The sequence below is a fragment of the Plutella xylostella genome, chromosome 30, assembly GCF_932276165.1.
Source record: "Plutella xylostella chromosome 30, ilPluXylo3.1, whole genome shotgun sequence".
NCBI lineage: Eukaryota > Metazoa > Arthropoda > Insecta > Lepidoptera > Plutellidae > Plutella > Plutella xylostella.
In genome coordinates this window covers 28,664-172,842 of record NC_064010.1, presented here as the reverse complement: position 1 = coordinate 172,842, position 144,179 = coordinate 28,664, and the positions used below count along the sequence as shown (strand labels likewise).

The following is a 144,179-nucleotide window of genomic DNA, read 5'->3' as shown; positions in this document are numbered from 1 at the left end:
TGACAGGACCCTCCAGCCGTTATCTTCGTACCCACCAAAATTTTCCAAAAGATATAGATAGATAGCCAAAAGGGCGACACACAACAAAACTGGGTCCTTCTTAACAATTTTGTCCTTCAAAGCTATACAGGTTGATTGGTAAGTTATTCATAGTTTATACTTCAGAAGGGGGCGCATTTAGTTAAGACGTGACAAGAGTTTTGCATCACGCTCACTCACATCGCGCAGTCTCAAGAGCGACCGCGATGGAGAACTTTTGTCTCGTCTTAATAACTCCCCATGCTACATGGCCAGATAGGTACTTAGGTACCTATATTTGAAAGAAAGGTTTCCGAACTATACACCGTACAAGAATAAGAAGATTGCCTACATAACCCACGTCGAATGTACATATGTACGTGATAATTAAGTAAACAGATTCATATCGGATCAATTCGGAAAAATTAACATAATGTAGAGAAATCCTGCTCTGTTTTAGGGTGCCGTAACCGTAAGGTCATTAGGTATAATCTGTCATAACTACCTACATGAAAATTTAGCTACCTACATAGGGACATACATAATTATCTCAGATCATAAAAACTATATGATAAGTACATTATGCTCAGTGCTCACATCCCTGTCTCCCAGGGGGGTAGGCAGAGACTATGGAACTGCACGTGCCACGGTGACATACTTCTTTCGCGTCCTCCACATTTATAAGTCTTGTTGCATTTCTTATATTGAACAGTTTCAAGGTGATTGATGCGATTTACTATCGTAGTTCTCATAGTGCCCAATAGATGTCTCCACATGTCTCTTTGAACAGACAAAACATCTATCGATAAATTTGGTTCCTATGCCTACTCCTCCAAGCTGGTATCTGATCCAGCACGTCTAGTACAAAGTGGCGCCTCTAGCTAAAACTATCGTGAAACATTTTACCAACCAAGTTTATGTAATCAAATGTTGTTTTCGGTGGGTTTCGTAAGTTAAAAATCCGGGTAAAGGCTAAAGGCACCTGGGGTTAGCTACAGAACCTCTCTACGTTTAGTACCTACGTCTGCATACCGATGCCGATGGCGTTTATGACAAAAGTGTGATAGTCAATATTGTTTTTGTTTTTCAATTAGCACTTTTCGTATGATGTATTGTTCAGATGTAATGCGTTGTTATCTGTGGGCGCTAGGCGTAAGGACGAATCGCGAACATTGGAGTAACATCTTGCACAAATACTAGATTTAATTTCAGTTAGGATCAAAAGTAGTTAATTTATAAACTAGGTATACCTATTGTACGGCACTGCTCTGTGCTCTAGCGTTCACTAATTCACTTTAGGTAAAATACAATCTCAATATCTACAATACAATATTTCAACATTTTCAACTACAATAATCAGAGGGTAACTATATTCTCCGTGGAGGTAAGTACTTATACCTAATTTCAGCGCTTAGTACTAACTACTTAGCGTAACTAGAGTCTACCACTATGTCTTGTACCAATAGGTAAGAACGTATAAGGTCAACGTGGGGACGCCCGACATAAGTACTTATTAATTAATTTTAATTTGTCTTTTTATTTAAATATTATTTGCAATACTAAGGTACTTACTTATTTTTAAGATGCATAAATTTTAATATGATATTTTAAATAATGATGATAATGGATTATGGGCGTAGCGTAAACATCTACCTAGTCAACATGAGTCTAAATTGTACCGAGTTAGGTATAACAAACTACATACTTAAGTAGAAATTAAATTATTATAAGTTAGGTAAAAGTTTAATTTACTTACCTAATTAGTTTTAGTGAAAACAAGAACACCAAACTTAAGATTTAAGGTAAGTAATTACGTAATGTAGGCAATACGATTAGGTTAGGTACCAATTTGTGTAAATTTTGCTTGAGTAAAATGTGGACTACTTAGAGATCAGTGTAAGTAGTTATACTAAACTAAAATAATTGTAATCTAGACAGGTAAGTTTGGTATAAAAGTATAGGATGTATCAAAAAAGGGCGCTAGCCGAAAGGAGGTAATTATTAATTTACTACTTAAATCTTAATAGTCTTAAATCTACAAGACATTAGGCACTAGGGGGCGGTTTGTGGGCACCACACTCTCTTAAAATTTATACGAAGTAGAGGAATGATAAGCGTTTTTGAATGTATCAAATATAAGTTTATACGCCCGTTGGTTTTGTGACTTGTTAACTAATGTTGATAATTAATGAAATTAATAACACATAAGTACATTTGTTTATAGGTAGTTAAATACCGATTTATTAGATATTTTTTTATGTTAATACAAGAATACAATAAAGAGTATTTTATATATACCTACAACTACATTTAATATAGCTTTTTCCAAAGATTGAGTGAAAAATCTGTTTATGAAATCGTTCTTATAAGACTGTGGTACGAGCCGCCCTTAACATAGGATAATAATTATTATAAATGTAGTTAAGTACCTACATAGTTATATATTATGTTAAATTATAATTAGGTATATTGGGGTGCACATAAAGAACCGCAGTCTAATGTTTGACATGATAAAAAAATGGTCTGGTGGTTTTAAGTAAAAACATACTAGTTAGTTAAGTAAATTTTCTGTGTAAAAATCTAAATGGATTTAAAAGTATATATGCGTGTCGACGAACTTTTTGTCTAGTATACCTAAATTTATTGTAAGTATAATTAAAACATGTGACATGTTTTTTAATACTTCCCTAAAAATACTAAAACGAGAATCTTTTGGAGAAAAATGAGTTATTTCTTGTTGTATCTACTTATATACCTATATCTACTCTTTTAGGAAGGTACTTAGGGGTCACTCTGTAAGCCGACGAATGACCGAACGAGAATCGTCACGCAATCAGCATGGGAGAGCGTAATACCATACTACCATACATACCATACCATAGAATATCAAGTAAGTATAGTATGGTGAGAAGGAGTTGTGGTTAGCGCTAGTTTTGTTTTTCCAAAGCTTTGGAGCGCTGCACTATCCACGGCTCTATCTCATTGTATTAAGCATTTTGATTGCGTGACAATAATTTTATTCTTGTATAAGTTCGTTCGTTAATTTAGAGAGTGACCTCTGATTCTGTCTGGGTACCTACATGACAGATTATGGGGGTTAATAGTGTAAGTCGCAGAAACTCGTTACTATCTAGAAACTTATTTATACCTACGTACGAGTATATAACATAGACATACTTATTGTGATTTTTTAACCCTTTATATACCGTGGCCGTTTTCACTGTAATTTTAACAAACGCAGTGTGTAAACTTAACAAACAAGTAAGAACTTACCTAATAAATAAAGCGATTTTTGAAATATTTTGGAAGTTGTTTTATTGTTAACTTGCCAGACCAGCCGGTCCCCCTACAAGCACAGATTTAGTAAGTATAGATATATATAATTATATATTTGTATTGTTTCACATTGTATTTTTTTAGATATTTTTAATTGGTCCGCAAAGTGTGACTTGTATAAATAAGGTTTTTTTTTAATTAAATAATTTGACCTAAACTATTTTAACCATCGGCAAGATGATAAAATCGGTAGGATAGGTAGGTCATAGGTGCTTCTACCCTTTTTTAGAGGGCCATATTTTAGTGTAGGTACTTACCTATTTTTTATAAAGTTATACATTTAAATAATAATTTGCCTTATTATTATAATAATATGCTGCAATACTGTAGGAACAACCATATTTTATAGACCTAACTACCCAAAACTACCTTATTTAGATACGCTTACCTTGATGATGTGTTACTTATTTATTTTATCAAAAACAATCAAACAATTAACTATTTACCACATCAATAACACCCTCAACAACCTACAACCTTGCTTTTGCCAAATATATTTATCAAAAGATGTGCAAGTTGTCGCGAATTCATTAAACTATTTATATGAGTAAACGCGAATATCTGAACTGTTAATAACCGTGATTAGTACAAACATACTAATCACAGTGACGAACTGAATATGGGATATATCATAAACATATTAGTTACTTAATATCACGCACACGTGATGACCGATCAGTCTAATGACCTGATCGTCTGGATGTCAAGGATAATCCTGATGTTCTTAGGGGTTTCACCCCAGTGGCCTCCAACCTCCCCTATAGCCACCCCGTGCCTCGCTAGCAGGGTTGTTCCCTGGGACTGATCACATAGGACTGTTTCCCTAGCTTCTTACACTGATCACATGGGACTATTTCCCTAGCTTCTTACACTGATCACATGGGACTATTTCCCTAGCTTCTTACACTGATCACATGGGATTGTTTCCCCTGGCGCACTGAATATCTAATCTATCTATTATCACACGGTACGGGTACGGTATGTACTCGTACCTCCTTTAAACCTTACATTACCTCCTTAGTTTCCTTACTCATTATAAACACAATTGGTACATCAAGAAATCAAGTGTAGGTCTAACTTATCAATCATAAACGAGAGATAAAAGGTAAGTAGAAAGGTCACTTAGCTGCGCACTTGCAGTAACTGGCTGTTGTCTGAACCGGGCCATCACGCCCGCCTCGGCTCCCCGAGCCTGGGCGCCTCGGCTCCGCTCCGCGGGGTCCTCTCGCACCCACGACACTGATAACTCCCTCACCCTCCGTCTGCTCACCGCGGCTGCTCACCAAAAGTGAAAAACGCTCCCGCGCTGCTCGTTTACGTGGATAAATTAGTCTACCCTCAACTCGCCGATATTAATATTAAGGCTCGTCTACACTCAGAATAATTATCTTGATTATTCTGTGAGTCGAAATCGGTACAACTCCCGATAATTCGGGACACTCCCGCCGAGAGAAAAGTTTCTATGAGTGAGACGCTTTTACCTATTCTAATATAGGTCATAAGTATATGTATAGATCAGCCACCGACAAATTAGACCCTTCTCAAAATTTTCGTGTTTTGATTTTACGTCTATATTAATACCTGTTTCATTAATAAGCAATAAAGCATACATCGGTAGCAATCTCTAGTTTTGGCTCCTTTGCTACAAGTTCCTCAATTGCACTTCTCCTTTCGTACCATAACAACATTCCAGTAATTCAAGCAATTTTCTATTGCAAGTTCTATTTGATACTTCTACTATGTGGCTTCTATTACAAATAATAGTTCATCCTATTTTTCTATTATCTTTTATTCTTACTACACCTCTTCTTTTCTTACTACACCTCTTCTTGCATTTACATTTATTACTGATATCTGTCACATAATACACACGACTGTACTGCAATTTTCTGCTTTTAGCTATTTTTCCTGTTGACTTCAGCATGTAGACACTTGAACACTCTAAATCTTAATACTCAATCAACGATAATCTTAAATCAAATAAGAATTAGCAAACAAACTATTGTGACAGTTTACTCGGGAGCTGTGGCTGGCCTAGCCGAAACCAAGGGGAAATGCACAAAGGTTCTACTCGAGAGAGCCACGCACAGAAACATCGCCCCCTCTCTGCACAGAATAGAATAGAATACATCTATTTCAACACACAATAATGTATTCAGTGTCGACACGTCCCCCATATAGCTAAATTAACGCTTCAGACTAAACAATATAATCATGTCATATTCTTATCATTTATCTTTATTAATATTGTATTTATTGTTTGCTATTCTAAGGATATAAATATTAGTAGGTATCCCAAATGAATGTTCAATGTACAACAACTATATTAATCTCTTCATCTATAACCATACTGTAACTCAATTTTATTATTCTATATGTATTTATGTTTTGGTATAAGTGGAGTGTTAGCTACTACAAGCTATTATCTTGAACTACGTTCGAAGACCCTCCCCGGCACAGAAAAACTTTTAATTTGAACATCTAAGCCTTAGCTTTTATTATAACAAGCATTAGAGTAAATTTCTGTGTATTGTAATATTTTACATTCTGTAACCTCCATCATTATTGTTATGCTTTCATATTGCCTTTGTCAGTTAAAATGTTGAACCAACACATACATGGTTCAAGGGCAAATATAGGAAGTTAACAGCAGTTCAAAGTTAAAAATTGTGATTTGTATTCGACTTATTACGTCGTTGCCCTATGGCAAGTCTTTTATCCTTACGACTATTCGTATAAAACAGTGCTAGTTATTATAGATTGGTAATGATAATAAATGCCAGCAAAACAACAAAATCCATTTTGTTACTGAAATACCTAGTGAAAGCAGGTATACTTATGTCTGTCCGTCTGCCATAAAACATTAACTTAGTAGTCATCAGACTCTTATAGTATGCCTGAACTTTAGGAGTGCTATTCTGTCTTTTCATCCCTTCATATTAGAATACCATTAAAGAATCTGTCTCTTTATCATTAACAGATTACGATATAAGTTTGGAAACATTCATTGCAACAAGTATTTGTAATAGGACTAAGTTGCTGGGAATATTATGTGATAGTAAACCCACATAAAAGTCAAGAGAAGTCCTGATCATGAATATGATACTTTAGTATATCTAAACTGAGGCTAACTCTCTCTTGGTCTGACACTGGACTTGGTTATTATACAGAGTTTGATGACACGGTTAGTGATACACCGATACTGATGCTGATACTGGTTCTGATACTGATACTGATATGCAATTATATGTTCTGTCTATAGTTCTGTTCAACGTTCTATGAAAGTTCAGATGTATGGGTAGGTTCATTACTTATAAATTAGCTCAACCTTTCCAATTACAACGGGCACTGACTTTGCCACTGACTCTGACTGTGACTCTGACTGTGACTCTGACTGTGACTGACTGTGACTCTTACTGTGACTCTGACTCTGACTCTGACTCTGACTCTGACTCTGACTCTGACTCTGACTCTGACTCTGACTCTGACTCTGACTCTGACTCTGACTCTGACTCTGACTCTGACTCTGACTCTGACCCTGACTCTGACTCTGACTCAATGAACAAGTATAGTAGTACCCATTCACTATAAAATGCACACAGGTTACCATTTGCATATCTGTCTACCGGGATCCCGGACAAACTTTATGCTTTTTTCAATACCGGTATCGAACGTTAATACCGGCATGGAAGTAACACCGGAATCGGACTCTTTTAGGCTATAAATAAAGCGATTAAGATATAGTTAGCCTTGTGTTCCTATACCACGAAAGCCCACTTGTTTCCAACCGTTTAATGCAGTTTTCGGACGTTGGAAATCTACCGTTGTCCATGCGTAAACGAAAATCAATGTTAAAAAATATATATTCTAAAATATAAACTCTAATACACAATTGTTGTAAGTGAAACTTTTCTTGTTTAATTTGGTCCTACACGACCTTTAAACACAATATATGCCATTTATTACAATGAAGTCTAATACCGGCACCAATACCGGAATCCCGGTATTGAGTTGTAAATTTAAAAATTTATCCGGAATTGTATGCCCCAATCTGCATACCTTGCACAAAGGTCTTCTTATCTTATCTTATAATTACATAATATTTCAGTTACATCCCCATTGGGCCTCAAATATTCATTTCATTTATTCACACTAAAACACAGCCAACATCATGTGCATCACATGTACCTACATGTGTTGCACATATTCTATCTATCCTTCTTCATGCCTAATACATAGTAAGCACCAGTTTGCACATCCGTTCTCTTGTTAGGTAAGTAAGTACTCAACATTTAACATGAAAATTGTTAATCTTTAATTTTTATTGAGACTTAGGTACACTTTTGCTTCAACACTCAACACTCACACTACTTAAACTTCTGACTTATACAATATTCTTCTGATATAATATCTGTATGTTAAGGAAACATAAAGAGGATTACCGTCTATCTGTCTATTGAATTCTTCTTACATTGGTGACGTACGTACGTACCCATGGATATCTACATATAATTCTCTTCTTACGTAGGTACTTTACTTTATGAGTACCAATACCACATGCTAGTTAAGGTCATGTGCATTATATGTATACAATTATACATTGTACACCACACATAATTGGACTCTAAAAATATGATATAATGATTCAAATCTAAAAATATTGCAGATCTCAATAAAAGAGATGTGTTTATATACTACTTGGTTACCCATACTATTTACCTATGGCAAACTTGTTTTTACTAATAAAACTATTTTGGATTCAAAATAACGTGAATCTTAATTTTATCTTTGATGACTAATTTAAGTCTGTGGTGGTCTATGTTCTATATCTAACGTTCCTCTATATCAGTACCTACTGTTATAACCAAGGATTTGAGACCACGTTTCGTAAAGTAAAACTCTAAATTAATAATCGATCTACTGTACCAACATGATATGTATCACTAAGATTTTGACAGTTACTTTGTAGGTATTCCACATTGTCAATGAGTAGTCTAGATTGACTTCTTAACTAGATCTGAATTCTTATGTCTTAATAGCAATGCTTTTTCTGCAACTGGGCTATTTTACGTGCTATAACTAGAATGTTATAACATTAATCATAGCAGAACTTTCATAAAAAATGCCAATTTTACGACAGATTTCAATATTATGGTGGTAAAAATATGGTGAATACCACATACCACAATGCTGATTGACTGACTTAACTTGGTCTCTCTGAATAGGCAACTTACTGTTGGACAACTTACTGTTACTAATAAGTCATAACATGCAACCATGCAAGTGTTGTCGCGCTACTTTATTTACTTGTGTTATAATTCTAATAGCTATAACGACACTAATCAACTTCATCTCACATACAACTGTTTCAACTTTGATGAAACTGAAACTACTTTTTGTCCTCTCGGTCTCATTGACTAAAACTTCTGAGATCACTCGTGATCCTTTAAATTCTATGATGACTATAAACCTTGTATAATGTATATCTTATTTACGTTGGCACGTAATTGTGTGTCCCAACTTGGTACTTATGTAGGTATATGCAAAGAAAAAGAATAGTCTTAGTTAACCCAGTATACATATATCTAATTTCAACTGAGTATATCAATTTTACAGTTTGTTTTCCTTTACCTTCAGAAACTTTAGGTTGAAGGTACAGTACTTAAGCAACTATACAGACTTATGTTACGTCTGGTCTGCTTGAGAAGAAAATCGCAAGAATTTATCTGAAATTTTACATTGCTAAGATATATGTAAGTATAAGTAAGTATACTCAGTAAGAGTACAATGACAATTCAAACATTCTTAACAGTATTGGGCACAATGTGAATCATATTCATTTTTAAGAGGAGATTCATTCTCCGGTATTGGCCATCCTGCTTGGGTATTAATAACCAAAAACGTTCTTTTATTTATAAGCTAAGTACTTTAAATTCTGTTCCTTTTCTGAGTCGCTCCTTGGTTAAGGTCATTCACTTGTAACTAAAGTTTAACGCTTACTGAAATCTAAACATTTTAAAGTTCACATTGAACTAAAGTAAGACATACATTTAACTTCTAAATAACTTGAAGCTTTATTATATTATAAAGCAGAATTAATTAAAATAACTTCAGAGAACAATATATACATGGGTATAATTTTCATTAACTAACAACTTCACTATTCATATTCGGTACAATTTTTTGAATTTAATTACTTGACTCCATGTCAAGAGATTAATCTTGACCGTCTAAGAAGTTCAGTGGAAATCCCGTATGTGCACGTGCAACGCGGACGGCGCCGTGGCGGCCGAACTCAGATACTTAGTACAAGTTCTACCAACTTTCACGATATCTAATTCTAATATCCTCGAATTATCAATCCGAAGAGAACTACAAAATGTTTGGTAATAGGCAAACTGTTCCTTTCGAACATCTGGTATAGGTATATTCTTTAGCTCATAGCTTTTCAACTGGTTATTCTAAATTTCAAGGAGTAGCTACCCACAAGCAAGAGCATCACCTGAGTTTTGTACTACTTATCATCAAATCAAAAAATATTTTCTGGGAAATCCTTCATTAAACTGAACCATATTCAATAGGCAATAAAAAAAACAAATTTCTTTGCAAATTATTTAGACTGCAACAATGTAACATAACAAAGAAACGGGCGGTGGCGCCAGCGCGGGCGCCTGTTGTCTACTCGCCTCGTACTGTGACTTGAACCTTTACAAGTTTCATTTCATTATAAAATTGTAGAATTTGTGCTTCATTTATCAAGGATAGCATTAACTATGTAACATCTATGCAGTCCAATAACTTGTAAGCAACCACTTGATTGTCCCGATGGCGTCTAATTCAATCACTTAATATCTGAATCTGAACCATAATAAGTGCCAAGAGTAAATTACTCATACACGTTATGATAAATTACTCAAAAATTCACTAAATATATTTATATTACTCAGGGGAAAATATATGGTGAGTGAACAGATTGTAGTCTACAATACTCATTATCTAAAAGTCACATTTCGGTGAACGGACTGTATTATCACATTATTTCAGTATCATAACTAATAAATTCAAATCTGACTTCGCTCATTTCCAGGTCTAAATTTGATCAATTGCTAACTGACATACTGCAAATTCGAATCATAATCCTCTCAGATATCGTATGCCATCCACTACTGGAAGTATCTTGTCAATATAATGTCACGCTACTCTAATGCATGTATCATTTAAAATATCATAGGTTTACTTCAATTTATACTTGTAATTTCATCAAATACTCAATAAGCGATGCTCAAATAAGTCAAATACTACTGACTTACTTACTAATACACCTACACCAAACTAATTTACTTGTAGGTATCTTAATCTTTATGTGTATATTTTCAATAAAACCTCTTACGAGTCTCAAGAATAGTCCCCAATTTCTATCAAACAACTTAACTTTTCACTGGTGAATGTTTATAATGGGATTTCAAAACATATTTACTTGTATTTTGCAAAACCCTTATCAGGGTAAATTTTGCTCGCAAGTCAAACAAATCTGTAACACTGGACTCAGATCCCAGCATCTCCACCATGTCGCGAATTCATTAAACTATTTATATGAGTAAACGCGAATATCTGAACTGTTAATAACCGTGATTAGTACAAACATACTAATCACAGTGACGAACTGAATATGGGATATATCATAAACATATTAGTTACTTAATATCACGCACACGTGATGACCGATCAGTCTAATGACCTGATCGTCTGGATGTCAAGGATAATCCTGATGTTCTTAGGGGTTTCACCCCAGTGGCCTCCAACCTCCCCTATAGCCACCCCGTGCCTCGCTAGCAGGGTTGTTCCCTGGGACTGATCACATAGGACTGTTTCCCTAGCTTCTTACACTGATCACATGGGACTATTTCCCTAGCTTCTTACACTGATCACATGGGACTATTTCCCTAGCTTCTTACACTGATCACATGGGATTGTTTCCCCTGGCGCACTGAATATCTAATCTATCTATTATCACACGGTACGGGTACGGTATGTACTCGTACCTCCTTTAAACCTTACATTACCTCCTTAGTTTCCTTACTCATTATAAACACAATTGGTACATCAAGAAATCAAGTGTAGGTCTAACTTATCAATCATAAACGAGAGATAAAAGGTAAGTAGAAAGGTCACTTAGCTGCGCACTTGCAGTAACTGGCTGTTGTCTGAACCGGGCCATCACGCCCGCCTCGGCTCCCCGAGCCTGGGCGCCTCGGCTCCGCTCCGCGGGGTCCTCTCGCACCCACGACACTGATAACTCCCTCACCCTCCGTCTGCTCACCGCGGCTGCTCACCAAAAGTGAAAAACGCTCCCGCGCTGCTCGTTTACGTGGATAAATTAGTCTACCCTCAACTCGCCGATATTAATATTAAGGCTCGTCTACACTCAGAATAATTATCTTGATTATTCTGTGAGTCGAAATCGGTACAACTCCCGATAATTCGGGACACAAGTGTAAGCATTATTGCTTAAAGTACATTAATGTATTTTTAAATTTTAATTAAGTAGGTACTTACCTAAGTAAGCAAATAGCAAGTAATTATTAAATTACTAAAGGATATCGGACTATGTAGAATTAGCCAATAGAGACCTCTTCAAGTGGACAAGGTTCACAAGGTTACTGCAGTTTGTAGATTTAATGATGTCTTATTGAAATTATTTTGTAAAATAAGTTCGGAGGTCACATGGTTCTAGAGCCATAAGTAGTTAACTATTCTCTTTGAAAATACTTACCTATGTTGTAAAAAAGGTTAGGTTAGTTAGTAGGAACCTAAGCGGAAGGGGGGTAACTAGGTAACTTGAGTAACGAATTCTGAACTTAGTTGGTCACGTTCAGGGAACTCATTTATTACTACAGGTTGGTGCAGTCGCCATTTTTTTCCGCCGATAATGTGATTGGTTAGCTGTTGACTGGTTACTCGATTATGCTGCCAAAGTTTCACTTGGTTTTCTTCTCCAATGTTATCACTGTCACGCACTGATTCATACCCTCAAATTCTTATAACTTTTATACTTAATTAGGTATTCTTGATTACTTACGTAGGTATTAAGTACCTATTAGTTATAAACTAATCATCATTAGCCTCTCACTCAGTGGACATAGGCCTTTCCCAAGGAGCGTCACAAATCTCTGTTCTATCAGCCTTCCTCAAGCAGCTGCCATGCCGGCAATAGGTGATGTCACCCTCCTACCTCCCCACCCCGAGACATTCCTGAAAAGTCGTTTATGGGGCTGAAACTTGAAAAAATCTACTTATGGATAAAAAAATCTCATTAAAAAGAGCGACAATCCGACAAAAAACAAAAAAAAAAGTAATATGGAGACATTTTTCTTGATCATTTCTATTATACCCGTCCACCCGACCCCTAGCTAAGCAGAGGCTGTTGTTAATTTATATGTATCGGACAACTGATAGATACACAGATATATAGATAAATACAAATGATATGCAAATCAACATCCAAGACCCGAGTACAAATATCTACCCCGGCCGGGGATCGAACCCGGGACCTTCGGCTTATGGTTACTAACCTCTACACCATCGGTCGTCGCCTAACCCACAAATATGAATTTGGGGGTAAGGGTGCTTACATAGAGAATCGGGTTCCCTGTATCTACCTGTACCGGTAACTTGATTATGCGAAAGCGCTCACTGAGAGATTTAAAAATCCGGGAAATGCTCCGTCAGAGTGCTTTCGCATAATCATGTTACCGGTACAGGTAGATACAGGGAACCCGATTCTCTATGTAAGCACCCTGAGTGAGTCACAGCCTGAAACTGAAACAAAATAACATAGCGTATGATGTACTTAGTGACGCTGTCCTCTCTAACATTCCTACATATACCTCAATGGTGCGCCCGCGTGGGCACAGTCCTTGTGAGTCGCGGACGACTCACAGAAGTCACAGACACAGCTTGAGCTAGCGGGTCGCAGTCGGGCGACAGTCGTGGCGAGTGACGTGCGTGAAGCGTGCAGCCGTGAATACTGCGAGTGTGTGCACTAGTGTGGAGTGAGCTTTTGTGTTTTCAGTTTGGTAAGTTCGTGCATATTTTTTTGGGGTTTTTAGTTTTATTTGTTGCGGAAAATTTACAATACTTACTGAAATTAATTCGTTCTAAGTCATCTCTCCTCTCTACCTGTACCTATAAATGTATTATTTTAGAGAATTTAGAGGGTAGGTATACGTATCATAATACCGAAGTTCATATCTTACCTTAGTTAAAACCTAAGTAGTTACTTCATTATGAACTTTCGGGTAGTATTATAATCCAGTACTTAGTAAGGGCCTACCTACCCATTTTAGAAGGTACTTACTTACTTAAATTTTTCAGCAGTTGTAATACGAATAAGTACCTCGGTATGATTTGGCATCAAACTTTACCCATCCTGAAGCTTTACCTACCTATCCCGGATACATTTGATGCTTATCAGATAGAAAATACTAAATCCTACCTTACTTATTAAGTACTTACCTAAGTAACATCAAAATCAAGTAAGTAAGGAAGTAAGTACTTACTGTTAAGATGTTGGGTGGTGTATTGCTGCAATGCAAAATAATTAGTGGTGCATTGAGAGTATTGAGGAGACCCTTATGTTTACAAGTCTCAGATTTTTCTTCTCCCTCATAATAACGGCTGTTTGGGACCTACCTAGATATGTAGATAGGTACTTAGTGTAAGTAAGTACATAACCTATATTTTGTATATTTACTTAAGTAACTAGTTAGGTGTATTTTGGAATTTTTGGAGTAAAGTTGTTGGCCTAGAAAGGCAGCAAAAGCCGAGGTCTTATAAATCGAAGGCAAAGAAACAAAAATTACACTATGTAAGTGCCCAGTAGGTAGGTAGGTACCACCTTAACCTTACTGCCCACAAAGTACTAAGCAATACATATATTCTAATTTGTAATACGATCTAGCAACATAGGAGTTCAATATTTGTTGAGAATATAAAATAATAAGTAGAGATATACAATCCTTGGACGCTATATGGACTCAGTCAATATTGAAAATATAAATATTGTACATACTTAGTACCCATGGGTTATTTAGCTATGCTCCTATACTTACCTATTTGTGTCTGTTCTGTACTTACCAATGTTGTTCTAGTTTAACTAATATTAACAACCCATTATGAGAAAAAGCTGTCTTAATGCCACCACACAATTTTATAACTGCCACTGACTCTGATCATTCCTGAAGTCCTGACCTGAGTTGACAAACTTCAGCAAAGCTTCTTTTAAGTGTAAGGGGGTTACTCTCTAAATCGAGAAACGAACGAACGAGAGCTGTCGTGCAGTCGGTACCTTTAAATACAACGAGATAGAGCCGTGGTTCGCGCAGCGCTCCGAAGCGTCGAAAAAACAAAACTGTACAGCTTTGATTATGAGTCAAACTAACTATACTTAAAGTCCTGACATCAAATGACTTTTTATGATCATCAGTTATTTACCACCTTTTACATACAATTTTAAAATAAAATACCGATTGATTATGGATCTTTAACGGATTTTTCCTTTAATAAATATATCAGATCGATTAAATACGATCTTAAACAATTAGTTAGGATCCACTTCCGTTTTCACGACTTTATAGTTGGACTGTAATATTAAACATGACTCTACATAACTAATAGGTACATCTCGTTGTATTCAGCATGCCGATCGAGAGACAATTCTCGTAAATTTAGAGGTAAATACTTAGTAAGTAAGTATAAATGCGCACTATGTTGTTATTTTCATTAGAATTAGAACAATGGTGGGTACGCGGAGTGAGGAGTAAATAAGAGCAAAAAATCATTGAATAGCCACTGGTTTTTCTTTTTCATATTTTTTTTGTGATTCAATCTTGTGAGTTTCTTTTAACGTGATATCTACTCTAGAGTAGATTGGTACTTGTAAAGTAAGCTTTGATTAACTAGTCTTTTAAAAAGTAGAGCCATAAATTTATCGTACCTTTAGATCGCAAATACGGAGAGAAAATTTTAGAATTTAATGGTTTTCAGCGAAAAGATGTTGCTAGTTTCAGGACTTAGATTAGTAATATACGAACAAGATGGTGTGTCACATACATAGACAAAGCAAAAAACTGTCCGCATTTTTTTAACTGACAAACCATTTTAATTATAACCTAATAACAACTATTATACTAATAAATAAAGTCACACGTCGTCTAACTCAAAACAAGAGCTCATAGTGGTAGAAGTGGGTGTTATTTGTCGAGACGTTTCTTTTACAATGACACTCCATCTCCTTCGTATATTGTTAATCTAAGACAAGTACCTATTGCTTGCAGTCGTACCTCATTGGTAATCAGTCCACTTCGATATCCCCTCACCACTCACCAGGGCCGGCCAATTAGCTAGATCTACTCTCGCCGTATCTCCGAATCAAAGGTAATTAGGAGGAAAATCTGTGCGACCATAGCCCTATGTACATAATAATACATAGCCCTATATACAAGGCGTGCGACACACTTCGAGCCTCCTTCGCCCGAGACGTGACCTACCTACGTGATCGCATCTTGACCATTCGCAAATATTTTAATTAATTAAGTACTTATTTACCTTCTTAATTATGGTAAGGTAAATAGGTGAAGGATGTAGACCGTCGCATGGAGTAGGAACAATATACATAGGAGATGGAGTGTAACATACAAAATTAAAGCAAAAAACTGTCCGCATTTTGATTTCTGTCAAATCATTTTAAATTCAACCTAATGACAAAAAAAAAAAAAAAAAAAAAACACGCACTCACGCCTTGTACTAATGTACTCCCTTGCGGGGTAGGCAGAGGTGCATTGCTGCACCCACTTTTCGCCAGAGTGTATGTTAGTCCCAATGTAGTAGGGGGCGGGCCTATTGCCATTTTACGGGCACATCCAAGACCCGAGAACAAATATCTGTGTTTAAACAAATATCTGCCCCAGCCGGGAATCGAACCCGGGACCATCGGCTCAGTAGTCAGGTCACTAACCACTACGCCATTCGGTCGCTAATGACAACCATTAGACAATAAAGTCACAAATCTTTTAACCGAACTAAATCAAAATCAGCGGTAGAAAAGGGGTGACCTATTATACAGGGTGTTGCAAAAAGGGTATACTAAGCCGAAACCTACATGTGCAGCATGGTATATCTAAGCCCGAATCTGAAATCAGAATTTGGAAATTCGCGAAAAAAAAAATTTTTTTCCATAGTAAAAAGTCACGTCACAAACAAAATTTCTATGGAAAATGAAAAAAAAAATTCGCGAATTTTCAAATTCTGGTTTAAGTTTCAGGCTTAGATATACCATGCTGCACATGTAGGTTTCGACTTAGTATACCCTTTTTGCAACACCCTGTATTTTGTCGAGACGTTTCTTGTGCATTGACACTCCGTCTAGTTCGTATTAAAGTATCGCTCTGGTGTTTGTACGAGTACTTCGCGACTTGGAGTCCACGTCAGCAGGATGGCAGGATCCCCGGAGCATGCACTTATTCTGAAAATATAAATGATAGCTGTTCCCGCGCGCTTCATCGCCTTAAAAAGTTTTCCTGTGGGAATTCCGGGATAAAAAGTAGCCTATGTTCTTTCCCAGGGTCTAGACCGTATGTATACCAAATTTCATTCAAATCCGTTCAGTAGTTTTGGCGTGAAAGAGTAACAGACAGACAGACACAGTTACTTTCGCATTTATAATATTATATATATATAGTTAGGATTTAAGTAAGTACTTACTTACCTATGAAGGGGTGTCTGTAAACATTATTATACAGGCTGTTGAAAAAGTGTTTGGTATTGTAAGGCGAAAGGGGGAACACAAAGGGGCTACTTCAGATCAATTTTTGTCCTTAAAATAAAATGCTAACTTCCCATACCTAGTAAAAAGTCACGTGACAACAAAATTTGTAAGTACCGGCCACGGCAAACAAAATGTGTGTACCAACCAACTAAGGTCTTGCTACATTATAAATCGTGGTTAACCTTTAAACAGCAAGTAAGTAAGTAGGTATTAGGGCATGCAATACCGGAACAATCTTCAATACCGGTATTGAGTTCCGGTATTACAACTCAAAACCGGGATCCCGGTATTAATACCGGTATTTATAAAATTATTTATGTGTTGAGAGATGCTTTTATACCTACTCATAGCCTTTCTAAACTAAAGTACCCACCCTGGTATAACTCTTCTCTTATTAAAATGATAAAAGAAAAACACAAACACTTTAAAAAATTTAAATTGTATGGTAATTTATCCGATAGGTCTTCATTTATTTTGATGAGAGATCGAGTTAGTAAGGCCGAACGCCAGTGCTATGCTACTTATATTAATAACATTGAAAATAGCATTGTCAGTAACCCTAAAGCCTTTTGGTCTTTCGTTAAAGGCAATAAGGGAAGGGGTACCTTTCCCGCTGCAATGTCCTACGCTGATAACTCATCTGACACAGGTCAGGGTATAAGCGAACTTTTTTCTGAGTATTTCCAGTCAACTTTCTTAAACAACAGTAATTCAAATATAAATCTATCAAGCAACCTAGTTTCCGAACAATCGAACTGTGATATTGGCTCTATAGAAATAGATATAAATGTTGTTGAGAAACTACTTAAATCTCTAGACCTCAGTAAGTCCGCGGGACCCGACCTCATACCGGCTATCTTTCTGGTAAAATGTGCCGAGGAACTTAGCATCCCGCTATCTATTATTTTCAAGCGCTGCGTCGATGAGGGAGTTATGCCGACAATCTGGAAATCTGCGTTCATCTCCCCAATCCACAAAAAAGGCCCCAGGGAGTGTGTCGAGCATTACAGGCCAATATCAAAGCTGTGCTTAATATCTAAAGTTCTGGAGCGGATAGTGTACAAACAGTTGTATAACGCTCTCAAACATACATTTAGTCCTGCACAGCACGGCTTTCTCAAGCGTAGGTCCACAGTAACCAACCTACTGCTTTTTAACGATTTCTTATCCAGGCACCTGGCTGATGGGAATCAAGTGGATGCAATTTACACAGATTACAGCAAGGCCTTTGACCGTATTGACCATTATCTACTACTTAATAAACTACATAGTCAAGGCGTACGGCACAATCTGTTAAATTGGTTCACTTGTTATCTCACTAATCGTTCACAGGCTGTTGTCCTCAACGGGTTTACCTCAACCTGGAAGGATATTCCTTCTGGGGTGCCCCAGGGTTCCCTTTTAGGGCCGCTGCTTTTCATCGTTTTTATTGGTGATATCGACTCTTGCTTCGTAAATTCCTCCCATCTTTTATTTGCAGACGACATGAAGATCTTCAGAACTGTTAACAATGCACTGAATGCTACTCTCCTCCAGGAAGATCTATCTAGGCTGGACTCTTATTGCGCTAAAAACAAATTAGACCTTAACGTGTCGAAGTGCTTCATTGTTTCTTTTAGTAGGAAAAAGACATCGCACATAGCCGACTACCTAATCCGTGATCAGTGCCTAGCAAGGATGTTTTCCTCTCGCGACCTAGGTGTCGTCTTTGATAGTAAGATCATTTTTGATCAGCACATAGATAGCATCGTGGGCAAAGCATCGAGGGCACTTGGCTTTGTTATGCGGTCGTCCAAACCCTTCAAATGTATGAAAACAGTGAAATTGTTGTACTGTGCTTATGTGCGTAGCCATCTTGAGTATGCCAGCCAGATCTGGAATCCTCGATATAATGTTTATATCAACAGAATAGAGAGGATCCAGAAAAAATTTACTCGCTACCTAGGCTTTAAGTTCAAGGTGCCCTATTCTGACTACGAACACCGGTGCGAACGCTTCCATCTCTTGCCCCTCGTACTCAGACGAACTGTGGCTGACGCTATCTTCTTAGTGAAAGTAGTAAGAGGTGACATAGACTGTCCCCAGTTATTACAGCTGGTAAAACTTAGAGTTCCCGAAGTAATGACGCGGAAAAAGGCGGTGCTGAATGTACCCCAATGCAGTACCAACTACGAGCAAAACTCATTTTTCGTGCGAGCCAGCACCGTGGTCAATCGGCTGTGCGAGTCTGATGAAGTTGACCTATTCTGTACAAGCATAGAGGCTATTAGGATAGTTTTTGTGCGAAATTTCGTAGCATCGTTGGCATAACGGCGAAAAAGGCGGGTGGTTTCACTTGCCAGGATATTTGGGCATTAGTCAATAATTTATGTCTTTATTTACAATTGTATGTGTTAAGTTAAAAGGTAAACTATTATAACCAGTTTAACTAGCATAGCCAGTGTACGTGTGTTTTAGTGTTTAGTGTTTAATGTTACAGACTTTTGTTATGTATCCTTTTGTGTATCTGTGGAAACTATTAATTGGCTTTTTGTTGTCTTTTATTTTTGTCTAATTGTACTGATTTAGCTGTAAGTTTTCCTAATAAAGTAAAATAAAATAAAATTAGACTTCCTTGTAATTAATGGCATAAACTGTGATTAAAGGTCGTATACATCAAAATAAAACAAGAAAATGCAATCATATTCTGTATTTTGTTGTAGATTTTTACGAGAATTAAGTTTTAGAGTTTAAATTTTAGAATAAATTATTTTTTTACATCCGGTGCCGGTTTACGCATGGTCAACAGAAGATTTCTAGCAGCCGAAAACTGCATAAAACGGTTGGGAACAAGTGCGCTTTCACAGTATATAGGAACACAAGGCTAACTAAATCTTAATCGCTTTATTTATAGCCTAAAAAAGTCCGATTCTGGTATTACTTCAATACCGGTATTATCTTTCAATACCGGTATTGAAAAAAGCGGGAATTTTGTCCGGGATCCCGGTATTACGGATACCGGTATTGCGGTATTGCATGCCCTAGTAGGTATCATTAGATCGTTACAGATTTATGAAGAAATTTAGCTATGAAGAATCTAAATTATCTAACCGCATGGGTACTATGTGCACATTATATGCTTATTGATCGGTATCGAAGTAGTTAGATTGCAACCTCCTTATGTTACGTAACGTAAAAATTAATATACTTTAGTCACCACACTTAGCTTTATTAGGTTTTAGAAAGTGATCTGAATAGGTAGAGCAATCATCATTATCAGGCACTACCTAGGCAACCTAGGTGCCTATGGGCTTCGCGCGCAAGTCTGCGTGTCTGCTTGATTGTGTTCTAGATCAGCGGTTCCCGATTAGTGCTCTATGTAACCCAGTGTGATAATAAATGGCAAACCCAAGGTGGCTAAAACGTCATCGCACAAAAAATCGAGAAAAATATTCGGTTACCTACCTACCTACCAGTCGGCACCACTGCTTTAGATAAGTCAGGTAGCGATACCGACTATTACCGACCTAGGAAACTCATCAGTCCTTCCATCTTCTTCTATACTTATATCATGTCGGTGACAAACACAAGAGTGGTCTGGAACGGTTCATCCACATTCAATATTGACCTAACTATGAACTTTTAGCGCACAAACTGCGTATTTTGTGAGCCAAGCAAGACTAAAGTCTGTTTTTTAATCGGTGTGATGAGATTGAAGATCAGATTCCGTCAGTCGCTGACCCTATGTCCACTGTCCTGTGGTCGACCACGGGCTGATGATGATGAAGTAGGTACCTATCGACACCGTGGACATTGACTACATGAGTCACGATGACCGGCACTATAGTGAGACAAATATTGACCGAGACCCGCGGTTACATCCTGTATCTCTAAACTTAAAAACAAACAGATGCTGCTATTAGGCAGTGAGCACTTACATTATGTTATGAAGATGTGTTGTTGTTAAATAAAAGTGGCCTTTTACGTCCATTGTCACTTTAATGTAAATTTTTGACGGCAAATTAAGTAAATATTTACTAGTTTACGACTTATTTGGTGTTTGTTAACCAATTTATGAGGAAGTAAGTACAGCCTACAATAGATATTACGAAATTACCAATCATACCGAAATAGATTCTCCTCTTTCTACAGCTGTAGCAAAAGTGGTAAGTTGTATAGTAAGCCGAAAGGGGTAACTCAGGGGGTCATTCTGAATAACTTTTAAAATTTCATAGTCTTGCGCTTCATAGAAACTATATTGGTCACATTAGTTTGTCACTATGGTGACTTGAACTTTCAAAATTTGGAGAGCAAAAGTGATTCAGAATTAATCAGAATTAACGCCTAAATCACCCGCTTTTGGCTTACTTTATAACACTTTTGCAAAAACCTGTAACTATATTGAGTTATGGATGTGGAGGAAGCGAAAGAAGTATGTCAGGATCGTGGCACGTGGAGATCCATAGTCTCTGCCTACCCCTCTGGGAGACAGGCGTGAGCATATGTATGTATGTATGTATATTGAGTTATTCTTCTTAGCGCTTCTAGGGTTGTAGGTTTCGCCACGGGCACGGGACAAGCCAAGTCCAGCTCTAGTGTTTGTCACCGACAAGCTAAGCAGATAACTAGTTAGGTAGGTAATTAAGTAAATTAATTAAATAGGGTTACTAAGTATGGATATACCCCCTACAGCTATGGACATTACAACTTTTCAGAAATGTCAATACGCGTGGGTAGAGATGGGTGCCCCAAATGTGACTATCAGACGAGAAAACTAAAAATAAGATGTTGCCCCACCAAATATGTTAGTTAAAAGTATATTTTTAGAAATAATTAATTAACTTATACTTACTTACCTACTTTAAAAAGCTGTGTTGAGGTTACACTAAAAAAGTGTAAGATCCTATCTAATGTATTTTTGAATGCAAAAAGTTGTGATGGACTATTTTTGACGCAAGTAAGTAATTTAAGAAGCTTCCCAAATGAATTATTTATAAGTAGCACAGGTAGGTACGTATGGAAGTAGGTAGAGTTTGATTCAAGTAACTTGACCACTTTCCTAAAGTTATGTTGTAATTAAACTTTTAAAATTTACAATACCATTTTGTGGTAAGTATAAGTAGTTTAATTTTGTTTATTTCTGTGAATATTGTTTCTTGTGTCTTCTTAATTACTTATATAAACAGTACATTATAATTAATTAAGTACTTATACAAATATTAATTACCTCAGCTGAAGCCGCTGAAGGTAAGGATCAGCGAATAATACGAAGTCGGTCGACATTTAAAAACCACGTCCATGATTTTTTTTCAAATACTCCACTAACATAGCAAGTAAATCAATTGGGTGGTCATGTTTCGTGAATCCAACTGTAATCCTCACAGCTAACGGTGGGAAACATTTAATATACAATTACAAACGGATCTTAAAATAACACATTGTTTCTCTCATTGACCATTGTACAACTATATTTATGTAACTACCTATGTACCTCATACTTACTCATACTTCGTACTTACCTAAATTGGTACTTAATTTTAAGCTTTAGGGTAATCATAATTTAATGTGGGGACATGTCACACACGGCCATCCGACCTCAAGCTAGGCAGAGCCTGTAATATGTGTCAGACACCTGATTTATCTACACAGATGCATAGTAGACAAATACAAATGCCCAAGACCCGAGAAAAAAACGATCGGTATGTTTCTAACACGTTCACGGACAATTGATGGTTGGAAAATATTTTGATATGACACCTAAAAATCCCATACATTTTATCGTTCCGCCTTGAAACGTATTGCCGTATCTCAACATATTTTATTTACGTAATGTGACAGTTACGACCATAGACGGTATCGTCTACAAGCGGTCCGCCACATCATGCATATCCAACAATGCGTATAGTGACATCTACGGCTACAGGTGGCAGCCGCCAGTTTTTTTCAAGGACCGAATCATTTTCAAATAGGTTTGGACGTTTTTCAGATACAAAGTTCCACTTTTAGCATGCTATTTACAATAAACAAAGCTGATATAGTAAGATTAAACAAAGGGGTTCATCGACAAAAGCTAAAATTTTCTAGTTCCTCATTACAGTTATATCTTCGCTTTTCTATGTTCCATTTAAGTAATTTTAGTATTTGAATCGAATAGGTAGGTATCCTATATGCAAAACAGTATGATATTTATCGATTTATTATTAATTTACCTCGTAATTTGCCACAAAAATTACCAGACTACCACCCGTTCTACACAACATTTCCGCGACGCGCGCGCCGTGACACTAACTTCTGGAAGGTTATTTTTATTTGTAACGGTTACGGCGACAGGCGGTATGTCACTATAAAGTTCACTTATGTGTGTGCAAAAGAAACCCCGACAATTTTTTTTGTTATGACACCTAGAAACAAATGAATTAGCACAATACGACATTTAATCATGCATCTCCTGTTAAGAATACGGAAATTATACGGCTGTTGACGGTTCGTCGGTTTCAATCAATAGAAGTTGGACGGCCACAGGCGCGTAGTCATATTACAAAGGATACATAATTACGGCCCTCGACGGATTGTCCGTGAACGTGCTAAACAATAATATCCTGTTCCCGCCGGGAATCTATCAATCGAACCGGGGACCTTCGGCATAGCAGTCAGTCACTATTTCACTATCCACTACACCATTCGGTTGTCCACTATAATATTTAACTACCTAACTACGTATATATTGATTCGTTAAACATATAAAAGTAGATAAGTATTCAAAATTAAGGTGCGTAGGTGAGTATTTGTTTTGTTTACACAATAATTAGTCAAAACATTTTATAACATAACCAAAACATACATTAGTAAAAGAAAACCCTGAGTTTAGCGTCGCGTCAGCCGCTGGCCTCTACTTCATACGTCAATATTTACACACGCACTATAATGACTATAATGTACCTACAGTTAGCATTAAGCGATGTATTAATGCATACCCCAAAGCGCAATATTCACTCACTGGTGGGTAATTAAATAGGTTTATCAATAGAGCTTATTTGATGTATCGATAAAATAGTAAGTAAGTATATATATAATAATATACTTATTTTGATCTTGTTATCTATCTTACCCTTGCGTGCCTTGAGATGGAACTGTTGGCGCTGGGGGTGGGTCGCCATCTTGTTTGTGAACTGTACCACTCGTTCACGCCGCCTCTCGAACTCTCCAGGCAGCATCCTAGCTACTAGGTAGTAGGTAGGTACGTACCTCCTCTAACTCCGACTGATCACCTGATCAACTCACGTTAGTACATTGACCCCTATTGCCAAGGTTATTTACCTAGGCCATAAACTCATATACTTAATAAATTGGGTAGGTAAGTATGTATAGTATAGACTAGCCTGAGTCAAGATTATGTATGTGAGTTTAGGTACTTACTTATAAGTACCTAGGTACCTACCAATTTATTCAAGGTATCATAGGTACTCTACTTGTATAAAACATGCATTGCTATGCATTTCAATGGGATTCATTATTTAGTAATTTGCTAGCCTGCCGCCTTGTGCCTTCCATTATCTTATCACACATACACTCTGCGATAAGGCAGTAACGGAGGTTACACTACGTTGACAAAAAAATAAAACAAACGAGCGCTGTCATGTAACCGGTATCGGTTCACAACAAGAGCCAGCAGCTTTGTTCTAAGCTAGAGTGCCCCTGGCCCACTGTAGGGACTCCGCTCTACTCTCGTCATCTCATGATTGATGGGTCATGACGGTGGTGACCTGGTTTCTTCGGAGCACATGGCGTGGAATGTTTGTGATCATTGTTTGGAGTTAAGTGCGAATCAAGCACTTCTGTTTGCCATAGGACATTTTTTATCCCGGAATTCCCATAGGAAAACTTTTATAGGCCTAGCACACCTCGCTGGAAAAGCTATTAATAGCACATTTCTAGCTTGTATCGTATTCTTCTAATTTCTTATTATTTCTGTAAGTAACAGTTTCTTACATACGCATTTCTTCTCTTCCAGCAGCATCATCAGCAGCATGGTGGCGCGTGGGCTGTCATCGGAGTCGGAGGGCTCCGCGGGGGCGGGCGCGGGGGCGGGGGGGGCGCGGATCCCCGTCTTCTACGCGGGCAAGAGCATCCTCATCACGGGCGCCACCGGGTTCATGGGCAAGGTGAGGGCAACCACCGCACCAGGGCACTAGCTCTCTGGCTGTATGGAAAACAAACTAAAATTAAATTGGTGTGCAATTTAGCATAGCCCGTCAAAAGGTTCAAAGACTGGGTAAAGTGGTGCTAGGAAACTTCGATTTTAGTTAGCTAAGTAGGTGTGACAATAGTAGTGACCCCCTGTTACCTAATAAGTGCAGGAAGAACCTAGATGCAATGGTGGCTGTACCGTAATCCTATAAAATATAGCTTTACGACTATGGTTTACCTAATCATCATCACCATCACGACCCATCACGTCCCCACTGCTGGGGCACGGGTCTCCTTCCAATGAAGGAAGGGTTTTAGGCCTAGTCCACCACGCTGGCCTAGTGCGGGTTGGTGGTAAATTATGCTAGACTATTAAAATTTGTATTTTAGGAAGACCATAATAATGATGTTGCCTATGATGGCGGTAGACCTCCCAGACCTCAGGAAAGGAGGATTGTGTGGTGGAAGAAACAGAGAGTATTGTGGCGCTTCTTACAGCAGAATGTCCGAACAACCAGCATTACGAAACCACAATACCAAAAACTTATTAATTTATGTGATTCCATTATTGTCCGTGGTTTCAATCAACCTCTGACCACAGGCTCATTGTAAGTGTTTGTTCTTGTCTCGTGCACAAACAACAGACTCTTCACTCATGACTGCACTGACCAAACAGCACCGTGTAGTGTAGCTAAGTGCCCAGACATGCTCAAAGATCAAACACTAAATATGTAGATACTTATCTACTTATACATATTCTTACATACGAGTTACGAGTACTACCTCCAAACAAACAATTGAGGTTCTATTCTACTGAACATGACATTAACTACCTAACTATTATCTACTATGTGTAAAAAACATAGGTAGGTAAGTAACTACAATACAAGTTATCATAATATTTGTAGTTTACTTTAGAGTGCGTAATTATGTTTGAGTGGGTAATTCCAAGAGAATAGCTGGCTAATACAGAGGTTAGCAAATATGAAGTGACAGGTCATTTCGCTAAATGGATGTTAAACACCTACCTACCCATGAGTCCGATGACCTGAGCTGGTGGCTGCGTGGTGGTTGATGTGCTGGACTTAGGCCTCTCCTCGGCCTTCGTCATCCAGCCACTACCGCCTAACTACTAGTCTAAGGTCGTCGGTTTCTCTGCATATTCCCGACAGATTTGAAGAGCTATCTCGGCTACCTCACAAATTACCTACCTCAATGAGCTATGCTCAGGCGCTAAACCCCATGAACCCCATCTCATAGCGGCTTTAATACCTTGGGTAGGTACTATTAATTTCACCTCTATGCTATAATTAAGTATACTCCATGGTTTACGTGGACAGTGGACAGTGGAACCGTGGCTTTCACAGTGACATTGCAACTGAGAGGGCAGTTTTCTTTGCAGCCCACTGTACGAACACTCCCAACCATTATTAATAAAATTCTTTTAGTGCACACTGCACTTAGTAAAATTTTCATCATGTCCATCTATAGGCGAATTTAATGCTAATAGCATTCTCCCATGTCCCCGGTAGGTGCTGATCGAGCGTCTCCTGTCCACGTGTCCCGACGTGGGGCTGCTGTACCTGCTGATGCGGGAGAAGAAGGACCAGCCGCCCAGCAAGAGACTCGCAGAGCTCAAGAAGTCACAGGTGAGGTGATGGGGCAAATTCATCGCGCGCCGCGAGCCGAGCCATATTTTGTCGGTTCTTTATCGTGCTCAAAGGAGCCTTAGTCCGAGCCTTGCTTTTGATGGAGGTCCTTTAAACTGCACACGTTGTGGGTTAAGCTGAGGCTATTCGCCTCATGCTGATCACAACTTGCCTCGAGCCTATGTCCCTCAGAGCGAGCAGCCTCAGTCTGATGCTGTTTGCTTCAAGTTGAGGCTGCTCGCCCTGAGTTTGCCTCTATTGGATACCCAGCTATACTTACACTTTTACTTTATTTAAGTAGTTAGCTTATTAAACACCTCACCCTCCCGCCAGGTGTTCGACGTGCTCCGCAGCGCGCACCCGGAGCGGCTGGACAAGCTGCGCGCGCTGAGCGGGGACACGGCTCGCCCCGCGCTGGGGCTGACCCCGGACGCCGTCAGGAGCCTGCAGCAGGTACTGGCTATAGTTCTCATGTGTCTTCGCAACTCAGCAGTCAGCCAAGGACCATCATTCTTGGGATCCTGTCGCAGCCATAGACCATCGCTTAACGGTCTCAGACAAAGATAAAAACCACTGAGGAAAAAAAACTCTACATACAAACTTCCTAGTCTGTGGTGTCAGTGGTAGTTTACAAAGTCCTTGGTAGTTTACGTTTTCGGTGTTGCCAAGTACCGGTAGATTTTCCCGGTTTAGGTAAAAAAATATATTCGTGAGAATTACTCAAAATAAAATAAATTATTTATTTATTTATTTATTTATTGAATACAATAGCCAACAGGCGTACACTAAACTAATAATACAAAAACAACTTAACCAAAAATAATAGTGTAAACCCAATTACAGGCTATCACAGCATGCATTGTTATGACTTAACCTAATAACTTATTCTGTATTTAAAGTTACAAAATAAACCTACAAAAATAACCAAAAATAGCTTATAAATGATCTAAAACAAACTGTGTGAGAATTTTCTTATACTTAGCTAATGAGCTAGATAACACATCCAAAGTCTGGTCTTGGTGAAACAGTTCATTGTGGTTTCGACAAATGCGAGCTATGACATTGTTAGCGCCGGTGTTGGTTTTGTAAAAATTTACACTAAATGGGTGGAAATTCACAATGCGGGCGTTACTTCGAGGAACTGTATAATTAAGGCGCTTTAACAATTCGGGACAGTCAATAAGGCCTCTAACAATTTTAAAAAGTAAAATTTGATCTGCAATCCAGCGACGGTTTTGGAGGGATGTTAAATTAAAATGCTTAAGGCGTTTATTGGAGGATGTTAGCAATGTTTTTTTCTTTTGGTGTACAGTCAGAAAAAATAAAAACCTCTTTTGAATATTCTCAAGCCTATCAATGTGACACTGGTAGTGCGGATTCCAGATAGGAGAGCAGTATTCAAGAATACTACGAACCAGCGCATAATAAATTAACCTTAAAGTTGTCCAATTTTTAAATGCTTTACAGTTCCTCCATATAAAACCTAACATTCTATACGACTTTTTAATTATAGAGTCGATGTGTGGAATAAATGTTAATTTGCCATCCAAAACTACACCCAAATCCCTCACTTCATGAACCTCTTTTAAAAGCATGTCATTTATGTAGTAAGACGTTGTTACTGGATTTCTCTTTTTCGTGAATTTTATGTGAATACACTTTTCAATATTAAAATCTAATCGATTTTCTTTTAACCAGTCTACTATCCTCGATAAATCTTTCTGTAGTAAAATTGCATCATCAACATTATTTATGATTTTGTATACTTTTAGATCGTCAGCGAATAAAGAAAACTGACCACTAACAATTACATTAGCGAGGTCATTTATAAAAACTAAAAAAAGTACTGGCCCCAGATGCGAGCCTTGCGGTACGCCTGAAGGGGCCAAAAACTCACTTGATTCATGACCGCTGACAGTTACTTTCTGAGACCGACCATTTAAATATGAAGATAGCCATTCCAGTAAGCTTCCGTGAATTCCTAGTGTATAAAGCTTTGACAATAGAAGTTTATGATCCACTCTATCAAAAGCCTTACTAATGTCGGTATAAATAACGTCAACCTGGAGGCCCTTGTCTACAGCTTCAGTGATATCAGTCACAAAAAGTGCAAGATTTGAAAGAGTTGATTTTTGGCTGCGAAATCCGTGTTGCTGAGGCACCAATATTGACTTCAGATGTCCCGTCATGACTGGGCAAACCAATGACTCAAAAACTTTAGCAAGAATAGAGAGTAAACATATAGGTCTGTACTCCGCAACACTATTGATATTCTTACCTTTAGGAATAGGGATCACATTAGCCATCTTCCATAAAGTAGGGAAAGTACCAGTCGAGAGCGAGCGATTAAATATTAATTGTAATGGTTTAACTATTTCTTCGGCGCATTCAACAACAAATATAGCTGGTATGCCATCGGGCCCAGCTCCAAGGGTTTTATCAACATTTTTCAATGCTTTCAATATAGAATTTGAAGACAATTGCAAGCTACCGATAGAGTTATGATAGGCGTTACCTTCATTGTTTGAGGCACAAGTATGTTCATGGGAGCAGTTACAACTAGATGGCAATGAGTAAACTGAGGCGAAATGGTCAGCAAATGCGTTGCATATATCTTTAGGGGTAGAAAAGGTACTTCCATTTGAGACCATAACACTAGGAATAGACTGAGCAACATTACGTTTCGACTTTATATAAGACCAAAATGCCTTCATATTGTTATTATGGATTGACGATTCTATTTTTTGTAGGTACTCAGCATAACAACGCTTTATAGCAACATGACAGTGGCTTCTAGCGACTGAAAAATCAATGGAGTCTAAGGGGTTTCCTGTTTTTTTGTACCTTTTTCGAAGTTTTTCTTTTTCTTTTAACAACTTAATAAGAGTGGACGTATACCAAACAGGATACTTTCCGGGCACCCGGTGAGTTTTTGGAACATATTTACTGATTATATTTTTGATTATTTCGTAAAATTTGTCTAGTGTAGCGTCTACAGAGTCTAAATGTGTCAGTGTTAATGGCCAGTCGATTCTATGCAGTTCTCGTCTTATGTTCGTAAAATCAGCTAAATGAAAATTAAATCGGTCCACGCTTACCTTCCTTATGAAGTTAGGTACAGGAAAGTCTATTTCAATTAAAAGTGGTGGATGTGGAGGATCAATCTTAGAAATCGGGTCCATTACGAGCGAAGTCTTTGCATGTAGACAACTAGTAAATACTAGATCCAGAATTTTACCCGATGCATTTTTTATTAAATTAAATTGAGAGAGATTGTTATTTAGAGCTAAGAAGTCAGAAAGGGCATAAAAAATTCCACTATTTGATGACTGCGGGATGGCTGTTACGTATCGATTATCCGTAGAGGTAGCATCAGGATTCCAGATGATTTCACCTAAGTTAAAATCTCCCAAAACCATGACGTCACAGTCCATTATAGCAAGGGCATCATTGATACAAGACAGCTGATTCGCAAGTTTGATGTGATTTACTGGTGGAGGAATATATACAGCGCAAATATTAATAGTTTTATCACCTCTTTGAGACCCTGTGGAAACTGAAACCCAGAGATCCTCGAATGAACTCTCGAATTGTGTAAGACGGATAGAACTCAGGCGTTTCGACACAGCCACCACCACGCCACCGCCATCAGCTTTAGATGTTTTATCCAGACAGCGATCCCTACGGTGGATGCAATAGTTGCTATTTAATACCTCCGCGTCATTTACACTATCATTCAACCAAGATTCTGTGAATACGATAATATCATAATCAAAATTTAGACTAGACAAATGTACATTGTGTAATTTACCTCTAATACTTCTTGTATTTTGATAATAAATGTTTAAGGACGACATTGTTTAATTAATATAGATAGTATATACACAAAAGTAGTAAAACATTGTACATTTTTAAACAGAGGTAGTGTCCGGCTTCAGGCTTTTTAAAAATTCCTCACTTTTTACCCATAAAGTTGCCGATGATTCGTCCTTTTTCATTAAGATTCTACCATTGCGTATCCATAAAAACTTAAAGTGGTTATCCTTTTTAAAAGATCGAGCTTGAGCGTGGAGAGCACGGTTACTCGGCGACAGGTGCTCAGACACGTAGATAGGCTGCTTTTCACCCGCAATCCCTAAGTCAGAGCTGTTCAGCTTATTTGCAGAGTTTTCTTTATTGTATTTCCAGCATGAAGCAAGAAGACTGTCTCGTAGATCAGAAGAAGATAGCTTAACAATTATTGCTCTGGGTCTAGATGAGTTGGGATTAGACTTAGCCACTCTTATACAAGATATAATATCGGATTTTGAAACAGGTGCGGAGACCACACTACTCAATTGGGAAACAGTACTAATTAAGTTTTCCCTCGGATGTTCCGGTACACATTGCAGCTCAATGTTGTTCTCGCGAGCCTGCTGCTCCAACCTCGACATTCTGACAATAAGTTATTGCTTTTTATACTATTATACTTATTATTCAGTGTTATTCAGGTATATACCATATTTTTTATTTCTAATATTTTTATTTTTTAATTAAAAACTTTCATCTTTTTATATTTCTGTTGCTTGGTAAGTTGGTACCATACAAATACTATATTTTTATGTGCGCCAGGTATGTAATAAAATGAATTCTATCTCCTAACCGTCAGGTGTCGATCGTGTTCCACGTGGCGGCGACGCTGAAGTTCGACGAGGAGCTGCGCAAGGCCACGGACGAGAACCTGCGCTCCGTCACGCGCCTGCTCGAGATCTGCGACCAGCTGCCGCATATCGATGTGAGTGCACCTACTTAGTACTATTTACTTAATTGTCTTACATAAGGGGTGGAAGTAAGGAGCCTCTTCGAGTGAGGTATGAACAAAAAACACACACCCACGCCTTGTACTAATATACTCCCTTGCAGGGTAGGCAGTGAGGTATGAGTTGTTCCTTATATGTATAGGTACTTGAAGTCACTCTGAATTGTCAGTTACAGGCGCTAATCTGACTGGCAAAACCGATGACCGATGGGGTAAACGTGTTCTGGAGTGGAGGCCGCGACTAGGCAAACGTAGTGTGGGACGCCCTCCGGTTAGATGGGGTGACGACTTGCAAAAGGTGGCTGGTTATGATTGGATGCGGAAAGCTAAAGATCGCATCCAGTGGCGTGCTTTGGGAGAGGCCTACGTCCAGCATTGGACTGCTATAGGCTGATGATGATGAAACCGTCTGGGGAAAAGAACTAAGTACAATTTTTATAAAACTTTGCCATACTGAAAAAGTTAGGTCTCTGTGCCCCAGAGGTACTTTAAATAAAATGATTTGGTATTGATTTCTTACTATTATCGTTGTCAGGCGGTGGTGCACGTGTCGACGGCGTACTGCATGGCGGAGCTGGCGGCGGTGGAGGAGCGCGTGTACCCGCCGCCGTGCGCGCGCGAGCAGCTCGACGCCGTCATCGACCAGCCGGATGAGGAGATCCGGCAGGAGCTCACTAAGAAGTTAGTATGCTGTTGGTGTTGGGTTACCAGTTGGGCGACATTTGTTGACCAGCAAGCCGATCCTACTTTACAAACCGCCGATTAGGTACTTTATAAACTTTTAACCTTGGATTTTTGGCCCTGTAGGTACCTACAATAACATAATTACCTGGTTTTTCTTTCGGCAAAAGTCTAGTCTATTCTGCTGCGGGAGAAACAGAAGTATAGTGGCGTTCCTTAAGAATAAGAATAGAATGTTGATGTTGTTGCAGTCCTATGGCACCCCAGAGGTGCAGAGGGTCTCCACTAACGTCCTCCACTTCCGCCTATCTTCGGCTGTACTTTTGGCCTCACTCCAGCTTAGTTCAGCGGCTCGCAGCTCGTTTTCGACGCTTCGGCGCCATGTTTGGACAGGGCGTCCCCGGGAGCGCTTGCCATTTGGTGGCCTCCAGTCAAAGGCTATAGTTGCGGCATTCGTAGCTCCTCTCCGTACAGTGTGCCCAATCCATCTCCACTTTCGCTTCGCAATTTCCTTGCCGATGCGAGATTGTCGGCACAGCTTCCACAGATCTTCGTTACGTATTGTCTTCGGCCAGAAAACGCGTAGGATCGACCTGAGGGACTTATTGACGAACACTTGCAGTTTGTTCGTCAGCCCTTTCGTCACTCTCCACGTTTCGCAACCAAAGAGCAATACGGACTTCACGATGGAGTCGAAGAGGGAGATTTTTATCCGCCTTGTGAGCACATTCGAGTCCCAAACAGGTTTGAGCTGGGCAAACGCAGCCTTCGCCTTCTTGATCCTGCTCTCTACATCCTCATCTGCTCCTCCCTGACAGGTGACCGTGCTTCCGAGGTAAGTAAATGCATCGACCGAGTCCAGGCGTTGGTCATCGAGTGTTAAGGCGTCCGAGGTTTTAGCCTTGATACGCATATCGACTGTTTTGCGTCGGTTTATTCGCAGACCCATTACTCTGGCTTCCTCCTGCAGGTGTGTAAGAATAGAATAAGAAGAAGAATTTAAATTTGTATTTTCGTTGATCATGTTGTATCTAACATGCACCTCGGGCCAACAAGAGTAACAAATTTGTCATTTGTTCGTAGATATTTTTCCGTAACTAGTAATAATTATGTGTTTTTATCTGTGTGCCAGGTTGCTGGGAGACAAGCCCAACACGTACACGTTCACGAAGGCGATGGCGGAGCACGCCGTGGTGCAGCACCAGGCCAAGTACCCTGTCGCCATCTTCAGACCCACCATCGGTGAGTTGTGCACCTGAGTAACTAGTCTTTGAGTCCATTCTGATGCCACTGTACATTAGTAATCAAGATCAAGCCATTACCGGCCACTTTTCTAAGGTTGTAAGTCTAGCCGGCCGGAGGGCGTCCCACGCTACTCTTGTATGTTCGTGTAATATGTGTCAGCTAAGTTGAAATCGGTTTTAAACCTTTGTACCTAATCTAAATTCATGTTCTCTTCTAGTGATATCATCAGTGCGCACACCCGTGCCGGGGTGGATCGAGAACCTAAATGGCCCGTCAGGCGTGATCGTGGCGGCGGGCAAGGGGCTGCTGCACGCGTTCCGCTGCGGGCCCGACCTCAGGGCCGACCTGCTGCCCGTCGACATCGCCATCGACACCATGATTGCGGTCGCTTGGGACATCGCCACGCATCGGTTAGTTTGGACAGGATAAAGAATCGGAAATGTTAATTGAAAAAGGAGCATAGTACAAACAGAATCATCAAAGAAAATCATATATGAAACACTGCTGCCATAATAATGATCTTTCTGCATTCTGCGACACAGGTTATACGGGGCAGGTTATAGTGTTAACTAATCTGACTGGCTATACCTACACTATACCTATACCTATACTTCACTACGATGATAATCCCTAGTCCATCTCTAATGTTTGTCACCGACATGCTAAATGAAGAAGACTATTAACACCATATTCTCCCCCTCCTTAGCACGTCGTCAGTGCGCGTGTACAACGCGACGACGTACGACAACCCGACCACGTGGCGGCAGTTTGAGCTCAACGTGCGCCGCAACGTCGTCTCCGAGCCCTTCGACAACGCCTTTTGGTACCCCTTCGCCACCACCTTCTCCAACAAGTACGTTCACTGCTCTATAGATTAATAAATAGTTCATTAACATAGAACAACGTGAGTAACATCAATGGTTCATAATTCTTCTGAAAAATACATTTATGAAACTGCAATTTCCTATCAAATAATTCTATTTAAAAAAACTGTCTAATTGCATCGATTTTGTTTATTTACAGATTCATGCACAGACTGACAGAGTGGTCGCTGCAGACGGTGCCGCTGCACGCAGCGCAGTACATTTGCAAATTCTTGAATCTCAACACACCGTAAGTTCTATTTCTGATCAGTCAATCTTACATATGGCATTCCAGCTGTCCATGTCATGCTTAACTTACCATTCGCAGTCATGACACCAGTGGATAGACGGTTGTATCCTGAAAAGAAACAAAACAGCACAACTAAAATAGTATACCGACATAAATTTATTTTGTGTCCCCAGCGTAAACCTGATAGTGGTGAGCCAGAAGCTGAAGGCGATGAACAGCGTGCTGGAGTTCTTCTCGATGCGCGAGTGGCGCTTCCACAACGAGCACGTGAAGCAACTGCGCGCGCGCATGTCTGCTCCCGACCGGGACATCTACAACCTCGACTGCACCACCATCGAGTGAGTTTCGAAATCTTTTGAGCAGTTTGGTTGGTAGAATAGAAACATGCGGCAGGATTCCCGACGCAGAGTGAACGGGAAATGTTAGCTATCATTTCCAATTGTTTTTTTTATTTTTATGATCATGAAATAAGTGATATATACCTACATGAGATATCGGTGGTGAACCTACCTATAAATGCGAATATTATTTTACCTATCTAAATAGCCGAGATACACCTAGACATCATCATTGTTTTCTTATGAATTTATATATTTTCAGCTGGGATGAACACTTCAAGAACTTCGTGATCGGGACGCGACGCTACCTGCTGAAAGAAAAGGATGAAGATATAGCTAAAGCTAAAAAACATATTAAAAAGTACGTCCTAGTATAAATAATATAATTACTTACCTATGTAGGTATACTTTAGTTAGTTGATGATGATGTTTTACCAAAAACCTATGCAGTAGGTATTAGTGTCTAATCAAATCAACTCTCTCTCTTGTTACAGAATGTACATTCTACACACCGGAGCCAAAATGCTACTCCTCCTCTTCTTCACGCGCATGTTGCTGCAGAAGTCAGAAGTAGCGCGAACCTTCATCTACGGAACCCTCAGAATGTTGCTGTCCCTAACTAGCGCCATCTACCAACGAGTGTTTACATCGACTCAAATCGCTACGTGAAATTATATATTCTTTATGTTTATATTATAAGTTCAAAGTGATATTATGTGTTCTTTCGAAACACACAGCGTTGAGTGAAGAAGCAATTATTTGATTTCTTAGTATAAATAGGAAAAAATGGGTTTTTACATACCAATCTGCTGTATTTTCCTCTCTTTCACTTTAGCCAGTGGACAGTGCAGTCTAGAATCTGGATTCTACTCTGTGACGCGCTGTCAAATTTCTGACATAGCTTTTTGATTTCTTGAATCAAACGCGTTTATATATTTTTGAAAATGGATTTTTTACTAATAATCCATGATAATATTCGTGTTTGTGGAATATAACAATCAATAAAAGTGTTAATTCACTTAATGTATAAAAAACTCTGTATGAGACATCGTACTTTTCGTCAATGTACAAAAAAATAATTTCGCGCCGCTACCGACGCTCCGCCCGCGGACCGGTATTAATATTTTTTTCAGAAAACCGAGAAGATCACAAGATTACATGAAGATATTATGATAAATCTCTGTGATAGTGTGAAATATGCTCTCCAGCAATTGGATTCATACCTACCTTCGAAGTCTGAACTGAGTAAGTCAGAAAACTATTTACAAATGATATTTTATCTTTGTGCTTATACCTTTAAACCAGAAACCAGCTCTGTTCAATGGTGTTTCTTTATTCAAATAGTATTTACGTTGTTACATACTGTATTTACATAGTTTAACTCCATTCGGTAAAGCTAAAAATTCTCATAAGAGAATGCTTACTTATATGAGAACATTTAAGTTTGTTCCTATTCATTTAATGCCATGTTATCTAGCATTAGGAAGCCTCTCAGATGGGCTACAGATGCTTGTTAGACCTTTGGTTGTTGGGTTTATAACCTTTACACTGCTTACTTTGAATTTAAATGTTTCAATTCTAAACATGGTATTGATACTTGGTTTCACAAGTTGGAAAATATTTTCACATCTGGTATTAATTAGTTAACATGTACCTACCTATCTACATAATATACCAACCTTTTGATTGCTGCATGCATAGATGTGTTGTCGCAAAATATTTGTGATTTGTTGATTACATTATTTATTTACCAAGTGTTTATGAAGGGTGACACAATGAAAATAAGTCACTATTTATGCCCTTATGTGGGTCACCTCTGACTACCCCTTCGGGGATTTGCAGTCGTGTGTATATTATACAGAGAACTTTACACTTATATTAGCAGTCTCACTATTGAGACTGTCATCTTAAAATAAATTAAATATGACATGCAGTGCTGTGGTTGACAATATTGACTTGCAACCAATGGCTTAAGCCAGTAGCATAGTTTGACCTAGCGGATGGGTTGATGAGATTATAATTTATAAAATCTCTTGGCTAATATTTATCCCTATATTTACAACTTTTGTTGTCTTATAGGTTTTTTACCATAATACCTTCTTACAACTTATATGTATACATGTTGTTTTATGCTCACATAGCATTTAAAACTGGCTCGGGGCCCCTATTTACCATATTGACTTAGTTATTAACCATAATAACTTCTTACAACATGTATGTATACATATAAATATGTTGTTTTTTGCTCACCCACAGGATTTAAACTGGCTCGTGGCCTTTTTATTCCTATTTACCTATTACCTAGGTATACATATTATGTCCTTTTACATGCGGGTGTAATGGACAGAGCAACAAAATACATTGCCAGTCTAAATGCTGATAGGCACTGGCTATGATGAACTCATGGATCATCTCATAATGTATTTTAACTTTGCATAATTTCATTAAACTTTCGGAAAGTTAAATGTAGCAGTTACTAACTGCAATATTATTGATGACACACACATTGGTGGTGTCGGACCCATCTTCAAGTACCTAATTATTGGGGATTTTATGCAAAGTTTATGAAGGTTTGAACTTATAAGTTCATTGTAATACATTGACCAGTCGAAATGCTGTTTATGGCACTGGTGAAGTAAAATGTATTATATTATATTTGCATAATTGCTGGAACCTTCCTCGCGGAGAGGTAAAATCTTATATGGTATCTGCAATTATTCACACACATTGTTCATGGGATACCTATATATGCGAAGTTTATGATGGTTCACAACCGCTTTATATAGCATTTAACCAGTCGAAAAGCCATGGGCTCTGGTAAACTAAAATGCATTGCCACCAAGTTTTTGCAATTATATATGCAAATATTATGATGTTTAACAACCATTTGTATAGCTTTTAATCAGTCGAAAAGCCATGGGCTCTGGTGAACTTAACTGTACTTATTTTATTATTACATAAAGATAATTAACTATTTACTTTCTATCTGTAATATTTTTTCATGATTATAACTTTTTCAAAGTTGTTCATGTCATACCCTTGACTTTGTAGCTATTTGGGGTTTTAAGCAAGAATTTATGGGAGTTTCAATACTTAATACTCAATCATTTATTGCATCCATAAGTCTTACAGTTTAAAACTGATAATAGGCATAATCCACTCATAAAAAGGTGAATTGCCAATTTTTTCTCCTATTTACCAAAGCAGCTGCCCGTCAGAACAAAGCACAGCCCAAACAGGTTGGGAGATCCTCCCTTTCCAGTGGGGATAGCATGGGACCACCATCACATCCCTATTTATTTTTACAAATAACACCACTTAACGGTTTCTGGCTAAACCCATAATGACAAGATTGTTGCCGCGGAGGCCATGTGCTATTGGGACATTTGATTATTGATATGCAGTGGCCAAACATAATGAAAGCTGATGAAGCAGCTTTCTAGGCCCAAGCCCTTCCTTCATTGGAAGGAGACCCGTTCCCCAGCAGTAGGGACGTGATGGGTTGATGTTGAAGCGTCTGCGCTTTGGCAGCTAGAGTTACACATTTTCAATCTAATATATTGTGTTGTAACTTGCTTACTTTTTCAGGGATCTTTTCTTGAAAGACATAACCTGAGATCTCATATCTTCTATCTTAAAGGTGAGCTCTTGTATTGTGCCTATACTTAATATTGCATACAATACATATTTTTTCTGAATTTAATTTGGTCTTAATAGCTAACACAGGCTTGCCATAAAGAAGAGCTCAGTGATCACAACAGTAAAGTTGACTTCAGAATGAATGTTTATTCAGTAGACATTGGCATTAATATCACCTATACAAGGTGTATGCCACAGCACATATATTACCACTATGTTGGCTGATATTGTTTGAGCCCGGATTTGAGTACTCCTCATCTAGTGTACCCACATGGCAGGTGGTTGTCAAATGATTTTGCCCAGGTAGCTTTCTATTACCCACATTGCACAAGTTTGTAGTCTCTGGAGAGTACAAACATGAGATAGCTACAAGTCTAAGTGCCTATTATTGTCCTGGACTTTTGTTCACCAAGTTGTGTTAACATTTGGCCTTTATGAGCCTTTCTAAGGATCTATCTGGTAAGGTGCCTATATTATATTGATTTTTATATGTATACCATATACTCGTACCTACATCATGTGGAGCCTATGACTGATGGCTGTGAAAATACCTATCCAATTATCCATATTGGTTGGGCTATTGAATAGTCCCTATAAAGTGTTTACTTGCATTTATGGTGGATTATATTGCAGTAGTAAATTGTTTATCAAGTATAGATAGAGATGATGTGCGGTTCTGAAACTTTATATTTCAACCTGAGAGAAGGGTGTAAGCCTAATAGCTGTACAAAAGCTGTTTCTATTCTAACTGGCCCTTTACTTAAGTAGGTTGCTACCTACATGCAGGCTTGACTTTTTAAAGACTGTTGGTCCTGTAAAATCTTGGTAAAATTTGTCATGTTTGATTGAAATTGGTACATCTATAAATTTTTCCGTGTACCTAGAGACTAGTCATCACCCATGTATATCTCAAAAGGAAAATTATGATAGTGTACACATAGACAGCTGTCATGTAATCCTATTGCAGTAGGCTATTCAACTACCAAGCAAGGGTGGTGCAGTGACATAAGTCTAATACAATCCATATTTCTGTACTTTATAAAGTTCAATTTTACTTCAACTAAAAAGGAATAGGTACTACCTAATAATATGTATGACTACCTAATAGGTACAAATTACCTATGGTTATGTATTACCTAGAGGGCCTATGTAATACAAATTGATAGGTACTTATATAAAGACAATGATGTAAAATTTTATATTTTCTATTGTCTGTTTCTATGCTATTAGGTATTCCTCACACCTGGATTGGTCCTTTACTAGTTCTAACTTTAATTTGATAAGAAATTGGCTTATTTATGTTATACTTACTTAAATTAATAATGGTATGATTTATGATCCCATTAGCAACATACTTACAGATCATAAGTGTAGGTAAGTATGTGACATGTTGTGTATCACACTAGGTATGTAGTGGATACACACCTATTGATCATTAACTAGAGTACCTATGTACTTATAAATTTTGTTTTTAATTAATTTTCTTTCTTTTAGGTGCAAGTACCTTTATGATGAAGGTGCATTTTAAGTATGTTTCCTTTACAACTATGATGTTGTCTAACAGGAATCTTTATTATATTTTAGGTATATTTTACCTAAAAAGGAGATCACATAGCGTTTAGATTTTCTAATCTCTTTCACCAGCAGATAACAAACAAGTCTTCACTCAACGCTGTGTGTTTCGAAAGAACACATAATAGACCTGTTTTGCATTACAACAAAACAGATATTATGTGTATGAAGAAACACACAGCGTTGCAGCAACGGCTTGCAGGTGAGTTTTGAAGACTACTATGTCAGAAATTTGACAGCGCGTCACAGAGTAGAATCCAGATTCTAGACTGCACTGTCCACTGGCTAAAGTGAAAGAGAGGAAAATACAGCAGATTGGTATGTAAAAACCCATTTTTTCCTATTTATACTAAGAAATCAAATAATTGCTTCTTCACTCAACGCTGTGTGTTTCTTCATACACATAATATCTGTTTTGTTGTAATGCAAAACAGGTCTATTTTAGATATTAAGTGTTACCATTTGTATTTGAAAAGATCATTTGACCTGGCTTTGTAACATAAAATAGCTTAAAAGGGTTATTTATTATAATTATTAGGGTTTAATGTTATGTCTTCCATACGGATTAGGTGATTTTTGACCATAACAGTTTAATTTTAATAAAGTCTATAATAGCATAGTTTTTATAATAATATTTTTTTCGTTTCTAAGTACACTTATAGGTATTTAAGTAATTTATTACTTAGTAAAATGTGATGGTTTATGTATATTTCATAAATAAATTTACTTTACCTAAATGTTGTTTTCTCTTTTATCCCAAAATTACTGAAATGTTATTAAAAATCAAATAACTACACTAAATCTTTTATACCTTAGCAGCATAAAATGTCAGGAATCAAACAAGAAAACAGAACTATTACAGCGCCATCTAGCGAGCCCTATAAAAACTGACATTAGTCCATAATTTTGTTTGAATCATGGCAACACCAATTATGTCATAACTGTCAAAATTCAAGTGTCACAACCATTACCTACTCTGTGTTCAAAATACTAATACTTCAAAACCCGCCGTATTATCAAACGTCAAAAAACTCAACCTCAACAAATCGACGAAACGGCAACCTTCTACGCATAACTTCGCCGCAACAATCAAAGTACACCTTTTCTCTTATCGGCATGCCATTCTAAACACACCGGCCGCGATGTTCAACAAAGTGCTGCAGCGCGCGCTCAAGTTCCGGCTGAGGAAGAGCTACCCGACCAACATCTACGACCTGTCGCGGGGTTCGACGGTGGCGGTGCGGCGCGCCTACAGCGACGAGGTGCGGCGCGCGCGCGAGGCCGCCCCGGCCGGGCCCACCGTGTTCGACAAGATCCTGGCCAAGGAGATCAGGGCTGACGTCATCTACGAGGACGCGCGCTGCCTCGCCTTCAACGACGCCGCCCCGCAGGCTCCTGTCCACTTCCTCGTCATCCCCAAGAAGAGGATCCCGCGGCTCGAGGACGCAGAGGATGCAGACAACGAGGTTTGGAATTTTTTTGACTCATTTATGTAGCTAATAAATGTGAATGCTTGAGGGTTTGTGGTTGCAGTTGGCCTTGAGAGAGAGCAGTGGATGGTTGTTGACGTACAGTTAAACTCCAAATGTTGCCTTGGTTAAGCCAGAATATAGAATGGCTGATAGAGATCTTGTTTCTGGTCTCTACTGTATGTCTCAAATTACTGCAACTTTTCTTTTCATTTAGATACAAGCACAGCTCTCTTCCTCCTAGACTGGCAGGGTGTAGTCCAGAAAGTATCCCAAATGAGCCACCCATTTTGAAATGAAAATTAATTTACATAATCCTGAAGACACCAACTTGCCTCCAGCCACTATCAGATATCTCTGTGACTCAGTGCTGAAGGAATGCGTTGATTAAACAATTATTTACTGATAACTGAAATTGCGGCGACTGATAACACCTTGTGGAGAAACTATTCACAAGTCTTTGTCTTTGATTGAGCTAATTATTATTATTTTACACACATTTCATAACACATGGAAATTTGGTTGCATCATAATGAAACAGCTAAACCAAAATTATAGTAATAAATTAAATGATCAAAAAAAAAACACTAGGTCCTTATTTCAAATTTGTGCAAATCTAATTTTCAGTAAATCAGTAACATGCAGTACCTACCAACCAACTTTACATTTATACACAAGTAGAAGATAATTTTTACATGCTCAGTTTTTTTGTTTGTTACACAAAAAGATAATTGCCATGATGTAATTTATCATTATTTTACTAATGATAATTGAATCTGTAATTAATTACTCTATTGCAACCCAAAATACTCTTGCATTTTTAGATTAAACATGTAAATAAACACATTAACTCTCAGATGCTGTTCTGGTTTTTGCAGAAATGTATAAATACATTAATTTCTTGTCTAGACTGTATGTTTATTAAATTCCACTGAGACTGGTTTTCTGATACCCTATTCATGTTGAACAGGAACTAACTTTAAGGTCATTTGAGCAATATCTACAATGACAAGCATCCTTCTATGCACCATGAAGGGGTCAAGAAGTCAAAAATATAATCACGCTACTTCATAATATATTATCATGTTATATACAAATTTGATCAGAAATGCTACTTTTTACACCTTTTGTGATGGAACTTATCACCAACCATGATGGTACACAGATGATAAACAGATCCTAGTCTGCTTGCCAGTTTTCTCCACCACCCTTTTAATAAGCCATGGCCCATGAGCACAAATAATAAAAAAACTGACTACAATAATTCTAGCTTCATTCTTCCTAAGTTTCTTTCTCCATTTCTTCTCCTTAGTGACAGAGCCTTTGTTTAAAGTCAAAGTCAAAGGCATTTATTTGCTGAATATAGGTTACATAGGTGATAGTAATTATATTGACGGTTGCTTAGCTATACTCTACCCGAAAGGGTTGGCAAAATTTAAAATATAGAAAATGGTAAAACGGTGGTAGAGTCATATTATTAAACAAAATTTCATTTTCCCTTCCAGCTGCTCGGTCACCTGATGTGCGTGGCGCGTCGGCTGGGGGCGGCGCGGGCGCCGGGCGGCTGGCGGCTCGTGGTCAACAACGGGCGGGACGGCGCGCAGAGCGTGTACCACCTGCACCTGCATGTCCTCGGGGGACGGCAGATGGGCTGGCCCCCAGGGTAATGTGGGGGTATAATATGGAGGGATGGACGTTGGGAGATATTCAATGTTAATACACTACAGTAACAGTGCTGTAATGATAATAATATTAGGCTCAATGTCACCATAGTCGGTTAGATCGTAGCTCATCTCACTCATATTGGTTCATCAATTATACGTCATCTCAATAAATTAAATTCTTGACAGATGTGTCGAAAGTCAACAAATACGAGGGCTACACCGAAATGATCGGGAATAGAAAAAGTACAAAGATATCATAATATTATTTACTTTTATTGTTTTTCAAAGTAGTCTCCGTGACATTCAATGCACTTTTTCATTCGATTAAACCAATCATTGAAACAGTAATTCCAGTCTGAAGTGGATACTGTCAAAACAGCTGATTTGTAAGCTTCGACCGCCTCTTCTGGGCCGCTAAACCGTTGACCACGTAGCATATCTTTAATTCTTGGGAATGTAAAATAATCATTGGGGCTCAGATCAGGGCTATACGGAGGATGGTCCATCAACTCCACGTTTTCCATATTTAAAAACGTTATTGTTTTGCGAGCGGTATGAGAGCTTGCATTATCGTGGTGAAGGATTATACGACGATTCGGGTTAGTTTTACGAAGTTCTCTTACGACTTCCGGCAAACAAACTGTTGTGTACCAATCAGCAGTAACCGTCCTTTGTTCTTGTAATGGAATCGTAGCCACATGGCCAGTTTTCGATACAAACGAAGCGACCATTTTTTTCGACACGCTGCGTGAGCGAATAACTTTTGTTGGCTTGACCTCACCTTCGAAGACCCAAACTGCCGATTGATGTTTTCTTTCGGGCTCATATGAATAAATCCACGATTCATCACCAGAGACGATATTGTAGACAGCATTTGAACTGCCTCCATTGAACCGTTGCAGAGCAGATCGACACCAATTAACACGAGCCGACTTTTGTTCCTCGGTCAAACGGTGGGGCACCCAGCGCGAAACTAACTTCTTGACACCCAGTTCTTCATGTAAAATGGTTTGAATGGCTGTCATACCAATGCTGAGAGAAGCCCGAATCTGCTCGTATGTCACATGTCTATCTTCTTTTATTAACTGGCGTACAGCATCGATGTTATCTTGTGTTACCGCTGTTTTTGGCCGACCAGTAGAAGGGACTGTGGTAAGAGAGGAACGTCCACGGCGAAACTCAGAATACCAACGATATATAGTCGTTTTACTTGGTGCTTCAAGTTTATAAATAGAAACAAGCTCGGCGAGACATTGTTCTTGAGATAAACCTCGACGAAAGTTGTGAAAAATTGTTGCACGGAAATGTTCCCGCGTAAGCTCCATTTTTTACACCGACTTGTCAAATTCAAATGGTCAATACTCTTTTATTTTTTACTTTTTTTAAAATTCGAAAATGGAATTATGTTTGAAAAAACACTACATTTGATACACCAAAAAGGTTTCACTCTAATTTATTCCTAAGTATTCTATTCCCGATCTTTTCGGTGTAGCCCTCGTAATCAGTGGTAATGCTCACTATGGCGAAATTAGCACTAAGTAGGAAACATTAATTTGGCTAATTGAACATAAATGAGAGTACATTTTTAAATGATTTATTGACATTGAATATCTCTGGAGCTGAGGGCACAACTTGTTCAATCAATATTTGTCTTATTAACTCTGGGTTATATACTTGTTACATACTTGTACTATTTGACATAACCAATGGTTAACCGGCTCTTTGGTTGTTGCAAGTTGGTTTTGTGGAGGAGGCAGATCTTACTATTAAATAAAGTTTCTTATAATTTGCGAACGTGAGTTAAGAAAGGTTTTCAAGTAAGATTTGTCTTCTTTAAATTGTGAATTTGAGGGTAGTAGTATGGTTGATATTCTGTAGATGGCTTTGTTATACTGTTTGACCTGTGACATATTTTTTTTAACTTTATGTTGTGTTGCCAGAAAAAAACTAAATACATACTTGTGAAAAATTCACTGGCTAGATCATCTTTACGTTATTTATTAATGATAGAATGTTTTATGCCTATTAAAATAAAATAAATCATTTATATTTGTATATTTATCAACCATACTAACTTCACCCTCAATCAAGTATTTTCAGTTCAAATATAAAAGTCATATTTTATATATTTTTGGAATCTGAACTCAATATTAAAGTGCTCAAATATTATTTTTGAAGCTCAAACTTTTGCTAAAGTTTGTTTAGTTTTCATATCTGAGTCTGATTAGATACACTTTTACACAATTGGTCTTATTAGTAGTTAACTATTGTGGCCAAATTGTTTCTAAACATTATACTTATTCCAATTTGCCATTATTTTTAGATTAAGAGAAAAAATATAAATGTTTAGTGCAATATTGAAACCAAATTAGTATTAAAAACAAAAGATAGTCACACAATCACGAAAATTAGAAATATTAAACAGTCAGTTCAGTTACCTACCTAGTTTCTTGGCGTTGTATGTTTGACAACTTGTTAATAATCAGATATTCAATGACATGGTTTGGTTGTTCTTTGCCCATTCGTCAGAAAATACCGTTAAACTGTATACTGCAAAAGCTTAAGTTGGCCCATATATTTTAAATTAATATTCTCTTAGTTATGTGTAAAGACTAGTCAGTTGGTAGTCAGGATTCTAGGCATCATAAGATTTCATTTTCTTATTTCATTATTAAACGTTATAGCAATGTATTTTTAGACATGGAATTAAATTAGCGAATCTCAAAAAGTCTGAAAAGTAGTACAAAATTAGTGATAACATACTTCCAAAAACAATATTCTAGTCACAGTTAGTAAATTATAGGCAACAAACTATGAACATTGAATCTGTTTTTATTATTAAAAGTTGTCAACCTTAGTGCCTCATTATTTTATAGAACTTATAAAAGGAAATCATCTCTGTTTTCTATTTTGTATTTCCAGTTTCCAATGTTTTACATAATATTAATATTACCTTAGTTGTAGTTATTTTTTGTTTGTTTAAAAGTAGAGGGGTAGTAGTTTATTGTACTTGTATGAGTATAGGACACCGTGTATGCCTTATACCTAGATATATTATTCTACTGTGGGGTAAAATGTCACTGTCTGGTATAAATACGCTGATGTATGATGGATAGTGGCGCCCTCACTCACTACACCTCGTCAAAATTACATTTTACCCCACAATTTTATCCATATACTTAGGGCATGTTACACAATTTCTGGTTAGTGGCTACCTGTGGGATAAAATACATGCTGTCACTGTCTAAAAAATAAGAACAGAGAGTGACAGAATGTCTTTTATCTCAAAGGTAGTCACTAATCAGATAATGTGAAACAGGGCCTTAGTGTAAAGTCATTGACGGCCACATTCGACAGATTTCTCACTCATAAAATTGAGTGTCTCCTTTACTCTAATACTAAATGTATCGTTACATCCTGATGTCAAATGTGGCTGACTCTATGGTTCTACTGTGTAGCGGTTGTGGGCAACTCGCCACAGTTTCTTGTTTTTGATTCGAAAGCAAAAACGACAGAAGTGTGTCGCGTTGATTGTTTGATGTTTAGAATTTATACTGTGTATAAATTTTTTAACTATTATTTTAATAAAAGTTATGAAATTTACACCCTACGATTTTATTTTGAAATCCTCACCTTACAGAAGTAGGCCATTCACCCGAATAGTTCAATAAAACGTGTCTTCTTCTTCTTCTTCTTCTTGGCGTCCTATGACCCCCCCGTGGGGCAAAGGGCAGACACAACGGTTCTCCATCTCTGTCTGTCGACGGCAGCGAGCTTCACCTCGGACCACGTCATCTCCGCGTCCTGCATCTCCGCATCGATTGAACGGCGCCATGTTTGTTTAGTGCGGCCTCGCTTACGCTTGCCCTGCGGATTCCAGTCAAGAGCCTGTCTTGGAATGTGAATAAAACGTGTACTTATCTTATAAAGTAATGTATCTAAAGCTGGCAAGTTCTCAGTAAGTACTCACAACCTACGGTTCGTTAGTTAAAAATCGACCACGGCTGAACCTATTTGGCAAATTTTGGTCTTGAAATATTCGTGGAAGTCCAAGAAATGTTTAAAGGTAAAAAGGATAGAGTAGGGAAGGTAAGGGAGTAGGGTACATAATTAGAAAACAAAAATGACCTACTTATGTTCCTTGCTCGTAATAACTGTTCTGTCTGACATGTGTCTGACCTGAGAGAAGGTATCTCAGACTCATTGTACTAACGACTCATTCCCTCGTTCGCTCTCGGCGAGTGTTGACGCGCTTACGTTTGCTAATAGTGACTCATCGAATCGAAGTTAATAGTGTGCGTTAGGCTGGCGAGGCCATGGCTCCACCACTAAAAACTATTACCACCCGCAAAGGGACGGAAGCAAAGCAGACCGAAAAAGCCCTTGCGAGTGCTAAGAAAAGTGAAATAGAAGCTGAAACGTTCCTCGACCTGGACCCAAAAAGTTTAACACTGGAATTACTTCTTAAGGAATTAAACTCGAAAATGGCGGTTGTGTTTGAAATCAAGAACAACACAAATTTCTATGCTGAACAATATGACGAATTACTGAAAATTCAAAAAGAGCATTTGAACATCATTAAGTCTTATGAAAAGAAAATAGAATCTCTCAACAATAAGTGTCAACACCTTGAAACAGTGAATACTGCTCTAGAGATAAGAGTTCATAACATAGAGCAAGCGGAGAAAAACCACAACTTAGAAATCACCGGTCTCGACTGTAAACCAAACGAAAATATTAAAGCGCTAATAAATACCTTGGCTGATAAATTAGACGTAGAGAAGTCAGACTTGGAAAGCGTAGAAAGAGCATGGCGTGTCACAAAAGGCAAAAGAAATGGAGATAACACTGCACAAAATGCGCCTATAATATTGAAATTTAAAACGACCACTGCTAGAGACGCATGGTACTCTAAAAGAGGAAGGATTCGCAAAAACTCTGATGTATACACAGATGGCTCTGACGCTCCTGTCTACATAAATGAGAACCTTACAAAATTTAATAAAGAACTATTGTGGAATGCGAAACAAAAACTAAAGCCCACTTATAAATACATATGGGTTAAATATGGTCGAGTATTCTGCAAGAAAGAAGATGCTTCCCGTGTAATACCAATCTTCAACATCTCGGACATAATCAAGCTTCACACCACTGATTCAGCGGAAAAAATATCTGCAAAGACTGATTCTGAATCTTAGGTAAATCTTTCAGATTAAGTATGTTACAAATTGTCTTTTAAACCTATCATTATCAAAAATGTTAGATCTATTAGACTCAATTCAAACTTGTGAAACTAAGAGATATAATTTATTAGAGCAATGGGTCGATTCTATTGAAAATATAAATAACCTTTCTATAATACATATAAATATTCGTTCTCTAAGAAAATATTTTTCCCGCCTAGTAATGTTTCTAAATGGGTGTAAGCATTGTCCAGATATTGTTATTCTGACTGAGATAAACGTGACCCTTAATGAACTATCATGCTATAAACTAAAAGATTATGAAACTGTAGCTAATCCTAGATGTAATAGGTCAGGTGGTGGCATTCTGATCTACCATAAAAGCAATTTAATTTTAGAAGAAGCAAACATAAATATTATATCTGCAGAAAGCTTAATGACTACTCTAAATATAGGTAAAGCTAAAATTAGGATACTTGTTTTGTACAGGCCACCAGACAAGAACATTGGTACATTCATAATTGAACTTAAATCTATCATTAATAACTTCCCAAGAAGTGAAGATATTATTTTGATAGGCGATGTAAATATTGATATCTTGCAAAGGTCAAACAGTAACGTTATAGGTTACGAAAATTTATTGAGTGAAAATGGGTTTGATAAATTAATACATGGAATCACAAGAGAAGAATTTCGACTAGAACGATTATGTACATCATGCTTGGATCATATATTTCTGAGAAGTTCTAAAGAACGTAATTCATCTATAGTTGATCAAAAACTAGCAGACCATTACTGCATTTGCATAGCTTTAAGCTTAAAAAAACAAACTCAAACAAAAAAACCTATTAAAATATACAATAATGAAGAAATTTTTAAAGAATTAGACAGTTACGATTGGAATCAACTATTACATGAGACTTGTCCTTTAATAATGTACACAAAAATAAATAAAATTTTCAACGACGCATATTCAAACAACAGTAAATATATCGCACCTGAGATGCAATCGGGTAGATTAGCCTGCCCTTGGGCTACAGCTGAACTTAAAAACATGATAGCACATAAGGATAACTTATTTAGACGATGGAAAATAGAGTAGAATATAATCGATATAGAAATAAAACAAATAAAGCTATTTGTCAAGCTAAAAATACATACAATAAAAAACTGATTATTGAAGCGGGAAGAGATACAAAAAAAATATGGGGTTATATAAACAACTGGCTAGGCAGAGAAAAAAAATCTATTGATGATACTATACTTAAATATTTGGGAAAACAATTTGATGTTCCTACTATTTGCGAAAAATTTTCAGAAACTTTTTGCAACGAAATCGAAAAGATTAAACATAAATGTAATATTTGTTTTCTAGAAAGAAACTCTTATGCGCAAGAACAAAATAAATCGATGCGGTTTCAAAAGGTAACTAGCAGTTCAGTTAAATTAGTAATTAATAGACTTAATGAAAAAAAATCGGCGGGTATTGATAATATTAGAATGAGAGATATAATACTAATTAAAGATAAATTTAGTCCAATTTTAGCACACTTTATCAATCTATCAGTTTATTCACAAGCGTATCCAGATCCGCTCAAACTGTCCATTATTCGACCTTTGTTCAAAGGAGGCAGTCACTATAATACTGGTGACTACAGGCCAATTGCAGTATTGCCATCTTTAAACAAAATTGTAGAAAGAACTATCGTAAATCAAGTTTCAAAATTCTTGAATAATCACAATGTCATTACACCAGCGCAGTTTGGTTTTCAACAAGGTAAAAATACAGAGAAACTACTTTCAAAATTTGCTAACAATATAAATAATTATCTCAATGAACAAAAAGTAGTTGCAGTGTTATTTATTGATTTTAGAAAAGCATTCGATACTTTAGACCATAGCACACTGTTAAATGCCCTTAACGAAAGCGGTATCCGTGGCCCTTTACTAGGGTGGTTTGCTGATTACCTTAAAAATAGGTCCTTAACCGTTAAAGTTGGAGAATTTAAGAGCACTAATAGACATTGTAAATACGGAGTAGCTCAGGGATCGGTAACTGGTCCGGTCTGCTACATATTACATGTAAACAGCATGATATCAGTCATAAAAGAATGCAAAAAATACATGTTCGCAGATGATACATGCCTTATGTATGCTGGTAAAGATGCTATTAGTATTGAAAAACACTTGCAAGACGATTTCGATAATGTGACTAAATGGGCTCATGACAACGGAATTATATTGAACACAGAAAAAACAAAGCTATTACTTATAAAATCTAGTTACCGGAAACAAGATGTAACTGAAATAAAAATAAAAGGTCATTCCTATGAATGTTTACATTCGAATATGTTATCCTGTTCTTGTTTGGAAATAGAAAATGTGGTGAAATTCAGATACTTAGGACTGGTTGTGGATAATAGGTTCTGTTGGAAATATCATATTATTAGTATTTGTGATAAACTAAAAGTACTACTTAGCAAATTTAAAAGTTTAAGTTATTGTACACCTACATCTACAATGTATATGTTGTACAACAGTCTTGTGGAGTCAATATTGTCTTACGGGCTAGAATGCTACGGGCTTACTTTTAAAACGGACATAAATAAAATAAAAGAATTGCAAATTCGATTTATAAAGGTAATTGAAAACAAAAAAATAAAAAAACAATTAGATAAAGATTATAGCAAAATACTTGAAAAGAGTAGTCTACTACCAATAGATAAAAAATGTTTAATGTTACTAGCAGTAAATGAGCATTGCAACGATGAGTATAAAATAAAAGCCATAAATAAATACAATACTAGGAAAAATGCTTTAGGTCACTTTGTTGTTCCCAAGGTATCAAACTTTTATGGGAAAAGAACAAAAGAGTGGATTATTCCGAAGATTTTTAATTGTATCCCAAAAGATATAACACATTTCCACGGTCCAAAGATAGCATTAAGAAATATGATTAAAGACTATTTGTTAAGCAACAAAATTATTATTTAAGTTCGTATTTGTAAATTAGATACTATATAATACTAGTTACTACTACTATGTAAATACCTACTACTTGTTAAATAATAGTAAACTCATGATGGTCCTGCCGACCAAACGTACATCAAGTTGTGCGCGCGAGTGCGACCGGTCTCGGGCCGTATTCGCCGCGCTAGCGAAGTAGTTTTTATTATGTACCCACCATTTTGTTAAAATTTTTATTATGTTAGTTTAATGTTTGTCACTATCCTAAGTACCTACCTATATTTAAGTATGAGAGCATGGTCTGCCACTAAACTGTTATAACAGTTTGGCACTCAGATCAACTACAAATAGATTCGCAATCGCCGTGTGCACTATTCTCTTTCTCACTCAAACCATAGATGTTGCCGACAAAAAAATAAAACCTAAATATGGGGAAATTTAACTTATCATAATAACAAAAACAAAACTTGAGTATATCGTCGGTTGATAGGAAAAAGACACTAAAGGCTAATTTTTCAATAGCCAGACAAAAGTTTTGCTGGGAAATAATTTTGATGCTGTTGCGTCTCAATGTTTCTCAATGTTTGTATTACCCAGATAACATTTATCTGAATATTGAAAAATCAGCCTTAGTGAGTTTTTCCTGTCAACCGACGATATAAGAAAAAAAACTTTACTCATACTTATTTGATTTCAATATAATTATTTAATATACACAAACTGAGTGGATTGTATAATTCATTGTCTTCGTCCAATCGAAACAATCCTCTTCAAAATGTGCCGGACACAATTTTTGTATGTTTCCTTGGTTCCCAATTTGTGCGACCGGTAATGTCTATCCATTTTCTTGATATTTTTTTTTCTGTCGGAAACCTATGAAAGAGATAAATGGATGAGCATGAGCATTATAATCGTGGGCCAAATATGTGATGGGGTTTTTTTTAAAGGAAACACGTATTTCGTATCAATACAATAAACTTTATATTATAAATAAATAAATAAATTATACAGAAGAAATCACACATGGAAGAAAAAAAAAGAAACGAACGTTTCCTCACAATGAGAGGCACCTCATTTGAAAGAGGAGAATGACTTCTACAAAATACAATCTTCACAAAAACCGAATTCGTGCGCCCCATTTGTAAACCCAACCCGAGTCCGTTACAATTTCTAGTATTTTCTTTGCATACTATAATATTTGTGGGTAAAATAAATTTTCAATAACTTGCAACACCATGTGATTTGTTATGATATGGTACCTCGTAATTTTTACTTAAAACTGATACTAAAAGACCTTACAGTATTAAAATTAGTATCGTTTTATATTAAAATCGAGCCAATAGATAGTACTATGATGAATGTAAGCTTGTTAAACTTGATAGTATCTACTTACATGTGAAAATATATCTCATCCATTATTCCATCGTGTTTTCGTTCAATATGCTCTATACCACCGAACAAAATCCACCCACCCATGTCACACACTCGTTAAGTGATGATAATAGTCTAATAAACTTAATAAACACCCACAAATCACTAGCAAATCAAAAATAAATAGCATTTAGAAAATTTTGTTGTAACTGTCAGCCTTTGTTTGGCAAAGATTTTTCATTTGTTTCATTGTTTGGCAAAGAGAACTGACGTAAACAGGCGCCACAGCAAAAAGGACAAAAAACATTTACAGCTTAACGTTTCTTTCTTACGCTTAATGTAGCTAAGCGTCTCTTTTTCGCAATGTCAGAACTGTCACGATTATACCCCTGTGGTTTGGCAGAATATTTATATTTCTTGTAATCTTGTAACGGCTCATTGAGCCGTTTTCCTTGACAGCTGTCAGTTGAGCTTTTGGGTAAGCCGATAGATGGCGTGAAAACGCAGTGTACCAACTGTCAAAAATTACATAGAGAGCAAAGAGTACTAAACTCAGAATAAGAACTCACTAGTTGTGATTAAATGTCGGGTGGTAGCGCGAGCCATCCTTCCGAGGCTCAGACTGCATGTGGCTTGGGATAGTGCTAAGTATTCTGTGAATAGTTCTACCCGCGCCGTCACGTAGTGTTCTTTTCTCTATGCGCGCCGTTTGAACGGGTGCTGCGTGCGAGAACTGATTTTCTATTTTTATTTATTGTATGATCCTAAATAAGATCCCAAAGAAATACTTACAAGACAAGATGAGAATGTGTGCCGTCGCAACTTGTAAATGCTTTGATCAAACTTACCTCTGAACCAAGACGGCATTCCGTCCAGTTAGTTTGGCATTCCGTTTTCGTAACTCTATCTTCAGATTGGCAAGGGACCATGATCCATAGTCCTTAGGCATTATTACAGTATAGCAGTCACTATCACAAGAGTCACTATCTCACAAGAGTCACTATCTCAAAAGACTCACTATCTCAAGTGCACTAACTCTACAGTATCAAGGGAGGAGGAGCAGATAGCTCAACTACAACTCAATTAATACAGGAGAAACACAAGGAAACTGAGAAAACTTGAAAAGAACGGCTGTACGCACAATCGCACTGAACGCTGAAGCAACAGGGACATCGACATCATAGAGAAAATAATACTACAATTCTACCTACCTATAGTGCCACAAACTTATCTGTTCCGGTGAGAGCGAACTAAATTGGTCCATACCTCATTACTTACTGTACTAATGAATTTCATATTGACATAGATTATATGGACCAATTTAGTTCGCTCTCACCGGAACAGATAAGTTTGTGGCACTATACGTCACTTTCACATTTCGTTAGCCTCACAGAATAACATATTGTGATCTGAGTGTGTTCTGAGGGTTTGAAAGTTGGTACAACCCCAGACAACGCCATCTATTTCTCCAAAAAGGAACTTTTTTTTTTTTTAACAAACGCCTCATAGAATAAGTTTTAGAGAAATAAATGTTTAAAACAAACAAACAAAGGAAATAAGTAAAACTGTGAAATACACAGACTACAGTAAAGTTGCCATGCATAAAAATATTAGTCGCTATACTCTGTATTTTATGTCAAATGTCACATACACAAAAAATATACCAATTTTTCACCGGAATTTTCGATTACATTTTCGTTTCCTGCTAATACTTCGCTAAACCACGTAAGTAGCAATATAAAATGCAAATCAAATCCCAAGATGATCCACTAATAACTAAGCTAAAACACCTCCTTACTTACCTATCTGAAAATTATACTATCAGATTTGAGGTTATTAGATGTCTATGTTTACTTATTTTATTTATTTACACGTATTTCAGTCCGAACATGGCGGCAGCGCCGCTGTCCGACGAGGTGACGAAGGCGCAGGCCGTGGCGGAGCCGCCGGCGGGGCCCACGATCTTCGACAAGATCATCGCGAAGGAGATCCCCGCAGACATCATCTACGAGGACGACAAGTGCCTCGCCTTCAACGACATCGCGGCGCAGGCGCCCGTGCACTTCCTCGTCATCCCCAAGAAGAGGATTGCTCGGCTGCAGGACGCGCAGGATGATGATGAGGCGGTAAGTTCCTTTAATGTTTGATAACTTAGGTACTACAGTTTTCTATATAGTTACCATTGTTAAGATAGATAATGTGTTTTATTGCCCTTAAATTGCTGCAGTGACATAACTCAAATTATCATACATTATTCAGAATATTAGGTGCCTTATGTAGTAGATCTTTTCTGTCTTGCAAAGACAGTTTTCTTTCCAATAGTTCCCTTAATACTAAATTAGCCTACCTATTGGTTTTTATCAGTAATGGGTGCACTGTTTATCACAATCCTTCCGTCCATTCCAGCTCCTGGGTCACCTGATGCTGGTGGCACGTCAGCTTGGCAACAAGAAGTCTCCAGGTGGGTGGCGCCTGGTCGTGAACAATGGGCGGGACGGAGCTCAGAGTGTGTACCACCTGCACTTGCATGTCCTCGGGGGAAGGCAGATGGGCTGGCCCCCGGGGTAACACTGCGGTGGAGCTTTAGCAATGTGCTGGATGGAGTGGAAAATGATGTGAAGACCTAGTTGTGTTAAGTGTAATGAAAATGATTCTTAAGACTGATGGTGAGGAAGTATCCAGCATTTTGTGTCACAGTTAGTTTGCGATTGGCTTGAATACTGTCATATTTTGTACTTGCAACCTATCTATGTTCAGCCAATTTATCACATATTATCAATAAATGCATTTTTTGTTATAAATCGTCGGTCTCTTCCTTCATTACAATTTAAATGGGTACACTACATAAATCCGAATTACTTTTTTACGAATATGAAAATAACGATTTTTAAAATTACGAATTTCATAATTCCGAATAATATACAATCCCGAATTTTAAGTTTCCGAATAAAGAAAATCACGAATAGTTAATAAACGAAATTTCAAACAACATATTTATTAAAATGACGAAAGTCAATTATCCGAATATTATTATTTCGATGTTTTAAAAGTCCGACTTTTTATTATATAGAATTGTTAAAATTACGAATCCCGAAGTTTTAATATTCCGAAAATACAAATTCCCGAATGTATCTTAGTTAACAAGAAATAGTTATTAAGAATAGTGTGTTTATTAACAGCATAATCCGTATACAATTTAACAATATTTTTTAAGCTATAGGTATTATATGAAACGCTCCGCTTTATTTTTCATTATCTATGTGCACCTAACACGCTCCTCCTCGCTTTGCTCGTCGTCGCACCTATCTTTAGGTTTAGGTCCTAATGTTTTTAAGGTGAAACACCATAAAATTCCGAGCAATTGTTTTGCTCTATATTTGAAACGCTCCGCTTTGGATTTAGGTCCTAAGGTTTTTAAGGTTAAACACCGTAAAAATCCGAGCAATTTTATTGCTTTGTTGTGTTACTTAACAACAAATACTACAAATAGTTCTCTATTTACAATATTTTTACTCTATATTTGAAACGCTCCGCTCCGCTTCGCTGCGCTCCGCTTTGTTTTTCAATATCTATGTGCACCTAACACGCTCCTCCTCGCTTTGCTCGTCGTCGCACCTATCTTTAGGTTTAGGTCCTAATGTTTTTAAGGTGAAACACCATAAAATTCCGAGCAATTGTTTTGCACTATATTTGAAACGCTCCGCTCCGCTTCGCTGCGCTCCGCTTTGTTTTTCGATATCTATGTGCACCTAACACGCTCCTCCTCGCTTTGCTCGTCGTCGCACCTATCTTTAGGTTTTGGGTCTAAGGTTTTTAAGACGTTTATGGTTTTTTTGTCAAAATCACGAATTATCACATTTTCGATCGGGATTTGAATTTTTCGTGATTATAATAAATCGGTATTTTATTTTTCGTATGCTTAAGTAATCGTATTTTTTAACGTTCGTGTATTTGACAATCGTAATAACAAATCTTCGTGATTATAATATTCGAAAATATAATTTACGTGATTTTTTGAATTCGGCATTTTAAAAAATCGGTATTGCAATATTTCGTAAATTACATATTCGGTGTTTTCAAATTCGGAAAAAAGTTTTTCGGAATATTTGGGTGTTCCCAATTTAAATGTCTCCTTAACTTAGCAAACTATAAAAAAATACAACCAAACTTCAATTGCCGAAAAAAAATCACAGTTTATTCATCTCAAACACTCTAGCAGTAGCAGCCGCAGGGCGCGGGAGGCAGCGGCAGCGCGGGCAGCAGCGCGGGCAGCGCGGCCAGCGCGGGCAGCGCCGCGTTGAGCGCGGGCACGGCGGCGGACAGCGTGGGCAGCGCCGAGCTGATGGTGCACACGGCGCCGGGCAGGCCGGGCAGGGCCGCCGTCAGCGCGGGCACGGTCGCCGTGAGCGTCGGCAGGGCTGCGGTCAGACTAGCGAGGGCGGCGGGGAGGTTGGGCGCGCCGCATGCCGGCGCGAGGGGCGCGGGGTAGGCGGGCGCCGCGTAGGCGTAGGCGGGCTGCGGCGCGGGGTAGGCAGGGAGGGGCGCGGGGTAGGCGGGGAGAGGTGCGGGGTAGGCAGGCAAGGGTGCGGGGTAGGCGGGGAGAGGTGCGACGTAGCAAGCCGGCGGCGCGGGCAGGCACGACGAGTAGGCTTGCTGTAGAAGGAATACTTGGGTTATGGACATGATCTAATGGTTATGGAAACGGTAAAGCTGAAATATTTTAATATACCTAGGTACTTTATACAGTTGCGTTTCAGTATTTATAACATAATTAGTGTGGCTTAACGCAACCCGTGGCTTACGTTGTTATGACTCTATGAAAATAATTAATAATAAAATGTAAATCTTACCCCGAAGAAGGCGACGACGGCGAAAACAACCAAAGAGTTCATGATGCTGCAGTGGGCTGAAGACTGATGCCTTTCTAACTGGAAATAGCCCCATTTATACCAACCCTTATCAAATGAAACTACCGAATTTCACATCCATTGCCTCACAAGAAGTCATATCAGTGCACTGTTCGTAGTTTTAAAATTTGGGCGACATTCGTGACGTAACTGATAAGTGCAATATGTGAAAGTAAGTTATTGTGTTAGTCGGGACGTGACTTGTTGGTATTCAGTTATCTTGCTATTACAGATCGGGATGTTTTGTATTCAATTATGAATGAGAGTTGTTATAGATTATAAGATAAGAGATAAGCTCAGTGCAACTGCTTATCTTGATAAAATCATCTCTTAGGTATTGAAGTAGAGGCGTAAGTATAAGAGGTAAGTAATAATTACAAATTAATTTGGGTCTAGCTTCTTTATCTTTTACATTGTTAGCAGGATAAAAAAAAACTATAAAAATTATCGCTCATGTAAAAATGTTGAGTGCAATATCTGCGTTGATGCAAACGCAATGAAACCACAGTATCCGGCGTCCGTACAAGTTTATTTACTAATATATTATATTTATACAACATTCATAGTAACACAATCAGAGGCGATAGCCATCAGGACTCGACATGGCTAACGGCCACCCGAAGTTAATTAATTATGATCTATGACTTAATAAAATTATTAAAACTATAAAAAAAACTAAAACACAAACATAATAGTTGATTTGTAGCTGAAAAATGATTATGCATTTTCGAGACGGCTTTTTAAGGACAACATAATTAGTAAAGTTAGGAGCTGCGTTTCGTCCAGTAACAATGTATAGGTGTAGTATTTGAGTATTTCGGTAAGTATACGGGTTAGTAGGAACTTAAAAATACAGAATTAAAGTAATATTGCGAGCTTTTAAATTCATAGTCAATTGCACTAGAGCAGTGTGCATTGTGTAGTATTACTATTTCAAATACATCTCAAGCCTCAGAAAGTTAGCTTTAGTTCAGTCAATTTAGGAATCTAATTTTGAAGCGAATATCATAATAGATATGACTTAAAAAAAAAAAAACCTTGAGAACACACATCAATTTACAGAATTATAAAAGTAAAACCAAAATTAAAGTACTACCACGTTTCGTGTAAATCAAAACATATTTAGTTATGTGAAAATTTATTTTAAAATAACATTACAGATATTTATATAAAAACAATAATAACAGGAACCCCCTCCTGGTTCGAGCGGTCCCCCCGAAGACAACAAAATATTTCGCTATACAATTAGTTATTATTATTATAGACTACTGTGACCACGTGACACAATCGTACACTCCGGGACACAGATACCTGACCCCTCCCCGACAACGCTATCTGACAGGGGACATGTTTCTTGAAGGGTAGGCGGAGGTGCGGTTCTTCTTTATATCGATTATATTGTTAAATTGGTGTGTGTTAGTTCAATGTAGCACTCATTTTTAACTTTTTTATAAACGACTGTCGGCTAAACAATCACAATATTGTTACAGCGGTCACAAATTGATGAAAATCTGTCAATCAGACCCCAGATTTCCTAATAAATTGCCTGTTATTATCTCAACTACACACCCGTAGCCACCCCCTACTCTTTGCAGTATGTTGGGGGATAGTTCCCACCGCCATGCCCCCCCTGTGCCTTCCCTTTACGCAAAGTGAGCGTCCAGTCACCCCGGAGCTCGTTCCCAGTACTGCTTGTGAATGTGTCCTCCCCATCCCCCCCGTACCCCCTCGTGTCCCCCCTACGCCAGGTAGCTGTACGTGTCCAGTCTCCCCGGGGCTCTCTCCAGGTACTGCTTGTCAATGAGCGCCTCGATGCACTTCTTCACCATGGCCACGGAGGGCGCGAAGGAGCCGCGCGCCTGCGCACACACCTCCTGGATCAGCTCGTTGTGCCGGAGCACCTGCGGGGGGAGGAGACTAGTCATAAAATGCATTTGAAATGTCGTTATCGCCACACAAATGCCTTAGGCGTCAATGATGCACGATGGCGCGATGCATTCAAACATATGAAAATGTAATTTGGCTCGCACATGACTTGCAAGCTTCAAATAGCACACTCTGGCTATGTAGCACGGGGCGCTATTAAGACGTGACAAAAGTTCTCCGTCGCGGTCGCTCTTGAGGCTGCGCGATGTGAGTGAGCGCGATGCAAAACTATTGTCACGTCTTAGGGCTTGTACACAAAACTGCGTTGCGACGTCGCATCGCAAGAACCTGCGTCAGTAATCAAGCATTTGCCCTGAAAAACTGTCAAAAACAGTCGCAGATTTTTGCGATGCGACGTCGCAACGCAGTTTTGTGTACAAGCCCTTAAATGCGCCCCGTACTAGCCCTTAGATATCTTTATGTTTGAACTTATCGCCCGACGATAATGCATCCAACAAGAAGACAAGGAAATATTCATTAGTATTAACCGACTTCAACAAAATAAGGAGGTTCTCAATTCGTCTGTATGCTAATTAAAGCAACACAAACTTAAATAAGTATAATTTCACGTAAGTATATTGTTTAGTTTGTAGGTATTTATAGTTAATTAATAAATTCTTTAGTACACTTGACTCTATCTGAACATAAATATTCTTCCACCTAAAGGTTGTCTTAAAAAAATCGCTTTTAGTAATAAGACCGCCTTTTTTGTACCTATGTGTTTATATTTAAGCTTTGTATAATCTATTCTTGTGTACAAATAAAGAATATTCTATCTATCTATCTATCTAAATGTAGAATTTAATAAAACTATACGTCTCTGACCCGGGAATCGAACCCTCTATCTATCCGATATCTTCAGTATACAATGTACTTTTCCTTACTGAAACATCCTGTATAGCCGCGATTAACTCACATGGAGTCTCTAGGTACAGGGTGTCCTCCACAAATCGACCTACCGTAAATGACACAACACGCGATGTAAGACGACGGCAAATATTAGAGCGTAAACACATTCAACATTGCACATTGTTTGTGCATAATTAGATCTACATCAGCGTAAATATTCTATATAATTAACTCATGGATATTTAAAAACATTTGAGTACATATTATGCACGATGGTAAGTAAGTAAGTAGTAATGCATACTCTTTTCTATAAATAACTTGAGTTTATGTTTAGTTTACGTTGTCCTTCACATGTTCGATGTGACATAAGACATGAAAAAAATAACAAGATGAAAATGGCGGACAGACTCAATAGTCTCGCCCCTGATATGTGCATTTCGTAGGCCTCTGATGGAAGGTTACTGATGGACATATGTCTCTCCCAAGGAGCGCCACAACACAAGGTCTTCAGCCTTTCTCATACATCTACTACCGGCTACTAGTCTAAGGTTGTCGATCCAGCGGGCCGGGGGCGACCCAAACGCGGCAGTGCACTTTATAGTAGATTTTTAGGCGCTATTTCGGTAAGACCGAGGCCCCATTGCTGCGGTTTGTCGCCGCGCTGTATTGTTTTCAATATTTTTCCATTACAACGAACCGCAGCACCAAGTAACAAATTAAGTGTGTGTAAATTGTGTAATATGTTTAAGTGTGTGTATATACCTTCCGTTGCTTCATGATCCTCACTAGAGCCGCCTGCAGGTACATCTTGCGGTCGTGTGTGTGTGTGTGTCTGTGTGTGTGTGTGCGTACCTTCCGTTGCTTCATGATCCTGACTAGAGCGGCCTGCAGGTACATCTTGCGGTCGTGTGTGTGTGTGTGTCTGTGTGTGTGTGTGCGTACCTTCCGTTGCTTCATGATCCTGACTAGAGCGGCCTGCAGGTACATCTTGCGGTCGTCGTCGCACTGCACCGGCTCCTCGCCCGCCGCCGCCGCCGGCGCGCCGCCCTCTGCGCACACGACAGAAGGGTTAACAACAACAGATGAAATATTTTGGGTATGGGTCTCTCTTATGTGCAGGAGACAACAAGCTAGCCAGTAACTGGTAAGCTAGGAATGGCTTCTTGTAGACAAAAATATCTTCATTTCCAATAACTGCCACTTTCAAGAACTCTATCTAACGATGACTGGTAGCTGCATTTCATACGATTTTGACAGGTTGTATGTAACTTTTAATGTGTCAAAATAGTATGAAAGTAACTACCAGTCATCGGTAGATAGAGTTATTGAAACTGGCAATAAGTAGATGTACTAGCTTGGAAGCTTGGTAGCTTACTAGCTGCCTGCTGGCTTGCAAAAATGTTCTTAATTATAAGTTTGTATAATTTGCAAATGTGATGACTGTTTGTAGCCAAAATAAATAAACTTTTCTGGTGGAAAGGCATCCTAATGTAAAAAATGCCGTGATGTAGAATATGATTAAACAGATTATGATTAAATCTATGATACTAAATAAAATTGAACAACCTATTTTTATTTTCCTTCACTCAGAAAATGTCGGTCACGCTCACAACACCATACCTATAAGAATAGCATTATCACCATGGCTAGATAGATTGACTAGGTGGGTAATAGGTATGAATAATAACAAGAATACGGTCAATTTACATGTTCATTTAATTTATAAGATGATTACTTATTGGTCCAGAAGCGTCCGTAGTCGAGCGGGCCTCAGTGATCGTAACTGATCGCTGAGGTTAAGCAACAACTGACATGGTCAGCCATTGGATGGGTGACCAATTTCAAGTGGTGCTTTTCTGGACGCTTCCGTGCTTCGGACGGCACGTTAAGCCGTGGGTCCCGGTTGCTGCTTCAGCAGCAGTCGTTAAGCCTAGTCAGAGGCCTTCGGGCGGCTTGACAGTCGGGTTGCCCACTTACCCGACAACTCTCTCAGCACAAGCTTGCTTGTGTTGGGGTCCACCAACCCGCACTTGGCCAGCGTGGTGGACTAGGCCTAAACCCTTCCTTCATTGGAAGGAGACCCGTGCCCCAGCAGTGGGGACGTAATGGGTCGTGATGTGATGTATGTACTTATTGGTTACTGATAACTATAAAACGAATAGTTATGGGACAAAGGAAATAAAAAGCAATGAGATTAATTCTATACTAACTATGTAGAGCTTTATTTTATTACTTAAAGTACCTACCTACTTAAAAAACTTCTTAAAATTAAATTAATAGTAAAGAAACAAAATAAATAAAACAGTTATGATAAAGAGAGGCTTTTACTCGGCAGTGCTAGCACTCGACACTACGTCTTCGATTATCTCACTTCCACAATACTGTCATAGCCGCGCTGTCTAAATAAGTCTTTAATAATAAGTGCAATAATGGAGTTCAAGGACTCCCACGTAGGTCCCTGATCGATGAGACTCGTTGTTGCAGCCTCGATCCGGCTCGAAGGACCATTCTACAGCCAGTACAGCGTGTGTCTCACAGCCCCTGCCAGCGCCCACAAGATCACGGCCATCAGATGCAGGTCGCATTGCTCCTGGATGCGGCGCCTCACGCGGCGGTCCCACTCCGCCCGCCCCCCCGCGCCCGGCCCCTCCGCCGCCAGCTTCACCGCGGCTCGCTTCACCTTGAACGTGAAGGTCTCGCTGGCGCACCCCCCCGCGCCCACCCACCGCGCCACCCGCCGCAGCCAGCTCGCGCGCGACACCTCCTCGTGCGCCGCGCACATCGCCACGTGCTCTACGAACATGTCTCTAGCGAAGAAGCCTCTGCGAGCAATGTACACTGCTTCGCGGTACATCCACGCGCAGAGAGCGTCGATGTTGGCCTGCGCGGTGACGACGCAGCGCCGGTCTAACCGCAGGAGCTCCAGGTTCAGTAGTCTATGGCTGAGCGTGTATGCAGTAGACGGTACTCCCGCTAGCCCCGATTCACAGCGCGTATCACGCACGCACCGCGTCATTGGGCCTGTTAACATCGGCTCAGGGTTATCCGCGATGCGAGACAAACACAAATCCGAGTCGTTTAAATTTATATGATGGTTCGTGACGTTGATCATGAGCCGGTGGTAATCCATGCGGTCGAGCGTGGCGTTGTCCATGGCCTGTGCGAAGGTGTGCAGTCTGCGGGGCGAGAATAGCGCGGGGGCCAGCTTGCCGCGGCGCGGCGGCTGTATCATCAGCGCTTCTGGCTCGTTATCCCTATACATACGGGACACGCCCGCTAGGATCGGATGCCCGTTCTTATGTACAGCTGTATAGTGCGACACTATGTCCTCCAGTCCGTACAGGATCTTCTTGGTCAGAGTCAGCTGTGCGTCCGTGAGCTTGTGTCCGTGCTCGCGCAACACTCGCTTGAGCGTGAAGGAGGAGAGGTGCCCGGTGAAGCCCACGTTCAGGTCAGTATCATTACCTATTGGACGCAGGTATGTCACAGTCCGGTTCATAGCAGCTAGATACAGGTCCAGGTCCTCGCGTGTGGATGGCGGCTCCAGGTGTAGGTACTTTACTGGGAAATCCTCGCCACTATACGGAGTCTCGTCTTCTGCGTACTCCAGCCACTGCATCTCTATAAGATCACTTTCTGGGATCTCGTGGTAGTTCGGGTCGAAGGTCCAAGCGTTGGAGCAGAAAGTGACGAGTAAGAATATTATTTTTAACATTTCTGCGTGCTATTTTTATGCGTGAAGTGTGCTGAATGCTGAGTGGAACTGATGAAATGTTCTGGTGAGACGTCTCACTTGTTCGAATGGTAAGCGTTTAATTAATGGAAACATTGTACGTTATGTGCTGAAGGTAAAATAACATTTATTTGCAGGTTTTTTAAATTAAATAATTTCGCACCTGAATCAACTATAGCCATTGCTACTTTGTTTAAATATCTAATTATTTAGAGAGTAAAACTTTAGGTAATATTGACACAACTGTGCAGCGAAGTAAGCGAATATAACTAAATTGTATTATCATAACGAGTATTTATTTAAAAAGCCAGCTACGTCAAAAGCTCAATTTGAGCAGTCGATTCCTAAATCATTCTCGACTCGATTGCCCTGGGCGGGATTCGAACCCGCGGCCCCAAGCTTCGGAAGCAGCTTCACTACCGCCTTAGGTACGGTGCCGACAGCACATGCACACATAGATATAACATGCTGCACATTTAGGAATAGAATATAATATATTTTTATTGGACGTACAATTTTACAATTATTTGTCCATTGTTTCGTCTTAGTATATCCTTTTTGCAATACCCTGTATAATAGTGGTACATACCTTGTTGCGGCGGCGCGGCGGCGGCGAGGCGCAGCTTGGTGCGCTTGCTGGAGAACTGCAGGTTCAGCCGGATAGTGCCCTCCGCCGCCTCGTCCTCCACCTGCCAATGTAGAGGACAACGCTTACTAACGCCTCTTATATTCCATTTCACGGGGAAAGTATAAAAAAAACTACCCTTATTCGATTTAATAAGGGTTCTGTCAGATGTCATTCCCCGTGAAACAAGGTATAGGATGCTTAGATACTCGGAATTAAGTTGGGGATACTTAGACATTAAAAAGACGGAAGAGGAATGTGGAGGATACTTGAGGATTTTGTGAAAATCACGAATAATTATTATAAAACTACGAAATATGATAAAATAAGTGCAAGAAACGCCATAGCTAGCTTGAGGAACTTTGAGGAAAGTTGTGGATTTTGTTAAAATTGCGTGTAATCGTCACGAACCGATCCCACATGACACAACACACGCAAAAACCACCAATTCACACTCGAGGAACTCTGAGGAAACTAGAGGACATTCTGTACTCACGTTGCCCTCGGCGGTGATGAGCCCCACGTCGAGCAGCGGCCGCAGCTGGCGCGCCCACTGCTCCGCGTCCAGCTCCAGCAGCTGCATGGTGTCTACATTCTGTACTCACGTTGCCCTCGGCGGTGATGAGCCCCACGTCGAGCAGCGGCCGCAGCTGGCGCGCCCACTGCTCCGCGTCCAGCTCCAGCAGCTGCATGGTGTCTACATTCTGTACTCACGTTGCCCTCGGCGGTGATGAGCCCCACGTCGAGCAGCGGCCGCAGCTGGCGCGCCCACTGCTCCGCGTCCAGCTCCAGCAGCTCGCGCAGCTCCCGCGCTTGCATCTCGTCTACATTCTCGAACGCGAGCAGGATTGAGCACTGCCGGGGAGAAGGATAGCATATTTTATGTACAAAATGTTGCAAAAATGCTATACTAAGCCGAAACCTACATGTGCAGGTAAATTTTTTTATGCCCATGGTATACCCTTTTTGCAACACCCTGTATAAGTAAAAAGTAAATAGCCAGTGGAGCACGATAGGAGCCTCCACTCCAGGGCAGGCTAGCTGATTGGCTAATACTTTCACCATTGTGACCACCCCTAAGACCAGATTGTTTGTCACAGACAAAGTAAGGAACAGAATAGCCTTATATCGAAGTGACATGCACTTTACGCTACCAAGACGTCGTGTAGTCAATACAAGTCAGTAATGCTCTTTATTGTTTGCGGTGGACAATGGCAGCCAGGCGCAATAGGATCTAGCGGGATTTATACGTAAAACACAAAATTTCAAGTACATTATTGCCAAGAGAAAGAAAAGACGCTGGCATTATTTTTGTCTGATCTTTGTATGAATGCAATTGCATTCAAATTTCATAACTACAGACTATTCTAAGTATTTTTCTTTTTATATATCTACTAGATGTTCCCGCGAGCTTCGCTTCGCTTTAAAAAGTTTCGGAGGAATTCCGGGATAAAAAGTAGCCTACGTTCTTTCTCAGGGTCTAGACCATATGTATACCAAATTTCATTCAAATCCGTTCAGTAGTCTTGGCGTGTAAGAGTAACAGACAGACAGGCACAGTTACTTTCGCATTTTTAATAATATTAGTAAGGATTCGTATACATACCTGGTTGACGGTGGCCTGCACGTGGTGCGCGCGCGGCGTGTAGCGGGTGCGCAGCTCGCCGGCGCACAGGTGCTGCAGCCACGCCAGCCGACGTCCGGAGAACGCGCGTCTGGACATATACAAAAACATTATAGAATAGAATAGATTATTTTGCACCATTAAAGAATACATTACAAAATGATAATTTATAAATAAAATAGTACAAAAAGGCGGCCTTATTGCTTAAAGCAATCTCTCATTCATCAGACATCTCTTCCATATATTAATTTGACAATTCAACGATACATTTATCAATCATAGAATTTTAACCAGTAAAAACATAAATTGATTGAATCAATAGCTTTAAGAGACGATCACGGTTATGTTTAGTATTATCGTTATCGCGCGACAAATGCCTAGTTACTCTTAATAACATTTTTTGTCATTTTAAAGTGCAATTTCACACATCCCGAAGTGTGTATAACCATTATATTCACTTGAATGAGGTTAAGATAAGCACGACAAATAAATATGTATTACTTCAGTTTAGCCCACATCTTCTGTCCACTCTTTTCATATGTCTTGGATAAGTTGGTGACCCCGCCATGGTCATTATGTGACCGAGTTCTTTAGTACATCTTTTTATCATCTTTCTGGAAACGGTTACCGATAAACTAATAATAAAAGATAGAAAATGTTTTGCAATAAGTAGACAATTTACCTGTAGAACTGTTCGAAGAGTGTGGCGGGGATGGCGAGGGGCGGCGGGGGCCCCCCCGAGGACGCACCCCCGCCCAGCGGCCACGCGCCCGCCTGCAACACCTAAGGGGGAAATAACCAATCAATACACTGTAATGGACCAGTATACAAGTGGCTCTGTAAGTCATGGTGTGAATGAAACAGGGTGATGGAGGACATCTTCTTTTTCTTTGCCTCTTCCCATTATTTGGGGTCGGCTCTCCTCGTTACTAGGCGTCAAGATGTTCTATCCTGGGTTGTCTGGGTATCAAAATCCAAATGGGACTTCTTCAAGTCACGTTTTATAGTGGATAGCGACCTCTGCCTTTCTTCTTTTCAGGAATAGACAGGGGTCGATACACGGTGTGTGTGTGTACCTGTACAGTGTCGCTGTGCAGCCGCTGCTCGGCGCGGTGTGTGTGTGTGTGTGTGTGTGTGTGTGTGTGTGTGTGTGTGTGTGTGTGTGTGTACCTGCACTGTGAACCCGGTGTCGCTATGGAGCCGCTGCTCGGCGAGGTAGGCGCTGAACTTGGCGTTAAGGTCGGCGGAGACGGCCACGTCCGTGAACATGCGGTGCAGCTTGTTCGTGAACTCGTAGCCGCACGCCGCCTTCAGACGGTTTATCATCGCCTCTTCCTGCGGGGGAAAACAAAAAATAGTGTCACAGTTGGCTTATTAAGGATGGTTTAGCTCGTCGTTCTGAACAGCTTGTACTTGTTCAACTTTTGGGGTTTCGTGCTTTTTACTTCACATAATGCAATTGTTACGTGACCAACGAAAGGAGCCCCCGCGAGTGGATGTATTACGTGTATACGTCCATTCGACTGCCCGTCTGCGACTAAGCTGCGTACAGATCGGCCAAACGAACGCCAACGAACGGGTTTCGTTGGCCTTTGTGGCAGCAATCTGCCCTGTATTATATTTCATCGCTTCATTCTTCAGATATAATTTATTTATTTACCATGTAGTCCCTTTAGCTTACCAGGCAGAGAGTCGCACGTTTTTTAGAGAACTCAATTTACTTCAATTTCCTCATTTCCGTTTGACTAAAAATTCAAACGGAAACGGATCTAACGATTTAATTTTTTAAATGTCACTAGTCGTTTCACTCCTATCAATCTCTGACCCAATCGTCATTCCTTTTTCGTGCGAGGCAGAGTGCGCACGCGTCGACTTTAAAAATGCCGAAGCGTACTGCTGAAGAAAAAATAGAGCGTTATAATAGGAAAATACAACGGCTTCAGGAGAAGCAGCAGACAAAGCGAACGTGTTCCAGACGGATAATTTCGTCTGATTCTGAGGATGAACAGCTTCAAGGTAAGCGTTTAAACTTTCTAATAAATATGTAAATAAAATAAACTTTTATTAGTAAAAATTCCTCATGAAAGTCAGGGACTAACTGCGCGTTAGTAACTGTATCTTACCTAAACGATTGAAAGTCGGGGCTTACTGCGCGTTTGCAACGACTACAATCTGCAGAACCTGTGTGATGATACCTAATTACCACACTGCACTGCAAATTTATTATGATCATTATTTACACGAAACATTTTGTCATTTTCAGAACCCGAAGAGGTTGTTAATACAAATGAGGCTTATATTTACGAGGAATCAATTCCTGAAATAGCTTTCTATGAGCCCCTTCCGGGACCATCTACCGCAGAAGATGCTATTCAGCCCGCAGCTCCTGCTGTGATTGAGACCGTGGCACCAGCGTCGGCCACGGCAGATCCCTCGACTGTCGAATGTCCAGTTGAAGAAGCTACATCCGAAATTATTGTTGACCCCGAACTCTTGGCAGCCCTGGGCGATTCAACAGCAGAATCCCCTGAATACGGACCTAAAATTCTTGAAAACTTAGCCATGCTTTGGAACCCACTTTTAAAAAAGGGCATGTCAAAAGAAAATAAAGAGAAACTTTTTGAAAATTACCCTATTCCCGACAACTGTCGTTTGCTGCAAGCACCAAAATTGAATGCCGAAATGTCACCAACAGTCCTATCGGACATGGTGCGTAATCGTGACAAGAAACTGATGCATTTCCAGCAACAGCTTGGCCACGGCGTCACCGCCGTAAATAGAGCAATGGATATACTCCTTAAAACTGATAATAAAGCTGAAGCTTTGAAGCACCTGAGTGATAGTTGCCGCATACTATCGGACTTTCATTCCATGTTCACTCAGTACAGGGTTAAGCTAATAAATCCTAGTCTAGACAAATCATTTTTGGCTATTGTGCAAGATACCGAACGTGATGAAACATTGTTTGGCAATACATTGGGCGAAAAGATCCGAGCATCTGGTACCATACATAAACAAGGCCTCCAGATAAAGAAGAATGTGCCAAACCAAAACAAACCAATGCCTTCTACATCAGGCCGCCCCAACCAGGGAAACTGGTCCGGGCCTCCACCTCGTTACCATCAGCCAACAAACAGGGGGGGGCGAGGAGGTCCCAGGAGGCCCATCATGTCGGTAGTCCGGGCCTTACCCATACCACCCGCCAGCGCCGCCCGCCCCTCAAGCGAGGATGCCGTTCAGCAACCGGCCTCGTGCCCCGTTCCAGTAGTCCAGGTACACGCAGGCCGCGTACAACACTATTATGATTGCTGGTTAAGAATTACAAACAATTCTGTGGTATTGGAATGGATTCGAGAAGGTATAAAGATACCATTTTGTAAACAAGTTTCTCAAAATTCAGTTAACACATATTTAAATCCTGTTGATAAGAATAAAATGCAATTTTTTTTTTTTTTTTTTTTTCTTATTTAATGGCCACTTGCGATCGGTCCTGAGACCATAAGCAGGTATTTTCTGTGAGCGTCACATGTCGGGTCTGTCATCCATTGATTGTTTCCCCATGTTTTAAAGTAGTCCCCTTTTGTCAAGATACAGGATTTTGTGTCTCTTGAGTCGGGTACAATTCAGTTCGTTAGTGAGCTGGGCGGCGAGTGGGTTCACATGCATCTGCAGTCGCGTTCTGTATCTAGCTGTTCGAGATCTAACCTCCTCCAACACGGTAGGAACTTTCAAGTATTCATGTATTTCAGATGTTTTGGTGAATAGGGGTGCGTTGCTTATTTTTCTAAGGATTGCATTTTGACACCTTTGTATGACTTGTATGTTTGAAGTGCTTGCAGTGCCCCAAAGTTCTATGCCATAAGTCCACAGTGGCTTGAGAATAGATGTGTATACCAACAATTTATTTTCAAGGCTTAGTCTTGATCTTGGGTTGATGAGCCATTCTAGTTCTCGTGTCTTCAGGTTGATTGCGTTCCTCTTTTGCTGAATGTGATGTTTCCATGTCTGTTTTCTGTCCAGGTGCATACCCAAGTACTTGACATTATCTACGTGCTTGAGTGCCTCTCCTCCTAGTTTGACTGGTGGGCAGTTACCTTGTCTTAGGGTGAATGTGATGTGCACTGATTTGGATGCACTTGCCTTTATCTTCCATTTTTCCAACCATTTATCCATTTCCCCAAGATATTCTTGTAGTTGCTTCGAGGCTTGCTCTGGCGTCTTGCTGCTAGATAGGGCTGCTGTATCGTCAGCATAGGTGGCTGTGGTGACATTTCTGGACTGAGGTATATCTGCTGTGTAAAGACTGTACAGGGAGGGGCCAAGCACAGAGCCTTGGGGAACACCAGCTTTTATGTCATAAAGTTTTGAGTGGGCTTCCTTGCACTTTACCCGAAATAGTCTCTCACTGAGGTAAGATTCCAGTAGTGAATAGTATGTATGTGGTAGTACCATTTTTAGCTTGTAGAGTAAGCCTTTGTGCCACACCCTATCAAAGGCCTGCTGAACATCCAGGAAAACTGCCGAGCAGTACTCTTTCTTCTCAAATGACTCTCTGATTTTATTGCATACCCTGTGGAGTTGCTCTATTGTTGAGTGCATTTTTCTGAACCCAAACTGGTGGTTAGGTAGGAGGTTTCCCTTAGAAATTATGGGCTGAAGTCTGTTGTTAAATAATCCTTCAAACAGCTTGGACATTACTGGCAAGAGGCTGATTGGTCGGTAAGAGCTAGCTAGGTTTGGAGGTTTACCTTCTTTGTGGATCATAATAATATCTGAGATTTTCCAGATGGAAGGGAAATAGGAAAGTCTGAAGATGCTGTTGATTAAGTATGTTAGGTAGATGACCGCTTTCTGTGGTAACTCTCTGAGTATCTCAGCAGTGATTAAATCAAAGCCAGGAGCCTTTCTCAGTTCTAGTTTTCTTATTTCTTTCTGTAGTTCCTTTGGAGATACAGCTCGTATTGGCATACTCATTTGATAGTCACTCCGAAGGTAATCATCCACTTCTTTTTCCCAAGATTCCTGGTTGTTACCGGAATTCTCTTGAAAAACCGATTTAAGATGTGATGCAAATGCTTCTGCCTTTTCCTCATCTGTTTTTGCCCATTTGTCATTGTACTCAATTGGTGGTTCAGCTAGTTGGGGTTGGCTTAGATGTTGAGTGGCTTTCCACAACGAGTATTTAGAGTGGACACTTAATTGTGGTGACAGGGCTTCAAGATGGCTTTGTACAGTTTCATTTTCTATATTGGCCAAGAATCTTTTCAGTTCAGCTGCAGCTTTGTTTAGTGCTGTTTTATCAGATGCAAGTCGACTGACATGCCATACTCGTCTTAAACGTCTCTTTTCTAGAATTCTCTCTTTTACTTCCAGGGAGAAGTTGTGGTTAGTTTGATAAGAGTGTTTTACTGTAGGTGTGGTTTTCCAAGCTGCCTCCTGTATAAGGTTAGTGAATTTAACAACGGCATCATCAATGTCATCTCGGGTTTTAAGTTTATGTTTTAGGTTTATTTCATTCTGTATGATTTTTCTAAAAGCCTCCCAGTCAGTTTTATTACTCGACAATCTTTCGGGTCTTTTTTGTTGAATTACTGAGGTGCTAAGTGTGACAATCACAGGGGAGTGGTCACCTGCAACATCATAGCAGCTCTCTGTCTTTGTATATAAATTTGATATGCCACTGGAGATTAGGAAGTCTAGCAGGTCTGGGATTTTACTTCTATCTGTGGGCCAGTAAGTTGGTTCACGTGTAGTGAGTATTCTGTAGTTTTTGTCATCAATGCAGTTCTTTAGTTGTCTTCCTCTTGTGGTTATGAGTCTTGAGCCCCAGACAGTGTGCTTAGCATTCCAGTCACCACCAGCCAGGAATCTTCCTCCTAGTCTGTCAAAGAAATCCTTAAACATGTTGTGTGTTATTTTATGTTTCGGTGGGCAGTATACTGACGCAGCTACCAAATCACCCCCTGTGTCCTCAATCACTACCGCAACACCCTGTAGAAAAGCTTTTTGATATTGAAGTAGCAAATAGTGCTTGATGCTACTCTTAATGAGAATGGCAGCACCTGCATGAGCAGTTCCATCTGGGTGGTTTGCAGTGTAAATTTTAAAGTCAGGCAGTATAAAGTTGCTGGTGTCCGTCAAATGTGATTCAGTTATAAGTATAATGTCCATTTTGTGCAGTTGTATAAATGTTTTCAGTTCTAATTTGTTTGGGGTCAGCCCATTTATGTTCCAAGTTCCTATTCTTAAGTTAGTGTTGAATTTTTCCAACCAACATGGTCACTAGGCTTAATAATGTCCCAAGTTGTGTGATAAGCTGGTCAATTTTTTCAGTCTGCTTTATTATTATAGATTGGAGATAGTTATCTTTCTGTGTTGATGGTTCAGTATCATTTGATGATGGCAATGGCTGTTGCTTTGTAGCTTCAGAGTAGGTGCGGTATGTTGGCTTATTTTGAGTTTTATCTTCAGTATTCAGCTGGGTCTCGCTTTGAGGACTAGAAGTGGTCTCAGTTGGTTTCTGGTGGGGAGTGTTCCTTGTGAATCTATTTTTACTGTTGTGTTTCCGGTCTCTAATTTCCTTGTAAACAGAACAACCTTTATAGTTAGCAGGGTGGTTTTCAAGACATAGCGCACAAGTGGCAGGGGTGTACTTATCTTTAATAGGGCAATCTATTGTATTATGGCTTTTTGCACACTTTACACAACGGTATGGTCTTAAGCAATTGTTTTTCGAGTGTCCATACTGTTGACAGCGCTTGCATTGGACTATAGAACTTTTCTTTCTCGGGTCTTCTATAACTACTGAGGTGTTATAAATGTATTTAATTTGTTTTACACAACCATTATTTGGGCTTGGTTCTAAATTAACAAAGAACGTACCTGTGGGGATCTTGTTTTGACCAAACCTTGCATTGATGATTTCTCCCCGAACGGTATTTCCAGTTTTTTCTATCGCCGCTCTGATTTCCTCTGTTGGAGTTGATGGGTGTAGTTTTCGGATTACAATTCTGTAGGCCCTTTCAGATTTGGGGGTAAATGTGTGGCCTATCAGTTTATGTTCACGCATTAGAGACATAAACACTTTGTAGGTTTCAAGATCTGTGAATGTAACTCGTAGCTGTTGTTTAGTTACGGTTCTGAGTGCATAGTTATCTTTTGTGATTCTTGTCTGAATAAGGTTAGATAGTTTGTTTATATCTGTAATTCCGTAGAGGATCACTGGCGGTGGTTTGTATTCCTTTTTTTCGGTAGATGACTGGATGGGGACATCTGACATAGGTAGTATTGAGAACCTATTAGTCAGTTGTACCTTTGGAGACTCTGATGGCGGTGAGTTAGAAACTCTTTTCCGTTTCTTATCTTGTCTAAGTATCGGCACAGTTTGCCACTCACAGCTGTTGTCACTGGCAGTTGGCATATCATGTTCGCCAGTAAGTGAACGCGAATCTAATGATTTTTCAGTGTTGCGCATTCTCGCCAGCTCACTAGTATCCGTTAAAGAGTTGCTTCTAGGCTTAGAGCCAATGTTAAAGAGACCTTTGTGGAAAACTTGTTGCACTAGGGTTTTATTGGGGTTAACATTTTGTTCATTTCGCATTGAAAGCGACTTATCTATGTTTATATTTTGCGAGGAATCTTCTGTATCACTCATTTTATTATCCATTTTCCATGTTATTTACGATGAACATAATGTATAATCAAAATTTTGATCGTTATTTTTTGAAATTTTAGGTTATATTTTTTAACACTTTTTATCACTATCACAACTGTAAAATACTACTATCACTAATAATATTAAGTAATTGCGGTGTGAAAGAATGTTATTTTGCTATAAATAACTTTCTAAATAAGAATATTATCAATTTATTTTGAGATCGCGATGTTAGCGCTTTCAGTGTTGCCACCGAAAAAAATAAAATGCAATTAGCAATTGATAATTTATTGAAACTAGGCGCGATTACACAGTGTAACCCAAAGAAAAATCAATATTTGTCATCGATATTTTTGGTAGAAAAATCAAACGGTGGTAACCGTTTTATTTTAAATTTAAAATCATTAAATAAATTCATTGAAAAAACTCATTTTAAGATGGAAGATTATCGATCGGCTTCCAAACTGATACCACAGAATGGTTATTTAGCAACGATTGACCTTAAGGAAAGCTATTTGCTTCTCCCTATCTCCCCAAAACATAAACATTTTTTGCGTTTCCAATTTCAACCAAGTGATTCGGGACCTATATATACTTACGAGTTCACAGCCTTGCCTTATGGTCTTTCGGTAGCTCCACGAGTGTTCACTAAAGTCATAAAAGAGGTTATGTCTTATCTGAGAAACCAGGGCTTCCTGTCCGTTAATTATCTTGATGATATACTATGTATAGGCAATACTTACATTGAGTGTGCTCAGAATGTTAACGAAAGTATAAAACTATTACAATGTTTAGGTTTCGTTATAAATTTTGAAAAAAGCGTGTTACAACCCCAAAAGGTATGCAAAGGAGAATGGCAATTTCTCTATAGCGCCATGACCCAGAGCGGCCATTGATGAAACATACACTGATGTGTAGTCCGTGACTACAGTATATCCTGGTATTAATTTTATTATTATGAGGCATGGGAGAACGAAGATATAAGTGCCGAAAGATCAAGTCTTTCTACTGTACTAGATGTTACCCTTGAGCTAAAAATAGTTTTTAAAAATGTTCCCGTGGGAATTCCTGGATAAAAAGTATTCTATGTTACTTCGGGATAGCGGGAACTTGAATAGAATGAAATAATTTTTGAAATTGATCTCTTTAAAAAAACAGGTTTCCGAGTGTGAAATGTGCAAAAATAATCTTGATATTATTTGCAGAAATAAAATCATATAATACATTTTGTGATGCACTATGCATTGGGAATCTCATGATTTAGATTATAAAACTTGTTTGTGCGTGTACTATTCATCAAAAACTTATTTAACGAAAAAAAATATATTAATTAATTTACTTTTGAACCCTAATATCTCAAGAACCCCATGGTTTAGATTTTTTTAAATATTTTTCCCTGATAGGAGACATTTTTATCAATAACTTAAAATAGGTTTGGTTAGTGGCTGCTAACTTACGCAAAGCGGGTCAGGTTTCGCCATTCTTCTTTCTGGGTTTTGTTTTTAATACACAAGATTTGACCTTATCTTTACCCGATGATAAAAGCAGGAATATATTTTCCTTAGTCCAAACATATATGAAGCTACCATCTTGCTCCATACGAGATTTCGCGCGACTGATTGGTATTCTAGTTGCCGCGTGCCCTGCTGTAAAATATGGTTGGGTCTATACCAAGATACTAGAACGACAAAAATATTTAATGCTTAAAAATTACCAGAATTATGAAACTAAAGTAAAAATTCCAGCAATAGTTTTAGATGATTTAAAATGGTGGTCTGATAATATTTTTTCTGCCAAAAATCACATGAGAAACTCTGATTATAAATTAGAGATTTATTCCGATGCGAGTAGAACCGGCTAGGGTGCCGTTTGCAAAGATCAAAAGATCCATGGTAGTTGGAAAGCTTCGGAACAAGAATACCACATCAATTACTTGGAACTTTTGGCTGCCTTCCTTGGATTAAAGAGCTTTGCGTCAGAACTGTTAAATTGTACTGTTCTGTTAAGAATTGACAATACAACGGCGATAAGCTATATAAATCGCATGGGAGGGATTCAGTTTCCCCATTTAAATAGCTTGTCTCGGGACATTTGGCAGTGGTGTGAGAAGCGAGATCTGTTCCTATTTGCTTCCTATGTCAATACCAAGGAAAACCGCGCTGATGCTGAATCAAGACGTGTCAACCCTGACACTGAATGGGAACTTTCAAATGAAGCTTTCGCTCATATTTTATCGAAATTTGGTGAACCCGAAATTGATTTATTTGCTTCTCGCACCAATGCTAAATGTCATGTATTCGTGTCATGGAATCAAGATCCAGAAGCGTCAGCAATCGACGCTTTTACAATATCTTGGTCATATAAATATTTCTATGCATTCCCTCCGTTTGCAATACTTTTGAAATGCATTCGAAAAATTATAGATGATAAAGCCGAAGGTATTTTAGTTTTTCCTTACTGGCCTTCACAGCCGTGGTTTCCACTTTTAAAACAAATCATGGTATCAGAACTATTTTTTCTAAACCCTCACAAGATGCTATTGCAATCCCATTTCAGAGACTGCCATCCCCTTCACGAGAAGCTTACCCTGGCTGCCGTGAAAGTCTCAGGCGCGCGTTCAGCCAGCGCGGCTGCCCGCCAGAATCGATTTCGTTAATGCTGTGTTCTCTCTCTGACAGCACTTTGAAACAATACAATGTTAGTTTAAAATCGTGGTGGCAGTTTTGCGATAGTAATAATATTGCCTACTTGGAAACCAATATCACTCATGTGCTATCATTTTTGACAGAACAATTTAAGAACGGTAACTCATACGGTACTCTGAATACACACCGTTCCGCACTATCCTTATTACTTGGTAGCGAAATTGGGACAAATGATTGCGTAAAACGTTTACTTAAAGCAGTTTACAAAAGAAAACCAAGTCTACCCAAATATAATGGTACTTGGGATCCACAAAGAGTTTTAGATTTTATTTCAACTTGGTACCCAAATACAAGTCTAAATTTAGAAAAACTCACAAAAAAAGTTGTTATTTTATTGGCCATATGCACTGCTCATAGTTTCATTGATCAAGATTCAAAACATTAAGGTATCTTCAAATGGTATTCAGATTGGAATAACAGATGTAATCAAAACATCCGCACCTGACCGCGATCAGCCGGTATTAAATTTACCTTTCTTTCACGAAAAACCGAGCATTTGTCCCGCTTCCGCTATTTCAGATTATATAACTGCAACCGAAAACTTAAGATGTAACTCTTTAGATTCTCTTTTGTTGACTTACAAAAAACCGCATCGACTAGCTTCTAGTCAAACTATTAGTCGATGGATTAAACAAGTACTGTCTGAGAGTGGTATAGATGTAACTATCTTCGGAGCGCATAGCGCCCGGCACGCCGCTACGTCGGCTGCCCGTAGAGCGGGAGCTAGCATAGACAATATTAGACGTACGGCGGGTTGGACTGCCACATCCAACACGCTCGTTTTTACAACAGACCAATTCTCGATACTAATGATTTCGCTAGGACAGTCTGTTTAGAACCTAGATTATAAGTACAAATTGTATTTGATTAAGAATATTTATATTTTGTTTAATAAACGAGGTTTGATTTTGTATTACATAAAATCATTTTATTTTATTTAGCTAAATCAATTAAGTAATTTTCATTTTAGCAAAACTTTCAGCTCTAAAATTCTACATGGTAAATAAATAAATTATATCTGAAGAATGAAGCGATGAAATATAATAGATGATTAAACGAACTCACAGAGTGAAGTTCTATCACTATTATATGAGTCGCTTCATTCGAAGATATAAGGTCCCTCCCACCCAGCCCAATAGAAAGTTTTGCTAAATACCTAATAATTAAAATCTCTAAAGAAATGACGATTGGGTCAGAGATTGATAGGAGTGAAACGACTAGTGACATTTAAAAAATTAAATCGTTAGATCCGTTTCCGTTTGAATTTTTAGTCAAACGGAAATGAGGAAATTGAAGTAAATTGACTTCTCTAAAAAACGTGCGACTCTCTGCCTGGTAAGTTAAAGGGACTACATGGTAAATAAATAAATTATATCTTCGAATGAAGCGACTCATATAATAGTGATAGAACTTCACTCTGTGAGTTCGTTTAATCATCTATTATTTATGATAAATATCCATCGTTGGGCGTTCGTTGGGCCGGTCTGTACGTAGCTTAATTAACGCTAATCTTACTGCACTATCCTTTCACCACGGTAAGCAACAAAAGTTTTTAGGATTACCTTTTGAGTCACGGCTTTAAATTTTGCGCTCATTATAGCCGTTTTCAACAATCTGAATATGCACTGACCTGTTCCATATTGGCCGCTAGCTGGTGTATCAACCTCCTCGCCAATACACGCGCGTAGTACTTCTGGAAGACGTCCTTGTCGTCGATGTACTTGTTTCCTTTGAGTCACGGCTTTTGCGCTTATTATACCGTTTTTAACAATCTGTAGAGCTTATCTCTGCACTGACCTGCTCCATATTGGCCGCCAGCTGGTGTATGAGTCTCCTTGCCAATGCACGTGCGTAGTACTTCTGGAACACGTCCTTGTCGTCGATGTACTTGAACACCTTACTTATGTACTAGTGTAACTCTGCACTCGCTAGGAGACGGCACTAGAAGTAGAAAGAAGAAGTAACTCTGCACTGACCTGCTCCATATTAGCCGCCAACTGATGTATGAGTCTCCTCGCCAACGTACGTGCATAGTACTTCTGGAAGACGTCCTTGTCGTCGATGTACTTGTTTCTTTTGAGTCACTTATTATAGCCGTATTTAACAACCTGTAGACCGTAACTTCACACTGACCTGCTCCATATTGGCTGCCAGCTGGTGTATCAACCTCCTCGCCAGCGCTCGTGCGTAGTACTTCTGAAACACGTCCTTGTCGTCGATGTACTTGAACACGACGATGGCGCGCGCCAGCGCCGCGTCCGTCTCCGCCTCCGCGCCGGGCGCCGCCGCGCGCTCGCCGCGCCGCCGGAGCAGCGAGTCGCAGTATCTGTGGAGAGGGGGGAAGTTTATATTTGTATATTCAAACATAACCTCACGACTATGTACGAAGGAATAGGTTAGGTTAGGTTGGCAAGCGAGCCACCCACTTTTAGCTGTACGTTGTGTTCACGTGATAGGTCACGAGCGGTATTGTCATCGTATATAAACAATATAATTACCTAGTTTACCTAAGATTTAGACATAGCTGGGAAGGAGAATGGTAAGGGTCACACACACAGGCCATTATAATCCACTGCAAGACATGAGCCTTTTCTAAGACTAGAAGGTTACTTCCATAATCTCCGCACTTGGGTGTCATATCTGTATGACACAAAAAAAAATCACCCTTAAACCCAAGTACAAATATCCGTGGGGCCTGTATAGGCTCTCTGTTTCACTTGGACTCCTCACCTGGCCAGCAGCTCGGGCGCCTTGGCGGGCGGCGCCCTGTTGACCACCTCGCTGCACGCCTTGTCCAGCGCGCCGGTGAACGCCTGCGCGCCCGAGAACACCGAGTTGAAGAGACCAGAGTACTTGTCGTGGAGCGCCAGCATCGCGTGCACGAAGTGAGTGTGGGCCTGAAGGAAGTTTAGGAATTACTTGTTAGTTACTTAATTAGGTATCATCGACAGATGGACCGCAATTCATTCACCCGACACTGAGACTAGATGGAATTAACGGTCGTGTGAGGTACAAGAATTTACCGATAGATGGCACTGTGCAACAGATTAAAGTCAGAACCTCCCGTCTTTCTCGTATCTTGGTTTAGGATGTAGCTATTGTACACTCACGGGTAATGTAAAAGATCCATAATTTAGAAAATCACGAAGTTATCCCCAAACGGAAAAACTAACTTTATTACGCCCACTGCAATATTTCAGTACATTTAACGGCGCATCAGAATATTACCAACTAAGAAGTCAATATTTTGTTCAAATTTCCTGGCGTCTGCATTTTGTAAGTGGAACTGTTTCCTTGCACGTGAGCAGTGGCGGCTGCACCTTAAGTGCGCCCGTGCAACGCACTACCATTTAAAAACCTTCTAAATATTTACTTTCCTTCTTTCTTATATCATACTAGGTACTTACCTACAACTATAAAAAAAACTTCACAAAAAATACCAATATAACAACCATAATACCTACCCTAAACAGAAATTACATAAATCTGATTATCGTTACCAGTTAAACTAAATCGAGCTGGCCTATTTTCATTTCTACTGCGAAAGAATTAGATCTTATTTTTGCTTAAACAAAAACGGCCCCGTGCGCTCGGATTGTCGCACGGAGCGAGCTCCTACATGTAGTATGGAACAGGATGGAAATCGCCCGGCGCGTGAGACGGAAGATGCTCAGTACAAACTGTATGCAGTTCTAGGATAAATTCGTGCGCCGCACGCGACCGGAAATTGCCGAAATAATACGAATGACGCCACGGGAGGCGCGGGCGGTGGCCTTGACCGGTGCCGGTGGCGGTGACCTGACCTACGATCCTACGAACACTTGTCATGTCAGTGTCACAATTTCACCTTTCGCGCGCGAATACGTAATTTATTTGTTACTCTAATTACTTATTAACTAAGAAAGTAGTAAAGATTTCGTGAGTGTGTATGTGTGTGTGTGAGTGAAAATGAGTGCAAAATACAATATTGACTTCATAAAAAGCAATAGGACATTTCGAAATAGACTTTATAGACTGGACATTAAATCTGAGCCGCCTCGGCCTTTTCTCATCTTAAAACAGGAGTGCAAAACAAAAAATAAAACTATACCAGAATTTTCAAAAGTGAAATTTACAATAAAAAAGAAATATTATTGTGAATTACGTAGTTATGTGGATGTGAGCGACTAAATGCTTTATTTTGCTTTCCGTGTGTTGTTTTCATCGTCGCGTCAAAAAAGGAATAAGGTACCTAAAATATACTAATATATTTTTACTTCTAGATAATTGTATTTATTTATTTTTCTTCCAAAATTCACTAAACCCATAAAGTGCACCACCGGGTATCTGAGGCACCAGCCGCCACTGCACGTGAGTATATATATATATATAGAGTGTACCTCGTTGGGCGGCGGGTGCGCGAGGGCGGCGCGGCCGGCGGCGGCGACGTGCTCGTGGGCGGCGGCCAGCAGCGGGCGCAGCGCGGCGGCGCCCAGCGGCCGGAGCAGCGTGTACAGGTTGCGCAGGTCCACGCGACGCTGAGGAATCATACATACAATCAATTAGCATAAGTAATCTTGGCATTTTAAGGGTTAATCGGAATTAAGGTATCTTTATGACCTTTATGAGCGAATAACTCAGCAGTTTGATTGTCACACTGAGCATAGTAGAGCTGTCCCATTCTGTTGTATGTATAGTTGTAGGAGGGCTTAGGGCGTGTCTTCCGAGAGTGGCGTTTCACGCCAAGGTCTTGAAGTCGAGACTCTTCTAAATTGTCTAGGTCTTTGTGGACAGAGTTACGCCACTCTGGCCTCAGCTTGATCCTCTCTTCGGACTTGCCAGCCACATAAGAGCACATAACAGAGTGTAGCAAGAGTAGCTTTTGTCAGATACGACGAAGAGGATATCATCATCATCAGTTTGATTAGGGCCTTGGACAAGGTAAACCTTTTAGTGATAAAACAGAGTGTCACCTACCTCCTCAGCATCAGGCCCGTCCTCGCTGGCCGCCTGCAGCAGGCGCGGGCACTCGGCGTGCAGCGTGGCGAGGTGCGCCTGCACAGCCGCGCGCTCGTAGCACGCGCGCACCGCCTCCGCCGACGACGCGTGTAGGAAGCGCGCGCCTAGGGATACTTCACGCTCCAGACCTATAGTGGAGACGGGGGGGAGGGTTAGTAATAGTATGTGGGGACATCTCATCTCAGACACCAAAAGCTAGGTAAATCCTGTAATATCGGTATCGGAAACCTGATTTCAAATGTAGCGACATAATTAATTATAAAGAGATAGATTACATTAACCATTTAGACCTGTATCATGGCTATTTCCAGATAATTATAACAAACAAAACAGGGATTGATACAAATAACGACCAAACAATATATGATAAAAATATCTCCTCTTGGTTTGAAGACTATTTATAGAAGTTTTAATAGAGTCATGACTATTGTTCTGTCCACCTTGCAAAAGAAAAAATGTTTCGTTTACTTAGACGACATTATTGTTTTCGTGAGAAACTGTGTTTAAAGTATATCTTGGTATAATGGGAGCTCATTAAAAATAAACAAGCTTTGCTTCGTACTGACCCTGCAGCACCTCGGTCATGTAGGTGTGAATGTCCTGCGCGTGCAGCAGCGCGGCGGCGTGCTGCGCGTGCGCCGCGCCCGCCCGCTCGAGGAACGGCTGCAGCACCAGCGAGTTGTACAGGGAGAGAGGAGAGCGGACCAGGAACGCTTGCACCTGGGAGTGGATATAGCTATGTTATTGTCATGTGACAACAATTATTTTTTATAAATCTTTGCTATTTGTTTTTTAAGTGATCCTTTAATTATCTATCTTTTTCTTTAGGTAAATATAATTTATTATCGGTGGCTTACTATTTCTCTCGAGAATGCTGGTTCCTTCAACTTCCACCAAGGACATGGTGTCCATTTTGTAGCAGTCTCTTAGATTTCGGATCCAGGATGTCCTTTACGATTGGGACCTCCACGGCCTTGGATTGTTCTTTGTAGGAGAAGCTAAAGTAAACCGTGTTTACTCCTCTATAAAGTACAATAACTATGTACTTTATAGAGGAGTAAACGTAAACGTACGAGGAGTTCACTATAAACGCGCAAAAAACCAAAGCTATGCATATACATTCCGCTCACCTAAGAACAGGAAGTGACTACGAGCCGACTATCACTGCCCACCTCCACGACTGTCTCCACTCTAATAACAACCCTGTGTGCAACTGCCCTAAACTTGAATTTGTGAAAAACCATATGTATATAGGTCTCATTATTGACCATAAATTTAACTGGGAACCACACATCAATTATATTTGTAATAAATTACGTTCTATCCTAAGTAAACTATACCTACTAAAATATAAGATACCTTATAGGACACTACGTATGTTATATCTTGCACTTGCAGATTCCATAATTAGTTACGGACTAGGTAGCTATGGCCGTACATATAAAACTTACATAGAAAAAATATATAAATTACAGATAAGAATGTTAAAAACCATTGTCCCAATCAAGAATAAATTTAAAGATAACTATACACAACTGTTTAAGTTTTGTAAAGTCCTACCAATAGAAGAAAAAATTAAGTTGTCAATTTTAAAAGAAGAAAATCATCATATTTCCCAAATAGTTTATAAATCCCGCCCCAAAGCACTTCGAATTTTAACATCAACAAAAAAATGTATCTTGCCTAAATATCGGAATTGCTTTGGGATGAGACATTGGAGATACTTACTGCCCAAAACCATTAATGAATTGCCCCTAGATATGCAAAGTGTATATTTAAATTGTGGTTATAAAAAACAACTGAAGAGATGTTTCATAAAAAAATTATTGTAATCTGTACTGTATTCTTAACTATCTCATTGAATTGTGTTAACTTAACTTATAATATTTAATAACTAAATACCTACCATAAGTGATAACTACTAGCTAATTACTAATATACCTACTTGTTAAATAATGCATGTGATATAAAAATATTTTACTATTAAGTAGCTCTTAAACACTTAATGGATTTCTGCTGCTTGTATTAGGCATATTGTATTTTTTTTGTGTAATTTCTTATTCAATAAATAAATGAATGAATGTACATTCCCCACTCACATCCACCGTGCTGTGTATGGCGGTGCGCAGCGCGTCGGCCAGCGCGGGGTCGAGCGCGCGCGCCCTGGCGGCGGTCAGGGCGGCCACCACGCGCAGCGTCAGCGCCGGCGCCAGCGGCCGCAGCAGCACGCGCTCCCAGATCGTCAGCCCCAGCTCGCCCACCTGCATTTTACAATTACTGGTCAATAGTTATAATATTACTCTAACAAACATTTCACGTTAAAACGTAGTGTGGGACGCCCTCCGGCTAGATGGGGTGACGACTTGCGAAAGGAGACTGGTTATGTTTGGATGCGGAAAGCTAAAGATCGCATCCAGTGGCGTGCTTTGGGAGAGGCCTACGTCCAGCAGTGGACTGCTATAGGCTGATGATGAAACATTTCACAAAGGCCCCGTCATTAAGGAGGAAAAAAACCGGCCAAGTGCGAGTCGGGCTCGCGCACAAAGGGTTCCGTAGCAGCAATTAAATCAACCTATCTCAAAAACTATAAGAGATACTTTGATCAAACCAAAAATCGTTGAAAGAGTTAATTAGCATGCATCACCTCAATTTTTTTTAGAATTTTATACCCCGTAGTTATAAAAATAGAGGGGGGGGGACATACTTTTTACGACTTTGAGAGCTGATATCTCAAAAACCGTTCACTTTAAGAAAAATGTTTTTTAGAAAACTTTATATCATTTTAAAAGACCTTTCCATTGATACCCCACACGGGAATGTACATCGAAAAAAAAAATTTCATCCCTCAGTTACATGTATGGGGGGCCCCACCCCCAATTTTTTTTTTTACTATTTAGTGTCATATTTTTGTAGCGGTTCATACAACACATATTCCCATCAAATTTCATCACTGTAGTACTTATAGTTTCCGAGTAAATCGGCTGTGACAGACGGACAGACGGACAGACGGACATGACGAAACTATAAGGGTTCCGTTTTTGCCATTTTGGCTACGGAACCCTAAAAAATGGCGAAAAAATATTCTTGTATTGGTCATCACAAGCAGTAGAACATACAAAAATAATTATAAACTAGGAGCAATGGACAATAGGCGGCCTTATCGCTAAGAGCGATCTCTTAAAAGAAACCTAAGGAATAAAAAGTATAGAAAGGGATAGGTATACTTTGTAAAATACAGCATGAGCCCTATGAAGTTTGATTAACAGATCCTTAGGCCTGGTAAATAAAGTTTGTTTTCCCTCGTAATCTGGTTGCCTTATGGAAGCCTTATGGTTATGTATTACAGACTATATTTGTGCCTTTTGAAGAGTGTTTAATATATTTTATGACTGCGTGTGTATTGTACAACTAACCTCAAGTTGTCGTGCGTCCTGCTCCGCGCTGCTCACGGTGGCCGCCGAGCCGTACATGATCTCCGCGTCCGACACCTGGAGACAACCACATAGTGACATTAACATTAGAGAAATGGTCAGCAAGATCATATTTGGTTTAAATGTGTATGCTAAAGAATCGCGGCAAAGGCACGTAAAGATCATTCCTGAGTGACGCATCAACCGCATATTATACACGTACAGCATCCTGGCCAGTGAGCGACTGAATGGCTTATTTCAACATTAGTTCAGCCATATAAAATGATGCTGTAAGTTGTCCTAAAAAAACTAAATAATACTAAATATGTAAATCTCTATTGGTTGATATTCAAAATTAAATCTGACAATTGAGTCGTTGTAATGCCTTTATTTGTCCTTTTTTCTAATGCTATTTGGAATTACATGGACGTGGTACACTACCTTCTGTCGCTTGACGTGCTGCAGGTTGAGGTAGGAGTAGAGCGAGTTGAGGTAGGCCGCGCCCTGGCTGTACTCCCGCCACGCCACCACATATCTGCAGTTAAGAAATTAAACATTTTTTATTGTTGAAAAAGGACTAGTGATCTGAAACAGCTGTTACTAGTGACGTCATATTTTATAGCCCTTAGTACTGGTGTCATACAACCCTTACTACTCATACTAGTGACGACATTATAGCTCTTTCACTATTACTTATTCTTACACAATTTAAGACATGACATAAGTTTTGCATGGTTTTGGTCCACCAACCCGCACTTGGCCAGCGTGGTGGACTAGGCCTAAACCCTTCCTTCATTGAAAGGAGACCCGTGCCCCAGCAGTGGGGACGTAATGGGTCGTGATGATAAGTTTTGCATCGCGTTCACTCACATCGCGCAGCCTCAAGAGCAACCGCGACAGAGAAATTTTGTCACATTTTAAATGCGCCCCGTACTAACCCTTCAGGTATAGTTTGCGAAAGTAAACTTGTTGTAAACATCTGTTTGTGTAGACGACCAAATGGTGTAGTGGTTAGTGACTGCTATGCCAAAGGTCCCTGGTTTGATCCCCGGCAATTCATGGCCATGTGTGAAATGTTCTCACATATTTAATAATATCTAGCTGTGCCCGCGAGCTTTACTTCGCCTTAAAAAGTTTTCCCATGGGAATACGGCGATAAAAGTAGCATATGTGTTAATCCAGGGTGTCAGCTAACTCCATACCAAATTTAATTACAATCAGTTCAGCAGTTTTGGAGTGAAGAAGTAACAAACATACCCATATAGTCCAAAACTTTCGCATTTACAATATTAGTAGGATAATGACGTCGATTCTGAAGGCAGAAATTCTAATTTTAACGCTGTCAAACTAAAAAAATTGCTAGCATAAAATGACATTTACGGAAACAATCATAGAGTCGAATTTTAAACAAAGAAATTAAGGTTTTGACAGCTCTAAATTTAGAATTTCTGCCTTCAGATATCAAAATAAATAAATAGTTGTGTAGTCACCGTGTGAGCAGTCCGTCCTCGAAGTCGTGGCTGCGCTCGTCGGCGTCCCCGCGCACGCGCAGCAGCAGCGCCGCCACGTGCTCCTCCAGGAACCGCCTACAACACACACACACACACACATAGTCAGTATACATGTACAACACAAACATACATACACCGTCTTATAACTTGTACAGTATACATTTGGGGATGGGTGGGTGCTAGCGCATAGGCCAGGTGGTGTATTCTGAGGCTGGGACTACCTGTTCCCCTTAGCCCAAGGCAAAGCTGCAAAAGCCAACAGGCTAACAGCAAAAAAAGTCATCTCAAAAAAAAAAGCTAGCGCATAGGCCAGCTACCAGAGCGGTGGTAGCTCAGTCGGGTGAGCGCCCGCTTCTCAATCAAGAGATGCGGGTTCGAATCCCGGCGCTGACATGTACCAATGAGTTCTTTTAACTTAAGTACAATGTATACCATCGCTCTTACGGTGAAGGAAAACATCGTGAGGAAACCTGCATATCTAGATCTAGCACATCTAGATATGTGAACCCACCAACCCGCAGTGGACCAGCGTGGTGGGAAATGGTCCAAGCTTAGGAAGGCAGTTTAGACCTTGGGGATATGCACAAAGGTTCCACTCGAGAGAGCCAGGTGCAGGTACTTACACCCCCACAGAGAATAGAATAGAATAGAATAGAATAGGCCAGGTGGTGTGGACTGAATACTCTGAAGAGCAGCTGACCAACTTCCATAACTGATATTTTAAGGTGCTAAAATCGTAATAAATTCATTGGTTTATTAATTAAGTTATTTAGTGGATGATGATGACTTCAAACCTATTTATTTTATATAATATTGAGGCTGACTGTTCGGGCCACTGTGTGTCACCGAACACCCTCTGTCGGCGTCACTGTGACGTAGCGGTGCCTACTTACACGCGCGGCACAAATCAGTGTACTTTTAGCAATCATACAAATCGGGTGCATTCACATCAAATCATTAGAATTATCATAGCATAGTATTTTCGGTATAAATAAATAGTGTTAAACTTTTACCGGACTATCATTTTATCAATCACATCAAAGTAGAGTAGCGACCCGCACATTGGTCCTTCGATCTTGGACCTCGCGCGCATTTTGGACATTCGTCGTAAGTGTCGTAACGGAGTGTGAGGACGTTTTATCAGTGACTATAGTGAGCAGTTCCGTGACTTGGATTGCAGTGCTATCGGAGCAGGAGCAGACTCTTAGCACCTCTAAAAGTGCTGGGGGCCCATATCATTATCAAAGCAGCAGCATAAAGTAAGATCTTTCCTTTTTCTTACATACCTACATCATCATCATATCAATCAACTATAAATCAATCAATCATGGAGGTCGTACTCTATACCAAGCAAGCAGAAATTTCTGAATCAATCAAGAAGCTTCTAACTAATTTTAAGAAAGATCCAGCAGATCGTAAGAGCATTGAATACTGTAAACAGCGTTTTAATCAACTTGAGTCATTATGGGGTAGTTATATGGCTAATCATCAAAAATTAGAAAGGTACGGATCGTCTGACGATGCGTACTTTAAAGACGGCGAGTGCGAGAGGACTAGGGTTTTATATCAAACTTTGTCAGATTTAATTCAAGCAAAATACGATGAGCTCATGAAGAAGGAGAAGGGAAGCAAGTTGCGTGAGGAGCAGTCACCTGGGAAAGGCATAGAAGAGCAGTTTGAAGAAGCAGCTGATCAACAGGGCAATCATCAACCAATAGCGAGTGGCAGTCAGCTATCAAGCGGGGAAGACGCCAGTAACTTCAAGTCATCTAGAGGAACCTTCAGCAAGCTAGATGACATGTTCAAGAAGCAGGGCGTCAACTTCAAAGCATTTCAGCGATGTCTCGATAACATCAATGTAGATACCCTTGAAAACAAGTGGGAATATGAGGATGCTTTGAAAACTATCCAGAGCAGATGGACTGCGATCGACAACCTTCACTGGGAAATAGCTGGGGAAATCGAAGAAGAAGAACCTAGATACGAAAATCAGTTCAATCAATACGAAATGAAGTTCAATGAGATCAAAAAGAAAATCAACACCAAAATGTGGTCCGTGTCCCACAGGGACAAGGCGACCCCACAGATGGACATTCCGTCTTTTAGTGGAAGTTATCAACAATGGGTTTCGTTTAAGGACCTTTTCAACGAGGCAATCCACAACAATCCATCATTATCGAACGCTCAGAAAATGCAGTTTCTGAAAAGTAAGATCAACGGTGAAGCTGAGCGTTTGATTCACCATCTTCAGATAAGCTCAGATAATTACATAGTATGCTGGGAGATTCTTAATCACAGATATAACCACAAACGGCTTATCTTCACTTCACACATCAATAACCTTCTAAATCTCCCTACTATGCAGCAGCAATCATTGGGTCATATCAAAAAACTTCATGACGTAAGCAAGGAATGCCTACACGCCATTCAAAACCTCGGTGTGGACATATCAACGTGGGACCCTATGTTGGTCCACATATTATCACAGAAGCTGGACAATGACTCTTACAGCGAGTACATCGAGTCACTCAAGCAACCCAGAGAACTGCCCAATTTGCAGGAGTTTATGAACTTTCTAGAAGGAAAATTTACCGTCCTAGAGTCATCCCGTAGGAAGCAAGATCAACATGTACCTAAATCAAACCCACAACAGCAAGCAAATCAATCATTCTATCAGAAAAAATCTAACTATCAATCACCAAATAATAATAGGCAAAGCATTCCACCGAAATCATTTTACCTATCAAGTTCCGAGCAACAACGTGACAAATGTCCTCTTTGTAATGTGAGCCATGCGCTGTTTTGTTGCACATTATTCAACGAAATGCCCAGCGAGCAAAAACTAAGGGCAGTGAATAAACACAATTATTGCGTAAACTGCTTATACGATCACTTTGGAAAGCCGTGTTATTCTACCAAGCGATGCCGACAGTGTTCAGGGAATCACAATACACTGTTACACGATGCCTTTGCCGTGATCAATGCAAAGCCGCCGATGCCGCCACGGAACAAAAATAGTTATCATAATTCTCAGAAAAGGAATGAAAACGTGTCGCATGTTTCCAAGGAAAACTTTACGGAAATCTTGTTGTCGACGGCGTTGGTGAAGGTATCCGGGGCCGACGGCACCCTGCATGTCATGAGAGCATTAGTGGATCAAGGATCCCAGATATCAATCATAAGAGAAAGCGCCGCGCAGCAATTAGGCCTAAAAAGAAAAGCCTGCAAAGGTGTAGTTTTCGGAGTAGGTGAAAAACAAAACAACAGCAAGGGGATGATATCAATTTCCTGTCAGTCAATGCACAGCAACTTCACATTTAATGCTGACGTTATCATCATGAACTCACTAATCAAAAACTTACCAAATCAATCATTTCCAAAGCAATCGTGGCCTTTCATAGAAAACTTGAAATTAGCAGATCCAGAATACAACATCAGCCTCCCCGTGGACCTACTTCTGGGGGCCGACATATATTCAACCATCATGATGGGTGGGATACTAAAAGGAGAAAACGGTACCCAACCCATAGCACAGCAAACGTACTTAGGGTGGTTACTATGTGGTAACTTAAAAACTTATCAATGCAACGTCGTGTTAAATAACATGCAAGATATCCACAAATTTTGGGAGATAGAAGATATAAAGGATGAATCAGACTTATCAATGGAAGATCAAGAGTGCATTCAGTATTTTAACGACACGACTACAAGGGAATCAGACGGTCGGTACATAGTTCGTTTGCCATTGAAAGAGGACATCAATTCTAAACTTGGTCAATCAAAACACATAGCTACAGCTCAATTACGAAACATGGAAAGAAAATTAGCAAAAAACCCGAAACTCGCTGAGGACTACAAGGCCTTCATGGACGAATATATTGCATTGAACCACATGGAGCCCTGCAAACAAACATCAATATTTGAATGCTTTCTACCGCATCATGCTGTACAGCGGAGCGAGGCGCTCACATCTAAATTGCGAGTTGTATTCAATGCATCAGCACCAACCTCTACAGGAGTGAGTTTGAACGATCTCATGTACACCGGGCCAAATTTACAGCAAGATTTGCAATCAATCATCATGAAATGGCGCACATATCAATACGTTTGGACCGCCGATATCGAAAAGATGTTTCGGCAAATCAAGGTCAACGAACAAGATCAATGTTATCAAAAAATCTTATGGCGGGACTCACCCAATCAAGCAATCAGAATCTATCATTTGTCGACCGTGAGTTATGGCTGCCGTTCATCACCATATTTAGCAATGATGACACTGAGAAAGTTAGCATCAGATGAACGCCATAGATACCCTGCAGCAGCAAAGGTGTTGGAGGAATCATTTTACATGGACGACGTTTGCCATGGATCCCATTCAATCGAACACGGACAGCAGTTAATCATGGAATTGAATTCTCTTCTAAAATCTGGTGGGTTTTTATTGAGAAAATGGTCATCAAACGAGCCGAAACTATTAAAAAAACCTCCAAGTACAAGAAAGCAACGACAGCAATCATTTTACGTTCAAAACAGACAGCATATCAAAAACACTCGGACTGCAGTGGATACCCGAAAAAGACGTGTTCACATTTACCTGCAGCATCCCAGATCAACCACCTGTAAAACTGACCAAGAGAATCCTACTGGGAGAGATATCAAAACTATTCGATCCATTAGGTTTCCTGGCGCCTATCACAACAAAACTCAAAATACTATTTCAGCAAGTTTGGCTAGACAAGCTGAATTGGGACGACTTAGTACCCACTGAAATAAACGCTGAGTGGCAAAAAATCAGAGCACAGTTGCATCAAATCAATCAATTTGAAATTCCAAGATGGATAGGTTCACATGAAAATGACATCATTGAACTACATGGATTTTCAGACGCTTCTATTAAGGCATATAGTTGTGTGGTATATGCACGAGCACGGAAGGGACAGCAATCATACACAGTACTATTCGGTTCCAAAACAAGACTAGTCCCGAAAAAGAAATCACTATCATTACCTAAACTGGAACTAAGCGGGGCGCATCTATTATCAAAATTTATGCAAAAAATCTATCAAAGTTTCGAAGGTCAAAATACTACTATCGAATTGCATTGTTGGTGCGACTCAATGGTGGTGCTTGGTTGGCTGAACGGAGACCCGTCAAGATGGAAGCCTTTCGTAGCTAACCGAGTCAAGAGCATCAGCGAAATCATACCGAAGAACAGCTGGGATTACGTAAGCACGGGCGATAACCCCGCTGACGCAGCAAGTCGTGGCCTCTCTGTCGAGCAAATGAAAAAGCACGATTTATGGTGGAATGGCCCTTCGTGGCTGGCGACATTTCACAAGGAAGACAAGCAAGACGAGCATAAATACACAACTGATCAAGAATTGAAGATAAAACAATCAAATGTGGTCCAAAAATCGGAAAACAATCAGAGCATTATAAATGATTTATTAAACGATCATAGTAACCTAAGCAGAGTAGTACATATTGTAGCATGGATACTACGTATGCATAAACAGCAAAACACGACGAGGCCGGCTTATCTCACATTACATGAGCTGCGCCGTGCGAAATTAGTTGTCATCAAAAATATTCAAAGCGAGTACTTTGAGACAGAAATAGATCAGCTGAAGCAAAACAAACATTTATCAAGCAAGAGTAATTTACTAAATTTGAATCCTTTTTTGGACGAACAAGGCATATTGCGCGTGGGTGGAAGGTTAGCAAACGCAAACATACATGATAATATGAAACATCCTATCATTGTGCCACATGACAGCAGATTCACAACTCTCATCATTGATGAAGCACATCAACATACCTTCCACGGTGGCCCCCGACTGACACTCGCCAACTTAAGACAGCAATACTGGGTAATGGGCGGCAATAGAGCCGTAAAAAAGCAAATCAGAAAATGCATCACGTGCAGGAAGCAGAATCCTGAGATGTCACATCAACTAATGGGTGACCTTCCAGATGCCAGAAGCAACCCTGAGTACCCCTTTTATCATACAGGCGTAGATTATACGGGTCATGTGGAGGTCAAGGCAAGCAAAGGACGCGGGGTCAAAACAAACAAGGGCTACATAGCAATTTTCGTCTGTCTCGTCACCAAGGCGGTACACCTGGAGCTGGTGTCGGACATGACCAGTTCAGCATGTTTAGCTGCCATCCGTCGCCTAGCAGCAAGGAGGAATGTGCCCAAGCACGTTTATTCAGACTGCGGCACTAATTTTATTGGTGTGAATCGAGCAATACAAGAGCAATGTCATGAGCTTCAGCAAGTATTCAGTGATAGTTTTCTTGCAGAAGTCACAGAAATGGGGATCGAGTGGCATTTTAATGCTCCATCTTGGCCAAGCGCTGGAGGTCTTTGGGAGAGGGCTGTGCGGAGTCTAAAGTTTCATCTCAAACGTGTTGTGGGAGATCAAAAGCTGACGTTTGAAGAGTATGCCACACTGCTCAGTGAGATAGAAAGCTGCTTAAACTCACGGCCTCTATGTGCATTATCAGAAGACCCAGAGGACCTCGATTTTCTTACGCCTGCCCACTTTCTAACTGGGCGCGCCGGGTCAGCCATCATTCAAACAGAGCAAGATGCGAGAACGCGTTGGCACCTCACGTCGAAGATGTTCCAGGAACTCTGGAAACGATGGAAGGCAGAATATCTGACGCAGATGTCTTCTAGAAGCAAGTGGTTAAAACCCAAACCCAACATCAGCATTGGAGATCTGGTCACTATACAAGATGACAACTTACCCCCGGGTAAGTGGCCAATGGGCAGAGTGACGGAGTTACATCCTGGGAAGGATAACCTGGTCAGAGTCGTCACTCTGAAGACCAAGAATGGTTATATCAAACGTCCAGTAGTAAAGTTATCAGTTTTACCGCTGGGAAAACCGCAAAATCAAGAGCAAATATCAAGTCAATCTGTGGAAAACACGTCGGAGCAGCGGCAGCAGAAAAGGCCCAGACGCATGGGGCTCCATGCTATTGTTACAGCGTTATTATTTTTTATGACGCTGGTTTCATCATCCACGGCACAAATCAACATATCACTGCTACCCAAAAATCAAAGCATATTCTTCGACCCTATTTCAAAAATTGAGCTAATACGAGATAAGTGGACCCTCGTAGTTTACTACGACATGGCGCCGTATTGGACTGGAGTCGAAGCCTTTAATAAATTATCAGCATACCTCAATAGCACGTGCCATAAAATTGACCGAGACACTAATTGTCAAATGATCTTACTACAATTACAGCATACGTATCAAGAGATAAGCTATTGTAACGAACTACTACTGAATCAGCATTACAACGAGTACGCTAGACAGCGTCGGCGCCGAGGCCTTATCAACGGAGTCGGCTACCTAGCAAATGCCCTGTTCGGAGTACTCGACAGCCAATTCGCAGAAAAGTACGCCGAGGATATCAAACTCATAAGAGCCAACCAACAATATCAAGCAAAATTATGGCAAAATCAGACTTCAGTAGTAGAAGCAGAGTTCAACTCATTAAAACGCATAGAAAGCACTATGGAAAAGCAACATAAATATATACACAAACAACTTACAGCTTTAGAATCCTCGGCAAATGCACTACAGACCAGAATTCAAGATTTAATCATGATACAAGACTTCACATTAACAGCATTGGCCGGAAATCATCTCCTGCTAACCCTGAAGGAACTACAAAATGTATTGTTAGATACAATCACCGATATTTATCACGGACAAATAAGTCTACATCTTTTAACTCCCACGCAACTTAGAACCGAACTACAAATAATCAGCAGTCAGATGGCGAAAGAGCTCACGTTACCTGTAACTGACCTACTACAAAACCTACAAGAAATATATAAATTACTCAGACTAAAAACTAGAGTTACTGAAGAATACATCATCTTCGAAATAACCTTTCCTCTCGTATCTAGAGATACATACCAATTGTATCAAACCATAGCCATACCACGTCAGCAACTCAACAGCATGCTCAGTATAACCCCTATATCAAAGCACTTAGCAATCAATCTGCTACGAGACTCCTATATCATATTAAATATGAACGAGTTACAGTCATGCATCCTCCTGAAAGACACGTATGTTTGCCAACTGCAAAAACCTGTACGGCGACTACAAAATGATAAAGACCTTTGTCTAAGCAGCGATAAAAATACAGATCAATGTATCATTGAGAAAAACATCTGCAAAAATCAATGGGTGGAGCTAAATACACCATCACAATACTTTTTTTTTTGCTGCGACAGCTACTCAGTAAAAATAATATGTGGCGATCAAATAACTACGCAACAGCTGACCGGAGCAGGCATTCTATCATTAAATCAGAACTGTATTGCAAGAGGAAGAGTTCACATTGCATAGCATACAACACCATTACAATACGGTACATATTTCCGCCAGTATAAACAATCCTAGAATAGATCAGATCAATCATCTCATCAATATTAGCGTGACATCCCATGAAGTCCCGGAGAAAGATGAAGGAAGTTCAATCAACCAAACCTTAGCAGAGATAGGAGAAAGGATAAAAGGTTTGAAATCAGATGCAAAATCATTAGATATGAGTACGATGTCCTTTCACGATGTGCATCAGTATTCAGTTGGCTACGGAACATTGGCCATACTAGCAACTATCATCGTGGTGTTGGTGATCCGAAGACGACGGGCGTCGGGCTGGTGGTGCCTCCCGCCGCCGCCGCCGCCGCCGCCGCAGCCGCAGCAGCCGAGCCGTGCGTCCCTAAAGGGCGCCGCTGCCGGCAGATCAGGCTCCAGTCTAAGTGTTAGTGAAGTGAATTCGCGAAAGCAGAGCACGGCTGACCGTCAGCCGAGAGTGAGTGAAGTGAATGAGAGTAGTGAAAATAATGACAGATCAAATTATAACGTTTTCAGTCGATTATCGAGCATAAGATTCAGTAAAGTAGATAAAGCAACTTCCCCGGTAATTTATAAAAGACGGTACCTCGAAGGTGATTCTGTCGTTTGAACATTGTTATTTCAAAAAGGCTATCTTTATAAATTTTATTATCATTTAGTTAAGTATGTACTAACAAATATTTAGCAGTAAGGTAAACATTGGTTCATCTTGTAATCATCTAACAACATCATTTAGCATTATATAATCTTTAGTATTGAATTTGAATTTTGGCCCCCCGGAGCATGTTCGGGCCACTGTGTGTCACCGAACACCCTCTGTCGGCGTCACTGTGACGTAGCGGTGCCTACTTACACGCGCGGCACAAATCAGTGTACTTTTAGCAATCATACAAATCGGGTGCATTCACATCAAATCATTAGAATTATCATAGCATAGTATTTTCGGTATAAATAAATAGTGTTAAACTTTTACCGGACTATCATTTTATCAATCACATCAAAGTAGAGTAGCGACCCGCACACTGACATCCATCTTTGGGGACTGTCACAAATGGAGGTAAGATTGCGTCTACCATGCTTATGAAAGTGGATGCACTCGTATGGGGTTCTAATAGAATTGATGCCCTGTTGCGCCTACAGGGCCCTAACCTAAGGTAGCATAATAATAGTGAAAAGAATAGACTATTTGTTGCTTTGTTTTGCTCCAGGGCGCAGGTAAGGTGCAGAGAAACCTGACCCCCCTCAGAAGCATTGTAACTATGAGAGGGGGGTCAGGTTTTTCTGCTCCTGTCCGTACAAGTAGCATCTCTTATGCCATGTTCCCACTGACCTGGTCTCGTCGTAGAGGCGCGCGGCGAGCGGCTCCGGGTGCGCGACGCACAGCGAGTACACGGCGCTGAAGCACGCCGACCAGTCGCCGCGCGCCACCGCCTGCAGCCCCACCACGCCCGCCACCTGCCCACAGGACCACCATTGTAATAATAATATAATATGCAGTTGTGGGGACATCTCACACATGGCCATCCGACCCCAAGCTAGGCAGAGCCTGTGTCATGGGTATCGGACAGCTGATATATCAACACAAATACATAGATAAATACATATTAATTATAAATATCAACATCCAAGACCCAAGTACAAATATCTGTCTTTAAACAAATTTCTGCCCCAGCCAGGAATCGAACCCGGGACCTTTAGCATAGTAGCCAGGGTCAACCACTACACCACTTGATCATCTTCTATCAATGTTTTACATTGGATATGAAAATATTCCAATCTTATGGATGTCTCATGCATCATCCTCACCACCAAAGTACCTAGTTCCATTTGGAAATTAGGGAAAATAAGGGGTAAGAGGGAAAATAAATTAGAACTTACACAATAGGCATTCACTAGCAAGCTAGAGGACAAATCCCCAGTGCTAGATGCTAGATCACAATCTGCTTTTAACAAAGAGGTCAGATTGTATTGAACTAGCACAGATGACTCGGATGACTCGGCAATATTTAACACTGAACACTGTTGAAGGTCTTTTTGATTCCAGGACTGAGCAGACATTAATATGGAATATTTCTAAGATAACATTGACAAAGCGGTAGTAATGAACAGCAACAGCATGTGTTACCAAACAACAATGACGGAGCATCTTTGTGATTCTTATGTTCTGATTTACATCAACATTCTTGAAGATGATAAATGTATGAATGATGAACTCACGGTCTCCTTCAGCCCGGCCCAGGTCTCCTGAAAGTCCACATTTCTCGGCTTTAATGACATCATGAGGAAGTCCGCCGTCCGCCCGCGCCCACTCCTGCAACAAACATGCCACTGTATTAGAGACTATTGATGAAATTGTACATAATTATGTATACAAACTAATAAGGTTTGCTGTAAGCCTATAACTCTTATCATCCTAGGTACCAAATTGACTGACTGCTGCTTGTTGCAATGTGAGAGAATAAACAAACTCTCATTACAATATTGAAACTCTTCACTGATGCTGTTGTAAAGTGTGCAATAAATAAATACTTACAAATACACAAGACAATTAGTTTTTATTGTGAATATGAAAATAAACTAGTACTGATGTTTATCCTGGTCATTGCAGCAACCCGCAATACAATAAGAAGTACAAACAAACTTTTATGCAAAACAGTTGGTACCTTGTGTACTAATTTATAGAGGTCACCTAAATACGTGTTTTAGCTGTATTTGTAATGAATTGAGGCAGTTGGGCGATGTTTCCTGCAGCTCGCAGCGACCAGGCGAGTGTGTGGAGACTGTGTGCGGACGAGCAACGACGCACGGGCCAACAGCTCCCGCGCGGCGAGTGTTGGCACCGTGACAAGAACCGAGGAACAAAGCCGCGGCCAGCGGGCGCCGCGGACGCGATCTCAGCGCAACCTCAAGTGCACGCCAATGTGACCATCGACCTCCGAGCGAGCTCTCAGCACTCTCATCAACACCTCTCTGCTTCATCACGTATGTTGACAACACGGGCGGTCAAAGTACTCACTGCTAAAGATATGACGCGCTCCGACGAATATCCAGATACCTCAGTTCGTGTAGTGTTCTCAGTAATACTACAAAGACCACAAATAATTAAGTTTAGCTAATAATTGAAAATAATGCACGCACAAGATGAAAGCAAGTTTTATTTTCGATGATTTTGACGTTTGGTTGACGTGACGTTTCTATGTATGCTTTTATTGGGGTTACCAGATCTAAAATCCTACTATATTACCATAGACAACATCAACTAAAAAAAACTTCTACCTATAGATGGGGCTAGTAAAACCTTCATCATAACTACACTACTTACAGCAGTAAGCTCAGCATCCGGCCATGGATTCGAGTCCTTTCAAGCAGTTTTAAAACCCTTTACGAAGTGGTTTTAAAACGCTATCACGATGTGTTTTTGAAACCCTATCACAAAGGGTTTTTAACCGCTATGAGCCGTTTTCCTTGACAGCTGTCAGTTGAGTTTTTGTTCAAGCCGATAGATGGCGTGATAACACAGTGCATGGGGAGTTGTACCAAACGTCAAATATTGCACACAGAGAACAAAGAGATTGAAGTATTAAACTCAGAATAAGAACTCACTACTTTTAATAGTACTTCTATTTAGTCTAATTTACAAGTTCAGAATGTGTATTTTTCAAGCGTCGTTGCTGTAGAGAACGCCCGAGGGCAGATATAGAATTTCCTCCGTGGTAATAAGATGTGAGCTGACACAAAATCTGTGTTCTGAGGGTTTGACAGTTGGTACAACTCGGACAACGCCATCTGTTTCTCCAAAAATGAAAACTTTTTTTTTAACAAACGGCTCATTGTTTGCTATTGAAAAAAAATAGTCCTTCCTGCTAAGAATACAAGTACTTTTTCGTAAAACTTGTCATCAAATGAGTTGTGATGCTACAAAATATCTCGACATCAGAACCATGAGGGGTAATGTGGATTTTTGAAACTTTTCAGTGGAGCCAAAATAAAATTTTACCTCAGTATAAAAATACTGAGGTAAAATTTTATTTTGGCTCCACTGAAAAGTTTGTTGTCTCTTTACCTCAGTATAAAAATACTGAGGTAAAGAGGTTTTATAAGAGGTACTGGTATTTATGTGTATATTTATTGGTTAAAACTGTTAAAACTCAAAGTTGTGTTTTAAAAAATATCGGGATTAGATCAATAAAACCATTTGTTTTTCTTGTTCATCCAAATTTATTTTATCACCTTCAAAGTATGGTCCTACTATGTACATACGCCAACAAATTATCCAGTCATCACAAACATTTTTTAAACGCTGTTTCCAGAGTTGTGTACTCGCGGCGAATTTTAATTTTAGTCTTCTATCGATTGTTAGTCAAAGTCATGTTGACTGTTTTCTTTGACTATCGTGGTGTTCTTCTTCTTCTTCTTCTTTAATCCCGCTACTCCTCCGAGGAGTCTGGGGCTGACACCAGGCGCTTTCATCCTTCTCTGTCGGATGGGCCAGCAAGTTGAGCTCTGGCCACGACTTCCCTTTCTCATGGGCCTCGCTGAATATGGAGCTGGTCGACCGGGTCGCCTTGAACCGCCCTGGGGTTTCCATTGTAGGGCCACTTTCGAGATATGATCATCAGGTCTTCGCAGTGTGTGGCCCAGCCATCGCCCTTTTCGCTCTTGGATGTCTATTAGGGCATGCAATACCGGAACAATTTTCAATACCGGTATTGAGTTCCGGTATTACAACTCAATACCGGGATCCCGGTATTAATACCGGTATTAGACTTCCTTGTAATAAATGGCATATATACTGTGTTTAAAGGTCGTATACATCAAAATAAAACAAGAAAATGCAATCATATTCTGTATTTTGTTGTAGATTTTTAGGAGAATTCAGTTTTAGAGTTTAAATTTTAGAATAAATTATTTTTTTACATCCGGTGCCGGTTTACGCATGGTCAATAGTAGATTTCTAGCAGCCGAAAACTATGTACATTAAACGGTTGGGAACAAGTGCACTTTCACAGTATATAGGAACACAAGGCTAACTAAATCTTAATCGCTTTATTTATAGCCTAAAAAAGTCAGATTCCGGTATTACTTCAATACCGGTATTAATTTTCAATACCGGTATTGAAAAAAGCGGGAATTTTGTCCGGGATCCCGGTATTACGGATACCGGTATTGCGGTATTGCATGCCCTAATGTCTATGTCTATGTCTATAGGCTTTTTTTATTTATTTATTTAATTATTTGCCATTGTGATCGACTCTGCACTGCAGTTGAACCCGTCATAAGCCTCCTTTATGATGTTAACGATTTTTACGGGTACTCCTTTGTGTCCAGGTCCAGGTCCAGGTCCAAGTACAAGTCCAAGTCCAAGTCCAAGTCCAAGTCCAAGTCCAAGTCCAAGTCCAGGTCCAGGTCCAGGTCCAGGTCCAGGTCCAGGTCCAGGTCCAGGTCTGGGTCCAGGTCCAGGTCCAGGTCCAGGTCCAGGTCCAGGTCCAGGTCCAGGTCCAGGTCCAGGTCCAGGTCCATGTCCAGGTTCAGGTCCAGGTCCAAGTCCAAGTCCAGGTCCAGGTCCAGGTCCAGGTCCAGGTCCAGGTCCAGGTCCAGGTCCAGGTCCAGGTCCAGGTCCAGGTCCAGGTCCAGGTCCAGGTCCAGGTCCAGGTCCAGGTCCAGGTCCAGGTCCAGGTCCAGGTCCATGTCCAGGTCCAGGTCCAGGTCCAGGTCCAGGTCCAGGTCTATGTCCAGGTCCAGGTCAAGGTCCAGGTCCAGGTCCAGGTCCAGGTCCAGGTCCAGGTCCAGGTCCAGGTCAAGGCCAAAGCCAAAGCCAAAGCCAAAGTCAAAGTCAAAGTCAAAGTCAAAGTCAAAATCAAAGTCAAAGTCAAAGTCAAAGTCAAAGTCAAAGTCAAAGTCAAAGTCAAAGTCAAAGTCAAAGTCAAAGTCAAAGTCAAAGTCAAATTCAAAGTCAAAGTCAAAGTCAAAGTCAAAGTCAAAGTCAAAGTCAAAGTCAAAGTCAAAGTCAAAGTCAAAGTCAAAGTCAAAGTCAAAGTCAAAGTCAAAGTCAAAGTCAAAGTCAAAGTCAAAGTCAAAGTCAAAGTCAAAGTCACGTTCACGATGAAAATTCATGCGGAGGGGTCTGGTTAGGTTAGGTTAGGTTAGGTAATTAGGTTAGGTTAGGTTAGGTTAGGTTAGGTTAGGTTTTTTTTTTTTTTTTTTAAATTGAAACTTTATTTACTGACACTATTTATTATGCGTCAACCTTTATACTTTAAAATGATTAAATAACTTTTTATATCCAAAAATTAATAAATTAAGTTTCTTTTATCAACATTAATTGCAATAGGTAGGGGGAAAATCCATCACGGACACCTGGGAAGGGAAGACCCAGGTAGTGCCGGACTCTTACCGGCTAAAAACCCCCTACCATTTATCATTATTAATTTAAAACATTATTTTTATTTAAATCATTTTCCATAATAAAATCAATATGAAAAAGTATACAATACACAAAATGATACAGTTACAAATTATACAGTATAAAGAAAAGAAACAATAGAAGAATACAATGTAGAAACAGAAGAATAAAGTTTAAGAGACAGTAAGTTAAAGTTACATTAAAATAAACATAATAACAATAGTAATGCATTATAACATAATATAATGCATCATTCATATAATTAACATTTACAAATTACAATAATCAATTAAAATTAAATTCATTAAATCTAAAACTAATTATATCACAAATTACAATTAAATATGTTAAAGCTTATTATTATTATTATTTTTTATTTTATTTACAAATATCTTGATTAATTACACTAAAATTATCACAGTTTATTATCACCTGGTCCTATTTGCACCGTTTGCTAGCTTTACTACATTTAAGGCAAAACCCATAAACACTGATCGTGTGGATTCATTGGCCATGAGAGCAGGGAATTCCTCACTTCTTATTCTTCCTTTGACCTTTTGTTCGCAGTCAAACCTAGCAGCTCCAAACCTAGGGCATTCCTCCAACAGGTGTTCTATGGTCTCCGGAGTCTCATCGTCACAAGAGCAGGATGGGCTCTCGGAGAGTTTGAACCTGTGGAGGTACGCTCGAAAGCCACCGTGTCCAGTCCAGAGCTGCGCCTTGGTGTTGCACATTGTGAAGGAACCAAGGATTTTGTAGGCTGACGTAACATTTGGGAAGAACAAGAAGGTGACTCGGCCAGTGGAGGAGGTTGCGTACCTCTCCTGCCATTGCTTCGTCGTCTCCCATCTAATTGCATATTTTGCATGAGAGAGGGGAAACGAACTGTACGCCGCCGAGTCTTTTCGAGTTAATGCTGCTCTCTTGGCCAACTCATCAGCCCTTTCATTGCCAGGGATCCCAATGTGAGCTTTGACCCAATAAAATGCAACATCACCCCCACCCCCTTTTAGGTCTTCTATCTTTTTTCTAATTTCGTAGGCCAGGGGATGGGTTGATGATGGGTCCCTCAGCAACTCCAGTGCAGATCTAGAGTCGCTGAGTATATTGCCTCTTTTCGCATGGGGCTCCCTGGCGATAAGATTCAGTGCCCTTGAAATTGCCACCAGTTCGGCCTGGAACACCGAGTTGTAATTTTCCAGTCTGAAGGCGTTTGTTTTACACTCGTTGCCATTTCTCCACAGAGTCACCGCACCTCCCACTTTACTCTCGATCTTACTGCCGTCTGTATAAACCATAGGCCAATCATTCTCGATTTTTGAGAGTTCCTCCTCACTGGCGATTGTTTCGAAGGGTAAAATAGCCCTTCGGGCTGGGTGTGGCAGTGAGAAGGTGCTCTCTCTTAGTTCGGGTTGTCGGCCTGGAAGGCCGATGAAGGGTTCTCCTCTTTTGACTTCGTAGAGCTTATACACTTCTTCTGCTCTCAAGTCCAGAGGAAAAACCCTGGCCAACAGGACGGCAGATGTAAGTGACGTGGTGCGGTGGGCCTTTGAAATTCTAATGGCAAAGGCCCTGGTGACTCTGTCGAGTACAGTCCGTGCGTATCGACACCGCGCAATAGGAGCCCAGACACATGCCGCATACAGAACAGTTGGTTCAATGATGGCAATGTAGAGCAGCCGGAGGATATTGGCATTTAAGCCCCACGTTGCTCTCGCCGCTCTAGATACCATCTGGAACCGAGCCATGGCCTTGCCGCAAACTTTATTAAGATGGCTCAAGAAATTAAGGTTCCTGTCTATTGTGAGACCCAGGACAGTTACTTCCCCCGACAGACTGATTTCGACTCCGTTTAGTCTCAGTTGTGGGAGGTCGTACTTCAGTCGCCTAATGACGACCATAGCCTGGGTCTTATGAGCAGCGAACTTCATCTTGGCCCTCTTTCCCCACTCAGACACGGCTTCCAGCGCCTCGTTTGTAATTCGTTCCAGCTCACCAGTACCATTTGCCGCAGCGATGATCAAAATGTCATCGGCAAATGCCTGTACGTGAGCTGAAAGTGAGTCGGAGCGCTGGAGCAAAGGGTCGAGCTGGATATTCCACAACAGAGGACCGCATGTCGAGCCTTGGATGCAACCCTTATTGGTAGGTCTCTCCACCGCTGCACCAGCATATTTGACCTTAACCACCCTATCATTTAGGTAGCTGCAAAGCAGTGTGTAGAGAGACGAGTCGCATCCTTTGGCCAGGAGCTGATCTTTTATCCCCGGCCACCAAGCATTGTCAAAAGCGCCCTCGATGTCTAAAGACACTACCGCGACAATTTGCTTGTTCTCGACATGCGCCCTTATGAGGTTAACGGCGTCATACAGGGCGTCCTCTGTGCTAGTCTGCGGCATGAAGCCATACTGCCGTGGACTTAGCTTACCTTCCGAACCGAGCTGCCAGAGAAGCCTCTTGGCGAACATTTTTTCTAAGATCTTTCCCAATACGGCCAATAATCCTATTGGCCTGTGTGATTTAGGCTGCGAGTAGTCTTCCTTACATGGTTTCCGCAGGATTTTTACTACCGCAGCCTTCCAGTATTTGGGAAAGTATCCTAGTCTGAGGCAGGTATTTATCAGAGCCAAGAAGATGTTGTCATTAGCTCCGATAGCCGCCCTACAGATGTCCGCTGTGAGGCCGTCCTCTCCAGGTGCTTTTTTAGGACTAATGCCTTGAAGTACCTCTGTCAGCTCGTGTCGGGTAAATGGCAAGTGTTCACACGGTGTCGCTCTTAACTGTTCCTCAGCCCGGTCTGTTCGGATCCTAATAGCTCGCTGTTCGTCGGTCTCACAGTCCAACACGTCAGCTGGGTAGAATGTTTGGGCTAGAAAGTCGACGGACTGTTGGGCATCCTAACATCCTGTAGGGTAAAACTGCCAGTTATTGGCCAACTAAGCGGATTGGCCACTCCAAAGCTGAATTATTTCATACAGATTAAACCAAAATTGACAGATGGTGTATGAATGTAATCTAGAAAAGCTACTTTTGCCTCGCAGTAAATCAATAATTTATTTAGTAAACTATAACCGATAAAAATATATATGTTATTGCAAACCTGTGTAAAATTGCAGTTATTGGCCAAAAAAATCACTTACCGGCCATCCATAGGCTTGGTTATTGGCCACAGGAAATAATTTTATAAAAAAGCTTTAAACCTCTAAAAAATAGTAATAAATGTTGTCTCTTTAATAAAAACTTTATTAAAATCAGTTGCAGAATAATATTAACCACGGCTAAACTTCAAAAACAAAAAAAAACAATCAACTTTCTAAGAATAAAATACTAGAAATATAACATTTATATACAACAAGTTTTTTGTATACATAATTATATAATTACTTAATAAACACCGTTCCTGCGTACTTTACATACCACCAATCAAGCAAAGCAAGATCTACCGACGCTGTACATGCGTATTTTATTCATCGTCATAGAATCATCATAAGCCAATACTCATCCACTGCTGGACATAGGCCTCTCCCAAACATAACACTCGGTCCTCGTCCTCGGCCTTCCTCATCCAGCCACTACCAGCTACCCGCCTAAGATCGTCGGTCCAACGGGCAGGAGAGCGTCCCACGTTGCTTTTGCCTGTTCGTGGTCTCTATACGAGAGCTCGTCTACTCCAACGCTTATCGGTTCTTCGGCAGAATCGGGAGATATGACTGCCATTTTATTTAAGCACATTTTGACAGCTATGTATATGTCGGTAACCTTAGTTTTTTGACAGATAGACCCTATTTCTGATACGATCTATCAGAGCAACCCCAAGCATATAGCTCTCTCCATAGCATGTGCACTTTAATCGGTGCACCAGTCTGCACCATACGTCATCACTGTGCAGGATGCAGTGGTTGACTAGACTTTTGTCTTCAGGCTTTGAGGGATGCCTACAGGTTGGGAAGCAGCATTCAGGCCACTTAGCATCCAGCTGAGTTCCGGCAGACATTCTGCCATATTGACGATGTCGTCTGCGCAGCAGAGGCGTGACATTGACATGTGTCCGTTCCAGTCCAACGTCTTAAAAACATCTTCTAATGCATCGGTCTTCAGTTTCTGAGATATCACATCTCCCTGTCTCACTCCTCGTTGCCTTTGGATAGGTCTTTTCTTGTGGTCCTGTACTTGAACAGTCATAGTAGTAGCATTGTATATATAGACATCTCAACACCCCGATATAGCGACAGTCGATTTAGCATCTCTCTAAGGAGTCCAAAACTGCCCGTCTCGATGGAGACGAAGGCTTTCTCATAATCCTCAAAGGCTAGACACAGAGGCTGATTATACTCTTCGGTCTTCTGTATAATCTGCCTTACTGTGTAGTGTGTGTAGATCTATTGTACTAAAGTCTTTTCGAAACCCAGCTTGCTCTGGGGGCTGAAACTCGTCGAGCTTTTGGGCAAGACGGTTCGTCGATCGATATCCTTCAATAAAATATTGTTGAATTTCTGAAAACTATTTTCTATTGTCTTATATGTCTTGTCTTTTATGAATTTGAAGGCTTCATTTAAGTCATCTGTCTTCGTTTAGGTGGCATCCCGTTGCTGATGGTTTGCGCACTGTAACAAAATACATCGGTCGGATATTGGCCACTTCACCACTAAATACTGGCCACCTATGCCAGTAACTGAATTTAATTGATAAAAGTGCGTGATATTTTGCCACACGATACTACAACTTATAAATATTGTGAAAACAGTCGATTTTCATCTAAATAGAGTACTTGCATTTTTAGGGTTCCGTAGCCAAAATGGCAAAAACGGAACCCTTATAGTTTCGTCATGTCCGTCTGTCCGTCTGTCCGTCTGTCCGTCTGTCACAGCCGATTTACTCGGAAACTATAAGTACTACAGTGATGAAATTTGATGGGAATATGTGTTGTATGAACCGCTACAAAAATATGACACTAAATAGTAAAAAAAAGAATTGGGGGTGGGGCCCCCCATACATGTAACTGAGGGATGAAATTTTTTTTTTCGATGTACATACCCGTGTGGGGTATCAATGGAAAGGTCTTTTAAAATGATATAAAGTTTTCTAAAAAACATTTTTCTTAAAGTGAACGGTTTTTGAGATATCAGCTCTCAAAGTCGTAAAAAGTATGTCCCCCCCCTCTATTTTTATAACTACGGGGTATAAAATTCTAAAAAAAATAGAGGTGATGCATGCTAATTAACTCTTTCAACGATTTTTGGTTTGATCAAAGTATCTCTTATAGTTTTTGAGATAGGTGACATAATAAGTTTATTATATTTGCTGCTACGGAACCCTTTGTGCGCGAGCCCGACTCGCACTTGGCCGGTTTTTATTTAGTTATTGGCATATGCGGCCAGTAACACAAAATTTGCAATATATTGATTCAATTATTGGCCACCTCCATAAACTCCCCTTTCCAAAGGTAATTGCATGAAACTATAATATATTAATAAAACTTACCATTAACACCATATAAATATGCTAAAGAAATCACTTAAATTGCGTTCAATCACCAATAATGTCAATTTTGAAGAAATGTGTTTCGTTAAGAAATACGTTACCCTGATTCGTACACGCGGAAGTCCGACCGCCAACTGTCAGAAAAAGGCGGCATAGTATGGCGCTTTTTTTCATAGTGGCAAAAAATTGTACTAAAATCAAAGTCAGTTAGATAACAAAGTTCTATTAAAAAACACAGATGGCAGGTGATGCCTCATTCCTTATTTTATGACTTTTAAGTTTATCGTGGCCAGTAACTAACGATGGCCAATAACTGGCAGTTTTACCCTATATCCCGTCCCATACGTTTTCTCCATCCTGCTTAGCACAAAACTCTACCCAGCTGCTCGTTTTCGCCTTTTCAATTTCTGTTTTATATTTCTCCTTCGCAGTAAGGTACTCTTCAACTACCACATCCCTCCTGCGGCTATTTGCATTTTTGATTCTACCCCTCAGGATCTTCAACTCTCTTTTGAGATTGTTAAGGTCCTTAGTCCACCAATTTGCCGGTTTGTATTTTTTGCATGGACTTATTAGAGGGATAGAATCGTCGCATGCTTTTTTGATCGCCGCAGTGTACTGTCCAATCGCCTTCTCTAGGTCATCCGGCGCCTCAATAGCCTCAATCATTTCGACCGTGAGATCAGCGAGGCCTACGTCCTTTGAGGCGCCAAATTTGACCCAGTCGGCCTTTTTGGAGTTGTAGAGTCGAGTTGTCTTTGGAGGAGGAGGAGAATGCGCCAATTTGCCGAAGTCAATGGCAAAGGTGATTGCACGATGGTCTGGAGCAGAGGGAACCAGGTCTGCTTGTACGCTCCAATTTTGCACTCGATGAAACAGAGCCGAGGTTGCGAGGGTAACATCCACTCTACTGGTGTACAAGTTATCCCCTCGCCAGATGTAAAATGTCGGCTCTGTTCCCTCGTTTAGCACGTGGAGGTCCTGCTGTGCCGCAAACTCTGAAAATGTGGTCCCTCTGGGTTCCTCATGCTCACACCCCCACCACTGGCTCTTAGCGTTGATGTCCCCTCCTAAGATGACAGTCTTAGTGTTAATGCGACTCACACAACTCTGGACAGTTGAGAGATATGGGTTGAGGCTCTTATCTCCTTCGAGGTACACCGACACTAAGCCTAGCTTAACTGGACCTCGCTCTAACACCACGGTGACAATGTTTTCCGTCACCATGGTGTGATCTTCTACTAAGGAAAAAGAGGGGTCCAGAATTATAATGGCTGACTTAACTGGGTTATCCCTGGTAGCCATTTTCTGTACACAGCGGTATTTGGTGTCTACTCGGCCTGTGGATCCAACGTAAGGTTCTTGAATCAAAACTGCCGAGTGGCCACCTTCTATGGCTACTTGGAGCACCTCATGGAGAGCGGCCCGACAACGGCCTGTATTGATCTGAATGATCTTTAGTCGGGTTTCCGCTTTCCTGGTGAGGTGGTCGTGGGTCCCAGTTGGGTAGTCGGTGTACTGAGGTGTCTGGGAGATCACAACAGAAACTGTTTCAGCAGTATTGGACTGATTGACGGGCTATTCTGTCCCAGCGTTGACGTTCTGGACAAATGTCCCAGTACGCTGGATGCGCGGCGTCCCCTCCGGCATTCCCTTTGCAGTGACAGCAGCTGGGCGGGGCAGATTTGGACGCTGGGGGACAAGATCTTGTTTCGTGAGCCCCGCCGCAGTGACCGCAGCGCTCCTCGGCGCGGCAAATCCGGGCAGTGTGGCCGTAGCCCATGCATTTGAAGCATTGGACTACTGGTGACTGATCCACCACATTGACCACTTGGTATCCTACCCGGACGCGTTGGTCACACAGCCGCTGCCAAATTTTTGGACCCAACTCTACGATTATGTTATGCATAATAGAGGTTCTACCCCTCGTGCGCCTGACTACCCGCATCTCCAGCTCTTCATGTTCCAAGCCATCCGTAAGGTTTTTATTCTGAGCTCGGAGGGCCTCCAAAACGCGTGCGTCCGATAGGTCTTTAGAAACTCCTATTAGTCGGACGAGCGGCCTCCTCATTGGTGGCTCTGAGGTTTTAAAATCCTTTCTTTCATCGAGAGCTCTCTTGAAAGCCGCTCGTCCGGCACTGGAGTCGCACGAGACCATGACTTTTTGGTTGCGGAGCTTTTTGACTGCGTTCACCCCGACACCCATGGTGATGACGTCGACATTCGATTTAATTTCAGACAATATATCGTCGCCGGTCTTATTCGGATCTGTCGACTCCACCACCACAGGGTGGCGAGGCAGGGACGCGGCCTCCGCGTATGTCCGAGCCGCACGTTGTGTCCGTTGAGGGCCGAGGGCAGGGGAGGAGGATGATGGCAGAGCTGTCTGGGTCACGGGTCGTGCAGCCAACTCCGCGAGCAGTGTCCTCATGTTCTCTAACTCTGTGTGAAGAGTTGTAGGCAGCGGTTGCTCGCATGGCTGTTGCGTTTGCCACACAGCTCGTTCATGTGCACGTTTGAGCTCCACTGTCAGAGACGCCAACTGGTCTTTTATACCCTCTGTTTTTTTGAGCTCTTGTGCCACATCTTGAACCCTATCCATCAGAGCCCCCATCTCCTTGAGTGAATCACTCATGCCCTCCGGGAGTGGCGCGCTGGCGAGACGCTCCGAGTGCTCTCTCTCACGTCTGGCAATTTCCCCGGCGAACTCCTTCTGAATAGTCTCACACCTGATGGTCAGGGTCTGTGAAGACTCACTCAGCTGGAGTATCATTTGATACAATTCGCCGAGCGACTCTATCACCGACATCTTTATCTCCCGCTTAAGGTTCCCCGACGCCTCCAGCATTTCCTTGGCCAATAACATTATAGTATTCGCCCTTTGAGGGTACGAAGCCAAACCAGTGTTTGCCTCCGCACCCCCAAGTGACGATCTTCGTCGTGAGGATCTTGCTGGCGTCGCCGGGAGTTCTGCGGGTTGCTGGAGCTCGGTGTCCGCTATGATCTGGGGCGGCTTTCCTCTATTTGCCGCTGCGAGCTCGAGCATGGAGACAATAGGAGATACAGTCGGGGATATCGAGCTACTATAGATTGGCAAGTTGCTTGGCGACCCTCCTTGAGGGGTGAAAGACGCGGAGGGGACGAGGTACCCAAGACGACAGCGGGTAGCGGGAGGGGTAGCGGTAAAGGGCAACGCGTGCACTGCATGTCATTGTTACGGCAGTCTCGGCCGCGCAGCCGAGGCGGCCACATGTCTTATATAGTCACATGAGATCATTGATCCTGAGACCATTAGTCTTACGATGAGTGTTGAGGCCTTTTTAATATTATCATTATATTATTATTAGGTATCTATAATTCGTCAACAAAATAACGTTAAAAACAACAAATCGAACAGCGTACCGGATCAGTCATGCTACGCGGCTAAAGGTTGGTACTGCGCAGTCAGATACGAAAAAGTAAACAACAAAGACGAAGAGTCCATATGACAGTGCGTCAGTTGTCAGTTCTTGTAACTAGGAAAGCAACCAAAATTTATGTGATTTAGCCCCTGTTCCACAATGTCTGGTTAGTCGCTACCTGTCGGATAAAATACATGCTGTCACTGTCTAAAAAATAATAACAGAGAGTGACAGCATGTATTTTATCCGTCAGGTAGCCACTAACCAGACATTGTGAAACAGACCCTTAATGAAAGTAATTAATGAGCAAAACACAAAGAAAAATTACAAAATTGATGAAATTTTGAAAGAAAATGGTCATATCGTGCTTCGTCTACCCCCACACCACCCGGAATTAAATCCTATTGAACTTGTGTGGCGGTACGTGAAAGGCGAGCTCGCAAGAACGTCGATTGACTCTAACTTAGATAAAGAGATAAAAGACTTAGAGTTGCTTTTCTCTAATTATTCGCCTGAAAAGTGGAGAAATTGTGACGACCATGTCATAAAAAATTAAGACGAATATTATAAATCTGATAGAGTATTTGACGATGTAAGTGGGTGAATTTCCCGCAGCCAAAAATTGCGTGGCATCAATGAAATCGGTACTAAAAAACCAAGTTATAATTTTCTAATATTTTTTTCCGGTTAAGTGAAATAGTTATCTATCTGTAGCACTAAATATTTTATTAATAGGATTAATGGATATTTAAAAAAAAAAAATTAAACCTCCAAATCTTTCATTGCCGTGTCTGTCCCCACGTCACCACGTTTTGTATTATTCTTCATTGATGAAAAAATATTGAGTATTGATAGTTAAACTTAGTTTCATTTGATACATTCATAGTTAAAGTATTGTCACGGTATAAATTTATTGAAATATATAAAGAATATAACGAACGGTAAGTGAAAATTCATGTGTCCCAGAACTTCTGTTCATCGCCGTGTCCTAAACATGATCAAGGATATTGTTTTACCTATGAACTTGGGTGCCCCCCTCAGTGCGCTAATTGTTTCTAACAAGTGTCGCCTAACTGATCGACGTGGAAGGAGGTACATCAGTGCCCGCGTTTTTGCGCTATAGTGAAAATCAGTAAAAATTTTGGGGACTGGACATTTTTTCTTTCATTGCCGTGGATAGATATAACTTCTATAAAATTAAGTTTGTCTTCTAGAGTAAGCATTCAAAAGAAAGCTTTTTGAAAATATTTAACTTATAAAGTGTTTATTTCTTCGAATAGTTAATACTTTTTAAGTTATTTATATTTAATGCCTTGGTTTTCATCGCCATGCTTTCATTTCCGTGGCTTCCGTGGCCAATATTTGCTATGGCAATGAAAAAAAAGCCACGGCAATGAAAAAAATTTCATTGCCATGTCCTGTAAAATAATTTGTATTCATTGCCGTGGTTAGGTTATTCATTTCCGTGGCCAGGTTATTCATTTCCGTGACTTATGTTTTCATCGCCGTGGTATGTATGATTAGGCAAGGTAACATATCTTTACCATCTTTTACCCGTAATACAGTTAATACCGATCACTGACATATTACCTACAGGACTAGTCAAATTACCTCTTTTTGCAGTGCGTTAAGACGGGTGCGTTTCGAGATGAATAAAAACGAAATATATAATATTACATTAATAATAACAATCGAATCAATTATAATGAACGTTATGTATAAATAATCGGTGGTAGCTCAGTCGGGTAAGCGCCCGCTTCCCAAGCCAGTGATGCGGGTGCGAATTCCGGCGCTGACATGTACCAATGTGTTCCTTTGAATTTAAATACAATGTATACCATCGCTTTTACGGTGAAGGAAAACATCGTGACGAATCCTGCATATCTACCTATAAATTTAGCACATCTAGATAATATGTGAACCCAGCCACCCCCTGTGGACCAGCGTGGTGGGAAATGGTCCAAGCTTAGAAAGGCAGCTTAGACCTTGGAATAGAATATTCACATTGCACAAAGGTCCCATTCGAGAGAGCCAGGTGCAGGTACTTACACCTCCCACAGATAGTAGAATAGAATATAATAGAACATACATCTCTGCAGGAACTCAGCTGGATGCTAAGTGGCCTTAATGCTGCTTGCAACGTGTAGGCCTCCGTATATACTTGGGCAAGACAAAAGTCATGTAGAATGTTCACATAAAACCGGAGCCAGTGATCGATCGTGAGACAACTATCGAAGTAAATAAATAAATAAATAAATAAATAAATAAATAAATAAATAAATAAATAAATAAATAAATAAATAAATAAATAAATAAATAAATAAATAAATAAATAAATAAATAAATAAATAAATAAATAAATAAATAAATAAATAAATAAATAAATAAATAAATAAATAAATAAATAAATAAATAAATAAATAAATAAATAAATAAATAAATAAATAAATAAATAAATAAATAAATAAATAAATAAATAAATAAATAAATAAATAAATAAATAAATAAATAAATAAATAAATAAATAAATAAATAAATAAATAAATAAATAAATAAATAAATAAATAAATAAATAAATAAATAAATAAATAAATAAATAAATAAATAAATGAATAAATGAATGAATGAATGAATGAATGAATGAATGAATGAATGAATGAATGAATGAATGAATGAATGAATGAATGAATGAATGAATGAATGAATGAATGAATGAATGAATGAATGAATGAATGAATGAATGAATGAATGAATGAATAAATAAATAAATAAATAAATAAATAAATAAATAAATAAATAAATAAATAAATAAATAAATAAATAAATAAATAAATAAATAAATAAATAAATAAATAAATAAATAAATAAATAAATAAATAAATAAATAAATTAATAAATTAATAAATTAATAAATAAATAAATAAATAAATAAATAAATAAATAAATAAATAAATAAATAAATAAATAAATAAATAAATAAATAAATAAATAAATAAATAAATAAATAAATAAATAAATAAATAAATAAATAAATAAATAAATAAATAAATAAATAAATAAATAAATAAATAAATAAATAAATAAATAAATAAATAAATAAATAAATAAATAAATAAATAAATAAATAAATAAATAAATAAATAAATAAATAAATAAATAAATAAATAAATAAATAAATAAATAAATAAATAAATAAATAAATAAATAAATAAATAAATAAATAAATAAATAAATAAATAAATAAATAAATAAATAAATAAATAAATAAATAAATAAATAAATAAAAAAATAAATAAATAAATAAATAAATTAATAAATTCTTTATTTAGCCAAAAAAGTATTCAAAAAAGACAATACACAGTGGGACCTGCACTAGGAAAAACCTGTAACGCGGGCTCCCGGTTCAATTTAACTATTACAGATTTGACAGTTTGTGATACAAAAAAAAAATAATAATTAAACAAAGTAAAAAATAATTATTATGAGCTATTCTTAAACACAATAAAAAATAAAATAAAAAATTCTGTTAAATTTAGAGTTAAGAGCAAAAACTTAATTGCTTTACAGGAGAAGTTGTGCAATAATATGACTACCGGAGGCAGACTATTCGGCTAGGCAGAAGCAACTTCGACAAGGAGGCTGAAAGGCGCATCCAACAGTCTTCAACCATTGCGCCCTGCCAGTTATGAAATATGGTGCAGAGACGTGGACACTGATGGTGGGACTGGTCCACCGATTTAAAGTCACTCAGCGTGCTATGGAGAGAGCTATGCTTAGGGTTTCTCTTATGGATGGTATCAGAAAAGAGGTTATACGTCAGAGGACTAAGGTTACCAACATAGCTGTCAAAATATGCAAGCTTAGGCAGGTAGCCGTTAGTGGCTGAATTCGGAAGACCGAGGACCGAGTGTTGTGGCGCTCCTTGGGAGAGGCCTATGTCCAGCATTGGATGATTATAGGCTGATGATGATAACATGTACATTTCATATTATTATACCAATTAAAATATACTATGATTTAGCATAAAGTTCATAAAATATTCTATCATATCACATAATCTGTGTTAAAATACACAACACCATCAAAACCTCTAGCACCACAACCTAAAGATAGGTGCGATGACGAGAAAAGCGAGGAGGAGCGGTTAAGTGCACATGTTCATCAAAAGCAAAGCGGGGCTACAAGGGGAGACGCTCTATGTTTAGGTTTTGGTGCAAGGAGTTTTGACTGCGTTATTATTATTGGCGCTATGTAGGGGGACGCTTAGCTGACCAACATGTGCACCTAACCGCACCTATCTTTATATTTTGGTGCTAGGTGTTTTGCCGGTGTTGTGTAATTCTGCACAGATTATGTCATATTATAGTATATTTTATTAATTTTACATAAAATGAACAGTATAAAAATTGGATATTATACCTTATGAAAATATAGATGTTATAGGTAAGGTTTATGATCAAGGTTTGTGAACGTTATTAGTGTGAAATGAAACATTTTCTTTCATACGTCGCAATACGGACCCCACAATGCTACCTAGAGAACTGCCTCTGTGGTCTAGTGGTAGAAGCTTCGCTTCATGACCCAGAGGCCCCGGGTTCGATTCCCGGGTGGGACCATCAATTTGTGTTTCTAAATTGTGGTTCTAAGTTTGGTTAGGACATAGAAGGCTGATCACCTGATGTCCGAAACAGTGAAACGATCCATGCTGTCGGATGGGCATGTAAAGCAGTCGGTCCTGCGCCTAGCTCTCTCCAGTCGTGTCGGTCAATCCGTCCCATTGGGCTATGAGAGTGATGGAACAGAGAGTGCTCCTGTGTACTGCGCACACACTTGGGCACTATAATCTACTCCTGCGTAGATGGCTGATCTCAATTGAGATTGGCCGCCGTGGCCGAAATTCGGCTAGGAGGACATTATATTATTATTATTATTATTATTATACCTAGAGAATTCCATACTATATTCTTATTTTTTATACATACTGTCGTTCTTTCTTTCGTTCCAATATCTATCCAAATATTTTTGCCATACATACCTGTCTAAGTTTGCGTTTCCCTCACAGTCTTTTTAAAAAAATGCAGTGAATTGATTCTTTTATTTCCATTGTATACAGTTCTTTCATTGCCGTGGAAGTTTGTTTCATTGCCGTGGGCCTTTGTTTCATTGCCGTGGACGCTTGTTTCATTGCCGTGAACGCATGTTTCATCGCCGTGGCACGAAATTTTTAATCATCCGTATCTTGTTAAGTTTTTAACTTATCTGCTACCCATTTAGTAAGAACACTAACATGAACAAAAACTTTAATAAAAGCGTTTTTCTAATATAAAAAACCTTAAGATAAAAAAGTCCACGGAAATGAAGATTTTTTAGGACTTGTTGAAATCCACCCAAGTATTGGACAGGTATGTTATTGTTTATTTATAATTTAATGTAAATTAAACATAAAATATTATAGGTGTACACTGAACTAATATGACTGGCGTACTCTAGTACATTATACTTCAAAGTAGGTATAATGTTTTTTTGGTTTTTGTCTTAGATTTATAATTGAAGTTAATGAAAATGATGATGAAGATGAGGATGACGACGACGATGAACAAGTTCAAACAGAGAGTGAACATGAAAGTGACATGGAAATTGATTTATAAAATAAAACACTTTTACATAAATAAATTCTCAAACCTCAGAGTATTCAGGGTTGAGATGTATGGCCTCGCTTTTCTCGGCACTTTACACTTTAGGGAATCCTGGTAATGTTTGTGCTTGGTAGATATTCTGAAGGTAAACATCCAAATTTTAATGCTGTCAAACTATAAATTTTAAGCTAAATATGACATTTACGGGAACACTCATAGAATAAAATTTTACTTACGTCAGAAATAGTTACAAGCTATCGCGAGATTAATCCGGGCACACTTTTCTACGTGTGTAGCATGTCGTGCTACCTCGCCCCCGCCACTTCTTTCACCCCGCAAGGAGGGTCGCCAAGTAACTTGCCACATTATAGTCCCTGATGCGGGTGCCAATAAGGGACGCACGGTGCGTTCGGTACCATCATTTAGGGCAGAACCTGGGTCTTGCATTGGGATATTGGGTGCCGGAGTAGACTGTGTAAGGCTAGAGGTAATGCGACGAGTAACTGGTGGAGCCTTAGACACGCGAACTGCTGGTGGCCGGGCTTTGTCCATGGGCTTCACCTTGGTCGCTTGTTTGTTGGACATTATGTTAATGTGCGAATTGCAAAGGGACAATCAGGAAGGCAAAAGCCAATCAATACAATACAGGAAAAAAAAAAAAATTATAATTGTATGAGGCAATAGCCAATACCAGATAAAATGAAATAAAAAAATAATAGTAAAATGACAGTGTAAAAGGACTTGACTGCATAGAAACACAGGTTAAGCGAGACTAGTTTATTCACACATACCGCACAATATATTCTCAAATAGTAATGACGAGTTACCCTACATATTAATACATCACAGACAGGAGGCAAAAGCCGACAAATATTCTAAAATCACAATAAAAATAATTAAAAATAAAATTGCTATATAAAGAAAAGATGTGAGAAGGTTTTTTTTTTTTCAATATATACATTCTTCAAAAGGTGTGTTTTTGTTTCAGGTATATTTTGGTTTTTTTTTTTTTTTTTTTTCCTTCTCTACTTTTTTTTTTTATTATTATTATTATTAGTAAAGGTTTTTCCTTTAAAACTTAGGTGTGGTGTAAAATAAAATAAACATTCATAAATTTCATTTAATAACAAAGCAAAATACCTATAATATTATATAACTAAATTAAGATGCTCTATGTAGAGACCTAGAGACCCATGCATGTCAAACAGTAGTCCCAGTGGAGATATACTCAGAGGAAAAAACCGCACTCCAATCAGACAACCAGAGCCTGAGATATAGGTAAAACAATTTTTTCAAAATGGCGGACAAAATGGCCGCCGAAAACTTTAAAATTGTGTAACTTTGGTCCGAGTTACCTACAAGGGTGCGGTTTGCACCATCAAGACCATAACATGGACTTCCACGAATTGCCCAAGTCTCTACACAAAAATTTTTGTCGCTCTATGTAGAGACGAAAATATACCTATTTAATAGAGTTTTTTGTGACCAACATGGAGTCGAAAACCACGTCTCGATCGAAGTGTCGGTTACAAAGCTACTGCCGTTTGAACAATTTCAAGATGGCGTCCAAGATGGCTGCCACGAGCCAACTTTGTATTCCCTTGACCGAAACCCTCCGAGATTAGGCTCGGGCTTGACGGCCCCCGTCTAAATACGCCAACGAAAAAATGTTTTATGCAAACCCTGACAAATTATTAGCAAAAAACAGGTATTATCTTACAAATTTTTATTTAAAAAATATAAATACAGCAAATTTAAAAATTAAAATTATGGGAGTTATTACAAATAAATACGATTGTTTATGACTAGGGTATATTTCGTCTCTACAAAAGCGCTGAGTAAAAACACGTTTATACCTAAAATATTGAAAAATCTATAACAAGAAAACTACAGCACGGATTTCAAAAATTCTTTTTTATAAATGTAGAGTTCATTATTGTCCATAGGATTAGCAGAAGAAACACATTTGTAAAAGATCTATTTTCAAAGTTATTAATTTTTTCAAAGTTAAATTTTATTAAAATAAAAATTATGTATCAAAAACACGAAATTTTGAAAATAAAAAATTGTTTGCGCTACCTGCAAATTGGCGTGCTTCGCTGTGTAGTTTCCAATTTAGCCGCACTCCCTGGGATCTATGACCTCGTGGCCACGTGGTTTTTGTTTTTTTGCCGCTTGTACTTAAACCGACAGCGAAAGAAACTTGGGTGGATTGTTGAGGTCACCAAAACGCACCAGAGCCGCGAAGAAAAATTGGGGGTCGTCGATCGCTTTCACGACTTACGCGACAAAAAAGATTTAAAAAATCACTTTTTTCCACTTTCTTCTTTCACTTTTTTACAAAAACTAATTTCACCACCAGCTAAGTCGCAGCACACCGCACACAATAAACTTTATTTCACGAAAATCGGACTTAACCTCCTGACGCCCAGCCGTTATTTTATTTTTTAGGACTATCTGCCCACGGTCCTCACACAAGGACTATTGCGTTTACCTAGCTTACTGCCCAGAAACTTAAACTATTAAAAATTATTATATAGTGTTCCTAGTAGTATGTACGGGTAATGCATTAAAAAAGGAACCAGTTTCAATAGGTTTAAATTCGAAAATCATTAGTCCTCATGTGAGGACCGTGGGCAGTTAAAAAAAGTTTAATTTATTGGTAGAAAATATATTTATAAGGTAATTTGTTAGAAATAACAAAACTAATGAAATAAGAACCACTTAGGAACACATTTAACACTTTAAATCAGTCTCACATAAGTTTAGAACTTATATTTATTCTAGATAAACTCACACTTATCAACTATTATAATTATTGGGATCAATATAGGCACAAAATAAGATAAAATGAAAGGCTCAGCTAGCAGCTCCTGGATATCATCATCACAAAATTCAAATTCTACGGGTTCATGGTGAGTCATTTATGTCGTCATGTCATCGTCATCCGAGAGATCTATGTCCGACATAGCTAAATCTGCTTCAATTTGTTGGATTTCGCATTATATTCTGTAAAAAAATACAAAAATAAGTATATCTAAAATTATAGTATAGCGGACTAAAAGTTTATGTTATTGAAGACCACGGTACTCAGACGAGTACTAATGTAAATGGATGATCGTAGAATATTATTTAGATCCTTAATTGATAAAATATTAGTATTCGTCTCTTGCTAATATACTTAACAATAAGATTTTATTAAAGTTATTTAATTAAATGATTAGATCACATAAGTAAAATGAGATTACAACTTACTTAGTCGACGGTGGCCCCGCCATGGTTCTGTTTTTTGACGTTTTTTCAATGAACGATTGATTATCCTCAGATGGCACTTAAGACAGCTGTCAGTGATGGAATGTTAAATCCATAGATGCAATCCCAAAAAATAATAGCGGTAAATTCAAATATGGTTCAAACACAAAGTATTCGTCCTCGGAGAAGGACCGTGGGCATTTAGTCCAGAAAAAATATATTGTAGCTTGGGCAGTAACAACTATACTCGTTTAGTACTCACAGAAGGACCGTGGGCATCAGGAGGTTAAATAGCTATTTTTCCCGATTTTTTCGGTGCGGAGCGTTACAAAAACGTGGCGCTCGGTAAGGCGGTTGGACGCAGACTGGGTTAGGTTAGGTTAGGTTAGGTTAGGTTAGGTTAGGTAGGAGCAGGGAGGTTAGGGGCTGTGGGCGGTGAGGACGGGGGTCCGAGCCGCCGCATAATAGCGGCCCCGGGAAGAGCGGCTGTGCATGTGGCCATGTACATGCCGCCGCAGGCTGCGAAGGAGTGGGGAGACCTTGAGTCTCCCGGAGAAGAGCTGCGGCACGGTGCGAGGTGACTCCGGTGCGTTCCCCTGGAGATCCCGGAGCCGCCCGGAACCTACCTGCACTGATGGTGGCCACCGAGGGGGTTTTAGTGGGTAAAAATCCCACATATCCCGTCTTCCTCCCCCGAGGTCGGCGGGAATCTTTCTGAAGATTTCCCCCTCGTAAAAAAAAAAAAAAAAAAAACCGGCCAAGTGCGAGTCGGGCTCGCGCACAAAGGGTTCCGTAGCAGCAAATCAGTGTAAGCACAATAACTTAACCAAAATTACAGTTAAATCAACCTATCTCAAAAACTATAAGAGATACTTTGATCAAACCAAAAATCGTTGAAAGAGTTAATTAGCATGCATCACCTCTATTTTTTTTAGAATTTTATACCCCGTAGTTATAAAAATAGAGGGGGGGGGACATACTTTTTACGACTTTGAGAGCTGATATCTCAAAAACCGTTCACTTTAAGAAAAATGTTTTTTAGAAAACTTTATATCATTTTAAAAGACCTTTCCATTGATACCCCACACGGGTATGTACATCGAAAAAAAAAATTTCATCCCTCAGTTACATGTATGGGGGGCCCCACCCCCAATTCTTTTTTTTACTATTTAGTGTCATATTTTTGTAGCGGTTCATACAACACATATTCCCATCAAATTTCATCACTGTAGTACTTATAGTTTCCGAGTAAATCGGCTGTGACAGACGGACAGACGGACAGACGGACAGACGGACAGACGGACATGACGAAACTATAAGGGTTCCGTTTTTGCCATTTTGGCTACGGAACCCTAAAAAAAGGTAGGAGCAGGGAACCACCTGACCTAGCGGTGCAAGTTGGTGATGCTCGTATCGCCATAGGACGGCATATGCGCTACCTCGGCCTAGTCCTGGATAGTCGCTGGTCATTCGAGGAACACTTCAAAAGGTTAGCCCCCCGGATACAAAAAGTAGCTGGTGCTTTGCATGGGCTGCTTCCGAATCTGGGGGGTCCTCGCGAAGGAGTCCGCCGCCTCTATACAGGAGTCGTGCGATCCATGGCCCTCTACGGAGCACCTGTCTGGTCGAAGAGACTGACGGGTGTTCGACGCAACCGAGCACTGCTCAACAGCGTCCAACGTAAGATGGCCATCCGCGTTGTTCGCGGATATCGCACGATATCGTACGATGCGGCGACTTTGTTGGGTCGCTTTCCGCCACTCGACATCTTGGCGGAAATGGACGCTCGAGTGTACCAGCGACTACACAATGTGGAAGTTGCCGATGCGGAGCCCGCATCAGCCGTCCGGCGATACGAGCACCAGGTCGCTCTGGAGCACTGGCGGGAGCGGTTGGAGGAGCCGAGAAGTTGTCGGCAGCGAGCTGTCGCAGCCGTACTTCCGTGCTTCGACGCATGGATGCAACGACCGGGCAACCTCACGTATCGTCTGACGCAGGTGCTGACCGGGCACGGTTGCTTCGGTGAGTACCTGCACCGGATAGGGCGTGAGGTTGCACCGTCGTGTCACCACTGTGAAGGCAGCCTGGACTCCGCGCAGCACACACTTGCAGTGTGCCCAGCGTGGGAGTCCGAAAGGCAGATCCTGGCTAACAGGATCGGGCCGGATCTGTCACTGCCCTCAGTGGTGGCAGCCATGACTCGAGGCAAGGAGTGTTGGAAGGCCGTGGTCTCGTTCTGTGAGACCGTCATGGTCCAGAAAGAGGCCGCAGAGCGAGATCGGGAGAGGGCCGATCCAGCTCGGAGGCGACGGCGAAGGGCTCAGGCCAGGTGAGCCCGTCGCGTCCCTGTAGCCCGGGAGTAAGAATAAGGCTACGGTATCTCCTGCCCGTCGTAGAAGGCGACCAAAAGGAGGTTAGGGGCTGTGGGCGGTGAGGACGGGGGTCCGAGCCGCCGCATAATAGCGGCCCCGGGAAGAGCGGCTGTGCATGTGGCCATGTACAGCCGCGCAGGCTGCGAAGGAGTGGGGAGACCTTGAGTCTCCCGGAGAAAAAAAAAAAAAAAAAAAAAATCAAAAATATTTATTGAACAAAAACATATCACAATTTACATTTTAACAGCGGGCCCCGCACTAGTAAAACTGTATCGCGGGCACCCAGAATACAAGTGTACGTTTATACAAAACTGTGATAGCTACTAGACATGGATCAAATAATTTAGAAAAACAAAAGAAAATATTAAATAATGTGTTGTGTGTGTGTGTGTGTGTGTGTGTGTTGTATGTGTGTGTAGAATGCGTGATATATGCCATTTATACACCTATACAAATATATTAAATACAGTTATTAACTATAATTGTGTGACCAACAATGATTCGGTTTTATCATAGTCCAGTGTTTGAAGCCATCGTACAATCTGTATTTTACATTCCAAAGTGGAGCAGCGTTGAATACTGACGTGTTTCAAAATTGATTTGTAGATACTGTAAAACGCATAAGGCCTAAAACGCTTGGCAAATTCCGTTTTTACCTGAGGTAATTTAACCAAGAAGACACGCTTCGCCAGTAGGTGCTCATAGTTAGGGCTTTTGATGGTGAATCGGTGGTGTAAGAGCCCAACCTTAAGAATGTACAGCTGTCTGACAGTTAGTACTTTTGTTTCAGCATAAAGAGCGTTAGTTGGATATTGGTACGGTTTTCTTAGCATAACTTTCAGAACAGCTCTCTGGGCCCTTTCGAGCAGTATGAGAGACGATTTGTGGGCACTTCCCCAAGCTGAGATGCAGTAGGTCAAATTAGATTCGCACAGAGATCTGTACACCAGCATTAGCACTTCCATATGAGCCCCGTTTCGCAGAAGCTTCATAACATAAATCATTCGCCTCCTTCTTCCCGAGAGATACATAATGTGATGATCGAAAGAGAGCTTCTCGTCAACCACCACCCCGAGGTATTTCAGCGAATGCGTCCTTCCTATTGAATCACAAGTACACAGATTATTCATTTGCAAGTTGCACGTGTGTACCTTCAACTGAAGTGATTCGGGGGGTTCAGATGCCTTCGTTTTATGAAAACAGATGTATTTTGTTTTCTTTGTGTTCAAAGTAAGGAGGTTATCACTCAGCCACGCTGCGATTGTGCTCATTCCTCGTTCTGCAGCAGATACGACGTCCCTCCAATTGGGTCCTTTAAACACTAGTGCAGTGTCATCGGCATAACACAAGACTTTCACATCATCACAACGAGGTATTGCGTCTGCTATATCATTAATATACGCTATAAAAAGAGTGGGACCGAGGACACTGCCCTGCGGGACCCCAAATAGTACAGATGATGTATTACTGATATCTGCACCGATTTTCGTACGTTGGCTACGATGAGTCAAGTAACTCTTAAACCATTCAAGGGCAAGCCCCCGAACCCCAAAAGATTCAAGCTTACTAAGTAGGATAGAAGGAGACACCGTATCAAAAGCCTTAGCTAAGTCTAGAAAGACTCCGATACATGTCTTTCCTTCGTCTAAGGCCGAGGAAACATCCTCCAATAGTACCTGAATAGCGTCCTCAGTGGATCTACCTGGCCGGAATCCGAACTGTAACCCAGATAGTACATTATTGTCTTCAAAGAATTTTATGAGCCGTTTGTTTACAACTCTTTCAAGTATTTTGGATAAAACACTCAAAAGAGATATTGGTCTAAAATTGCAGGGGTCATTCTTGGTTCCATCTTTGTGAATGGGTACAACCACAGCAGTCTTCCAGCAGTCAGGGAATATTCCGGACTCTAAACTTTTGTTGCAAATATAAGTGACAGGCACGACTATTTCATTAGAAATATATTTTAGCAGTTTTGTATTTAGACCATCCAACCCCGACGCACTCCCGTATTTTAAGCTGTTAATTAAGTCGCCGATCTCAGAAGCGTCTGTAGGAGAGAGGAAAAATGAATTAGCTGGACCCGAAGCCTTCACTCCAGAGGCGAGCTGTGCTTCTGTCTTTTTTGATTTGTGCAGAATATCTGTGGCTAGATTTTTCCCTATACTTGAGAAATAACTGTTGCACGCTTGCAATGATTTTTCTGGGTTATCTCTGAAGTGCAGAAGATCGGAGGATTCATGTTTATTTTTATTGAGTTCACAAATATCTTTAATAACTTGCCAAAACCGTTTCGGATTATCTTTGTTAATTGATAGTTGGTTATATTCATACTCAGATTTCAGTTTGTGAAGTAGTTCATTGCAGAAATATCTGTATCTTTTGTACGTTACCAACAAGACAGCGTTATTTGGGTTTCTCCTTACTTGTAGATGCAACTTATCTCTATGTCGGATACACCTCGTTATACCAGGGGTGATCCATTCCTTGAGTGTAAACTTAGTACGACTTAAATGTACTGTTTTTGTGTGGCGATTACAAATTTCATTGAGAACAGTTGTGAGTTTGTCAGCCGCTTCAGATGAGTCTTTGGAAACGTAGAGTTCTGACCAGTCATAAGATTTTAATTCGTCTTTAATAGCTTCAAAATTTGTTTTCTTTTGTGTTCTTGACTTAGCCGGTCTTTTAGTTTGAGTAGCAACTCCTGCTATTGCCAAGTAATGATCAGTAACGCTTGTTTGACATACTAAACCAATTCCGTTTTGTTTGTTATGAATTAAGATGTGGTCAAGACACGCTTTAAGTCTGGTAGGCTTACTGATAGCTGGTTTAAGACCTCGTTCGGCAGTCCAGCAAAGGTATTCATTGGATTCAGTGGTAAGAGAATCAGGCATTATGTTGATATTTATATCTCCTACGAGCATTATTGTAGCGTTTTTATCCAAATTAGCAATAACAGTATCAAGAGAGTTCGTAAAATTATTATAACTAGAAAATGATGGCGATCGGTAGATGCCGAAGATGGTGAACATGTTTGGAAAGTTTATACAAAGACAATTTGCATCCAGTACATCTGGTTCAGATACAGAAACTTTCCAACATGACTTGACGTAGACTACAACACCTCCGTTCTTATTGATAAACTTATTTGTGCGATAATGTGAATACCCAGGTAAGCTCTTTACTATAGACGCATCTTTTAGGTGACACTCAGACAGTACAATAATATCAAATTCAAAGTGAAATCGTTTAAGGTCAATTAAAAACATATCCAGATTTTTACTAATACTTCTGATGTTAAAATTAGCAATACGAAAATTGTACTCATTACTAAAAATATTGTTGCCTTGTTCTGCAGTTTCTACCGAATAACAAGGTATACTTAACGATTGATCAACGGAACGGTCAATTTCAGCTAATGTATCAATAGGGAGGCCAGTAAACTGTAGAATAAAAAGTGTTGATTAATATAATCGAAACTGCAGAATTACAATACGTAAAATTTTGATTTTGAGATAACGTTTCGTCTTGAGGAATATCATTGTTAAATGAGTAATATATGCTTGATGATTTGTTGGTGTATGTTATGTCGAGGTATGTTAAAAGTAATTGGAATAAACATAATATTATGGGTGTAATGTTGTATTTTGTGGAGTGTTGATTATAACTATGTAAGATTATAGGCATGCATAAAACAAAAATTAAGATGCAGGTATGCAGGTCAGGCCGAATTTGGTGCTGACATAGGTCCCAAATGCTTGTCCAGGTCATCCGATGATCTAATAGTGATCGCAGGTCTTTTTTCTTCCTGACGGATTTGAATTGTACCATCCCGGATCCAGCAGAAACGGAAGCCGTGCTGTCGGGAACGTTGTCTGGCGTCTCGAAATAACAAGCGAGTATCCTTCGTGAGTCTCTCATTTATATATAACTTCTTTGAAGGTCCTTCCACTATGCCATCGGACGTTAGGTTACGTCTTATCTTAGCCGCTTGAAGGATCTCATTCCGTTTCGTTCGTCGAACTAGTTTGACCACAATAGTGCGTGGCAAGAGATCTTTACTAGGAGCTTGCCTGCTATTTGATCCACGTTTTGGGCCCACGCGTGTTATCTCGTCGACATCTTCTTCTTTTAAATTGACACCGACCTTCTTGGAGACCAATGTAGCAATATGTTGCAGACTTTCACTCTCAGACTCATCCACGCCTGCAATCTCTATTTCATTTCTCAAGTTATACTGGTTTTGTTTGTTGACAGAGGATTCCAACTGCTGAATAGAAGCCTTCATATATACTACATGCTGCGATTCCAGCTCCGTAATGCGTTTCTTGGCTTCGCTGAGTTCAGTTTCAAGCTCATGTATTTTTCCGATTTTTTCCTCCATCTTAGCAAACTTTTCCTTGAATTCAGTAGTTAACGACGCTAGGATAGTTGAAATCTGTGACAAGTCTGCTCTCACTTTTTCGTTGCACGTCTCAATGTAAGTACGCAGGTCCATTAGATCAGCCGATACGATTCCCTCTTGGAATACGCTTGCAGCTCTGGCTGTGCTTGTATTCGATGAGAGGTTTCTTATAGGCGTATTGCTTTTATCCGTTTTTGGTTGTTTATTTATGCAGCTGGGACATTGCCAATCGTGCAGATTTTTTAGCCCTGCTGAGGTTACTCCAACGCACAAGTTATGGTAGACAAGCGGACAGATACTACATTTGACTCTTTCATGTTCCTCTGTATAAACATTGCAAGCGAAACAGCAACTGACTTTGCAAGTTGTGCAGAGCCAGGCGCTTCGTCTTTTTAGCTCATCAGGTTTTAAGTTAACGCACTTAATGTGATAAATCGATGCGCAACTTTCTCGGGAACAGACTATTTTGTCTTTGATTATAACAGAGCCCTCGCATTTCTTGCACTTCATAGTTTACAAATAAATAAAATTAAGAAAAAGATTCAACTCTATGAGGACTCGAACCGCCGACCCTCTGCGTCTGAGTCGAGTAGCCGACCGATGCGCTGTTTTACAGTTGTACGAGGTGGTCGAAACAACAGTACCATATGAGCTCGATGATATTAAGTCTCGTTAATTGTGTGTGTAGGGTAGGATTCGATGATTCACAGATTCGGATGCCGGTGTACTCACGAAAGCAGGCAATTCTAGTGGAATAGGCGATTTGCTTAACACTTCACTATTTGTGCACTGTTAACGCGTTATTTATAGTTAATACTTCACAGTAATATACTATAGGATTTAGCTCCAGAAGTAAAACACCAGCATTAATTCGTCACCAGTTTATTAAACACACAGTTTAAGAAATCACAATCTTCACTTAACAAGTATAAAAGTAACACCTTATAAATAATTTGAAAATATATATCTATTACCAACTAGCATGGACGCTTTGACATTAATAGTAGGTGTGCTCTACTTGCCGGCTGAAAGCGTTATGAGCGTCCTTCTCTGCGGCACAATCCCCTCTACCGTCGCCCCACTATCCCCAAGTAGCCGTTCAACCAGTTTACGCTGTTACAACTTATACTACTAAGTACAGTTTAGCAACTGTACTCATGACGTCCGGCTACCAAGGGATAATTGAGCGACTATTAAATATAAAATAATTATAGAAATATTCATATTAATTATACAAATCATAAAATAAGCTAACAGTTCGGCCGTCCTGCTTCAGCGAGTCCCATCGCGATTAATTTTAGATACAAATATCCCATAATATAATTACAATTTAAAAAAAAAATACTGTCTGGCTATTTTATTACAAATCAGTAGTGTTTCAATTACAAATGAATACTTAATATAAACTAGCATAATACCTAATTACCTAATACAATAATCAAATAATTATAATGTACATAGCAACAAGTATGCGTTATACATAATATAGTTCTTAAGAGAATACCTAGGACATGTTACAAAGAGATGCAATATTATTTTTTTAACTCTCCTATTTAAATATTATAATTGTTAAAATTACGCAAACAAAATGGTTTTTTCATCAGAGTATATATTACCAATTTTATATTGATTTTATAGTTTGAAGCATAGCTTAACACATGTTTTTATTTATTTAATTTACCTACAACTATTCTCTATCGCTAGGAGATATTTCACTATCGGTATCACTGTTAATATCTCTGTCAAAGTTCAACCAGGGTTGTATCTTATCTAGAGCTACTACATTTTCATAGCGGCGACCTTGTTTCCTAGTAAGAGGAGTGTCTTCTATTAGATAACGATCGTTGGGCAGTACTTTCATTATCCGATAAGGTCCCTGATACTTGTTCACAAGTTTTTGTGATTTACCGTCGTGAGGCACTTGCCTTTCTACTCGCACTAGATCACCTTCCTTGTAGCAAGTACCTGGTTTCCGAGTTTTATTAAACCTTTCGGCGTCTTTTATTTGCTGTGACTGAATCTTGTCATTTGCCTGTTCTCTAATTGCGTTCAGATCGTCAGAGCTTACAACGTTAAGTGTGTCGTTTATCACAGAATTCAAAATACCTTGCGAATTGCTTGTGATATTGAACCCGAACAGTAGTTCTGACGGTGTTTTCTGTGTAGTTTTGTGAGTCGTCGTGTTAAGACCGATTTGAATTGCTGGGATATGTTCATCCCAATTCTTTTCATCATCGCCATGCGACGAAGTGGAAAGTGCATTTAGTATTGTCCTATTAAACCTCTCCACCTGGCCGTTGGCCCTAGGCGTGGAAACTGCATTTTCAATGTGTTTGATGCCATGTGAAATCACAAAGTTCTTAAACGTGCTGCTCGTAAAGCTTGAACCTTTGTCCGTTATCAAACGAGTAGGAACCCCAAAGTAAGTTATGTGTTCCTGCATGACCTTTACGGATGTAGCGGACTTTGTGTTTTTGACAGGCGTTATATTCGCGAACTTTGTGAAACCATCCACTATCACAAGTAGGTAACAGTTACCTTTCTTGCTCTTTACGAACGGACCTAAATGGTCAGCGTGGATTGTGTGAAAAGGTATGCTGACCTTTTCTATAGGGTGTAATTCGCCTTCGCGTTTACCACCGGGTGTCTTGTGGTGGGCGCACTCCAGACAAGAACCAACATACTTCTTGACCAGGCGTCGCATTTTGGCGAACCAGTAGTGGTTTTTTATTCGCTGTAGGGTTTTGTCAAATCCGCAATGACCGATATCATCGTGGTTTTTTTGGATTATTTGCCAACGAACACTTTTTGGGACTAACCACTTTAGTTCATCACCAACGATACGGTAAACGCGTCCATTTTTTAGTTTATAATTCTTACGTGTATCGGCGACCTGCTCAGAGTTCGGGTCTTCGAGAACCTCTTTGATCTTTTTAACTTCGTCGTCTACACATTGGACCGTAGTAATCCAGTCTTCGTTTACTTCGTTGATGGCTAGCACATCAAGTACATGTGGTTCTGGTGTACTGTCCTCAACGGGGTTCCGACTCAGCGCATCTGCGTGAGACATACGTGTACCAGAACGATACTCGATGCAGCAATCATACTCTTGTATTTGTACCCACCAACGAGCAACTCGTGGGATTACGTCCCGTTTGGTCAGTGTATATCTAAGGGCATTGCAGTCTGTAAGGATCTTAAATGGCATCCCAATTAAATATACTCTGAAACGGTTCAACGAGGCTACTACCGCCAATGTTTCCAGCTCGTATGAGTGAAGTCTACGCTCATCAGGTGTAGTCTTACGACTAAAATAAGATGTTGGTCGGAACACCCCATTAGCATCAGCTTGAAGAAGTATTCCTGCAACACCGCTCTTGCAAGCATCTGTGTGCAACTGGGTCTCAGCTTTTGGGTCGTATAGTGCTAATAGTGGCCTTTCCGTCAGCATTTTTTTGATATCGTTAAATGCACGTTGTTGTGATTCTCCCCATTTCCATGGAGAATCTTTTCGCAAAAGATCTGACAGCGGAGATGCTATAAGAGCGTAGCCCTTGATAAAACGCCGGAAAAACCCTGACAGTCCGAGGAATTGCCTAACTTCATGTTGATTTTTCGGCTCAGGAAATTTTGACACGGCATCAGTCTTTCTAGTACCTGGTCGGATGCCCTTGCAACTAACCTCAAATCCAAGGAAATCTATTTGACTCTGAAAGAAGTGGCACTTGCTTAATTTCAGCGTAAGGCCTCCCTTCTTGAGCAACCCCAGAACTTCTTCAAGCCTTTGTAATCCCTCACTGAAATCTTTTGCCGGAATTAATATATCGTCCATATAAACTATAGCGTATTTTATTTTAGCTTCCGACAAGATCTTGTTAATTGTTCTTTGGAATACCGACGGTGCGTTAACAAGCCCGAACGGCATTCTGTTATATTCGAATTGACCGTCAGGGGTTACAAAGGCTGTTTTGTGTCGCGAGTCTTCCGAAATTGGTATTTGGTAATACCCAGAAGCTAAATCTAAGGAAGTGAACAAGTTATTCCCAGAGAGTTGATCGAGTTGGTCTTCAACTAAAGGAAGGGGGTAATGATCCTTTTTAGTTTTGCGGTTTAGTGCCCTATAGTCAACGCACAATCGCTTTTCTCCAGTCTTCTTCTGAACAAGGACTATGGGACTTGCATAAGGCGAGGATGATTCTCTTATGATCTTGTTATCAAGCATTTCTTGAATCATATTCCTTACAAGTATCCTCTCAGCATAAGACATACGGTACGGGCGATACACAACTGGTTGTGAATCTTCCAATTCGATTGTCATTTCAGCAAGGTTTGTGAACCCGAGGTCATCAAGTCCTTTTGAAAAACAATCACTATATTGGGACAGGAGATTTTGAAGTTTCAATCGCTCTCCGCTACTCAGACTGTCTCCACAATTTACAGCTTCATCAACCTCAGTTTCATTAAACTCGACACTACAACAGTCAAGCGTTCTAGCGTTGTCTGTTTTCAGTATAGCTCGCGTCAAAAGGAAATTTTTGTCAATATCTAACGGCTCAGAAGATGTATTTAGAGCAAGGAGTACACTAACGCCACGATTTATGTCGTACTGGCCGGGAAGAAGGTAATACTCCTTTCCCTCCGCACCCCGTAGCGAACCATTAACCTGGATAGTACCAGTAACCAAAGATGCTGACTCTACGGGAATTGGTGTAAGAACATTACTAGGTAAAGTGATTTGTTTGCTTACCTTAAGATGAACTTTTTCGTTACAAACACGGCGTAAGATAAGTTCGTTCGGAGTTTTAGTTATAATTATATCCGGTTTCTCGGTGAAAGAGTGTCCTAGTAAGACAGGTTGATTGATCACGAAATCCTCAACGGCGTACAAACAAATCACTTCACGAATACCCTGAACCTCAACCTCAGCTGTCACAATACCAATCGGAGTCACTAGATTTCCCCCTATACCCCGCAATACCGGTAAGTCCTCAGATTCTTTAATATCAAGATTTATTTCTTTAGCCGTGCTTATTTTGATGAGCGAGCATTGACTGCCTAGGTCTAGATGACATTTAGTTTTGAAGTTTTCAACCGAGATTTCTATAATATATTTATTGTTAGCATCGTCTATATTTAGTTCCGCCACCTGTTTTTCTTTTCTTACCGCGCCTCTTACTTCATCTTTTTTTTTAAATATACAGTTCTCTTCTAAATGGCCCAATCTTTCGCAATAAGTGCATTTAGCAGGAGGTTTTTCGCATTTAGTGCTACGATGGCCTACTTCGTTACAGTTGTAGCATTTAATGTTCAAATTCGCATTAGGGTTATCTCTAAATGTACTGGGTCTCGAAAAACTCTGCCTATCTGCCGGTTTTCTTTCAAAATTACGAAACCGGTGGAGAGAATCCTGACTATCTCTGTTTTGTCCTACCTTAACCGTCTTAAAGTATTGTAATACTTGTTCAGGTTTAGAGAATTGGGCCGCCTGAGCGCCCACCTTTACTGCCCTGTCATCAACCCCATATAATATACAATCTACGGCTGATTTTCCGTGTATTTTACACCTATTTAGTAAGTTGACCTTAGCATAATAGTACTTTTCCAACGAATCGCCATATTTAACCCTCTTAGCTAACATTTCTGTTAAAAGCTCGGCATAATCTTCTCGACAGGGAAATGATTCAATAAGCTTGGTTTTCCATTCGTTCCATGAAAATAAAACTGTTGTCAATCCTTGATACCAGGTTTTGGCAACACCAGACAGTTTTGGAAGAGCGTAATGAATTATTTCCCTATCGTCCCATTGATATATGGTTGCACATTCCTCTACTTTGGTAAGCCAAGTTAACACAGTCTGTTCTTTGGTCATTGGATCGAATTCTGGTATTACATTGGTATTGAATGTTAGCTTTGGCTTATCAGAGCTTTTTAATTGTTTTAAGACGTCTAGGAACTTGTCCAGTATAGCTGATTCACGATCGTCATTACTAGCTTTAGAAGATGAACGAATACGCTTTTTAGAACTGTGATAATAATGCTCACCGCGTTCCTCCGATGATGAACTGCGCCTACGTCTCCGTCTGCTATGCTGTCGTTCTCTGGATCGTGAACGTCTTCTTGTCGTTGCAATATCATCGCTCCGACGAGCACGATTGTCTTCACGGTATCGGGAACCACCCGACACAGGATCGCCTTGGTCATGATCATTCCCACCTTGGCCCCATGGTAGGGGCACTCCTAGGTGGTCGTAGTCCATACCCTGGCCCCGGGGCGCTCCTGGGCTTGCACCGCGAGGTCCCTGGCCCGTCACCACGGGCACTCCTGGGACGCCGCGGTACAAACCCTGGCCCCTTAACCTGGGCACTCCTGGGTCATCATCTATACCCTGGCCGCTTAACCTGGGCACTCCTGGGTCGTCATCCACACCCTGGCCCCTTGATCTGGGCACTCCTGGGTCATCATCCATACCCTGGCCCCTTGCTATGGGCACTCCTGGGTCATTATTCACACCCTGGCCTCTTGCTATAGGCACTCCTGGGCGAACTTGGTGCATATCCTGGTCCTGCGACGAGGCCCCAGGTTCATCCATAGCTGAAACTTTCAAAATCAGGCTTAGAATCAGGCTATTAATTGAAAATTGTTCTTAACTCATTAACGTATACTGACAAAGGTGCTAAGAGATAAGTAGAAGTAGGTATCCCAACCCAACCCCAATTGTAAGCATTTTTTTCTATTTATAGCTTTATCATCTAATAACCTTCTATCATCCCTTTGTACAAGTAGGGCATATGAAATGAATTTAAATTAAGACCATTGTAGGACCAATTCATGTTATGTTAAGTTAGTTATGTTTCTTTATTTCTGAATTTACATTTGGTACGGTATCCAACCGTTCCATTCTCAGTCAGGCTCAGTGTCACTTTAATTATATAAAATATCTACTAATAAAATAAAAAAAAATGAGACGTGGTTTTATTTAGTTACCTCTAGGTCAGATTATAAGATAAAGAGTTAAGTATTTTAAACACAAGTTAAAAACATAAAAATTTCTGGGGACGTTCCATAAGATGATTTATTACTAATATCAAACATGCATTAGTTACATTGGACCAACGGTCATACATTTCTATCCCCAAGGAGTGCCTTGGCAAGATAAAAATGCACGACCAACTATATAAATCTCCGGAATAAATACGTTACCATAAATATAGTTATTAGGTACGAGGAAATAAAATATGAAAAATGCCTTGTCCACTTAAGTTTGTGCATGCATTATAATATATCTAGTTATCAGAGTATACATATAAGAAAATAAAATCAAAATAATCTACCAATCAATCATATGTGAATTAAGCTTATTTTGAACCATAAGTTCATAGATTTTCATCTCCAAGGAGTGCCTTGGCAAGATAAAAATGTATAAACCAACCGCATAAACCTCCGGTCTGACACCGTAACGGTAAATGCAGCTATTGGTTCAAAAAAAAAATAATCAAAATGGGTAAGAATTTGCTAGCAATAAGACAATCATAACATGTTTATCTCCAAGGAGTGCCTTGGCAAGATAAACACACACGATTCAATCCATTTAATCCTCCGGAAGGACTCCGTAACGGAAAAAATAGGTGTTTTATTGCTGTTATTTTACTAAAATCTACTTAATAAAAATAAAATAAAAGCTATCCTGAACTTGAATATCGTATGTGGCTTTCTCCAAGGGGTACCTTGGCAAGAAAAACAGACACTAGTAACCATACAAGCCTCCGGAAGTACTCCGTAACGGCAAATACAGCTCATTCCTCGTTCAAGGCAACGTTTCTACTTTAAATCATGATGTAAAAAGGATATAAATAAATTTAAAAATAATATCGGAATGTACTTACGTTTGTAAGGCGTGGCAAAAATCCTTTTGATTTTTGTTTGATCCCACTTCTGAAACTATAGGATTTAGCTCCAGAAGTAAAACACCAGCATTAATTCGTCACCAGTTTATTAAACACACAGTTTAAGAAATCACAATCTTCACTTAACAAGTATAAAAGTAACACCTTATAAATAATTTGAAAATATATATCTATTACCAACTAGCATGGACGCTTTGACATTAATAGTAGGTGTGCTCTACTTGCCGGCTGAAAGCGTTATGAGCGTCCTTCTCTGCGGCACAATCCCCTCTACCGTCGCCCCACTATCCCCAAGTAGCCGTTCAACCAGTTTACGCTGTTACAACTTATACTACTAAGTACAGTTTAGCAACTGTACTCATGACGTCCGGCTACCAAGGGATAATTGAGCGACTATTAAATATAAAATAATTATAGAAATATTCATATTAATTATACAAATCATAAAATAAGCTAACAATACTCTGACTGTTCTGAGTGATAATGTGACAACTTTTAATTAGATTTCGGATGGTTTTGTTTACTTTTAGAAAAATAAATAACAGAGCGACCGGTGACACGTCTAGTAGCTGCGAATGCGCGCGAGCGTCGAGAAGAGCTGCGGAACAGTGCGAGGTGACTCCGGTGCGTTCCCCTGGAGATCCCGGAGCACCTACATGCACCGATGGTGGCCACCGAGGGGGTTTTAGTGTGTAAAAATCCCACATATCCCGCCTTCCTCCCCCGGGGTCGGCGGGAATCTTTCTGAAGATTTCCCCCTCGTAAAAAAAAAAAAAAAAAGGTTAGGTTAGGTTAGGTTAGGTTTTTTTTTTTTTTTTTTTTTTTTTTTTCGTAGGGAGGGGAAATCCTAATGGACACCTGACAGCCCGTACTGTCAGGTAGTGTCGGACTCTCACCGACTAAAATCCCTCCCTTTCTTGTTTACCCCTGACGTAATCAGAGACTTTGTGCAACTAGTCTTCATTTATCTTAATTCTACTTAGATACTATGTCGGGTAATCGAGCTACATTTATTTAGTACCTTTTGCTTTTGATTTAGTATTATTTACTTCTTTTTTTTTATTACTTTTTTTTTTTTTTTTTTTCATTTTTTGCCTTTTGTTTTTTATCTTTCTTATTTTGACTTATATACTATTTAGGGCCGATTTTTCAATGCCTGGATAAAAGGTCAAATAACTATCTAACGAATAATTTTATTTGGTTGTTTATCGGCCTGGTAGTTGCTAAACCATTTTTCAATTGTGATTTATTCCATAGATAACTATCTTACCGATTTTTCTATTTGAACTCAGGAGAGATGAAACAAGTATATATGCAGACACTAGTGCTAAAGCAGGACAGACTACTATTTCAATTGTCAGTGTCAACTATCACTGTCAAGCAAAGAGCAATCAAGCCGTTGACAAAGGAATAAAGAGAGGACATGGCATATCCACGAAAAAAATGCGCCTACTTAAACTTTGGTGTCAATAAAAATGGCGGCTTTTTTCTTGAAAAATGTAAACAAACAAATTGTTTGACAGCTGAAGTACCTTGTGTTTGGATGTCAATCAACATGGCGACCGGTCGCAATTTTAGGCGCATTTTTTCGTGGATATGCCATGTCCTCTCTTTATTCCTTTGTCAATGAATCAAGCTGATCAATCACTGACTGTTTGGTTTGGTTGTTTTGATTTTGGTATTTAAATTTGTTATTTTTGAATCGCAATGGTTTCACAAAAAAGAGAGCGTTTAGCGAATTTTAATAATGCTGAAGTTACTGTGTAGTGAGTTTGGTAGATAAATTCAAACATGTCATAGAAAATAAAAAGAGCGATGCTGCAACAAATAAAGACAAGGAGACTGCATGGAAGAAAATTGAGTTTTCTTTTAACTCCAGTGGTATAACCACAAGTGTCCGCTCATGTAAAACCCTTAAGTTAAAGTACGAGGGCATCAAAAAAACAATGAAGAAGAAGTCTTCCCTGCAAAGGCAGGAGATGTACAAAACTGGAGGTGGGCCCTCAAATGCACCTCCATTTATCGATGTAGAAGAAAAGGTGTTAGGCATTTGCTCCAACATTACCATTCAACATATCCTTAATTTAGAATTAACAAATAAAAACTGAAAGAAATAATTATAACACCTATGTTTTATTATCAAGTACTGGATGGTTTCTCTCTTTTCTCCTCAGCCTATAGCAATCCAATACTGGACATTGAAGATCATCCCGCCAAGCCGGAGGGATGTCTTAGATACTTATATATAGCATAGGTTACCTACTTATCGTAAAATGAAAAACTATAGTGTTTCTAGTCTGGTGCCTTTCGGCGATGAAATTCTTTTGCATTTATTTTATTTTATTTATTTGGGAAAACAAACAGTCTTACATTGTATAGTAGGTATTGTAAGTATATATGTAAAATTATGTTAGTTAAACATAAGACCCACAGCGTTATCCACAGATAGGTTTTTTTTTTGCATCCCCCATACTATAATGATCAGGCCTCGTTTTGACGACTGTGACTTTCCTTTCATATGGATTAATATATTCGTTCATTACTGCCTCTTCTTCGATCGCCATATCATCAATTTCATCGAAAATATCCATTGAAAATGATGATTATTCTCACTTTCTTAATAACCTCAAATGTCAAACAATGTCAAATTATCAATCGAATAAGCACTATCTGGCGGCCCAAGCAGCAGATAGATTTATTCTCCAGGTAACTGAGTTATTGGACGAATAAGTTCTATCTGACGATTGAAAAATTTAATATTTCGCTATCTGTCGAATAAACGCTATCTGTCTGTCTATCTGAGCATTGAAAAATCGGCCCTTATTGTTATTTACATCTTATTTGTAACATTATGCCAACACTTTGTAACGAGCCGTTACCAAACCGTCCGCCGCACCTACCCACATACCGAAGCCACAAGAGCGCCCGCGAGTCGAGGTGGGGCACCACACAGGCGACTGCGGAGAATACAAGGGGCGCGGGGCGACCCGCCTATAAATAACCGCGAGCCGGCCGTCCGACCACCATTCGTCACCTCCTGCTCCGACGAGTGATCAGTCCGTTCCCGAGATCCTTCCCCGCACCTATATCTATCTAAGTATCTATTCACGCATACTAAGCTCACAACACCGTCCTCCCTACGCTGTGGGTCGCCTACTAGCGGATCGAGGTTCCCCGGAATACACGGACGCCTGGGTCGCCTAGTTGAAAGCGGCCGTGTACCGAACTATACAATCGCTGAACACACACCGGCCCTCAGCCACACTTTCTTATCAACACAAGTACACTCCACAAATCCTGGAACAAATCCACACGTACCACCGGTATTCGCCCGACCTCCTGTACCCTGTATTCCTTCCCCTTATTAAGGTAGAAACATCCGCGTAGGCCCCTTCAGGGCCCGATCAATATAAATATCAATAACCGTGATTAGTATTTGTGCATTTGTGTAGTGTGTTAATATTAAGTACATAAGCTGTAAGTACCTTAGATATATAAGTTAACCTGGTTGTAAATAAAGCGGGTCCAGTGCCGCCTTAATTGTGTTACACTAATTAATCGGCATTATTAATTCTCACCCCGTACACCTACCGAGGTTATTTCCCTCCAGGGGCCTCAGGATCAAGATTAGGATAGTTAGGACCGCTTCACGGTCATTGTAGATCCCCCAGGCGACCAGGCACTCCTTCAGAGGCCGGCGTCAAGTTGAGCTAGTCTAAGACCGCTTCCCGGTACAGATTAATTGAGAGTTATTAGGTAGGTACCAACCCTAAGCACGAGGAAAGTTAGTCATAAGGGTAAGTATCACATTACAATATAGCACCCAACCCCTACTCTCGGGGGAAGCCAGGCAGGTCGATTCGCCCAGGGGTCGCTCCCCGGTGATCCAGACCAGCTCCAGCTGAGCTGCTACATTACAACTTCATATTATTATCTAATTCTAATTGTACTTTATTTATGTTTAGGTTTCTTATCAACTACATATACAGTTTTTAAACTAATGGTTATTTTTATCCTATCTATGCAGAATATATGGCTCAGCATATATTTGCATAATAGCTTACTTATTTCTAGCAATAACTTTATTTGCTATATTTATACAATATTCTAAGAAAGCCTGACGTACTTCCTTGTTCATTATTATATGCTTGGCATTTTCTGCACTCAGAGTTACACCTGCCCTTTGCTCTAGTTCGTATCTCGAGAACCCGTACACGGGACAGTCAAATAGCAGATGCGGTATGCTTTCTACCTGTTGTGGGTCACAGGTACATGATGGGCTCTCCTTGCACTTGAATCTGTTCAAGTACTCAGAGAATCCACCATGTCCTGTCATAACCTGGGTTAGTACATTGTTAATTTCAATTTTACGGACTGTCCTGTATGCATCGATTGCGTCTGGGAAGAATATCTTGGTGATCGATGCAGTTGTACCTGACTTGTACCTCCGGTTCCATTCGGCAAGCGAGTCCATGCGGATTTTTCGCTTGACGAATGAGACCGGGCACTGTTCGTAGTGGGGTTTGCGTTTCAGGGTTTTGGCAGCCTCTTTAGCTAACTTGTCAGCTGCTTCGTTTCCCTCCAGCCCTGCATGTGCTTTAATCCAGAATAAGTTCACTGTCTTATTCTGAGATTTGCAACGGCTCAGGTTGCTTCTTGCTTCAGTTGCTAGAGGGTGACGAGTATTGTGGTTGACAATAGTCTCCAGAGCTGACCTCGAGTCACTGAATATGCCGAAGCTCGTTTCCTGACGGTCCAAAATCACCCTCGTAGCCTTGCATATGGCCAGTAGTTCGGCCTGGTAGACCGTGCAGTAGGGAGACAGTTTCAACTTGATGGCCTTGAATTGGGCTTCGTTATTCCATAAGGATAACGCTGCTCCAACCTTGCCATCAATTTTGCTGCCGTCCGTATAAATTTTTACTGCTTGGCAGTTGTGGGCCTCCACCTGTTGCTGGTCCACCAGATTAATGAACTCCAGTTCCATATGTTCAGCTGGATGGGGAGTCTCCGCATAGGCAGTGACTAGTTCGACCTCCCCTTCACCGTGCCTCAGCTCTGGCTCTTTGCCTCTCCTAGCCTCGTAAAGAGCTGCTGCTTCCTGTATGCGAAGATCTAGGGGCAGTATGCCAGCCAGTAGAAGTGCGGAGTTTAGGGACACGGTCCGGTATGCTTTTGTCAGCTTTTGAGCAAACCCTCTTTGTACTGCATTCAGGTGCTTCTGTATTCCCAGTTTCTTAGTCGCCGGTGCCCAAGCGCTTGCGGCATACATGATAATCGGCTCTACAGTAGCCGTGTAAATTAGTCGTATGACTTCCGGATGAAGGCCCCAGCTGACTTTGGCTGCTCTAGACAGCTGTTTGTAGATGTTGAGGGCTTTTTTGCAAACCTCTGCCACATGACTATTGAACGTCAGTTTGTCGTCTATGGTTAGCCCAAGTATTTTGATCTCCTTGGAGAATCCTATATCCACACCCCCCATGCTCAGTGCTGGGGTGTCGTATTTGAGCTTGTTAGTGACGATCATTGCCTTAGTCTTATGTGCTGCAAAGTTCAGCTTGTTATCCTGGCCCCATCTCTGTACGTGGGCGAGGGCAGCATTTGCTTGACGCTGTATGTCTACCGCTCTGTCTGCGTCAAACACTAAAACGACGTCGTCTGCAAAAGCCTGGCAGTAGTCGCCCCGGCGGTCCAGTCCTTTTAACAGTGGGTCCAGAAGAAGGTTCCACAGGGTCGGACCACCAATCGATCCTTGCACACATCCCTTATTTGTGCTCTTGGAGTATTCCTGACCGCCATACCTAACTTTGACCATCCTGTCGTTTAGGTAACTGTATAAAATCCTTTTTATGTTTGTCGGGCATTTCTCCTCGGACAGCCGAAATCTGATTGCGGGCCACCAAGCATTGTCAAAGGCTCCCTATATCCAGCGACACCATCACCACTAGCTTTTTCTCCTTGAGCTTTCCGCGTATATAGTTCACCAGGTCATAGAGGGAGTCCTCAGTGCTTTTTTGGGGCATAAAACCGTACTGTCTTGGGCTCGTTCTCGGGATGAGGTGCCATTTTAAACGTCCGACGATGATTTTTTCCAAAATTTTTCCCATCACTGGCAACAATCCAATGGGCCTGTAAGACTTGGGATTCTGGTAGTCGTCTTTTCCTGGTTTGCGAAGGGCTACTACTGTGGCGATTTTCCAGATCTTAGGAAATAATTCCAAGGTTAGACACTTGTTGGCCAGTGATAGGAAGAATTTGGGGTTCCTCAGGATGATTTCGCTGCATATATCAGCCGTCAGGCCGTCCGCTCCTGGTGCTTTCTTGGGGTTGAAGCTTTTTACCGCAGCAATTAGTTCAACCATAGTGAAGGGTGGGTCTAGTATTCGTTCCTCAATTGCTTCCTCCTGGCCTGCTAACAGTCTTATCCGCTGATGCTCTGCGCTGTCAGTGGCTTCCAGATCAGCAGGGTAAAAAGTCTCAGCTAGAACCTGTGCAGAATCTTTGAGGTCAATGTCTTTACCGTTTTGTACAAGAGGAACATCTTCGTGTCTTTTGGTGGTCCGTCCTATAACCCTGTACATTCCCTCCCAAAGACCTTCCTTGTCCTGTTTCCCGCAGAAGTCTTTCCAACTGTCGATTTGTGCCTTTTTCGCTTCGGTTTCGTATATTTCCTTGGCTTGCAGGTATTTTTCCACTACTTTAGCTTTCCGTACAGGAGCTGCACACTTAATCCTCCGTTTTTTGGTAACTGTGTCTTTTTTGAGTTTTTCAAGTTGCTCGGACCACCACGGCATTTTAAATTTATTGTTTTGTTTGATTTTTGGTAGTTCTTCCTGGCAACATTTTATTATTAGGCTATTAAAATTTTCAATGAGGTGTTCCAAATCTAATGCTGTGTTGATGTTTGCTAAAGTTTCTAAATTAATGTGGTTTTCTGTCTTTAATTCCTCCAGTTTTTCGTGAAATTGTTCCCAATTAACGTCTTTGGTTTTGTATATTCTGGTAGTTCTATTCACACTTTCTCCTTTTGATTTTTTAAGACTAATTTTGAAAGTAATGCCGTTGTGATCCGAGCTGGTGATATCCTCGTCGACAAACCAGTCTTCCACCAGACTCAAAAGATCTTCTGTGCATACCGTTATATCTACGTGGCTCCTGTATGTTTTATTCCCCCTGACGGTGCTAAAGGTCGGAGTGTCGCCGTTGTTCAACACCTGCAAACCAAGTTCTTCTAGGGTTCCGGAAACCTCTTCCCCTCGAAGGTCAACGACGTGGCTTCCCCACCAGGTGCTCTTAGCGTTACTGTCCCCTCCGAATATGAGTCCTGCTGGTCCAAGCTCCCTTGCTATCACTTTGATCTGCTCCAGGTATGGTTCAATTTGTTGGTCGGGTTCGAAGTAAAATGAGGCAACGACGATCTCCCAGGCGCTAGTCTTGATCTTGACTACAACGATGTTGTTTGTAGTCAGTTTTGGGTACGGTAACACATCAAGGTCATGGTCAAATACGACGATTGCCGCCTTTACTACGCCTTCCCCTTTGTCAGCTGCCTGAAATATCCTCGCCGCCCCATAGTTCCTCATTGTCCTTTCCCCCCCTACATAAGGCTCCTGGACCAGAGCAAAAGCCGCGCATCTTTCGTTTCCTGCTTTCATCAGTTCAAGGGTTGCAAGTTTCTTCCTCTGCAAGTTTGCTTGGACCACCAGGTACCCCTTTTTGTCGTTGGTTGCGGTTTCCTCTGTTGTCACCACCTTAGCAATAAGCTACCGTGGCTCTCGCTAATTCATCCCACCTCTTTCGGATAGGGCAGTCTTGGCTAAACGCGTTGTGGTTGCTTGATGCTTGTTTAGCTTTAGTGCAATTGCAGCACCGTGGCTGCTCTCCGAGAACCCTATCAGGACAGTCAGCCCACATGTGTGGCCCACCACAGTGGCTGCATTTCGCCACTTCATCCTTACAGAACCGCCTACCGTGGCCGTAGCCTAGGCAGAGCGAGCACTGCACTAGTGGTGACTGGTCGGCTAACGTTATCCTCTGGAGATCGACGTGAATTATTTGTGCTCTCGTAAGACGTTGCCAGACTTGTGGGGACACCTGCATAATGACGTTGTCAGCGTGGGGGTTTCTAGCACGTTTCCTATACTTGACCTGAGCTCTTATTTCATCGGAACTCAGGCCATCCAAAAGCTTTTTGTTTTGGATGGTAACGGCCTTCACCACGTCCTCATCCGAGTTGATCTTTAGTACTCCTTTGAGTACGACTAATGGGTCCTTGTGGATTGCCTCCTCACAGCGCAGGCTAGAACCTTCTTTCAGTCTGCTTGCAACCCTCAGTAATTCGTCTTTTGTGGTGCAGCTGATAATTACTTTTTGGTCCTTCGCCTTCCTTATCTTGTCGATTTGGAGACCTGAGGTTTTCGCGTCTACTGCAGTTCTTATTTTTTCTAGCACCTGCCCGCTAGATTCTGTCACATCAGAGGACGAGATTATGATGGAGTGCACTCGCTCTGGCTGTGGAAGTTTCGGTCGACCAGCCATTTCTGCGTAGCTTAGTCTTTGTGACTGGTCGCTCTCTACCATTTTTCTAAGCTCTGCCAGTTGGTTCTTGGTCTCATCAATGATCTGATCTTGGGCCTTATCCATTTTAACGCACACCGCTGGGAGGGTCTCATTTGTTTGAGTTTCAAGCATCCTTGTTTGCTTGTCAAGACTTTTCTTGATGTCCTCCAGCATCTTGGCGTTTTCTCTTATTTGAGCGGATTGAGCATCTATCCTTTTAAAAAGGTCGGTGTCAGGGGGGGCGGGTTTTTCTGCTTGCACCGCCGGCGGTGGTGGGTTGGCTTGGGGCTGGCCCTTTGCGGCTCCAGCTTCCTTTACCAATTGATAGAGCCTATCAACTGCCTGCGTTACACCCTCCTTTATTTCGGTTTTGAGGTTGCGTGAGTTGCTAAGATTTAGCTTAGCCTTAGTAACGCAAGCTCTTGCCTCAGACAACCTATCTTGGTATTTAAGGGGGCTAGATCGTGGAATATCTCTAAATCAAAGAATATCAGTAAATAAGGCTCAAAAGAGCTCTATATCATAGACAAGGGGTGTCAATTTTCAATTTCTTAAAAATAAAATTTTGCTCTATGTAGAGACTGTCTCTATATCTCGAAAGGTAGTCCTGAGCAAGCCCTTAATGCTACTGAAAACCGCGTTCTGATCGGATGACGGGTTCCCGAGATACAGATGTTTTAGAAAATCCAATATGGCCGACAAAATGGCCGCCGAAAATTAAAAAAAAAATAACTTCTGATCCCACAGGGGTATAATCGTGACAGTTCTGACATTGCGAAAAAGAGACGCTTAGCTACATTAAGCGTAAGAAAGAAACGTTAAGCTGTAAATGTTTTTTGTCCTTTTTGCTGTGGCGCCTGTTTACGTCAGTTCTCTTTGCCAAACAATGAAACAAATGAAAAATCTTTGCCAAACAAAGGCTGACAGTTACAACAAAATTTTCTAAATGCTATTTATTTTTGATTTGCTAGTGATTTGTGGGTGTTTATTAAGTTTATTAGACTATTATCATCACTTAACGAGTGTGTGACATGGGTGGGTGGATTTTGTTCGGTGGTATAGAGCATATTGAACGAAAACACGATGGAATAATGGATGAGATATATTTTCACATGTAAGTAGATACTATCAAGTTTAACAAGCTTACATTCATCATAGTACTATCTATTGGCTCGATTTTAATATAAAACGATACTAATTTTAATACTGTAAGGTCTTTTAGTATCAGTTTTAAGTAAAAATTACGAGGTACCATATCATAACAAATCACATGGTGTTGCAAGTTATTGAAAATTTATTTTACCCACAAATATTATAGTATGCAAAGAAAATACTAGAAATTGTAACGGACTCGGGTTGGGTTTACAAATGGGGCGCACGAATTCGGTTTTTGTGAA

The 144,179-nt window shown here is 40.0% G+C and overlaps 5 protein-coding genes and 1 long non-coding RNA gene across 9 annotated transcripts; 2 read left to right on the top strand and 4 right to left on the bottom strand.

Moving 5' to 3' along the window:
* The first annotated feature begins 25,165 nt into the window (after window positions 1-25,165).
* On the top strand, window positions 25,166-43,661 carry LOC105387721 (fatty acyl-CoA reductase 1). The gene is made up of 14 exons (XM_048631920.1): window positions 25,166-25,320; window positions 26,878-26,994; window positions 27,328-27,447; window positions 31,643-31,768; window positions 32,328-32,473; window positions 33,606-33,715; window positions 33,936-34,128; window positions 34,425-34,571; window positions 34,742-34,831; window positions 35,005-35,169; window positions 35,432-35,530; window positions 35,664-35,829; window positions 41,337-41,846; window positions 43,355-43,661. The coding sequence occupies exons 1-14, from the start codon at window positions 25,186-25,188 to the stop codon at window positions 43,514-43,516; spliced, it is 2,286 nt and encodes a 761-aa protein (XP_048487877.1). The 5' UTR covers window positions 25,166-25,185; the 3' UTR covers window positions 43,517-43,661.
* A 10,994-nt stretch (window positions 43,662-54,655) lies between these two features.
* Window positions 54,656-55,835, top strand: LOC125491071 (adenosine 5'-monophosphoramidase HINT1). The gene is made up of 3 exons (XM_048632096.1): window positions 54,656-54,759; window positions 54,917-55,160; window positions 55,441-55,835. Exons 2-3 carry the CDS (start codon window positions 54,924-54,926, stop codon window positions 55,600-55,602), a joined length of 399 nt encoding a protein of 132 aa, XP_048488053.1. The 5' UTR covers window positions 54,656-54,759; window positions 54,917-54,923; the 3' UTR covers window positions 55,603-55,835.
* Window positions 55,836-57,246: 1,411 nt separating this feature from the next.
* On the bottom strand, window positions 57,247-58,953 carry LOC125491075 (vegetative cell wall protein gp1-like). The gene is made up of 2 exons (XM_048632140.1): window positions 57,885-58,953; window positions 57,247-57,687 (listed from the first exon to the last, which is right to left on the bottom strand). Exons 1-2 carry the CDS (start codon window positions 57,924-57,926, stop codon window positions 57,247-57,249), a joined length of 483 nt encoding a protein of 160 aa, XP_048488097.1. The 5' UTR covers window positions 57,927-58,953.
* Window positions 58,954-59,670: 717 nt separating this feature from the next.
* Window positions 59,671-98,567, bottom strand: LOC105380086 (cullin-2). Of its 4 annotated transcripts, none has more exons than XM_048631964.1 (20): window positions 98,386-98,567; window positions 97,587-97,680; window positions 96,700-96,824; window positions 86,956-87,051; window positions 85,907-86,000; window positions 85,469-85,543; window positions 84,155-84,316; window positions 82,622-82,775; window positions 82,014-82,183; window positions 81,437-81,574; window positions 79,788-79,954; window positions 79,225-79,383; window positions 79,034-79,067; window positions 67,869-68,033; window positions 67,381-67,481; window positions 66,681-66,789; window positions 65,789-65,929; window positions 65,039-65,138; window positions 61,659-61,765; window positions 59,671-59,842 (listed from the first exon to the last, which is right to left on the bottom strand). In XM_048631964.1, exons 2-20 carry the CDS (start codon window positions 97,647-97,649, stop codon window positions 59,681-59,683), a joined length of 2,322 nt encoding a protein of 773 aa, XP_048487921.1. In that variant the 5' UTR covers window positions 97,650-97,680; window positions 98,386-98,567; the 3' UTR covers window positions 59,671-59,680. The 4 variants fall into 4 exon arrangements, with proteins under 4 accessions (XP_048487921.1, XP_048487920.1, XP_048487919.1 ...); XM_048631963.1 differs by lacking the exon at window positions 79,034-79,067 and adding an exon at window positions 78,855-78,888; XM_048631962.1 differs by lacking the exon at window positions 79,034-79,067 and having other exon boundaries at window positions 79,191-79,383.
* A 20,378-nt stretch (window positions 98,568-118,945) lies between these two features.
* On the bottom strand, window positions 118,946-119,751 carry LOC125491067. Its single transcript, XR_007268096.1, has 2 exons — window positions 119,546-119,751; window positions 118,946-119,299 (listed from the first exon to the last, which is right to left on the bottom strand). It is a non-coding gene; the product is annotated as an uncharacterized LOC125491067 (long non-coding RNA).
* Window positions 119,752-138,283: 18,532 nt separating this feature from the next.
* On the bottom strand, window positions 138,284-140,038 carry LOC119690772. The gene has a single exon (XM_038106505.2). It carries the CDS (start codon window positions 140,036-140,038, stop codon window positions 138,284-138,286), a length of 1,755 nt encoding a protein of 584 aa, XP_037962433.2.
* Window positions 140,039-144,179: the final 4,141 nt, after the last annotated feature.

Excerpts from the sequence above, each read along its gene's own strand:
- LOC105387721 (XM_048631920.1), top strand. The coding sequence starts at position 25,186 with ATGGTGGCGCGTGGGCTGTCATCGGAGTCGGAGGGCTCCGCGGGGGCG. Across the intron at positions 34,832-35,004 it reads TTCTTGAATCTCAACACACC|CGTAAACCTGATAGTGGTGA; the intron begins GTAAGTTCTATT and ends TTGTGTCCCCAG. Across the intron at positions 35,830-41,336 it reads TGTTTACATCGACTCAAATC|TGTCACAACCATTACCTACT; the intron begins GCTACGTGAAAT and ends TCAAAATTCAAG.
- LOC125491071 (XM_048632096.1), top strand. The coding sequence starts at position 54,924 with ATGGCGGCAGCGCCGCTGTCCGACGAGGTGACGAAGGCGCAGGCCGTG. Across the intron at positions 55,161-55,440 it reads CGCAGGATGATGATGAGGCG|CTCCTGGGTCACCTGATGCT; the intron begins GTAAGTTCCTTT and ends CGTCCATTCCAG.
- LOC125491075 (XM_048632140.1), bottom strand. The coding sequence starts at position 57,926 with ATGAACTCTTTGGTTGTTTTCGCCGTCGTCGCCTTCTTCGGG. Across the intron at positions 57,688-57,884 it reads CCGTCGTCGCCTTCTTCGGG|CAAGCCTACTCGTCGTGCCT; the intron begins GTAAGATTTACA and ends TTCCTTCTACAG.
- LOC105380086 (XM_048631962.1), bottom strand. The coding sequence starts at position 97,649 with ATGATGTCATTAAAGCCGAGAAATGTGGACTTTCAGGAGACCTGGGCC. Across the intron at positions 87,052-96,699 it reads CGCCTCTACGACGAGACCAG|GCGGTTCCTGGAGGAGCACG; the intron begins GTCAGTGGGAAC and ends TGTGTGTTGTAG. Across the intron at positions 84,317-85,468 it reads AGGACGCACGACAACTTGAG|GTGGGCGAGCTGGGGCTGAC; the intron begins GTTAGTTGTACA and ends TGTAAAATGCAG.
- LOC119690772 (XM_038106505.2), bottom strand. The coding sequence starts at position 140,038 with ATGGTCAAAGTTAGGTATGGCGGTCAGGAATACTCCAAGAGCACAAAT.